This window comes from Callorhinchus milii, unplaced genomic scaffold (assembly GCF_018977255.1).
Source record: "Callorhinchus milii isolate IMCB2004 unplaced genomic scaffold, IMCB_Cmil_1.0 Scaffold12, whole genome shotgun sequence".
NCBI classification, from domain to species: domain Eukaryota; kingdom Metazoa; phylum Chordata; class Chondrichthyes; order Chimaeriformes; family Callorhinchidae; genus Callorhinchus; species Callorhinchus milii.
Genome location: NW_024704753.1, coordinates 17041178 through 17147076, shown reverse-complemented (window position 1 = coordinate 17147076; position 105899 = coordinate 17041178). Strand labels below are relative to the sequence as shown.

The 105899-nt window shown below is 45.5% G+C and overlaps 1 protein-coding gene across 2 annotated transcripts; it reads right to left on the bottom strand.

Moving 5' to 3' along the window:
- Positions 1-276: 276 nt before the first annotated feature.
- srgap3 (SLIT-ROBO Rho GTPase activating protein 3) lies at positions 277-87340 on the bottom strand. Of its 2 annotated transcripts, XM_042339451.1 has the most exons (22): positions 87081-87340; positions 52879-53074; positions 47972-48134; positions 41999-42061; positions 40886-41071; positions 36278-36406; positions 32883-33104; positions 28952-29053; positions 28239-28429; positions 27661-27752; positions 25800-25827; positions 22428-22530; positions 17127-17187; positions 16537-16614; positions 15823-15957; positions 12502-12607; positions 11392-11619; positions 10872-10951; positions 7916-8096; positions 7328-7477; positions 6053-6380; positions 277-5339 (listed from the first exon to the last, which is right to left on the bottom strand). In XM_042339451.1, exons 1-22 carry the CDS (start codon positions 87154-87156, stop codon positions 4923-4925), a joined length of 3315 nt encoding a protein of 1104 aa, XP_042195385.1. In that variant the 5' UTR covers positions 87157-87340; the 3' UTR covers positions 277-4922. The 2 variants fall into 2 exon arrangements, with proteins under 2 accessions (XP_042195385.1, XP_007888634.2); XM_007890443.2 differs by lacking the exons at positions 277-5339; positions 6053-6380; positions 7328-7477; ... (7 more) ...; positions 22428-22530; positions 25800-25827 and having other exon boundaries at positions 27686-27745; positions 28233-28429.
- Between the last annotated feature and the right edge of the window lie 18559 nt (positions 87341-105899).

Sequence of the window (105899 nt, the reverse complement as noted above, 5' to 3'; positions counted from 1 at the left end):
CAAAATGAACGCGGAAAAACGGAATTGGTCAGAAAGTTAATTGGTGTCATAACCTCAGGGAGACAGGGGTAAGGGTAATGTCAAAAGCAAGTCTGTTTCATGCTTACTACAGAACAGGACTTACAACAGAATTTCCATAGCACAGAATGTAAGCAAGCAATTCTTTTTAAAAAAAAGAAAAGAAAAATAATATGTCCTTGTGCTCAAAAGGCACTTTTTTTTCCCCCCAGAACAAAAGTTAAACTAAAGGCATTTAATTTGCACAGAGCATGACACTGATATTAGCCTCCACGCATATGGAGATACAGCACTTTATACAACCACAACATCATTACGGTTTAGGTTACCAAGAAGTTAGACATTTTGTATTGTGATTAAACATCAAGCTATTTCGCTAGTTTTAAGTGCAAATGTTTAATGACTGTTATTGTCTAGTTGTAACTTGGCTGAATGTTTCAACAGGACTTCCCTGCCCAACCTTGATGCAAGATGAACATTATGTACCGGACTACAACAGGCAAGAGATGCTTCAAATAAAACTGTTGCGTGAAGGGAATCGTACTTGATCTGCGTGCATTGTACTCTCAGACGCTATTCTGAGTCCAATTACATAAACGAGTCACTTTACGTCAAAGCATTTTGTGTTTTAAAAGTTGCGATGTGTCTTGACATCGATTGATTTTAATCGGACTCAACTTTCCCCTCTTATAACACAGCTTCATTAAAAGGCAGAAGCACTGTACGCTGCCTGAATGGACAAGAGCCTGCCCCTTCTCCATCGCTATTTAATCCTTACGCCGCTCTCATGTTGCGGGACACTTGAATAGCTGCTTCGAACGGAAGGGAGTGAGTTCTGCGGTTCCTTGAGATTGCCGCTGTCGTAGGTTTAGCTCCGGCTATTTCGCGGCATCACAGATGAGTGACACCTGTGCATCCTTGAGCTGCACTTGCTCGATGGTTCTATTTTCTGGCTGCAGATCTTCACATTAATGGCCCGTGCGGACAGACACACGGCTGACCTCTCAACACACCTGGCTGCGGAGTAACAGAGGCTCGGGACGCTGAAAGCAGTTCTAAAATCCAGTCTCTGGAGGCGAAGAGGAAATGTGACATGTCTTTGTGTCACTCCAGTTTCCCTGCGGATCGACTGAATCTCAAGGCATGGGCAGCCTGTAAGTCAGAGCTACAGAACAAGGCCCGTGTCCTTGTTTGTTCCTGGTTTTATTTAATTAATTATTAAATTACACCTTAATGCATTTTGTGCTTATATCATAGTGAGGATGATAAGAAATGCAGCATTTCACCACGTTCAACCCAACAGGGCCAGGATCAAAGGCCAGGCCAAGATGAGCACAAGTCAATCGCAACCTAAGTCTCTACTTAACACAGTCCAAAACAGCCTCAAAGTACTGCCCGTTGAATCAGTTTGACTTTCCCTCACATCCCAGGTTAATGGTTTCTCAAAACTTACATTGCTGCCTGAATCACAAGAAAAAATGGATGTTTCGGGGGGAAGAAATCATATCACGAGTCAGTGAAAGGCTTTACCACAATGAAGAGAGTCAGAACACATCAAAACGGCGAGAGAGAGGAATAACAGGTTGGAGCGATTCATGAAAGAAAGATCTTAAGTACTCCTTAATAAACAAGATTAAAAAAAAACTACTGAAATTCTTCATTATTTCACCCCTTCAGTTTCTGGCATTCTGGTAAAATGCAACTGCCTATTCCAGCATCGAATATAATATGGGGGTCATTTTGGGGGAATTCAATCTGTTGGGTTGCTGGGTATCAGATAAGAGCAGCTTACACTTATTTTATATTGTGGGCCTTCAGTGCAAAGGGATCCCCTTCAGAAAGCACACCATTGGTACATTGGGGTCCATACAGAAGAAAATAAAAACTCTGCATGCTAGAAACTGGAAACTCAAGCAGATTTACTCAGAAAAGAGAAGGTGAGCTTAACGGTTCTGGTCTGATCTCAACAAGGGACGTCGGGAGATGCTCGGGAAACATTAGAGGAAGAAGGGAAATGGGGCAGAGGGCAGAATTCATACTGGCAGCAAAACGAGACAGCTGATGGGGTTAACAAGACCACTAACTGTAAAATACTGGACGTAGGTGTAAAGTGCAAAGGGCTTCTCAGAGAAGGGTCAGCTATGAAGATACTGTATTTGAAAGACTAGTGCAATTTAATAATAGGGCACAGTGCAGTCTTTTTCGGGGTCTAACAGTCCAGAACTGATGAGAATTCTTACTAAAAGCAGGCAGTCTTCACAAAACCCTTTTTCCGTTGTCAAAAGTGTCCGTATTCCACGTGTGATGTATCAGAAACACGTGTAATGTCGCACGAAAGAATAAGGTTGGTCAGCGGAGCCCAGGGGGAGGGAAGTGGAAGGAGAGATAAAGATCAGAGGACAATTAAAACCAGTGGCAACCCATAATGGCAACATCTGTGGACACGTTCTGCTAAAGAGAGTCCCACAACAAAAGCAACTTGCATTTATATAGCACCCTTCAACCCAGGTAGCATCGTGGAGGCTTAACAGTGCTGTGGCTTGCTACTGAGCTGGAAGGGGGTGGGGGAGGGAGGGGGTAAGGTGACCGAAGGCACGGTCAAAGGAGAGTCTTCAGGCGTGATTTGAAGACGAGCAGAGAGGGAACGAGAAGGAGGGATTACGGCAAGCAGTTCGACGACAGCAACTTGCATTGATACGGGGCCCTTCACACGGGGTAGTGTCCCGGAGACCTTAGGGCATAGTAGCTTAAAGTACGGCTGTCAATTGTGCAGCAGAGGCTAATTCCGCACAGGCCGTGGTAGGTGGGGGTAAAGGGGTGGCAAGTGAGCAGATTGGAGAGGTAAAGAGGTGGCAGGGCACGAAGACATTTCAAAGTGAGAGTGAGGATCTTGAAATCCATCCATTCTGTAACAAAGGGGCCAGTGGAGACTGCAAAGAACCGGGGTAAAGGGAACGGGGGGCCTGGTAGAGTGAGGCCATGGGCGGCAGAGTTTAGAATCATTTGAAAATGAAAACGATTCTCGTATACCTATTGGGATGGTCCCAGGCTCAGTGCCCATCAGATTCCCTGGGCGAGGGAGGCAAGGGAAGGGTAGGAATTTAAAAAAAATCAATCAGGGTTCCCAATACCAATGGCAACCCAATTCCCATCATCCAGTCAATCGTAATGGAAAATGGGCATGTGTCAATGCCAATTGAGGGCATGGCTTGAGTAGGACTTGCTCTTACTATGATTTCAATGAGTTGAATAGCCTAATGACACACTCTGGGTTCAAGCTCGAAGACTGACCGGTCGAGTGATATGGCAGCTTTGCATCGCCCACTGGGCTCCAAGAGTCACTGACTCTAACCAAGGTGGGCATGTGCAACTGGTGATGTCAATAGTAATGGGGAAATCGGTGACTTGTAAGCCACAAGGGGCAAACAAAAAAACCACCCCACTGTTCTTTGTGAAACAGGCCACTCCTGCAAACCCTTTCGTGCGACTTACAATTTCCGAAAACGAGGATGAGAGTCAATATTTTGGTTTTGTTGAAAAAAATGCAAAATTGTCTGGCTTTAAAAGCACTGACAGGATTTAAGCTTTGAGTCTGACAGCCCAAAGTTCCACTGCAACTGATCCCGAATCTCCAAATAGGAAAGAAACTTAATTAAAAAGTTGAAAAGGATTTATCCAGAGGAACGTATATGTTGAAATTGCCCAGATCTGAATTGGATTACTCTGTACACACCTGTATATACACACAGAGATGTACGACCGAGCAAAGAACACAATTGTAACTAGACATGGCATAGCCTTGGTAAGTTGGGTATAATTTCCAATATCAATCTCTGCATCACTTTCAGTGATAGAGGTTCCTTTGTCAGATCAATTTAATACAATAGGACATGTTGGGCAAGCAATGATATTCAATTGGGAGGGTGAAAAACACATCAAATCCTTCCAACCTAACGAAATCACCCCAAAAACTGAAGGCAAGACCCTAATGTCAACGTGCAGTTACCAAGAGAGATAATGAAATGTCACGTTAAATGTTATGTCGTCCCTTTGTCTGTTTTAGTGACACTTTGTACATTAAGACATTTTCTTACAAAAAAAACCTATATCAATCAATCAAAAAAAGTTGGATAAGTTAAGCTACATATCTTTACATACGCTGTTTGGTCTAAATCCCATATTACTGTTACCTGCATTAAGAACAACTCCATTATTTATTTAATATTAATCTGATAATACTGGGCTACAATATTTATATTTCTTTTCCGCTCAGTACAAGCTGAAGGTTTTGTCCTTGTCTATATACAGCGTTGAAATTGACAGCCAAGAGGTGTCGGTTTGAGCGGTGAAATCTTCCAAATGGACAAATAACTCAAGTCAGCAGAAAAGGACGATGTCCCAGCAGATACATTTAAATCTCATCATCAATAGTTGGCAAAAACTATTGCATGCTCCTTGTTTCATTTCCCCCTGTCTTTTCTTTCTGCCGTCTCGGGCAGAATATATTCCCAGGGCTCTTCTTGTATTGCTCGATTGGCAGCATGCGAGGACCTACAGAAGTAAAGGTAATTTTCTGAGGTAACCCTGTAAATCAAGACTTTTTCACGTGTTTGTGTGTGTGCGTGTGCGTGTCCGTGTGCCTGCGTGTTCGTTCTCCAGTGCTGATTTGTTAATGATCAACCACTGGGGCGATGATGTACATTTGTCATCACAATTAAAAAGGACAAAAATGTTTCTTATTATAATTTCGGAAGTTCCTTCTCGTGTTCTAAGTGGTGCTCCAGACTTGGGAGAAAAGTCCCGAGACCTTGGCAAGCTCTCCTAGGAAAACAGGCCCAAGTAGGTCTCCTCCGTGAAGAGGGAGTAGTGATCCCAGGGGGCGCAGGGGGTGGGGGTGTTATTTATCACATGGTGCCCGACTTGTCCGATGTGCTGTTCGGAAATATCTTCTCGGTGGGAGTCACTGCTGGGCTTCCCACGCCAGAGCTACTGCTACTGCTCGAGCGGTGTTGGATCACAGGCCTGACGGGCCTCATGGGTGGGGGCCTGAGCTGAGATCCGGCCAGTCTGGCTGACAACGCTGGCTTGAAGGTGGTCATCATCTCGCTGGAGGAACTGGAACTGCGCCTCATGGCGGCGTCCGGGTCTCGGATCATGATGGTGTGCAGCGGGCTCGCTGGTTCGGAGTTCACGGCCCCCAATGCAGGGTTTTTCATCTGCTCCAGGGTGTCCAGGACCACGTCGGGGGCTTGCTTCACAGTGTTCTGCCTCTCCAGTTCGCGTAGTTCGTTTAAGGCCGTGTTCATAGTCTTCTCGATGTCCTGTTCAAAACAAAATTGGGAGACGCTCAATTTCCGCACCGAAAAAGCCCATTGCGGAGTTACTCACCTCTGTTTTATTCATTTCTCAGTTACTCCGTTGGCGGTACAGAACTCGGAAAACACTTCGAAGGGTATTTCAGACCTGTTAACTAGACGTTCGTTTCATAAAAATGACGGGTGGTTGAGATTCCCCTTCTGTTTGTAAGAGGAATTGTAAACATGGCTTTTATTTCTATTTATGAAACACATCCCCGTAATAAAATCCCGAAACCACAAAAACTCGGTGATTTACGGGACAAAGGGTTCGGGCATGACAAGGACAGTAAGCGATGTAGCATCAGGAAGGAAAGATGGAGGGATACATCTGAGAGGAAGGAGTAGAATCAAGGGGAGACAGAGGCATGAGTTGAGAGCAGGCATGGGGAGGCGGGGATAGAGGAAGAGGGCATGAAGGGAAGAGCGATGGCATGGGTGTGTGGAATAATGGACAATGGGACAAGAGCATATCAGAATGGGCACCAAGTTGAAATCCAAACTGCTCGCCATCTCTTACTCTCCACTCATTATTCTTCCTCAAGATAGTGACCCTTATCTCCCTCAGTCTTCCCTTCCTTCCACATTCTTCCCACCTTCCTACAAACTGCGAGGTTTCAACAGCTGGCTGCACAGTCGTTCTATTTATCTACTGCACTGTGTTGCACAGATCTCATTACCTCGGCCAGTGCCTCGGCCTCCAGGGTCTTGTGGTCTCCCAGACTACTATGGCGGGTGCACAATGACATCTGCCTCACGGGATGGCTGTCTACTAGGTTCTTCCGGTCTGGATAATTGATGCTGCCAGCGCTCCCGAAGGTGGCCAGCCGTCGCTTTTCGGGGCTCTCCATCCTCCCCCTGTTGACGGTGAATTTATGGGGGCTGCTCGGGCAGGCGGCAGCTCGCGGCGGAGTGTCTATACATGACCCGGATCCCCTTACCGGGCTGTGTGCGTCACCACCACTGCGACGCCGCTGAATTGCAGCCCCGTCTGACCTCAAACGCACCCTACATAAAGCAAACAAATTACCGTGTTAAGTACTTTGGGTCGGAGTAGGGCATTGGGTATGTCTCTCCACTGATGAACTATTGGGTAAAGGCATTGCCTGATGAGGCTCAAAGAGAGGGAAAAGTCTGGTAGGGAACGGGAGGGTCGAATAGTCTGTGACGCTCATTGACAAGTCTCAAGCATTGAAGAATGGCCACTTGGGTTGACGATATCCATCTGGAACCTGTGGAACCACATCCCAGGAGAAATAAGAAATAAAAAGGAGGAAGTGGAGTGGAGAAAATTGGAAGTCGAAGGAGAAAATTGCAAAGAAAGAGGATTTTAAGTGTATAACGCTTGCAGATTGTAGGAAGCAAATAGTTGCTGGTAAATTTAAAGATGTCCTTTTTAGTGCCTGTTTTTTTTTCCATTGGTTTTATCCAACTAGCAAACACACGCGCCTATTCCTCTATTTGTATACAGTTAATGATTATACATATTTTTTGCAAAAAATATGTTTTTTTTTGCTCAATCCTGTAAAGTGGCTTCTTAAACCCATTGTTTCAGCGCCGTTAAAAAGTCAAACATTAAACATTAACCAGTCTTTCTCCGTCGGGCCCTGATTGACGGGCTGAACATTTTCATAACTCTTGTTTTTTTTTCAGTAGCTTAAAACGAACAAAATAAGAACGATCCGAAGCAGAAACCGGGCTGATTTTCCCTTCTTCAGGTAACATTCCAATGATTGCTCAGCTGAGCTGAGCTGAGCTAACTCAGACCACACCGGGAATCAATCCTGGGTTTCTTCCTGGCTTGTGGGAGTGAGGATCGCATTATATAGTACATTTACCCGTCGGCCCATTATGGCAGCCACGGTTCCTCCTCCAAGAACCTTCAAGAGGAATAGCCTCCAGCCACTGTTCCACGCGGGTGGTAAAATCCACACACAATGCAAACCGTTCCTCACCTGCCCATATTCCCTCCAAAGCTAAACTCTGCCAAGTGGTCGGTCGGGGACTGCAAGTCGTTCTTTGACGAGGCCTTGTCATCGAGAAGAGGCCCACTGCTGGCCTCACTGTCTGCTTTCTGGCTCAGGCTGTCTGAAAAGGCATCATCCCTGCATGGGGAAGAGAGTAAGTCATTTTACCGGCAAGGTTGGTAGCACCAGTTGCTTGGCGAATCGACCCCTGACTAGTGAGCTGTAGCATAACCTTTTATGCTGAATGTCCACACCATATTGATAAAACTGCTGGTGTCCACAAAGTAGCTTCCTGATTACAGAAAAGACATTCTGTCCACAAATGAATAGATCTCACTACTAAGTGCAACTATCAATGAAACATGTGACGTGTGGTGACTGTGTCAGAGGTAAAAGTATTCGAACTCACTGCGTCACCCAATGCCACAATAGCATATTCATTGCACCGATCTATTGACAACAACGGTGAACGATCCAGGAAAATAACATTAACACTTTCAACTGGAGCCATCCCTCTTTAAGTGGCTGAAACAGTCACTTTGTTTTTGTATGTGGACTCAGACAATGCGTACTTACATATCTTGTACCACAATGTACTGATGAGGTATCAGGCCATCCACTCCATTGTGCCTCCCCTCCCACCAATCCTCAGAAGCTCGGTGATATAGCAGTAGAGATGCTCCTTTCTTGAAGGACAGTTCCCTTGGTGTGCGTCCAACATAGTCGAATTTAGCTATGGCTTCAATCTGCTCAATCTCTACAAAATGAGCAAACACAACATAAGGCCATTAATCTTCACACTTGAGCCCTAGTAGTCATTTCTCTGGAGGAAATATTTTTCTATTTTGTTTTGGTTCAATTTCATGCCCTTTAAGACTGGAGACGAAAGTGCCTTTGCATGCAGTCGACCCAAAACATCAGCTAAATCAAGTGAAGAAATCTTGAGTTGGGTGCGTTAAACTCATTTGAAGATTATTACTATCTTCTACTACTCCAGTGTCTATTACATTCTTGACCGCAGAAGGAGACTGGGTCCTTCAATGGCCTAGGAAATAAAATCGCACTGGGTTGCCTATATCCCTGAAACCTTGTCATTCTGGGATGAAATTCCATCCCGTTGCCAAAGCAGATCTTCAGTAGACCGAGATTTCTCTCCTTGAATCCAATTTCATCACAATACTACACATTGACCTGAATTATTAATTAATATCATCAGTCTCCGCACTTCAAGGCAGAAATCTTAGACCTTCATGAATAGTTTGCCATTAGTGTTGCACCTTATGGATTACAAATTCAGGATGATCGTTTGAAAGGAGTAAATTCGGAAACTGTAAAATTCCAGTAAAAAGCTATAAAAAGCACAGAATTAACTTTCAATAATGGACCGTCTCTGAATTGAGTTTTAGGGTGAAGCTTGAAGCTCCCTTTGCATTGTAATAATAATAATAATCCCTGCATTCGATATAGCGCCTTATCACGTCTTCTAGACGTCTCAAAGCGCTTCACAGAATATACTGTATAGTGAATTGACTGTATATATTTGTGGACAAAACCGACAGCCAATTGCGCACAGCAGCGTCCCCCACAAACAGGGCTCCAGTGTGTTGCACGAACATGACATTTCCAATTTTTCACATTATCAGCCATTATCTGGAGACTGTGTATGACTGCTCCTATGTCATTTCAAATAGGACTCTTACAGGCAACAAAAATAAGACTTTGCTCTCTCTCTCTCTCGCTCTCGCTTCCATCTCTGCGGTTTCAAACCCATCTCAGAAAAGCCAAAATGATAAATGACTTCACCATGTGGTTCCCCACACTAGAAACATGTTGCAATGCTGAAGGTTTTAAAAGCAGCAACAAAATGGATCCCAAACGTAATCGAATGAAGGCTGGAAACAAAAAACCTTGTGTCTTTTCTCCTGATAACCCTGATTACCCTTGACAGTCATTTACTGCTTTGATGAAGACGTTTTAGTCTATTCATCTGCTCTGATGTTTGCAGTGCCTGAAGCAGTGTTATGTGATTATTGCACTCGAAAAGCTGACATTTCAGAGATTGCGGGAGGACAAGTGTAATAGTCCTTCATCCCCAGCCAGTCCTCGCTTCAATCCCTTTGTGTTTCGTGCTACATTAAATCCAGCAGTGGTGCTCTGACACAAACATACAAACACATGGGAATACGCACACGCACACACACACACACACAAAACTGCTCTAAGCAGCTCCTACAATAATATACACACATCACAGGGTGAGATACTTTAACAGGGTCAATTGTAGCCAAAAGGGACTTGATCGATTCCAGATTATTCGCCCGAAAGCAGCCAAGCTAGGAATACTGAACATCCTCAGCAGTTTTCCGCTAACACTTTAGTTTATGAATAGCATCCCAGTCAATGATCTAGACGAGGACATTGAATGTAACGTATCTAAATTCGCGGATGACACTAAACTAGGTGGGAGAGTAAGCTCTGATGAGGATGATGCAAAAAGAGTGCAACGGGGTATAGATAGGTGAGGGGTGTGGGCGAGTAGGTGGCAGATGGAATTTAATGTGAAGTGTGAAGTTATTCACCTAGGTAGAAAAAATAGAAAAACAGATTATTTTCTAGAGGGGGAGAGATTAGATAGTGATAGTGTTCAGAGGGATTTGGGTGTCCTTGTACACCAGTCTCAAAAAGTTAGTTTGCAGGTGCAGCAGCAACGAAGAAGGCGAACAGCATGTTAGCGTTCATTTCAAAAGGTTTAGAGTACAAGAGTAGGGAAGTCTTGCTGCAACTGTATAGGGCTTTGGTGAGACCGCACACAGAGTATTGTGTGCAGCTTTGGTCTCCTTATTTAAAAAAAGGACATACTTGCCCAAGAGAGGGTGCAGTGTAGATTCACTTGGTTAGTTCCTGGGATGAGGGGTCTGACCTATGAGGATAGGCTGAATAAACTAGGGCTATATTCTCTAGAGTACAGAAGAATTAGGGGAGATCGTATTGAAACATATAAAATTCTTAAAGGGCTGATAAAGTAGACACTGAGGGACTGTTCCCCCTGGTAGGAGAATCTATAACCAGGGGTCACGGTCTTAAAATTAGGGGTCAGCTTTTTAGAACAGAGTTGAGGAAACATTTCTTCACTCAGAATTTATGGAATCACTACCCCAGAAGGCTGTAGATGCTCAGTCCTTGAACACTTTCAAGGCTGAGACTGATAGATTTTTAAAAAATAGAGGGATTAGGGGATATGGGGATAGTGCAGGTAAATAGAGTTAAGTCTGAAGATCAGCCCTGATCTTATCAAATGGCGGGGCAGACTCGAAGGGCCGAGTGGCCTACTCCTGCTCCTAATTCTTATGTTCTTATGTTCTCAATCACTAGATTATACATTATACCGTGCAGCTGATTATCCCGACATCGAAAGTTTATTTTGTCTTGATCCTTCCTCTCCCTGATGCTGTATTGAGAGGTGTGTAGGGTTAGTGACTCTCAGTGTTATCTAGTCAGACATCACATCACAAATGATCAGCCTGGCACTTACCATCATCACTGGTGTGTGGTTCAGTTCCATTGTCGTGATCTACTTCATCAATAGTGCCAGGCTCACTGTGAGGGCTGTCACTGTAAAGGACACAATATCAAGACGGATATCAATAATAATCCTTGCATTTGATATAGCGCCTTATCACGTCTTTGAGACGTCTCAAAGCGCTTCACAGGATACACTGTAAAATAAATTTACTGTATATTTTGTGGGCGAAATGCCTGCAGCCAATTGAGCACAGCAGCTTCCCACAAATAGTTGTGGATTGAGTGGCCAAATTCTTATAATTATTATTATTTTTTAAAGGGATCCCCCAATCGACTAAACAACTGGGTTCCTACTTAATGCTAAGTAAACAGAGGCGTGTGGAGTAAGGAAACTTGCCCAACGTTTCACCCTGCCCGGGAATCGAACCCAGGTCCTCTCGCTTGTCAAGCGCTCTGGGACGCTACCCCACGTGAAGGGCGCTACGTCAATAGGAGCTGTTGTCATTGCAACAGGAAGGCATCGTCCTCACCAGTACTCCTCTCCTCCAGTCATGCACTTCTCGTACACCGGCCCATCGACCTCTCTGGAACTGGGGAAGATGCCTTCGTGGTTAATGATGATGGTTTTGATGACCTCGTTGACGTGAGCCTGGCACGAGACTGGATCCTGCCCATCGGGTATTGGCATCAGGGTTGGCCCAAAGCAGATGGCGAGGTTGTAGGGATCCATCATGTTCTCGTCGCTGTACTGTGAGAGGCTGAAACACACAAAGATTCGGATTTTCCAGTGTGTCAGTCTTCATCATGGGTCCGGTGCAAAATAAAGCTCCCGCTTGACCACACCAGCAAATACACATCGACCAGGCATAATTAATGCAGGTTACATAAGTTCCATTAATTTCTCTTGTCAATCATTCCAAGGTCAAGTATTGCATGGGTTAGGTACAGAGTTAAAAACACTTCACTCTCCCTGAGCGATGTGTCTCAGTCTCGCTCCAGCTGTTTGCATTGGGGATCAGGGGGAAAGGGGTGGTGAATATTGGAGATGTGGCAACCAGGTCCCCAAGGCACAAGAGTTTAGTGTTTCCTCTCCAGCAGCTCTGGAGATCTAAGAGATCAGTTTGACGGCAGACAGGGTCAGGATAAGAGTGGTGCGATCACGATCTGAAGCAATTCACTGGAAACGTTAATATTCAATGCCCCCTTATCCTGAGATACAGATTAAATGTGTGTGTGTTTGTGGGGTGGGGGTTAGCGGGGCAGGGGGTAAGAACATTGGCTCTTATTCTTGTATCCAGCTTACGTTTCAGAAATTTGCAGGGGTAGAGTCAACCCGCATTTTACACACTGAGCAATCAGCATAGAATTGGCCATTAATCAACTTCGAACCATCTCCATCTCTTAGTCACCAAATTAATGCATCTTCAAATGAATGATGGTTATTACTCTGTGCCTGAAATTTCATTCCAGAACACTCTGGTCCTGTTCAGCCGAATTAATGGAACGCTTTGAAACAGGGCACTCGAATGACCAAGTAGATAAATGGCCTCAGGCAACACAGTACCAAGCGGTACAGAACAGAAATTTCAGTATCCAGTCTGCGGAACAATAGATAGAGAGAAGCTGCGGGATGGACTTACTGGTTGAGGAAGGCGAAGAGATATCTGATGACGATGATTACAGTCCTTGAGAGGGCATTGACAATCTGCTGGATGCGGTGGGTCCTCTCCGCGTTGTTTTCGATCTCTGTGAAAGTAAGAGGAAAGGGAGAAATGATTCGGTGTCCCTTCTTTCCCTGTCTCGTCACAGGACAAATGCAATAATAACAACATTAATAATAATAACCCTTGCATCTGATATCGCGTCTTCGAGACGTCGCGTAGAGCTTCACAGGATATACTGTAAGGTGAATTGACTGTGTATTTTGTGGGCGAAATGTGACAGCAGTGTCTCACAAACAATCGTGGATTGAGTGACCAAATTATTATTATTATAATTTTTTTAAGGGAATATTACAACAACAATATGACATTTGTATAGCGCATTTCACGTCGGGAGGACGTCACAAGGCGCTGGACAGACAGAGTCATAGACCCGAGCTGGGGGTCGGGGTGTGTGGGGGTGGGGGGAAGCAGGGAGATCGAAAGCACGGTCGAAGAGTGGGGTGTAGAGATGGGTCTTAAAGGTGGCGAGGGAGGGGGCGAGATGGAGGGACTGCGGGATGGAGTTTCAGAGGGTGGGGGCAGAATGGCGGAAGGCTCGCCCGCCGATAGTGGGGCGAGTGAGGCTGGGGGACGCGAAGCAGGCCGGAGCATCGGAAAAGCGATCCGCTAATCGACTAACAACCTGATTCCCACTACTACCAGGTAAACAGAGGCATGTGGAGTAATGGATCTTGCCCAACATTTCGCCCTGCCCGGGAATTGAACGCAGGTCGTCTCGTTTGCCTGGCAAGTGCTCTGTCCGTTAAGCTACAGGACTTCATAGTGTGTGGCTTCTGACAGTGACGTGTAACTTTCTCGTCTCACGGAGTCTCGCTGTCGGGCTCTCTCAGGAGCAGAGAGGAGTCTAGACAGGGATGGGTTCCAGGCTATGATCTGCATACAGCACAATTTGCTGTTGTTTTCTGGAGGAGAATTTGTTGGGGCATGTTGGAGGAGGAGAAGGAGTTGGCTTGAGTGTGTTGGGTGTGTTTGGAGTGTTGCTTAGAGTGAATGGGAAGATGTCTTGACCTGAATACCAGTGTTTGCTGAAACTCAATGAAAGGACACCTCATTGAGGCATTAATCATGTTGTAAAGATGACGCTGAAAGCAGTCATATAATCTGACACCATCTGGGAGCAGCACAGCCTGTAATAACTTCTCACCATCTGTCGTTCACTTCCCACGTAGAAACTAACCTGACTTTTACATGGAAACCTTTGCACAACCAACAAGTTATTCGCCAACAGGCAGCGTTGCTTGTTAAAAGGACTGATGTCGTTTGGAGGCAGAAGGTTGATTGTAAGGAGAAACCAATTAAAATCAAAGAGTACTGAGCTTTCCTCGCGTGGCAAGCTGCTGTGAGCGAGGTCACGCAAACATAGGAAACTATGGTAGAGACTGAAAGTGCCGTCAGACAGACGGAGAGGATAAACCGCCCAGTATCTGGGGTTTTGGAAACCAGCTATTTCCAAAATGAACTGGGAATCCGGCCCTTCGTTTCAGTGATTCTCGTGCTCGATCTTGCTTAAAAGGCAATTTGTTTTCACCCAGGGAGCTATGTGACAAACGCACTGTGTCAAAGGGGCTGATGCGATAAAGCTGGAGTCTGTGCCCAACGTTCAATGCAGCTGCTTCTCAACAATACAATCTGCTCGGGATCTGGAAAGTGAATGCAGGGCACAATTGACTCATTGTTGACAAGAGCCTCGACACTTTTGTGCACCGACAATCATACCCACAGCGTCCAGCCCCCAAACCCTCGAGCGCACACGTTCTGAATACCGATTGCCTCGTTTAACATCTCTTGTTTGAGAGTCGCTTTAGTTTCTTCAAATACTCATCTGTCTGTGTGTCATGACAGACAGTGTTGGGAGTTAAGCATCGCCTCCTATTAACGGCTCAATCGCCACACTCCCACTTCACAGATTTATTGCAGAGAAACTTTCCCCAACTCCCAATTTTCTGACTTTCTCTCTTGTGAGCATCCACTCAGACTAGGTACTATAATGCTGTCCATTGAGACGTCTCAAAGCACTTCACATAATATATTGTATAGTTAATTGACCGAGTATTTTGAAGGCAAAATAGCCAATAAAACCTATTTTACTGTGGATTACGTTTACTTGGCTGCCTTTGACGGTTGCAGAGAACCATTGCTGAGAATTCCGGCTTGACTAATCGGGTCTAGTTCACAACAAGATGCACAAATAAATGGATGAGAAACTTGGGCACTTATATCTATTGACTTTGGTTAACTTTTCACGACACCACAAGGTGGCAGCATATCTCCTTCAAGGTGCAGAATGGCGGCGTCGGGGAGGGGGTGGAGGAAGAGGGGGTTCACTCCCCAGATCCTAGAAAATGAAGTCGTTGACATTTTGCTGAGGGCTTTCATAAATCACGGTGATTCCTGCACCGTTGGTGAACAGCTCAATTTTCAATGAAGAACGTAGCAACAAGGCGTAGAAGATGATAGATTTGGGGAGGGAGCATAAGGAGGAGAACAACTGTTTATTTCGGACAGCCAACGGTTGACAACATGCAGAAACCCGGCAGGAGCAAGGGTTCTGATCCCACACGTTTCCAAATTGGTGGATTGACTGATAGGCCAACATAGAAACAGGAGTAGGCCATTCAGCCCCTTGAGCCTGTTTTGCCATTCTACAAGATCATAGCTAATCTGTACCTCAGCTTCAATTACCTGCTGTTGCTCCATATCCTTTGATACCCTGACCTAACAAATATCTATCCACCTCCTCCTTTAAGGGTATAGAGCAAGGTAGGGCACGGATATAATCAGCTGAATGGCCTTCTTCAGCGCTGTAAAATTTCTATGATTCAAAACTTTTTCATCGCTAAATTCCTAACTGCTGCCATAGGATTGTTAACATGTCCATGGACGAGGAGCTAAAAATGGATAGTTTTACGATAGGTCTATCAAGTTCGCCTTCCACCATCCTGGCAGTCGCTTGACATGTCGTGTCCCCAAACTATCTACTGTATCCCCGAGATATTATTTTCTAGCAGAAATCTATCTAATTTGTTCTTGAAATAAAGAACATTTTCTCCTTTTAATTGTACATGTTTGAGTTGTTTGCTCACTGATGACAAGGACGTTCTCCTCACATGAAGTACAGAAACATATTGTCCTCGTGTCCACCGAGTTACTCCCAATTCTCGCCTTAGCTGTTCGCTGCTTGGCTCCCATCCAATGCGATATGCAAGCAGCACAGCCCAGTCAATGCGGAACACTTACTAACACTGGAGATTAGATCCAGGAACATTTCCTTAGGGAAGAGTGGATTTTCCAGCCCTCGGAAGTACAGCTTTAGCACTCCAGCCACAGAATTGATATCATGTTCATTGTGGTCGTCTGCAAGAGGGTCCTCACCTAGTATAAAAGAATGCACAAATTTAATATACTGAGATTTTACAGCGTGAACAGAGCCTGTGTCGTTCGTGCTTCACTTGTTTAAGCTGCCAGATCTTGAGAAGGATACCAACTTTTTCTTCCTATAAAAGATTACCAATTGTTATCTGACACCCTGTTTGTACTACTGAAAGTGAAGCGATACGGGCAGTAGACGCGATGCAAGACCTGATTTATACCTCTTGCTTCTCATCGCATAAGAACATAAGAACTTGCTGACGAAAGAAGAACAACTTATATTACTGTATCCTGAGATATTATATTCTAGCAGAAATCTATCTAATCTGTTCTTGAAACGAACAACACTTTCTGCTTCCACCGTTTTCCTAGGGAGCCTGTTCCATAAATTTACTGCCTACGCACTGGAGTAGTGTCACCCCAGATTTGTTCTGAATTTACCCCCTTCCCCCACCACCCAACCCCTTGAATCTCCCCCCACCTCCCTCCCCCCATCACATACACACACACACACTCAATTTCAGGATTTCTTCCCTTGAACAATTAACTAAACCAAGTGGAGATGAAAGGATCCTCACTGACCTCTCTCAAATGCATTCTTGATATCATTTACTTCACTCTGTGAGCCAGGAACACGGAAGATACCTTGTTGTTGTAAACCTAGGATACAAGTGACATTTTAACATATTATTCTTATTATTATCAATAACTTTAGAGAGAGAGAGAGAGTCAGGAAAGTTCGAATGTTTTCGAAGGAGACATAAAATTTTAACGGTGTTGTTTGACACCAGTATTTAAGACTATGAACATGTTTATGTGATACCAAATATTGTTCTTCTAACTAATTAAAGATTCTATAATTATGTTAAGTGAGCAAAACAGCTCAAATGTTTTCAGATCAAATGTTCCCAACACATGGCACCAACGACTGTGAAAACAATTATACTTGTTTTATAGAAGGCACAAACAAAGTGATCTTGAGGGGTTTTGGGGGAAATCACAGACTTCTTCCACAACACTACATTTGGTCAAATAACATCACAGTCAATTTACTGTACAGTATATTCTGTGAAGCGTTTTGAGACGTCTTGAAGATGTGATAAGGTGCAATATCAAACGCAAGGATTATTATTATCATTATTATTATTATTATTATGTTCAGATGGGTTTACCATATAAATTGATAAATCGGATACAGCTTTCCACCACCAGGGGGATGGCTTGTCCAGAATCCTTAAAGGAAGAGAACAAACATCAGGACATTGAGCAACGAAGGCTTAAAACTAACTCAGGCAACCATGACAAAACAGTTCAAGGGAAAAGACCAAATGAGAAGTGGCAGAAGTGCAAGACGAAGCCAGAGCTGTCAGCAAACCTACAGTTAGGTCTTGGAAAGAAGGCCCAAGTGAAAATAGATTGCTCCTCCTCACAGATTTTCTGGTCTGACTGGCCAATAATAAGAGACGTGGAGGACCACCATTCCTTTGTGAACTGTTTTCTGAACGGTGGCTTCCTTAAAAACATATGTTTCAACAAATCCTCAATCCTCCTCTCGCCAACCCTCATATCCCTTCTCGTGGTGTTTTTTCTAGCTGTAGCTCTGGCAGTGTGGCAGACTGATTCAAGGAAGTTAAGAGCTTTGTAACCTGTTTATCGCCTGTGAGGCTAGACATCTGAACTCTTACAGGGTATCTGTGCGTCTAAGGGTGCAATGCTCTGCTGCTACGTGCCATTACCAGAAATCTACGACTGTCTGAGCACATTGGAGATAAGTGGTCGTGGCATGTACATCTGGCAACAATGGCCTCAAAGAGACATAAATTTATGGGTATGATAAAACAAATATTTTACTCCTAAAGGGATTCATTTTGCATTGTGAATCCTTCCCAAACCAACATGCCTCCTCCTTGTTAGATGAGCTTTCAGACTTGTTAGTGCCAACTCAAATAGCTGTAAAATAACGCTCATCTCAACACATACCAGAGGGGTGGAATTTGCAGAGTAAAGTTAATCTGGGGCCAAAAATAGGCAGTTAACAAGATCGAATTAAGGTACTTCATTTTTTATGCACAAAAAAGGCCTTTGGAATTTCTTCTGTTATCAAGAGGAACACGCTGTCTTAAATTTTATAATTCTGTCAATAACTATTCTGCTGTTCTGAAAGAATTTTGGATTCCCAGTTCACCGTTTGCATACTAAGTCAAGCAAATAATTAAAATAAGTTGATATTAATGCCAATTAGTCTCTGGAAATCCGAGTCAGAGGCCCAATGCAGCAGAAAGAAGCCAATGATAAATTAGGGTAATTAGGTCCATTTAAGCCACTTCGTGTTCAATCTACTATAGCAAGAGCTTTTCTTTTGTAACTTGTTCAGAAGGGAATTCACATGCATCCTTGGAATCTTCTGTCAGTCCTTTGTAGATTGCCTAAAAACAGCATTCCCTTCAACATGATCTACTGAATCTCCGATAATGCTTGTGTTTTTCCAGCCTTCACTGCTTCCATCAGGACAGGGCAATCCCAGTGGCAATAGCATTCTTTTGCCAAGGAGCAAATAGCTGAAAACAACTTGGGAGACCAAATAATCTTTCCCCCCTCCCTTCACAAAAAACAGCAGATCTAACCTTTATCTCCCTGTTTCTCCCCAGCCCCCTCCCCTTCCTTGGTCTTGTGAAAGATTCCCTGTTTATAATTGAAGATGGAATGAAGCTAGTGAGATCATTAAGCCAATGACAGCGTGGATGTTACTGCTATCCGCAGCACTGGGAATTAAAGCTGGCTAGCTCAAGACCAAAGGTGAGGTTGTCTTCTCGGTGGAAGGTTTTCCAACTCGCAAGGGAGCGGGGCCTCAGTTAAGAGTTTCAGTCCAATTTAAAGAAAATCCCAACACAAACCTTGTGATTTTGTTTTTTTAAATAACATTTGAACTCATCAATGTTAGTGCTGGGAAAGCTAACGCTCTACATTACTTTCGAAAGGGTTATGAAATTGCCAGTGAGCTCCAGGGCCAACCCCCGCCCCCCTGCCTTGTTGGCTATTTCCCAATTAGACCCCTGGAATGACAGCTAGCCGCAGTTTTGAAAAATTAAGACAATTAGGAACCTTCAAAGACAGTGAAAAGCTCCACCTGCTGCTTAGTAATGATGTACAGTAAGTGCTATTAGGCAACAGGTTGAGAGTTGACGTCTTTCATTCCTTAATGGGTTTCGTTCTTCAAACTGCGCCCAATCTCCAATTGGCTCTTTAGATAAATGATCCAACAGCAGCTCCTTCACAGATGGAGTTCAGCTTTTAGTTTTAGTTTCAGCTCTTGGCCAAGCTGACAGGATTTTGAGGATAAACTCTGTACCAAGGTCTTTGGCCTTTCGTGCAATCTACACAAACTCTACTCTGGCTTCATTCTCGCACACAAAATATACAGTCAAGTCACTTTACATAATATTCTGTGAAGCGCTTTGAGACGTCTCGAAGACACGATAAGGCAGTGTATCAAATGCAAGGATTATTATTATTATGATGAAGTTATTCGGTGCATTTGCCAGCTAATGTTCAGCCATTTATTAGTAATTATTTTAAGTTAGAACCAGTGGAAGGTAGTGGGAATGTGATGAGACATTATATCATATTATATTCACGGACAGATCTTTCAAAGGTTGGGGTTTGCCAGTGAAACACCCTTTCCAAGTGTTTGGCTTATTTCTATGGACAAATATGCAGCCATAAACTGCACTTGAAACCAATCATTTACAACTTTGTGAGCCCATTTTCGTGCTGCCAGATTGGACAATGGCTGGTTCTGTATACAGGTAAACGCTCTAAATGGGGCTGTGCTCGAAAAGCCAATGGTTTCTGTCCAGTAATTCTCAATGTAAATTCTCAATATGTCTCAGAAAATGACAGCCATAATTTCTTCCACTTCCACCACTTTTATTATTGCTTCAGTCAGACCTCTGTATTCATACTCAACTATGAATACCTCGACATTTCAAAACTGGACTTTTTTTTAAAAAAAAGAAGTCAAAACAGTGTTTAACAGGTCAAGGAGCAAACATCTTCACACAGCCAAAGTATAGAAAAGTGGAAATAAAGGCAAGAAGCAGGTAAATGCGTCACCTAGTCAACCATAGACCTAAGCCAAGCCCCAAAGTGTTAACCACCAATTTATTTACCTATGAGGATAGCAAGAGAAGGCCAGGACTCTCAATGGTGTTGGTTAGTTCACAGAAACTAAGCATTTAAGTGTGTCAGCCTGGCTCAATGGTAGCACTCTTGCCTCTGAATTAGAAGGTTGTGGGTTCAAGCCCCACGTCAGGTTTTGGATGTTATATTGACTAAGATGACCCTCCAATGCAGTGCTGGGTGTGGCTGCGTTGTTGGGGGTGCCAATGTCTCATCCTTCAGACGAGATGTTAGGCCACGGCACTATTCTGAAAAGAGACTGTTTATGGGACATTGCTGTGGGCAAATTGGCTGTTGCATTCACCCACAAAACACACAGTCATTGCACTTTACTGTATATCCTGTGAGACGTCTTCCTGACACGAAAGGTGCTGTACCAAATCTAAGGATTATTATTAAGGTTCCTTGTATTTTCATTTAACGGATATATGGATGTGTTTGATTCCCTGGACCATGTGCACTTACCTGGAGATGTTGCGTTTGATTTAGTGGAATAACATTTAGATTATGTCAGAGTGCTAACTTTGCGTGGTTTACTCCCAGTATCAACCCCACTGTCAAATGGGGAGGACCTGGGCGTGAAGCGGAGGTCAGGGAACGGGGAGCTGGGGGAAGGAGTTGATGTATTACAAGTTCCTTGCATTTCGTACGACGTCTTTGCATTTTATGTTCTCCCCCAAAATCAAAGGTTTTCCTGTCAATGCTTTTTTTCCAGACACTATTCCAATTGACAGAGGGTTAACTCTGCAATGAAGAAGGTAGATGCCTGAGGGTACGAGGACCCTGAGCAGAAAAGTCCTGAGAATCTATGTTCTACAATGTGTACCTGATTTCTTGTTCGTGCATTTCTTCTTCCTCTGTTAGAAGCAGCAAAGCAAGGGAAAAAAAGAGATGAAGCAGGAACAAAAACATTGAATCACACCCATTTCTGGAGAGGCCAGGACAGATCGGAAAGGCTCAAATGCAATGGCAGCTTTTATCAACTCTGGACTGTCTGAAGCTGAGCAAAGGCTTAGTATGCTGTATCGCAGGTTCAGCGTTTTGAGAAAAGGGGGAGAAGAATAATTCATTACCCAAGGAAGCCTGAGCTCCAAATAGAGTACAGCTTCGGATCAATTATAGTCCGTTTGTCAGCGTGTGAGCAAGTGATGCTGTGTGTGTGTAGGTGTGTGTGTGTCTGTGTGTGTGCTGGAAAAGCTAGTACGAACCCCCTTACTGAGATTAAACCCAGAGTACTAAAGATTGCGTGTCAGTCAGGGAATCCAAATTGAGAATATGAATCAGAAGGGTAAAAATTTAACTTCAAAGCACGTTTGATCTCCAATGAAGTTGCCTTCATTCAACCTACCCTGTAAGGAAGCAGCTCAGGTTTTTGAAGTTTAATGTCACAGATGGAAGCATATTTACCTCTCTCTCTGCATGTCGCACAGAATGTCAACTGTTTTAACACAGTGCCTGCCCTACTTAGCACTGATTTCATATTATTGCTAACATTTTAGGAGAAATAACCTTTTTATATATGTATATATTTATTTAAGTATGAGAAAAACATTTGATCAATGATGAACGAACAGATTGTTACGGTGGGGGGTGTATATATACAGCAGAATAACTTCTGAATCTTTGCAGGTGTGAAAACTGGAATTGCAAAAGTCTTCACTTAAGTCTACTTGACCCAATTTTCTTCCCTCCGCTCCTCTCAGTGTGACAAGTGTTCCATGCAATACCAGCTGCCCTTTGGGATCCTTAATCCAAATGATCCCAAATAACTATTCTTCCATCTCTACGTTTGGGCGGTGAGTGATGTTCAGTGGGCTGTGGGTTATCTTTCCAATATGAAGGCCACTATACAAGTGTAATTTGTTGTTGTTGTTATGTTCTCTTTCTATCCACATATTCAAACACACTGATGTCCCCTGTCCTGCCTTCATAATAAGCCCAAATGTCCCATTGACGGTCACTGATGCTTCCACTGGCGACATTGAATTTCAAAGCTTGACCTACCCTTTGCTAAGTTGTTAAGTTACACGAGTGGAGAGAAGATCATCACTGCAGTGAGAATCGCCTCCTTTGCCTTATTACGACCCAGCTACAAGAAACGCATCAATTGAGCCGAGAGATCGGGAGTGGGTACACACAGTAATAATCTGGTCTTTGGCCGGACAGCATACTAAACCCAGGAGAGCTGCACAACAGCTCCAGGCGAAGACAGAATTAGCGAGGGTTTTGGAAAGGACACATGAAACCACCATTCCATTCAGCATTTAGAGACTGTCAGTGTTGGCACCAAGTACCTGAATGAAGGTCTCCATATCGCCAGTAAACAACTTATGATTATACTGGGAGCGCGGCCTAGACTTCCTCAGTTTCTGCGGTTTAGGGGGAAGAGTTGGGGGCCTGGGAGAAATGGAACAAAAATCAACAGACACAGGACAAATAGACTTCAAATGGCACAAAGCAAAAAGGTGTGTGTGTCAGTGTGCACGTACCACAGTCAGCACCTGGGATACGAGCACATGATTCAATCAGATCGCTAATGCGTTTGGAAGTGTACCATGCTGTACAAGCAAGGGGAAAAAAATAATAATGGTTCCTTCCTACTGTCCGCACCTCCTGTGTTAAGAACATAAGCATTTGCTGGGAGAAAGAAAGAAAACCATCTAGTTCGCATCCTGGCAGTCACTTGACATGTCGTGTTCCCCAAACTATATACTGTGTTCGAAGGTCCAATCGAAGGGGATGTTACAGCCAAAGCCCAATTCAGGCCTCGCACAATAACTGCGCATAACCACACACACACACACACACACACTTTCCAACAAAGGTCAACTGAAATAGGGATCAGGAGTGTCATCCATCTATGGAGTCATGTCCTGCAGTGATTTTCCCTGCAATTTTCCCTGCAAAGCGTTGTTAGGGTCTGGAACGCACAGCCCGAAAGGGTCGGTGGAAACAGATTCAATAACAAGTTTCAAAAGGGACTTAGAGGGTAGGGACTGGAAAAGGAAAAATTTACAAGCATTTGTGGAAGGAGGGGGAGGTGGGGAGTGGGGAGGGGGGAGTGAGACTGATTGGGTAGTTCTTCCAAAGAGCCGGGCACAGGCACTCACAATGGGCCAAATGTCTTCCCTCTGTGCTGTAATATTCTAATGATTTTATGATTCTAATTGCCGCAGCGTCGATTCGGAACATGCACTCACTGGTCTGACTGGTGCACTGCGGACATCCAAATCGAGGCAAAACATTTGTTAGGTGGTTTGGGGAAAGGAGAATAACAACAGGCTGCGACGCCAAAGGGATTTCTAAATTTATAACCAGCCTGAATCTGGAGCATTTTGGATTAAAAGAACGCCTTCTGTACAAAACAAATTGTATAGCACAAAACCATTTGTAACTGGTAATCGTGCTCACAGAGAACCCTGAGGACTGCTAATGTGGGAAACTGAAATGGCCCATTCAGGCAAAAGGGGCTCGAATTAAGTTTGCTATACAGTGGCAAGGAGAAATAGGTTTCGTACCTAGCCTACATTGTGTAATATATCTTTATCCTCCTCCCCCACTCCCCGTGATGATACGTCTCTCAAGGCAAGCGAAGCTAAGTCACTTATGGCTAAGTCACAAATCGGATCACTTCATTGCCAAACGGCACTTGTAAGTTCGTCACAGGACCTTTATGGTATCATTCCGTCTAAGCAAGAGAAATGCTACGTGCAACTAGACACAATAATTCAGCAAACATTCCTCTGTAGCCCCATGTCGTAAATCGTGCCCAAGTTGAAGGTGAAAAGCTTAGTTAGAGCGATGAGCAGGGGAGGATCTGAATGAGTCGGTCTGGAATACACAGCTTAAAAGCCGGTCTCCGCGACGTCAAGGTTTATTATGACACTGGGTTCAGGGCCTCTCTCTTTGCAGCGTGATCTATGGGACGCGCAGGCGTTACGGGCTTTCTAATCTTGTAGCTGTCAACGTTGAAATATAGTTGTGTCAAGCTTCGACTCCTACCTTTAGGAAAGGAAAGGTTCATGATGCTTCTGGATAAATTTCTGCTTGAAGCAATCTAAACAAGCTCGAGGGCAAATTTTACACGACTGTGTATCCCCCATCCTCTGGTCACAGGAAAGGCCCCAAGTCAACAGAACCAACACTCGCTGTCAAGAGACCCCAGGCTACAAATCATCATCAGACTTCCTATCAGACAGTCTCATACCCCCTACATCAGCAGACATCAGGAAGACCAGAGGTAATAGTATGTAGCCCAGTAACCTCAGATTATCAAGCACTGAGGAGCTGCACAAGATATGTACCTCGCATTCTCATTTTCAGGACTAGTTCCTCCTCGTTACGCCACTGTTTGTGGGGACGCTGCTGTGCGCAATTCGCTGCCGCGTTTCGCCCACAAAATACAGAGTCAATTCACTTTACAGTGTATTCTCTGAAGCGCTTTGAGATGTCTCGAAGACGTGATAAGGCGCCGTATCAAATGCGAGGATTATTATTATAGTTATAGCTCCAAGATACCAGGCAATAGAGCCTCTTCTTAAAGAGGGACTGAATTCATCGGAGGATTCACTTATGGGAGAGGTCCTGGAGATTTGAAAGCTCAAGCTATTTACAGTTCCTTAGAGGCCATCAATAACTGTCATCGCTTCACTTTATCAGTGCAACGAGTGCCCTTGGGGGAACTGGACAAAAACTGCAATACTTCCATTCCCCCAGAACAACCATTCTGAAGGAGACAGCTCATTTAATGCTTTCTACCATATGGTGGGTTTCTCTGGATATGAAGCACAATGCTAGTGGGGGACTTCACATTGATTTCGCCCACAAAATATACAGTCAATTCACTTTAAAGTATATTCCCTAAAGCGCTCTGAGACGTCTCGAAGATGTGATAAGGAGCTATATCAAATGCAAGGATTATTATTATTATGCTATCATTCTGGTTCTGTTCCTAAGCTGTCTTCTAGATTCAAATACATTCAAAAATGTTTCAATCTAGGGTTTGGGTTGAAGCACCGCAACAAGGAGGGGAGAGCTAGGTTTCATCTCTCTGGAGAGCCCGTGTAGTAACTGTGCCACGGTTAACAGCCCTTACAATGAAAAGGCTGAAAGATATGGGATTGGAATCAAAAAGCCAGAAATTCAATTTATTCCGACTTTAATCCAAAAGGAAAAACATCCCCTGACGAAAACCAGATGAAGAAAATCCTGAGACGTAGCAGGGTAATCACCTCACGAGTGACTTTAACGAGTTAGTGCAATGTGGTCGCTGAAACAGTAGAAACTTTCCACAATTCCCAAGTTTGAACTCGATGATCCCAGGAGGAATTCTCCTGGAGGGTTTTGTAAGAACCAGCGAGATCTTCTTGAAATGATCTGCGTCCCTGTGGTACACCTTATGGTGAAGAGCCAAGAAGAGAGCAGCAACTCCAGGGACGTCGAAAGGATGATGGGCATATCATCCCAAATGAACTTGGGAAAGGATAGAGACCCCTAAAATGTCAACCAGCTGAGTTTCTTGTCAACTCCACACACACGCGCACGCACACACACACACACACACACACAGAGAGCTGGATGAAGCTAAGCAATTGGATATTGCCTGTGAAATTAACAGTTCGTTTCAGATTGTCTGGGTTTTGGGATGCAGAAAGCTGTTGTCCTACCTTGAAGTACCGCATTCGGCCTTTTCACCTGCGAAGGAACCAAAAAGAACACGTCTGAGTAAAAAGTGGTTGGAAAGGGCAGATAATAATCCTTGCATTTTTTTTTGATAGCATCCTGAGCTTAACGTACAGAGTCGCTGAATTCAAATGTGAGCAAGTGATTATACAGTAATATTAATGTAATATATACTATCACATTATTATAATAGCCCACAAAATATACGGACAATTCACTTGACAGTATATCCTGTGAAGCGCTTTGAGACATCTGGACACGTGATAAGGCGCTGTATCAAAATGGAAGGATTATTATTATTACGAATTATGAATCTTCATAAAACATTAGTTATGGTGCAACTGGAATATTATTTGCAGTTTTGTGCGTCCCACTCTAGAAAGGAAGTATTAAAACTGTAATGGGAGTACAGTGTTGATCATGCAGATGATTTCGGATGTTAGAGGATATAAGTGATTAAGTTTCCCCACAATATTTACTACACCTGGCAATCAGAGGAGCGCAAATACAGATATATTTTGCAAAAAAGAAGATGACAAAATAATCAAACATTGGGAATTATCTTTCATTGCTTTTTTGTCACAACACGGCACTTCAATTTAAGCTTCGCGGAGGTTTTTAAAATGTTAATTTTTCATATAATTGCCTTTCTTTGGCCACTCATAAGTAATGTAATTCACAGCTGTCACCCCTCCACTCCCATCCCCATACATCCAATGTCTCGCCCCATTAGTCTTTGATGTGTTCTGCCCTAGAAAGCAAGACATAATCGACAGATGTATTCAGGATGCAATTGCGTTCACATATAGAGGGGTCCAGATGAGCCCATATACTTGTCAAACTCCCGTTGCTGGCAGTTCTCCTGTCTAGCCTCACCCTCTTCCCAAGATGAATTGCCTGCATCTCACAGATCTGCAAACACACCAATGATCCACAGAACTGTCATAGGAACATTATCGCCTGTGGAGGTTTGCGTGTCAGTCAACAGAAAAGAGCTTCTGCCTGTTTGGGAAAGGCCCAGCTGCAACCCAATCCTCCTCAAACCAGATGAGTTTATTGATGCTGAAGATCCAGCTGTACAGCGCTCGCTCGGCCTAGATATTTCTCATGATTTAATTGCCCCACGAGCCTCATACTGGGCAAGAACATGCAGAGACTACAAAGATTTCACTTGAAGGGAACGATCAAAAGCATGCACCCAATTAGGCCTCTGAGCCTCTTCCATTGTCACAGTGTGAGCATATCCATAGAGTTTCATGAAACGGTGATGGCTCCAGAATGCTACAGCATCTCTGCCCCCAAACACTGGAACTCTATCTAGCAATCCCTCCACCTCACCCCCGTCACCCCCCACCCACTTTGCCTCCTTCAAGTCCCATCTAAAAACCCTCGATCGTGCCTTCGGTGTGCGTTGTGTGTGTTTACGTGTGTGTGTGAGTGAGTGTGTGTGTGTGTTGTGAGTGTGTGTGTTGTGAGTGTGTGTGTGTGCCTATATGCGCTCTTGTATGCGTGCGAGCATGCGTACTCGTGGAAGAAACAAAGTAGACGTAAGAGGCGAGTGGCACACGAGTGAGAGTGGAGTGTAGCGTGTTCTTTTTTGAGACGTTCCGGACTGTACACGACCTTGAAAAACCGTACAAAATCCTGGCGTCTAATTAGAGCCTCCTTCTAAAGAACGTGAGAATTCTTTGCTAGGCTAACGAAGACCAAAGTCCATCAGGTTCACCTTGTCCTATCCTGGCAGTCGCTTGACACGTCGTGTCCCAATTATATAAGAATCGACCTCCCTATCCTAGAGAACCCGGTCCGTGTTCACAAGAAGAAATTTTGGATCCGGTAACTCACCTTCCCCTAGAGTTTGCTTCAGCAGGTCATGTTTGGCCTGGAGCTTGGTGATAAGGTTGCTTCCATTCAAGTATTCCTTAAATTTCTGAAAGGAACAAGGAATCCGCATTAAAAATTAAACGTTTCCTTCGAGCATATAAAAACATTAATAACCTCTCCTTCCTGAATCTCCTCGGTTTGATAATTGCGGGGTAGGGGAGTCGGATTTCAGGAGTCAACGATTTTCTTCATTTGAATTCAGATGGAATTTGCCTTCACAGTCTCGTGCGAATACTTACTTCAGGAAAAAAAAAGTGACTGAATGAGAGAGAAGGGAAGAGTAGCAGCCAAAAGGCTACCATCTAAAGTCACTAGAGGATTCCAATTCGGAGATAGCAGTAGATATCTACAAGCAATAGTGATATGTCTATTAATTTGGAAATGGATAGATGTTTGTTGGGTCAGGGTATCAAGGGATATGGAATACGAGGCTAAATGTCCTGTTTCTAGGCTTCCAAACTGTGGTCTCAAATGTGTTGCCTAACAAATTCCTTGCTCTAAAAGCCTCCTTTTTCGAACGATATGAAACTTACGGTCAATAGAATATCTCGGTCTCTTGCTGGTTGGCCCGTCTCTTGGCAATGTTGAGCTTGCTCATGTAGGTCTCAGAGGCGGCAGATTTGACGGACTCTGTGGACCGGCTGTGCTGGAACGCGTCGGAAACATCGAAGTCCTCGACAGTCAGCATGTCCTGCAGTGTCTGCATGGTGGCGTCCAGAGTCTTCCTGACCTGGGAAGGAGGATAACGAGCAAGAACATCCAAGTTATACTCTTAAATTAGTCCTGTAGCTCAGTGGTTAGAGTGCTCGCCTCGCAAACGAGAGGACCTGGGTTCGATTCCCAGCTAGGCAGGGCAAATGTTGGGCAAGTTTCCTTACTCCACACGCACGCCTCTGTTTACCCAGCAGTAAGTAGGAACCCGGCTGTTAGTCGATAATATCGTTAATAATTCCTTCAAAAAAATAATAATTTGGTCACTCAATCCACGGCTGTTTGCGGGGACGCTGCTGTGCGCGATTGGCTGCCGCGTTTCGCCCACAAAATATACAGTCAATACACGTTACAGTATGTTCTGTGAAGCGCTTTGAGACGTCTCGAAGACGTGATACGGCGCTGTATCAAATACGAGGATTATTAGTGTTATTATTATTAATTACTGAATTCTGGTTTGTAGCTCAGAACTATTGGCAAAGGACAGGGGTCAGCAACAGCAACAGCAACGTCATCTTAAAATCAGTTGGGTTTGGCTCACCTCCTCGTTCTCGATCTTCAGGGTGGCCAGTCGAGACTGGAGCTGGTGATAGCGCATCAGAAGCTCTGTCTGCACGGGCTGTTGGGCACTCACTTGGCACACCTAAAAGGTTGGCATCAGACACAAGAATTAGTCCTCAAAAACTATCCAGGTGTAGCGGGCAGTGAGAAGGTACCCTGGTTTTACCCTCCTCGATCATCCCGGACGTGGAGGCCAAGGTAATGCCTAGATTATTCTAGCGAGCTCAGCATCAAATGGGGATTTGACAATGTGCCACACATCTCACTCACCGCACACTGATTTAATCTGATCAGCCGTCCAGATTGTAATACTCTATTGGGAACCCCAAGGTATGAACCCCACCTTGTCTTTCAACACCAAAAAGATCTTAAAACAACAACTTGGCGTCTATACAGTGCCCTTCACGCAGGATAGCGTCTCGGATCGCTTCGCGGTGGCGGAATCTGACAACGAGCCGGGGGAGAGGGAGGGGGTGGGGGGAAGGTGACCGTAAGCGCGATCAAAAAAGGAAGGTCTCTAGGCGGGATCTGAAGGTGGGGAGGGAGGGGGCAAGGCGGAGGGATTGAGGGAGAGAGACTAAGACCACAACAATTTCAACATCTCATGCCATTGACCTGACTGTACAATAGGAAACACTGGAACGTTACAAACACACAAACAAAAGGCCACGAACAAAGTCTAAGCCGCGACACCATTTCAACGTGGCAGAGTGAACCACTAAGTGCAAGCCTAAGCACACCCCGCTCTCGGCCTCGGTTTGCAACACACCCATCACTGAGCAACTGCCCCAAGCTTTTCCAGAGTTAATTGAGAATCCCACACATGCTGAACATTCCTCAGCTGTTGCGAAGACCTCTCAGAACGCAGTGGTTTCATAAATTTTGTCTCTTTTACGCACGGATCAATGTGTCATCCATCCCTCGTTAACAACAACAGCCGCCAGCAATGGTTAAGTGGAATCCTGAACATTTATGGGACCCAGTCAGAGGTGCAGCCTGAGTCGACTCTCCTTGAATAATAGTCATTTAAAAATGAGCACATCCAAGCCAGTAACTCGCCAATATGGCAGCCGTCTTTTGCAAAGCATCGCCACGCGAACAGAGGTATAACTGAAGCAGAACAGTTAAAGAAAAAAAAATTGGTTTTGGAACCCATTTAATCACACGACTGAGCACTTTAGGCGATCACATTATTATTACTATTATTATTATTTAGTGGATTAAATTACTTTTATTATTATTTAGTGGATTACATTAAAAGTTATTATTTTGTTTTACTGGAATAAAGATGCTCTCAGTTCTCACAGCTGGATCCTAATCCAGCCTCAATTCATGGGGTGAAAGTCTCCTTTTCTCTCTGATGGCTGTCTCAATCCTATCTTGTTGTGTCCCCCGCCCAAACTGGCTCCCAGATCACGCTCAGAGCGCCCGGAGGATAGGAGGAAATAAAATGACATGATCCTGGTGTGGTCAAAGAGGGGATCATTTGGGCATTTTTTGTACAGAATATTCTGTGAAGCGCTTTGAGATGTCTCGAAGACCTGATAAGGCGCAACATCAAATGCAAGGATTATTATTATTTGGAGCTGAGGTCTACTGATGGTGCTACGTATGATCTGGGAGTGCTTCATGGGGCTGTATGTCTGTATGTCTGGAGAGAGCTACAGTTGTGTTTGGCACTTGGAATCGAAAGCATTCAATTTGGCAGCAAAGTCCCTCACTTTTGAGCAGCTGTAAAAAAAAAAGGCTAACAAAATATAAAGCGGCATCTGTGATCTATGATTATTATGTGAACCTTTCTGAACTGACATTATACTCCCACCCCCCCACCCCTCCCCCCCCCACCCCCATACGCCATACATTTGCAGGTTAAATGAGAGTGGTATGGCTCGGTTAACATCTGGAAATGCTGTTTATGTGGATAAAAAAAACACTTTTAGGAACAAGAAACCACTAGGGTCCACCATTCTTTTACAGATTTTATCCAATCAACCATCATATCCTCAATCCTACTCATTGAGGTGCCTCTTAAACTCCATCTCCCTGATCTTCCCTGTTAACTTATTCCACCAATCGCTCTGTGAGTAACTGCACGTGAAGCGAGACGGACTCGTTTCAGGGTTTATTTCACTGGTGTGTAAAGAATGAGGCGAATTATTTTGCTTAATAAATCTTGCTGCAAAGCAAAAATAAACTGCTTTATAGACAGACATGTCAAATAAAAGAGCAATTATCCTTTGCTTCTAAACTACTTGCAGCTGTTTTGACTCACGGAATGTGTACAGCAAAATGGGGAAGCTGATAATTCATTATTTTGCCTTGTAACCGCGTACCACAAAACGTATGGAACAAGGAAAGGCCGTAAAGTCACTATCACAGGTGCCACAGTACAGACCTATGGAGAATGGGTGCGATGGGAGTCCCTAATAGGATAATGCACAATGCATACTTATAATGCGAAAGGGATTCATAAAATAAGACGCGATCGCTGGTTTCACTGTGCGTACAGTTCAATCCCTGTGTCCCGAAAAATAATAATAATTATAACAATTGGGTCACTCAACCCATGACTGTTTGTGGGGACGCTGCTGTGCGTAATTGGCTGCCGCGTTTCGCCCACAAAACGCACAGTCAATTCACTTTACAGTATGCCCTGTGAAGCGCTTTGAGACGTCTCGAAGAAGCGCTATATCAAATACAAAGATTATTATTATTATTACTACTAGCACCAGCCATAGGCTGTGGGGCAGCCATTGTGTTCTACTTATCTTCGGTTCACGGAGAGAATCGTAAATCATTTCAAACGCAATCACACTCCACTGGTTGCATGAGACGAGCTCCAGAGTAACCTGCTACCACATAAGTGGCCCCATTCCTTTACCGACTTGAACGGTGAAGAGGTCCACAAGGCACGACCGCATTTAAAATTCCCGAATGGTTTGCGAGACCCCCAATTAGCATGCGCTCTCTCTTGGCTGTTACAGTAGTCTCTTTGGCGTCACCAGGGAGTTTAGAAACTTTTATTTTAATAAAAGAAATCCAATGCCAATTCCGAGCCACGGCTTTATGCAGCCATTAAATACGTTTGATGCTTTGGTCCCTGAGATATTGAAATATTTATGTCATAAAATATGCAGGAGACTCATAAGGATTAATATTTGCCTGTTGGCTGAAAGGGGTTTGAATCCAGCGTCAGACTAGTCAGACTCAGATGTTTTAGATGGACGAAAAGGCTAGGAGAGGGTCCTTCTGTTCCGTACAATAACTGCAGCATATATCCCTCAATATCCAAGCGCTCTGAGACGCTCTCCTGCATATGAGGGGTGCTATATCCTCAGATTTACCCTACGCCCAGTTTGAACTTATAAGTCAGTTCTACTGAGGGATTGAGATGTCCACCTGATGTGAAAGATGCTATATAAATGTAAAGTTGTCATTGCTGCTGATTTCTAATGAGAGGTACAATATTCATGGCCATCTTAGTATCTTTCCTCACTCTTGTTGGGTGGTTGGTTATCACATCTCAAATGGTGGTCCAATTTCTCCGAACACTATACTAATAATCCTTATATAACACTACTTCATTGTATAAGCTCAATCTTATTGCTGATTGTTTATTGATCTGTTTTGTAATTCTACCTTACTTTGCAATTCATTATTCTTCAAGTGAGTCATACGGACCAGGAAGGTTTTCGGGATCAATCCCTGATATACGCTGAATTAACAGATGTCAGGAGTGGGGTATTAACCCTGACTTATTAAAGGGAAATAAAATCAGACTTGGCTCGTTATCCTGCCTGTTACCAGCAAAAACACGTTCGTGCAGACAGTAGACAAGGATTGAGTACGGCTCACTTTGCCGTTTAAGTTCTCGGTTAGAAAAGAAACGAGTCCGATCCACAGCAATGTACCTCATCTCCCATGTGCGGTTGGAACTCAAATCTGGTGGGTGGACAGAAGACCTGGTTGCACATATCCATGATTTTGTGCTTGTCACTGCGTGCGTCCAAGTTATCCACAGCGTTCTCAATAATGTCCAGCCCCTCGTGGCGCGAGGTCTCGAGGTTATATTCCGCAGAAAGGTATGTTCTGAACGTACGTCCCAGACCAGCGTGGTATCCCAAATCAGAGCACTGAGGAGAAAGACCAGAAACAATACTGATCAAATAATCCTTTACATTTGATAATAATAATAATAATTGATATAGCGCCTTATCTCGTCTTCGAGGCGTCTTAAAGCGCTTCATAGAATACACTGTAAAGGCCCGGACACCGGGAGAAACTCCCTTCTCTTTTCGAATGAAGCAACGTACTTAGTCAATACTAAGTAATGAATCAAAACTAAAGAAGCTGTTAGACATTTGTAGGGTTAGAAGGGGTTTAAGCAGGGTATTAAAATGCAGTGAGCTAAGGCAGTTGGGGTTCATGTCAGTTTAAGAAGGTTAACGCCTTGGGATGTCCTCCCGACGTAAAAGGCACTATACTAATGTAATTTATTGTTGTTGTTAGTCTGTGAAAAACCCTCTTTGATCCAGAGCTAATTCTCCTTCTCTAGAATTAAATGTCATTGGGGGTAGACAGGTTACCAATTTACTGATCAGTGCTCCAGATAATTGCTGTGATCCCATTATGTGACAGATGGCTTTAATCTAATAAGATTAAGAATGGGAATGGCCGGGGTCAACGTATCGATTGCTTCCAAGCAGCTGAAATGTGGATGGAACTCAGGACAAAGTAGTTCTTGTCCTGCAGTTCAGCACCTTGGGACATCCTTCCGACGTGAAAGGCGCTATACAAATGTAATCTCGTTGTTGCTGTTGTCCTGTTCATTTTGCGTCTCCACCGAAGGTTGTTCAGGATATGGTAATATCCATTAAATTAATCTAAAATTCCGATTTAGGGGGTTAAAATCTGAAGGCTCTAACAGCAAGTGATTCAATTAGTCAATAGAAAGGAGTGAATCGCTGCTTCGAGAGATAAGCAGCTCTAAGAATTCATACAAATCTACAGGTTGACAAGTATACCATAGTACAGATTCTTTATCAGATCACAAAACATGAACTACGACTTTAGTTTCCTTATAATGGGTTATTAATCTTGTTTAAATCGTCAGAGAGATGCATGTACTGTATGAATAATAATAACAATAATCCTCGCATTTGATATAGCATTAAATAGCCGTTAAATAGCTTTTGACTCCCAATTCCTTTGAAGTCAGGTAAGTAAGGTTAAAACAACAATAATAACAGAATAATGATCCTTGCATTTGATATATTTTGTAAGCAACACACAGGCACTGTGCAATAAAGCACCCTACAACCCCATCTGGACTGGATCTTAGAAGGTGAGGAAACATCTGTTTGGGAACAATGCCTCAGAAACAGCTCTATTTTTGTTGACGCAACCCAACACCTAACAGTTGTCTTCGTGAGCTCTCGCTTTTTGGCAGAAGACTAAAAAGGCAAAATTCTCTGTATTTTGTATCAATAATTCCTTTAAAATAAATTTAAATAATTTGGTCACTCAACCCACGGCTGTTTGCGGGGACGCTGCTGTGCGCAATTGGCTGCCGCGTTTCGCCCACAAAAATGTACAGTCGACTCACTTTACAGTGAAGCGCTTTGAGACGTCTCGAAGACGCGAGAAGGCGCTGTATCAAATGCAAGGATTATTATTATTAATACAGTACATGCATCGCTCTGATGATTTAAACAAGATTAATAACCCATTATAAGGAAATTAAAGACGTACTCCCACACACACACCACCAGAGGCTAACTTTCTTCAAGCAATAAAAGCCTAAGTGGTCTAATTTGAGCCTCGACTGTGCATATATAACCCTCAAGGAATCCAAATGATTGCAAGAGGCCTGAATATACATTCGAACACTCTGCCTTGTGCCAAGTATCCTGAGACAGCACTGAGCTGAAATTCCCAATTAACTGCATTCATTATTCCAAACACGTTATAGCCCTTGGCTCCAATTTCTTTCTGCTGCAGAGACAGAAATCTTGAATGTACTGCACTTTTTCTTGAATAAGGAGAGGTGTTGAATGCAGAGTAATGGTGCCTCTGCCAAGTTTACCATGCTGAGTAAACAAGATTTTTTTTTCTGCGGTTGAGGGAGGGAGGGAGGGAGGGGAGAGGGGAGGAAGGGAGGGGGGTGGGTGGTGGGGTTAGGAGGTAAAGAGGTTGGATTCCGCAGTCAAAGCAGGAGAAAATTGCCCCTGTCCTGCTGAATGCACAGCTTAATATTGCCCTTCTCTCTTCGCCCAATAAACATTCGTGCCATAAAATAAAGTTCCCCGAGAACTCGGCAACAAACAAAAGGGATTGAATTGAACAAAAAAACCTGGAGAAGAAAAAACGCAACCTCGTTTTTTTCTTTCCAATACAAATAGCTATGGTAACCCAACAGAGTGTGTGTCTGTGTGTGTGTGTGTGTGTGTCCACACATTGATGCCTTTGCTTGCCGATTCCATGGTGATATATGCTAACTAGAGTGGAACATGTTGTACAATGCTGGGATTGTGTGTCTGATACAGCATCGGTGGTGCTGTGTGTGTGTATGTGGTGGGGGGGGTGGGGGGGGTGGCGGGGAGGGGGGGGGGTGGTGAGAGAAGATGAAGTTTGGAATTCACAGAAAAACATCTGGAACCTCATTCGAAGCACAGACGGGAAAGTGAATTTGCAGAGATTACTGGGCAAAGAATAGAGAGTGCTGAGTATCACCGGCTCGGGGAGGGCGGGGAGAGGGCGAGTGTAAGGGAGTGGGGGGGGAGGGGGGGGGGGGGGGGGCTGACAGCCAGCAAAACAACAGAGGAAGTGTGGGAAGCCAGAGCAGAAGTTGAACACAAAGTGAAGGGGAACATTGAATCTCATCCAACTCGAGACAATTACTGGACCAGTAAAAGAGACAGACAAGGTTTAGCCCCACCGAGTCCCTTTCAAGTGGTAGCTCAGAGCCCTGCGGTAAAGAACTTAACTCGGGGAGAACTCTGCCTCTTAAGCGGTTGGTTCCTGCTGAGCGCAAGTTTGTTTGAAAGCGGGAAGTAGTCGGGTTTTCCACTTGGGTGGGGACTTGGGTGGTGGTGGCGGTGGGTGGGTGGGTGGGTGGGGGTTGGGAGAGCAGTAGATCCCACGATGGATAGCAGAACAATCAAACTCCCTTTTCTTTTTAAAAAAAAAGCCGACAGGACCTGGGAGAAGGGCCAAGGCCAATAACACAGAACAATTACGTTGAAAAGAACAGGAGAGATTAGCTCTAAAAAGTTGTGCTTGGTTTACAAGGCTGTGTATTACTCACATCAATCAGGTCAGAGACATCGTGGATATAATATTTAGCTACAGCTGCATTCGTTGCTGCAAGGTTCAACAGGTAATCATTCCTTGCCTTGGTGCACTTCAGCTTGTTCTCAGAATACTTTGCTTGCCGCTGAGGAAATAGATAAAAGGCGTAACGTTAGGGGTGGATTATTTAATCACAGGACACCTCAGGAAATGTCGCGCCCTTAACCAAGGCTTCGATAGACAAAACCCCTTCACGCTGAATCTCATTGTATAAAACTATCAATTGGTTAAAACGCTCCTCGTTCACTCCATTTGCATGAGTATCCAAGGGTTCAAACTCCTTCCTGTTGTATAGAATTATAACAAACTTGATATCAATTTCACCCAGAAAATACAGTCAATTTACTTGACAGTGTATTCTGTGAAGCTCTTTGAGATGTTTCGAAGACGTGATGAAGCTCTATATCAAATACAAGGCTTATTATTATTATTATCTTTCCACTATAAAGAACTCCTGATTACAATAGGACGCCTTCGACTGGATTGTGCAGTTGTCTAGGATTGTCTAGGATCTGAACAAGGCCAGACTGATGAAAATCTCCACGTTGCTGGCATTAAAGTTATTAAGCAAAATGAATTCAATGGAATTCTTTGCATTATATAAAACTACCTGCAATTGTGAGTCTCGTTCGCTTGACAGTACTGTATAAGAATGTTTGATTTAGGGAATGGAAATGACAGACTCACACAATAGATGGCGCTTTTCTCAAACTGGGGTTAAGACTCAATAATAAATTGGTCACTCAATCCACGACTGTTTGTGGACACTGCTGTGCGCAATTGGCTGTCGCCTTTCGTCCGCAAAATATGTAGCCAATTCACTTCCCAATATATGCTCTGAGAAGTCTCGAAGACACGATAAGGCGCGATATCAAATGCAAGCATTATTAGTATTAAGACTCCTTGTTAGGGCGGTAACTTTGCCTTGACTGATCCATGTTATTTTCTTGAAAAATGATCAGCAGGAACTCGCAAGGGTTAGTAAACACCCAATTCAGAATAGATCCGGGCTTTAGCGGTGCTTGACGGAACAGTGTGGTGGTTAACTTCACTCTTACATCTAACCTGCACTGTCCCTCCCAGCTACGTGTTTAGTGCCGTTTAATCAAACGACTTAAGGGGGGGGGGGAAGTGTTTAATTTTCCCGCTCCTGAATCACTGCCGAAAATTCATGAAACACTGCTCCATACAGACAAACATGTTGATGGTTGGTGGCACGGAGGTGATGGGGGAGGGATTTCCTCATCTGGAAAGTAATGCAGGATTGATGAATAGCTCAATCAAAATGAACGTCAACGCTTTGAACAGACTCCCCCCCTCTCCCCTCCCCGCCCGCCCGGCCCCCCACCCCACCACACAAACCCCAGCCCACCCCACTGTCTTTCATTGCTCTTACCCTACCTTGCACCGATGCACTCAGTCACCCCTGGGTCATTAAGAGAAACAGTAGCTCGCGCAAGGCTTGATGAAAATGGCCATAATGTGGGACAACACCACCTCTGTCGATCCCCTGCGCAATTTACTGAGCCAACAGAAAATTGTTAGAAATCATCTCTTGTAGAGAAAAATTTGGATTATATTGTGAACAATTGAAAGTGTTGCATTCTTGTTCGGTTGTAAAGAGGCTGTTTGCGGGGACGCTGCTGTGCGCGATTGGCTGCCACGTTTCACCCACAAAATATATAAAGTCGATTCAAGTTACGGTGTATCCTGCGACGCGCTTTGAGACATCTCGACGACGTGATAAGGCGCTCATTCGAATGCAAGGATTATTACTGTTATAAATTACACACAACAGAATCCAATAACTGTCTGTGCCGTGAGCTGATTTCTCCTTGTGGCTGTTCACATAGTGTGTTTCCAATCAGCGCAGGTCAGTGCTGGAGCTTGCCCTGGAACGCAAGGGAACAGATGCCTTCTGTGCTGAACTTGCAAGGAATTGCAGACCCACCCATTCACTTCATCATCATCATCATCGAGGATCTCACTAAATGACTTCACTCCTGGTTTTCTTCCTGCAACGGAAACGGTTGCAGGAAGCTCGACTGGCTCCGGCTTTCTGCTCGTCCCTCGTTCCCTCCGTTCCACCAACGCTTTCAGCCACTGCGCCCCGAAACTCTGGAACAATCTTCCTCTATCCCTCCGCCTTGCCCTGTTCCTTCCCCGTCTTCACCTCCCCCCTCCCCCTGGTTTGATGTCGTGATGTCAAGCACTCTGGGACGCTGCCATGTGTGAGGGGCGCTGTTTAAATGCAAGTTGTTGTGGTGGTTGCAATGCTGTGTTCCCTAAAAATCTGCCAGTTTCTTCTTTCTCCGGAACCTGATTCAGTTCCTTACGCGATCACTCTCTTTCTCTGCATCCTCGCCCGTTCCTTCTGATCAGATTAAACAGTGTAACATTCACATACGTCCAGACATTATTTCAGAGGACTGCATTCGAGGAGATTCGAAGCTGTTCTGATGTACGGCCCATTGCTGGAGAAACAATTGTTCCCGAAGGAGCCTTTAGCGTTGGGATTAAACACTATAACATCAGCTGCAGCTCACCCCCAATGGCAGTGCAACCGGGCTTGAAATGAACTCACGAGCTCACGTGAACAAGCTACGCAGATTCACCAAGCCTCCATATGCATAAGGTGGCGAGGGGAGAAAAACGCATTCAATTACGCGAAACGCAACTGCACACAATTAACTTGTTCCAATTCAGTTGAGTCACCAACACAGAGCTTAGATCTGCAAGCATGTCAGAGTTATTGAAACCTCTCACGTTAGCTGCCCTCTGGTAACCCTCAAGGGCCTGCTTGTTATTTCAGACGCAATTTGTTAACGTATGTTCTCTTTCACATCCATTGCGACGGCCGCTTTTATTAAAAGCAATAAATTATTCTTTGTGTTAGGTTCCGGTAAAGCTCCCGCTAACACTGACCCACCAAGTACTTCCAGGACAAGAATAGTGCAGACAAAAGGATAGCCCCCTTTAACAGTAGATCCTAATAATATGTCATTCCTAAGCTCAAAAAAGGTCTGCCCCCAACCCCCGGCCCCATTACGCCAGTGGGACGTTTTCTGTTTCTCTTCACCCACCCTCTTGCCAATTTGATGCTAAGGAAAACCGAAATGGGTTGTTATTCTGGAACTGAACCGATTCAGACGAAATACACATTCAATTGAAGAAGAAAAAGAAGAAGAGTTCTCGCATTTGACGTAGCGCCTTATCACGTCTTCGAGACGTCTCAAAGCGCTTCACAGGATACACTGTGAAGCGAACTGACTGTATATATTTGCGGGCGAAACACGGCAGCCGATTGCGCACAGCAGCGTCCCCACAAACAGCCGTGGATTGAGTGACCACAAAAACGTTCTTTTTAAAGAGATTATAAGCCCTGGAACAGCGATCCGCAAATCCACTAACAACCGGGTTCCTGCTTGCCGCTGGGTAAACAGAGGCGCATGGAGTAAGGAAACTGGCCAAACACTTCACCCTGCCAGGTCCTCTCGCTTGCGAGGCGAGTGCGCTAACCACTGAGCTACAGGACTCCACAGAAGCGGTGGTTAAAAAGTGCTTGGGAATCCTAACAAAATCACTCCCCAAAAAATAATGTGGTCACTCAATCCACCACTGTTTGGGGGAACGCTGCTGTGCGCAGTGGGCATGTTTCGCCCACAAATTATACAGTCAGTTCACTTTACAGTACATTCTGTGAAACGCTTTGAGACGACTCGAAGACGTGATAAGGCGCTCTATCAAATGCAGGGATTATTATTATTATTATTATTATTCCTGATGTTAGAACCAACAGAATAGAACCAACTTTACTCAGCATCTAATCCATGGAATATCTGCCTAAGGAACAATTGATGAACTGCCTGGCGGAAACTTTACTCTGCTTCTGACTGTGCTCCTGAAGTGCTGAGAGTCTGAAATGGCAACGTGGTATATTCCCTGACATGAGCATCTCATCCTTCAGTAGGAGAAAAAAAATCGCTTTAATAAGCGACTGTTCCTTTGGTGCCACAAATGGCCGTTTCTCACCCTGACGGCTCTATTAAATAAAAGTGCAGACTCAAGATCACAAGGGACCTTCAGCTGGAGAAGATCCTTCATCCCATTTGATCGCATCGTCCAGAATATCTACCCTACAGTCTTTGATCAAGGGCATCAAGCTCTGTTTTCAATGGGCCCAGCCATTGGGGAACTGAATGGCAAGACATGCCCTCAGATCAGAGCATTCCTTGGCCATTCGAGCTTGAGTCCTCACTCTTGAGGCCTAAACCAACTGTGCAGCACATTACAGGCACATCACCTGTAACGCAGGTAATAAACCTTTGTAACAGTCTCCATAGGGAGACGGTTGAAGGAGGAAATGTTGATTAGATAGTTTTCTTTTAGGAAATAACATTAGGGGATACAATACATAAGTAGTTCGAGACCTATGTGCATGCGAACCACCAGGAAGGTGGAGGGCGAACTAGATGGACCTTGGTCTTTCATCTAGCATCTCACTCATCTCCTGTGCCATGCAAATCTTGTAGCTAAAAGGCTGTGTCCTCTGTGAGGAACGTACCTTCTCTTTCATCTTCTCTATCTTCCTCACGGAGCTGCGTCGTTGGGGCTTGTCTTCATGACGCAGCAAGTTCACGTTGAGGTCGCCCGATTTGCTGAACTGCTTCTCCTCCTGTTTCTCCGCCTCTTTCAGTTTGCTCTCCGCGCTGATACTCTCGGCGTGGTACATGTGGTAGGTTTTCATCACCTGAGAGAGAGATAGAGAGAGAGAGAGAGACAGAGAAGAGAGAGAGAGAGAGAGTGTGTGTTAAGAGCTGGCAAGTCGCGAGGGGCCAGTCGAAGAACATTTTGTACTGCGGAGGGAAAAAAAAACAATCTACAAGATTAATGTCTCTGCCGTTTCATTCCTTCCTTAATTTCTTTGTTTTGCCAAATTTAAGATCGTTAAGGAGATGGATGTTGGTGACGGAAAACAGAACACTCTCTCAGTTCTTGAGGATTTTAATACCTATTATATACCTAAAAACATGTTGACCATTGAGATACCATTTGGGATTCCCAAAGCTTGTGGTTTCTGATGGGGCGTAAGGCAAAAGTTCTGACGAAAGATCATCGACCTGAAAGGTTGACTCACTTTCCTCTCTCCATAGATGCTGCCTGACCCGCTGAGTGTTCCCAGCCACTTCTGTTTTTGTTTCTGGATCTGGGTTGTGCCACCATCAGGAAAAAGCAAAGATAAGACTGGGCAAAGGCTCACACCTCTCTTGACATCCTCAGACCTCTCTTGATATCAGGTTGCCATTCATTGGGGCCTGGAGCAGTTGCTTCTCTGAGTGACGTTCACTCGGAGAAGCAACTGTACCTGACTTGGATGTGATGAAAAGGACGGTGTAGAGGGAGATTTACTCTGTAGAGGGAGAGTGTAGAGGGGGCTTTATTCTGTAGAGGGAGAGTGTAGAGGGAGCTTTATTCTGTAGAGGGAGCCTTACTCTGTAGAGGGACGGTGTAGAGGGAGCTTTACTCTGCATCTAATCCATAATGTACTGGACCTGAGAGTGCACAAATGCAGCGCAAGAGATGAAGAAACTCTCCAGAAAAACACAGAAACCAACAAGGGAACGGGGTGCGAATGCAGGATGTGGTCTCCGCGAGCAGACAGTGAATACCCACTCACGGTGTATAGTTCGTTGGTGACTTTGAGCAGTTCCTCATGCATCTGCTGCCCGATCTCCTTACTCTGCAAACACAAAGAATGGGAAGTCAGACATGGGGCACCTCTCTCCCTCTGGGGCCAGAAGCAGCGAATGGTCTCGACGCCTGGAGGGGAAAGAAACCAACCCCACCCCACACCAGCCACGCTCCCCCCACAACCCCGCCGTGCCAGAATTCCCGACCACCATCACTATCGCAGAAGGAGGTATGACACTGGAACCCGATCCTAACCACACCCGACAACCGCACTGCGTCCGGCAGGCGCCGCTGAATATTAATCAGAAACCAAATCCTCGGCCGATACATTTCTCTTCTCCCTTCGAGCGCCGAGAGGGGTGATGGGGGGGGTGTTGGGGAGGGGTTCAAACTCGGGACTTCCCAGGCCTAGAGTTCGGCTACACACCGCATGCAAATGACCTGTCAAAATCCCTGAACCGTGAGACTTTACAACAAAGCGAGTCGCGCGACGGAACGAGCTGAAAGGGAAACTTCTGTGTAAGAAAAAACACTCTTGGCTCTCTGGCTTTTCATTTACAACGCGTTTAGCAGATTACGCCTTCCCTCAAAGCTCGCTAACACGGAGATTATTGAATCCCACCGCATTGTCTCACCACTAAATCGAATCTCGTCGGCATCAACTCAGATTATTAACTGCAAAATCAACCGCTGAGAGCCACCGGATCTCGTTCTCTGTCACTAACACTTCGCAGCGCTGAAATTGCCAGATTAAGACCGTGCCACATCTCACAACGGTTTCCACATGGAAGCGGCGCATGTACACGGAGCTCTCAGTCTGGTTTGGGTATTTTTAATCCTGGTGATCGATTTCTGTGTGTTTCAAGACACGCAAACACACGGCTGACCCCAAAAATGTGCGATTGCCTCCTGGATCAATTGAAACTGGTTTGAAACTACCCTCAAACGACTGGCTGTCTTTTCACACCTGATCCTTATAGCTAGCAGGAGACTTTAGCCCCTGCATTCAAACCTAGATTACAATAATAATAATAAAAATAATCCTTGCATTTGATATCGCAGAATTATGCAGCACAGAAGGAGGCCATTCGGCCCATCGTGTCTCTGGCGGCTCTTTGAAAAGAGCTATTCAATTTGATCCCACTCCGCCGCTCTCTCCCCATAGCCCTGAAAACTTATACAGCGCCTTATTACGTCTTCGAGACGTCTCAAAACGCTTCACAGAATATACTGTAATGTGAATTAATTGGCTGTATACTTTGCGGGTGAAACGCAGCAGCCAATTGGTGCACAGTGTCCCACGAACAGTCTGGAGGTTAAAACCTTCTGCCCTAACTTGCTGCGACCCTTTTTTTTTGGTGGCGGGGGGGGGGGGTGGTTTACTGATGCAGAGAGGAGCAGAGAGGAGGTCAGAAGGTCGGGGGGTGCAGAGGAGTGCAGGGACTTGAATACGAGTGTGAGGACCTTGAAATCGATCCTCTCTGGGACGGGCAGCCGGTGCCGACTGGCCAGGGGTCGGGGAGCGGAGTACGGTGCGGAGTGAGAATGCGGGCGGCAGAGTTTCGAATGATTTGGACTTTATGGATGGTGGTGGATGGGGGAGACCGGCGAGGAGGGCGTTAGAGTCATGGTATAGTAGTCCAGCCGAGAGACCCCAGAGTACACATTGCCAACTAAAACCGGAGCGGGGGATGACAACGAGACCCTGAGGGGCGCGAATTACTACAATGCTTTGATACATCGCAAATTTTTGCCCGAAAGCAACCTTTTTAGCAGGCAGGCTACACTCCACCCGAGCTGCTTTCTTAAGCTCTTGGTGCTATAATTTCCAGACACCGCGACTCGAGGTACAAATTAAGAGAGGGTTATTCTTGTTGACGGTTCTCGGAACTGCAGCGCCTCTTCAAATAGACCCGGGCCTTGCGGTGGTCAAAGGGGCCGCTTTCACTTCTGTGCAGTTCACGACGAGGGACAAAAGATCCACTGCAGGAATAAACACGCCATCCCAGGCACTGCCGTTTGCTCCATTTTGTAACCTTGACCACTGCACTTTCCAACCACACGTCTTGTTTGGTCTCTCCTCTTTCTCTCTCTCTCTCTCTCTCTCTCTCTCTCTCGCTCTCGCTCTCTGTCCCCTTCCCTCCGTTACTCACTCTTCTTACGAGAAGGCAGTATCTGTGTTCTGCTGCACTCGAGTGACCTGAGTGGGAAATTCTCTCCGCAGCGAAGCCCTGTGCTGGTACTCCATCGATCACACTGCGGCTGATAGTCCGAGCTTGGCGCCAACTTGCATTGACATAGCAGCCCCTCGTGCGGGATAGCGTCCCTGATCGCTTGTCGGTGGCGGAGCGCGGCGGTGAGCCGGGGTGGGGGCGGGGGAGGGGAGTTGACCGTAGGCGCGGTCGAAAAAGGAAGGTCCTTCGGGTGCGACCTGAACAAGGGGGAAGGTGGGGGGGCAAGCTGGAGGTTTAATAATAATAATAATAATAATAATAATAATAATAATATAATTTAATAACCAGCTCCTTTAAAGAGAGGGCTGTTCTCTGAGTCAAGGCTCCTTGGTGGAGGGACGCACCCTCCCCCCACTGAGAAAAGGGGGGGATCGAAAGAAAAAGAATCTACTGCGAGTAGATTATTCACTGCCAGACATTAAAATGACTTTCACAAGCGAGACACTCTGCCGAGGCCCCCCCCCCACTTTGTTGTCAATGTCGGCCCGAGCGGTTTCGTGGGACAGTCGCTTTAAGAACAAGTCCTCGCCAAGTTCAGAATCCATCTCGCGACTCAAAACCCAGCCAAGGCAGGAACTCACCCCCCCCCCCACCCCCACTCCCCAACCCCCCTCCCACCACCCCCCCGCCCCACCCACCACCACCACTACCACCACCCGCCCTCCTCCGCTCCCCCCCCCACCCAATATCTTCGCCCTGATTTACGAGCTAAATTGCGATGCAAACCTTACCCTGGAGGTCAACCCCACAAAAAGGCTCGGCCTCTGCAAACCCTGACTTTGCGTAATTAAAATCACTGAAATATTGCGCGGAGGGGTCTCAGCGGCAGATAATGGCTGCGAGAAGGAACCTCTTTGTTCTCTTTGCTATCAGAGAGGGAGAGAGGGAGAGAGAGAGAGAGAGAGAGAGCGAGACCAAGGAAAACCTTGCACTCAGCTGCAAATGATTTTTCATTACTTTACGGTCTGCCAGACTCTATCAAACGGTGGCCTGTCACTGCTTTGGCTGAAAGAGACGGGGCGAAAATAACACAGCGCCAAGTTAGACAACTGCGACTTAACGTCCCCTCCCTGTGGCTTTGCGGCGAACGTAGAAAATTCCTTCATCCATCTCCTCGTTTCCCCCCCCCCCCGCCACCCGATCCGTCCTCTCCCGTTCTGCCCTGCAGCTGACTAACAATCAGTAGTCACTGCGAAACCTGTCCCACTGAGGCCACTTGGGTTTCTCACCACCCGCCCACGCAAATTTCCAGCTTGGTTTGAGCTTGTTATTCAGGCTGACACTCCAGTGCACTGCTGGGGGTTGGGGGGGAAGGGGGAGAGGGGGTGGGAGCAGAGGGGGAGAGGGAGGGAGGGGTGGGGGGAGGGCGAGGGAAGCATTGGATTTCTGAGAGGTACTGTCCACCTGCATTATTACCCCCTCACTTGCCTTCGAGACCTGTCTCAAGACCCTCCTCTTCGACCGCGCCTTCAGGCAACCTTACTTACCCCCCCCTCCCCGCCCTCCACCCCTCCTGATCCCGGGTTCGGGTGCGGATCCCTGACTGTCCAGCGCCTTGGGATGTCCTCCCATGGGAGGTGAAAGGCGCTGTGTAAATGTAATTTGTTGTAGTTGTTGCTGCTATAGCCAAACAGGGCTCTACTGTACAGTAAAATGTCTGGTATCCTCAAGGCTGTTTGTGGGACATTGCTGGCACATAAAGACTGCTGCATTTTCCTAGAAAAACTTGACAATAATCCATTGTGAACTGTGAGACGTCTTGATAAGGAGCTTCCGTGCATAGGAACTGGTTCATTCAGCCTATGAAACCCCCTCCGCCATTTCGTCTACGGTGACTAACTGATCCCATTTCTCCGCATCCCTTAATACCCTTACAAAACAAATTCTCATCTCCCTCTCTTCAACGCTAAAACTATAACAGTACAAGTTTCATTAACCCACTAAAAATTGAGTCGTTACTTGACTTTTTAGTGGACTAATAATTCTATTCTATTCTATGTATCATTGGAGAGAGAGAGAGAGATGGTCACTGAACTCCATCCACTGGAAATTCCATGTGAGCGCGTGGCATGAGGGCAAACTAGAACGTGGGTATATTGCCCCTCACAAAACACATGCCACTCCCTGCCACGCCTCGAATGCCCACTTGACATCTCAAACACTTCACGGGAGTCGTACTGTAAAGTACAGTGTCTGTATTGTGGAGGCAAATGTTATTGTTGTCCCTCTCTCTTACGCAACCACTCACACGCGCACACACGATAATAATATAAAAAATAATAATTTGTCACTCGATCCACGACTGTTTGTGGGGACGCTGCGGTGCGCAATTGGGCTGCCGCGTTTCGCCCCCAAAAACACAGTCGATTCGCTTCACCGTATGCTCTGTGAGGCGCTTTGAGACGTCTCGAAGGCGCAATATCAAATGCAAGGATTTTGATTATTATAAATATACCCTGGTATGAGCAGCTGTCTGCGTGAGAGGAGGTAAGAGAAGGAACGAGGGGAGAATGGGCCAAGTTTTTGATCTTGTTTAAAAGGGGGGGGGGGGGGGCGTGCCGGGGGAGAATAGAAACTCCCACTCCCCAATGCTGGCGAGTGACCTCTGCTGGAAACTAACTGTGCACGTTGACGTTGGCCGGGGTTACTTTAGCTCAGTTGCAATGCCCGCACAGTTAAACAACTGCTGACCATCTCAGGCTGCCCCTGCAACCATCTCCCAGCGCCGGCCTCCATCTTAGGAAAGGAGGAAGAGAGAAAAAGAGAGAGAGAGAGAGAGAGAGAGAATAAACGTAGCTCCCGCTGATAGACTCATCATCACCCATCTCTCTCCAGTGAATCTTAAAGGCAGTGTTTCTGCAGCAACTCACAGTCTCTCTCTTCCACACACACACACTACACACACAGACACACATACACACACACTGACACACGCAGACGCACTGTCACGCGCACACACACCCCCACGCCAGCAAACAGATGGCACGGGAAATAACAAACAGTTCACACTGTTAACTTGGACCATTAAAGCCCGGCTAGCCATGAACTACTCTAAAGTATCAGCTAATGAGGACTCAAGACCCAGGAGCACGGCACACAGTTGTTAAGACACAGCCTGACATGACTGCGGCTCTGATGTCAAGCTCACAACAGTGAACCACCGCGGCCCAGATTGAACAAAACCGCTGATTCTTTGCAGAGAAGCTGGACACGAGGGTCTACAATCGGCCTCGGGGGGGGGGGGGGGGGGGGGAGAGAGTGGGGTGGGGGGTGGGTGGGTGGAGGGAGAGTGGGCGGAGGTGACGGGCTGCATTTGATTGACACCAGAATCTTTCAGACCCACTTCGACTGGTGGGCAGACATCGTAAATAAAATAAAATAAAATATCGTGTGCGCTTCTGCTCATTAAAGAGCACCCGGTCTAATGACTCTGGCCATTCCCAGTTTAATTCCGTGCACCAACTGTTTATCTCTCGCTGGAGATGTTTGCTGCACTGGGGAAGCTGGTGTTAGACCGAGAATGCAAGAATTATTCTTATTGGTATTATTATCGTCATCACAATATAAAAACGCATTCTCTATCTAAGCTCTCAAGCCCTTCTCTTCCCGTGGCTCAGTTGGTAAGTTGGTTTACTGTTGCGATGCTCAGCTACACAGCCGCTACATCAAATGCAAGATTATTATTATTATTATTGTTGTCTTCCCACAAGATGACATCAACTGACCTTTTTGAAGAGACGTATGACATCCTCACTGATCTGGGCCAGTCGGACGATGATGTTGTTTGTGTAGATGTCGTTCAGGGTGGCGTGGTCTTTGCTCTCTCGCCGTGTCTGGTTGAGAATCAGGTACCAACAGTTCACCGGGGAGAGGAGGTGCTGGTCCTTCCTGTGAGTTTCCAAGCAGATTGGCGCAAAGGGTTTCAGAAAAGTTGTGGGCACCCTGAAAGGTTTCAGGTCTGTGCTGTTCAGAACATTTACTCCCTCTTCCTCGGCCCATTCCCACCCCACCCCCAGTTGACACACACCGTCTTCAAGGAAGGTGAGATTCCTGCATCCACATCCACTCCACATCACACAGGAATGCCATATGAGTGGTTGGGTTCATTTAAATCAATCACTATATATTTTTTAAAGTCAATTTCTCTCCACTGGAATGGTCCGTAACTCCATCTCACTCTGTTTGGCTCCAATAAACACCAATATTTACAGATGTAAAGCTAACTGAATATCAGGAACGACTTCCACTCGATTATAATACGCACAGATCTAATTGCAAGTAAGAACAGTTGAACCATTCTATTCCTTCTGTCTTCCCTTTTCGATTACTCACTATTTTAGTTTTACACTTTTTTCCTTCTAATATACCTTTCATAATCCTCCTCGAATTTCAATTGCAAACCTTCTCTCTTATTGACTCCCGGCTCCTATTATTATTCACGTTGGAGAATGGAAACTTGCCGAAGCTTAGATTTTATTGGCTTTAAAGATGTCCAGCCAATTGACGGTTCAGACAATGGTTAAGTGGAAATATGACCAGATAAGAGGCATTAAGATGAACATCTGAAATGCATGAGGGTTGCTAACTGGTTGTGTCTCCCAACTTACTGTCTGTCTCACTATCTTTACCTTGATGTTCAGCTCGGGACTGACTGCAGGAGACATTCAATGAGTGTATGAACCTGGAGCACACAGCCCGGGGGAACAGTACAACAAACAGCGGACATAATATATTGGAATTGTCTTGAACCAAAGTCTGTTCTTTATTCGCTGTAGACAGTCAAGTTTCAAAATGGAAAGCTATAAAGATTACAGGGATAGAGATAATGTTATCAACTGAGACAAACACACACACGCCCACACAACGAGGCAGATATAGATAAAGAAATCAAATCATGAATTGATGGGTGGATAGAGGGAGATCTGAAAGAAATGCTAGGAAACACGGTTATGTGATTAGATGATATTCAGGCTATTGACTACAGCTCGGGCTCAGGAGGTACAGAGGCAGAGGTATCCCTCATTTTATATACAGTAAATCTAACTAAATGCTGATCACTTACTGATTCACATGAGAATCTCGGTCTTTACATCAGTGTTGGCTGTTAGGCATCATTGTACACAGCATCAGACCTGCTGAAAATAAATCTTTGTGCTTTGTGAAACATGCAGGCAATTTAACCTTGCCTGCTCCCTTTCAGCATTCAGATTATCTTCTGTGGCTCTGGCGAGTGAGGTGTGCTGCCCTTGACTTGATGCAGTGTGGCTATGAATGACAAACATCTCCATATCATGCAGTGCAACTTCAGGGAGTCTGTCACTTCCCAGGCTGTCTACCTTTCCGCACGTTCGGAATGCATTGGTTCCACGTGGCAGACCAGGTCAATGTCACAAGCCCTCAGAATGCTATGATGAAGAACCATCAGTTGGTGCACTAAACATTTTATTTTCAATTCTTTCATCTTCCAGTAGTCTGGACCCTCAACTCACCGTTACGCTTCAGCAAGGTTACGTAACAGGTGATTTTATTTTCCGGGCAGCCAAGGTCGCTGAAGCAAGGTTAGGTGTAAGGATCAGTGCAGAGGTTGGGAGAGCTTTAAAGACCTGGACAGAGGCCGGGAGACCTGTAAGGAACCCGGCAGTTGCTGAGATAGATGCAAGGACCACGGCAGAACAACCCTTCGATACTACGCCCCGGAAGGTACCATCTCAGAAAGGCGAACGTAATGTATCCAGACCAGAGAAGAACATACAACAGCTACTGTTCCTGCTCCTGCTCGCTATTTAGGGGCCATTCAGCCCCTCAAACCTGTTCCGCCATTCTATAGGATCATGGCTGATCTGTACCTCAACCAATTACCTGCCTTTGCCCTCTATATCCCTTGATACCCTGACCTACCAAATATCTATCCACCTCAGTCTCGAAAATTTAAATGGATCAGCATCCAATTAACGACTGGGACAAGTTGCCAGGAAGGGTGGTTGAGGTTAAGATACTTAATCAAAAAACAACTTGATGATGGTGGGAGGATGGTAGGTTGGGTATTCTGGAAGGATGACAGCAACGACAACAGCAACATGCATTTATATAGCTCCCCTCACGCAGAGTAGGGTCCCAGAGCGCTTGATGAGATCAAATGGGCTAAAGGGCCTTCTTCATCTAAACCCCTCTCCTGTGATGCTGTGAACAGCCACTTGGTGAGATAATGAAACACTGCCAGAAGATACGTTTAAGGCCGAATGGTTCCATGTTTTCCGTTTGCTCCCCCGCTCCCTCCGGGGAGAATAAATGAATTTAAGCTGAGTGTTTTTCTTTTGATAAAATCAGATACCGAATGATATCAATAAGTTGGCTTATATAAACCAATATAAGGTGGTGTTGTCGACATCGTCTCTGGCCAGGGCCCTGAGCCACAGTCGACATTAATCAGTGATTGTGATTGAAGATAGCAGGAATAGTCCCTTCCCCACAGCCTCACCCACACGAACCATCTCTGGCATTTGGTGAACAATTCACACACTCTGTACTGCTGTGCACAGCCTCTGCCGCGCTCCAAATATTCTCTCCATCAAACAACTATAGATCACTCCAACACACACAGCTGTGGCCAATTAAACCCTCTCTCTCTCTCTCTCTCTCTCTCACTTCCATTGGCTCTGGCAGCCTTCCACCAACCGGCCTTCTCTCCCTCTGTTTATGTGCACAAAACCACGTGAAGTTAAGAGCTGGAGATACTTAATTTATTCCAGACCCTTGGGGGATTTAGTCTGCTGCACTGCGTATGTACGAGCAGGATAAAGCCACTTGCAGAATTACAGAGCTCTTCAGAAGAGCAGACACATTATTACAGCTCCAACCATCACCATCAAACTAATTTCTCTGAATTACGGCCTTTGACTTCCTGCGTGAGCTGTTCTTAAAGCTAATTAAAGCCCGGGTTATTTATAAACCGTGGCCTTTCAGAGAAACGGCAAAGTGCAACAGGATGGCCCTGTTTACATGCACAAGTTTGCAGGGCTATGGGGAGAGAGCGGGGGAGTGGGATTGATTTGGAAGCTCTTTTAAAATGGGCCGAATGGCCTCCTTCTGTGCTGTATAATTCTATCATTCTATGATATGATAACTCCGCGGCTACTTGGAAAAAAACACGACTTCGGTGAGCGAGTAATAAACATATGGAACAGGCTCCCTTGGGAGACAAGACGGTGGAAGCAGAAAATATTGTTTGTTTCAAGGACAAATGAGATAGATTTCTGCTTGAAAATAATATCTCGAGATACAATACAGTATATAATTTGGGAAAATTACATGTCAAGCGGCTGCCAGGATGGTGGGAGGCGAACTAGATGGACCTGGGTCTTCTTTGGCCTGGCCAATTCTATGTTCTTAGGGTATAAATAAGATATCGCTGGAGGTATAATGTCAGCTAGATTCTTGATGAGAGGGAATATACATGTGAGCTTGGTGGCAACATTGCAAAGACTGTTTCAATGTGTAATTGGGGTGTTCAGACCCTGGCCGGAGACTGACTTGCTTGACCTGTTGACGATCTAATGCGGGTCTGGAGGAGTAGGCTGGAAGCTCAGTCCATTCTGGGCTAAAAGAGCACAGTAGCCAGAGGTACTCTTGTGTTTTCTTGTGTGACTTAGCCTCAGGAGACAGAATGGAAACCCACCTCAGGACCAGAAAGGAACAACGCCTCTTATCTATGGTCACTCGTTCCACGACTGTTTGGTGGGACACTGCTGCAAGTAATTGGCCGCCGCGTTTTACCGACAAAATATACAGTCAATTCACTTTACAGTATATCCTGTGAAGTGCTTTGAGACACTGTGACGATGCGATAAGGCTCTATATTAAATGCAAGGGTTATTATAATTATTACTTTCATATAAACTCGGTGTGAAAGGAGATGCAGGTTGAACTTTAAGCTTAACCACAGTTTTATATTTGGGAAAGTTTCCAGTGAGAAAGGTAACAATCCCACTTTAAGGCTTAGCAAAGAGCCTCAGGGTGGCGAAAGGTTACTTTTCTGTTCCTTTTATGCAAATAATCTCTTTCGTTCTCGACTGATAAGCTTCGGATGAACCTTGCACACTTGGCAAGAATACTGAAACAACTTTTTTTTTCTCTCTCTCGGTAATTTTGGGATGAATCAGGTGAAGGAATGAACTGCAGATTATCTTCACATGAGCTCCAAGAGCTGCCAAGGCAGGAACAGCGTAATCAGAGTAAAGCTCTCTTCCACCTTGCCTCGGAAAAAGAAGAATTCTTCCCGTGTCAACCATCTTATCAAAATGATAATGCAAGAACGCCATCTGTTATTGGTGGAGTCCTGTAGCTTAAGTGGTCAGAACACTCGCCTTGCAAGCGAGAGGACTTTACTCCAATTTGGCCAAGCAAATTCTTACGATCTCATGTTCTGAACCTGTCCAGTCTACCTTGATGGCAGTACAACCCAGTCCTGGTATCATGGTCATAAACCTAACTGTATTGAAGCGCTTTGAGACGTCCAGAAGACGTGAAAAGCGCTGTATCAAATGCAAGTATTATTACTTGATTATCATTACATTGGCTGTGAAAGCAGATGGAAAGCACCAATTGTTTAGGAAATTCCGATTCTCTGACGTACCTGAATTGCTGGTGCTCTTTGGAGCTGCGGATTTTGGCAGAGAACCTCTCTGCCAGCTTGTCCAGGCTTCGAGAGTATTCCACCTCAATTTCCGCCTTCCTGCGAAAGAATTCCTGCAGATCCTGAAGGAGCTGAAGACGGGATTCGGATTGTTGCTCCAGGCATTTCAGCTGCTCTGTCAACTGGGCACGGATTTCTGCAAAGAGAACGGGAAAAAGTTTTTTGTTAAGTTGTTGTGTGCGCACAGTGACTAAAGATGAGTCATTTGGGCCAATGAGACCAGAAGAATCATCTCCTCTTCTCTCTCCATGGTGCTTTTGTTTCTGCTCGTCGAGGTGAACCATCTCACTCCCTGGCACCTCCTTACCTTTCCCAACCTGCTCACTCCCCAACCCACTACCCGCTGCCACCGACCTCCTGCTTGTCCCTCGAACCCTCCGTTCCACCATCGGTGGCCGCAAACATAGAGTTAAAATTCACTGTGCAATACATCCTGTGAAGCGCTTTGAGATGTCTCAACGACGTGATGAGGCGCTATATTAAATACAATCTGTGTCGCTAATTGGGATCTCCTGATCTTAAGAGTGCCATCAACCTAGTTTGGATTCGACCCCAGCTCCCATGGGTGAATCAAAGGCTCTGCACCATCTGGCCCTTTCCTGTGAATTTCAAGTCAATTTAATTCGCCATCAATGGGTAATCAATCATTTCTCAGCGTTAAAGCTGACAACTCAGCCATACCAACCATCCTCATCTGACCTGCCTTCTCCTGGGGATTGATTCTCTGTGGCTACGCAATGTTTGTGTGTGTTGCACCTACAGGATTCCAAACCCCACCCAGGAAAATCTTCCATGGCTCGGATGATAACAACAGCAACAACAACTTGCATTTGTACAGCGCCCCCTCACTCGGGGTAGCGTCCCAGAGCGCCTGAAACACTGGCGGTAACGGAGGTGAGGAGGGGAGGAGGGAAGGTGACCATAGGCACGGTTGAAGAGGAAAGTCTTCAGGCACGACCTGAAGATGGGGAAGGAAGGGGCAAAGGCGGAGGAGATAGAGGGAGAGTGTTCCAGAGTTGCGGGGCACAGTGGCTGAAAGCACGACCACCGATGGTGACAATAGGACTTCACAAACTGCCATTCAGACCAGGAAAATGGAGTCAATCTATCTCAGTTTAGGTATCAATTCAGGCTTGTTAGGTTTGGCCTGAATTACGGAGGAGGTAAAAACTCAGCCGTAGATTTCCACTGATGGCAAACGTCCCTGTGTGGGGACACGTATGATTGTCGTATACACACCCAATCACACACACAAACACATGCACACACACACACACACCATGTTACAAGCGGACGTCCAGCAGTACCCGTGCAATCGAACATCAGGAGAAACTGCAAATCGAAGTTAGGATAATAAATGCTGTACTTTTCAAAGAACGATCTGACTGACACAACATCTGGGAGAAAACATGCCCCGTACCCATGGCAATGCCACCTCCTCACAGTCTATCCAGTGCAAGGATTATTATTTGACTCTTTCTTTTAAGAAAAAAACTCACAGGACATTCAGGGTGCAACACGTCTGTTTCTCAACGATATGTGCCATCACCTCGATAAAAATGGTCCCCATTTTCTGCTCCCTCTCCAAAAGCACAGGCAGATTGTACCAAACAATTCTACACAACAGTTTCCTCCCCCGCGCCCCCTGCTTCCTTTCTGCAAAGTGATTTGAGCATCAGAGCGTTAGTAAAGGGGCTCATATGACCCTTTAAACAATCCTTTGCCTCCTTTCCCCACCCCCCCAACACACCTCTCGCGCACACCCACACACACACACTCTTTCTGTTTCCCTCTCTCATGTTCTCATGGAAGTGGACAAGGGAACATGTGAGCATGACCACTTCACACACACACACACACACACGCACACGCGTGCGTGCGCACACAGTTTGTAGATTGGATGAGGCGGGGAAGACTGTGGGCATTCCACACACACACACACACGTACATACACACACACACACACAACTACACACACAGACACACACAAAGACACACACACACACACACACAACCACACACACACACACGCACACACACACATTCCGCGTTAAGGCCATTGATGGGAATATTTCTCAAATTTCCGGTTTGGCAGAAAGAATAACCTTCGCTTAACATTGTGGCCATTCACTTAGTGTTTCTCAAGTGAATCTCCAGCGCAGTGCTTGTGTGCGCTGAATCACACGCAGGATCGCGTTTGACAGCTGGTGTACGGCATCCGCGGTCAAAGGTTAAGACGTGTGACAGAACTGCTTCTATTCCAGGCTTTTCCCCATTGTTCATCTCGTTGCCCGTTTCCTTTTAATAAGCTCGGCAATTAAGGTAATGGCAGCCAAACTGAGGTGCCGGGCTCGCTGGTGAACACGTACCCACTTACATGAGAATGGGAGAGAGGGAAAGAGAAAGAGAAAGAGAAAGAGTGAGTGAGAGAGAGAGAGAGAGAGAGAGATCAGAAGATGCTGGGAGAACATCCAGCATTGCCATCTTAAAATTAACTGTAGTGAAGGACAGGTTAAAAAAAAAATCTTTGCATCTGCCTTCGTGCCTTTCATATCAGGAGGACATCTCAATGCGCTTCACAGGATGTTACCGTAAAAATGCAATGACTGTATTTGTGAGTGAAATGGAGACAAGATGGGGAGAAAGGAGGCCGTTTGTGATTTCAAATCCTCTTTCCTCTCAAAACGAGGTCCTTTTTCTCTGCCTTCCCACCATGACTGCTAATACGATTGTTAAGTGCTGCTAACGTGATTATTACCCTCGGAATGCCTTTCCAGGGGTAATAACGCCTTCAAAAAAAATAATAATCATTTGGTCGCTCCAATGCGCGGCCGGTTGTGGGGACGCTGCTGTGCGCAAGTGGCTGCCGCGTTTCGCCCCCAAAATACGCAGCCTATTCGCTTTGCAGTATTATTCCGTGAAGCGCTTTGAGACGCCTCGACGACAGCGTAAGGCGCCGTATCGAATGCAAGGATTATTATCATTAATAATAATAACATCACTTTGCGACAGAAGTGACGTCAGATATTTTCGGGGAGAATTATGGCAGCTTCGAGGAGTCCTTTGTCGAACACGTTTTCAGGAGGAGGGTTGGGCTCGAAATCTCCAATGATTGCTTTGGCAGCGTTCCACCAGCGTATCAGGGCTGCTAACTGCGCAGCTCTTTAAAGCTGTTCGCCATTGCGATTCAATTACAAGCAGACCCCCAACTTAAAGGGAGAAGTGAAATGGGCCAAAGTTCAACAGTAATAACTCCAGAATCTCTGGCTGCAACTCACACTTTCCCAACAGCGCTTTCGCGAGACGTTTTGGAATCAAAGCCTCGTGCAAGCCGACCGAATGCACACCGTAAGTGTTTTGCGCAGCGAGAAACAACAACAGCAAGCTAGTAGTTACTAGCGGTTAAAGAGCGCCGTTCGCGTGAGGTAGTGTCCCGGAGCGCTCAGAAACGGCGTCTTTTATCTTCCCAGAAATTCAAGATCTGGGAGGTTCAGAAACTTTCGAGGCGTCTCGAAGACGTGATGAGGGGCTGCGAGGATTATTATTTATTATTAGTCAAGCGTCCGGCCAGTGTGGCTCCAAGTCTAGTTCCCAGAGCACGGCAGCACTTTCACAGCGTCTCCCACAATCGCGTCGCTGAAAAACCAAGCTCTTGTCGCAGCAAAGGTCTAATAAAAACAGCAGCTGACCCACAGACAGCGAGCTGCCTGCTGTTTGTTCATCATCCAGCACCGGTTAAGATTTACACAGCGATGCAAATGTGAAGTCACATCTGTGAGAGACGAGTTTCCATGCATGTTAAAGAGAATTTTGAAAAAAAAGAGTCTCCCTGTGTGCCAAATGCCGATCAGCTCACCACGTGTCTTACATCTGTCTGCCTTGTCAGATGTTTGGCCCGGCTATTCGCATAGCTGAATTTACGCACCGTCTCTGAAACACTGCTACACTCTTGTCAATTTAATCAGCATTTAAAGGGATATGGATTCCATAATGTATGCAGGGAATGCGATACAGTGTGTTGCACAGTGTAATGGTTCAGAATGTACATTTTTCAGCCACCACGCCCCGAAACTCTGGCACGCTCTCCCTCAATCCCTCCCGCCTTGAACCCTCGCTGCCGTCTTTCAAGTCAAGCCTGAAAACCTCCCTCTTCGACCGTGCTTACGGCCACCTCTCTCCGACCCCCCCCCCCCCCCACCCTCCCACCCCAGCCGCCCCCTCCCCAGCTCGGAGACAGGCTCCGCCACCGTTAGCGCTCTGAAACACGACCCTGAGTCGTCGTTGTGGTGGTGGTAACGTTCGATAATACGCACCCGGCGAGAGCCACTTTCCTTTGCCACCCACCGGGTCGCAACTGTGCAATACAAAAGGGCCTTATTCCAGTGTAAAATGGGGTGCAAAATGACATCGCGTACAGGAGGGCTCGCGCGCGAGAATTGTTTCTTTTTTTTGAACGGAAAAGCTCTGCTCGGTGCGGTCTGAAAAGTTGCACGTCAGGAGCTTAAGCAGAACATTTCGAAACGCACCCACGGACTCGAACGGGGGCGCACAGAGCGTCGGATTTGGGAAAACAGCAACGATTTCACAACGAAGTCAGTTCCGGACCGGGATCGAGACGATTAACTCCAGGTGGTGCCAGCACTGAATTCTCGGGACTCTTCGAACCACCGACCGTGATCGTGACTAAATGCCCTCACGCCCTAAACAGTCGAAAACTGTGGTGCGCTCGGTTTAATTGGCTTCCAGCGGCAATTAAGTGCTTTATAATTGCCATTTTTAACAACCTGCGAGGCAGCCCACTTTCTGCCACTTGTACCACGGGAGAGGAGGGGAACTGAATCCTTCCTATTAATAGAAGCCGTGTCCAAAACGTTCAAGACCCGACTCTGCCCTGGTCGCTAATCATGTGCTAATTTCCTTGATGGCAGAAAATTCCATCCAGATTTACACTGCCCCACGGGGCTGGCTTTCATTAGACATTTTAAAAGTATTTTCCTTTACTACTAGCAGAGGTAGTTTATTATAAATAATGAGTGAGCTGGGAGTTTTGAAAGAGGGAGGGAGGGGGAACTGCAGATGAGGATTGCTGTATAGCTCCTTGCGTCGTGCCTTGCTGTTAACTGCATTTTCCAAAGGCTAAATGGGTGTGACAATTTGTGCACTGCAATGCCCAACAAACAGCCAGGACGAATTTTATTTGGGGGAGTGTTGGCCAAGATTGTTCCCTGTTCGAATAGCGCCCTGGGATCGTTAACGTCCACCCAAGCAGGTGGACGGGACCTTTTAGATTAAGGTCTCGTCCAACGGAATGCACTTCATTGGAGACTGTGAGTTCAAAGTCCCGACGTGCAGCTTTGAACCCAGAACCTTCTGACTCAGAAGCGGGATTCCTACCAACCGAGCTGGGACGTCACCTCTGATGTCCTACAACAACAATTAATACAGAATATTTCACGCGGGTAGAGCTACAATTGATCAAAGAGACCGACAGTTGAATGGTAGGAATATAAAGTAAATGCTCTCTATTTGTTCCAATGTTCTTCAATTGCTCCTCTCTGCCTTTCGCATAAGTAGAGGCTCTTGATGGGTAAAGGGGTTGTTCAATGCAGCACTAAACCATAACATTTCAATCCTTCAGTGTCATGCTGGATGACTTCATCTTAGCCAAGAAGCCAACAGAGGTGGTCAAATTGGCCTTGGTATCTCTGGGCTATGGAGAGAGCATTTAGCTATGGCCCTGATCAGTATCCCATTACCCTGCAAAAACACAAGTGAGATAGGATCAAGCTGGGCTGCGATCCTGTTAAATATCCTGCACACACTCACTCTCTCTCTCGCACGAATAAAGGCCACCTGAGTCAGGGGCTGGGAGGATGACTGGAACCCAATCACGAAGCACCTCATTCAAAGAGAAGCAAATGAGAGAGACTGTGAAGGGCATCAAATGAAGATCCAACATGTGTTTTGATTCCCTCTGTCAAAAGGGTTCCAGATACGCATCTGGTTATATTCCGATTGGGTTGTGAAGGGTTGGATAAGGCATTGGCTGCTACAGTGTAGAAATGATCACCAGAGACAAGCTCACGAAAAGGTTTGAACCCAAACAGTCTCACTTTTGATAGAAGCTCAAGCCAATACAGTAATTAGCTAAACTCCAGCCATCAATTACAGAGCATCACAACACACAGGAGCTGAGACGGGGACACAGAAAACACGATTAATAGTTCTCAACGAAATAGCAAACAGCAATCCGTGTTAGGGGTGGGAGGACGTTCAAACTCAATTTGTTTTTTTTTCCCAAGCCAGCCCTACAATTACCCACAATTACAGCAACAAAATTGCAGGAGGCAGACGAATGAAAATAAAATTATAATAAAACTCAATCTTGTACATTGTGGTCACATTATTCAGTGCGTTCTGATAGATCCTTCATTACGATATAACACACGTAGGACGGTGATGAGTGCCACGTAATCTGGGGGGCATTGGTCTTAGCCTGGCTCAGTTGGTAGCATTTTCATCTCTGAGTCGGAAGGTTAGGAGTTCAAGCTCCACATCAAGGCCTTTTTGAGTTCAACCTGACAGCCGACAACGCGAGGCAGTGCTGGGAGGTCACTGCACTGTTAAAGGTGCCGTCATTTTAGATCAGATGTTAAACCCGAGTCCTTCAAGGCTGCTCGGGTGGATGTTAATGAGCACTATTTGAAAAGAGAAGGAGGTTTCTCCCGGTGTCCTGCCCAACAATTCCTCCGTTGAAATATTGGTCATTTGTTTCATGCCTGTTTTGTTGGACATTGCTGGGTGCAAATTAGCCGACTGAAGCTCTCCGTACATGCAGAACAGCTAGTTGGGCAATAATAAAAATAATAATAATCCTTGCATGATCTACCGCATTATCACGTCTTCAAGACGTCCCAAAGCGCTTCACAGCATACACTTGACTGTAGATTTTGTGGCCAAAACATGGCAGCCAAATGCGCACAGCAATGCCTCACAAACAGTCGTGAATTGAGTGACCAAATTATTACTGTTATTTTCTTTTCACAGGATTATTACCCCCGGAAAAGCAATGAATAAGTAACATTGAAGTGTTAACACAAGGAAGCCATTTAGACCATTGTTCCCATGCCTTGCAAGCTCCCTATTGGGGCCATTTATTTCCTATTTTCCTTGTTCATAGAAACATATCCGAGCAGTGATTCAGCAGGAAAATCTCAAGTTTTTGTTAAAAAAAAAAAATCTGTTTCCCTGTATATTACTTTTCCAGGTTCCACAAGTTGTGCAGAGGAAGTTTCCAAGGCCAGACCTCTCTCTCGCTCTCTCTCGCTCTCCCCCACCCTATAAACACAGCTGTGGCTGTGTGCTGGAAGAACTGTGTAAATTCAACAGTACATATAATAATCACAGCAGCCTCGCTGCCCGGCCAGCAAAAGTGCAAACCTCTGCAGAACAGTAAAGTGCAACCAGATGTGAGTCTGACAGAAACCTCCTCCACACGTGTCAGAATCATGTTTGCCTCACTCAGTCGATCTGGCCTATTCGAGCCTCTGTTCAGTTGATTATTGTTGTTAGTGTCCCCTCTGTTCACCCACGTTGTGGTCATTTCTGTAGTCAATACTGTACAATAATAATAATAATAATAAGCCTTGCATTTGATTCAGCGCCTTACCCCTAATTGTGTCGTTGAGACGTCTCAAAGCTGAATTGACTGCGTATTTTGTGGGTGAAACCCGGCAGCCGATTGCGCACAGCAGTGTCCCACAAACAGTCGTGGATTTAGTGAATAAATGATTAATATTTTTTTGGAGGGATTATTACCCCGGAAAAGCAATCCACCAATCGACTAACAAATGGGTTCTTACTTGCCGCTAGGGGTGTAGAGCAAGGAAACTTGCCCAATGTTTCGCCCCGCCCGGGAATCAAATCCAGGACCTCTTGCTTGCGAGGCGAGTGCTCTAACCACTAAGTTACAGGACTATTATATTCCCATAATAACTCACCCGCAAAGCCCTAGCAATCAACCTTTTGGAGCTACAACTCAAACGAGACTCCCCGAGTTTGTAGACAACATGTTTGTTAGAAGACTTTTGTTTTTATATTGAGAGATGCGCTAATCAATTAAAATAAAATAAAGTATCTCACCCTCTTTGGAAATATTTAGTCAGAGCTACAACACAGATGCCTGAGCAGCCAGACAAAGTTTACATAGACAAATTGCGATATTGGGCCGTATTAAACGTTGGACAAGTTTTGGTCTTATCTGGATCAGTTTTGCAGTTAGATGAAGTCCAGTTAGACTGAACCCCAATCCTTCATTCCATGAGGAGCGAACACAAAAAGCTGACAAAGTGAATGGCCTTCTTTGAGAAAATTAAAAAGTACATAGAAAGGACGTCGCGCGTATAAATTTTGTAAAAGCCATTTGATTGAGGTGCCATCCAGGAGGCTTTTTGACAGAATTAAGGCGTTTGGTATCGAGGGAAATCTTGCAGCAATGGATACAAAAAATAGGGAGTGTGGCTAACTGTGATGAGACTGCAAGTGCCTTCAGAAGGACATAAGAACAGATTAATGGATTGGGCAAATAGATGGCAGATGAGGCAATACAACCCCGACAACAACAACTTGCATTTATAATAATAATAACAATCCTCGCATTTGATATAGCGCCTTTCACGTCGAGAGGACGTCCCAAAGCGCTTCACAGAACACACTGTAAAGTGAATTGACTGTATATTTGTGGGCGAACGCGGCAGCCAATTGCGCACAGCAATGTCCCACAAACAGTCGTGGATTGAAAGTGACCAATTTATTATTGTTTTTGGTTTTGGAGGGATTATTATTAGGTGTGTGGAGTAAGGAATGTAGCGCCCTTCACACAGAATAACGTTTCGAAGCATTTTGGGGCAGAGGAAGAACATGGAGAGGAAATATACATTAAACGGTAAAACTTTTAAACTCGACTGGAGAGTGCTAGGGGTTAATATCTTTAAAAGACGAGACATCAACTTGACAAAGTTGTAGTGTAAAGGAAGCTAAAGATTTTATAAATAGGGGCATATAAATATATAAACAGCGCTCCGAGAGACTATTCTGCGCCTTGGGACATGCTCCCGACCTGAAAGGCGCTCTATAAATATAATTTTGTTGTTTTGTTGTTGTTATTCTGCATGAAGGGCGCTATACAAACGTTATAAAGCATATCAAAAGGGATAACGTTAAGCTTGTATGAATTATTTATTCGGCCGCATTTGGAGTTGTATCCCGTTTTGGGGCTCCTCACTATAGGAAGGATGTCAAGGCCACAGAAAAGATGCAGAAGAGATTAACAGACGAGATAGCAGCAAAGTGAGGCTTTCTTCTTGCGGAAAGATTAGGGAGGGGACGTGATAAAGAGATTTTTTTTTAAATTATGCAGGTTTTTGGCAACGTAAATGGAAGAGAAATTACTACCACTGAGCAGCGAGTCAGAAACGAGGGAGAGTGCAGATTTAAAGGTAATTACCGAAAGAGCAGGAGAGTCGAGGAGAATTTTTTTTTACACACGCACAGGGTTGTTTGGTTCGTGGAATCAAGGGTTGTGGCGTTATTAGCTTTTAAGAGTCAATTGGACAAATTCCTGAAAAGGAAAAGCGTTAAATGGTGTGGGGAACCAGCAGAAGAAATAGGCCTAAATGGATTGCTGTTTCAGACGGCCAACACCAGCCCGATGAGCCAAATGGCCTCCTTCTGTGTGGTAATTATGTACAGTTAAGTGTGTGTGCAAAATCTTGGCCATCGGGAGGTGAGAGCAAGTGGTTTCAAGATCCTCTCACTCGATTTCAAACCCCTTCGCTTCCTCGCTTCTCCCTAACCTCTCCGACTTGCTTCACCCACCCACCCCGGCTCCCCTGCTCCCCCGCCCGCTGCCTCCGCTCGGCTGACTCCGGCCTCCTTCCCATCCCTCGTCCTCTCCGCTCCACCGTGGGCGGCCGTGCCTTCAGCCGCTATGCCCCGAAGCTCTGGAACTCTCTCCCACAATCCCTCCGCCTCGCCCCCTCCCTCCCTCCTCGTTTTCAAATCCCACCTAAAGATTTTCCCTTTGATCGTGCTTACGATCCCTTCCCTTCCCCCCCTCCCTCCCTCCCTCCCTCTCCCCCCTTGGCTCGGTGCCAGACTCCGCCACTGGCAAGCGCTCAGGGACGCTACCCCACGTGTCGGGCGAGCTGTAGTTGTTGTTTCCAGCAAGATGGAGGAAGACTGATGAGCGGAAGTCGGCTGGGCCTCTCCTATCAGAGGTCATTGAGCTGCAGTATCAGGGGGTGGGTAAAAAAGGTCAACAACGAAAGCTCCGTCGCAGAAAAACCCAACAGAAGGACATCAGGAAAAAAAATCCTGAGCTGTAAAGAATACGTCAGCTTCAAGTGCTCTGAGACGTTACCCTACGTGAGAGGCTCTATATACGCGCGGGCTGTTGTTGTTGTTGTTGTTGTTGTCCGATAAACCAGCGTGAAAGCCCTTGAGGTTGTTCAGTAGTGCCAGTGGCCATTTAGGTTCCACGGTGACTCAGTTTAAGCAATTATCTGAAAGTCCCATCTTGGTTGGGTGGAAGCTGGGAACGAGATGACAGTTTAACTGGTTAGTCCTCTCCTGGAAGCAGTCCCAGTCCACAGATAGACGCCAAGAGGTCGGCTGCAGCCAGCCAGCCATCATAAATAAGGTGTCTTAGCTTGCCAGCATTGACAACGGGATCTCCCCTTGTAGAGCTGCTGTATTTATAGAAACTACCATTGCTGTCGTTTGTCTTTCCTTTCCTGTGGAGACTTTCCTGGCCTCCGCTTGGCAACTGGCCACGACGGCAAGGTTAGAATCAGGAGTTCACCTTGTGGGGGGGGTTGGGGGGGGGGCGGGGGGGATGGCAGGAAATCTACAGGCAAAGTCCTACATCTCAACACTCGGCGCTGCTGCAAAATGTCCCTGGGAGGAGTAGCAGCAAGACATTAGCTGAGATCACGGCCGTCGCCAAAGTGGATGGTAGCACTGATTTAATGTGACATAACTGGAACACAGGGAAACGACTGAGCCACGCATCCTTTTTCAGCGATCGGCGACGCGTTTAAATCAAATACAGTGGACCGAACGTGCAAATTATCACCTGCTAAACCTGCTGCGGAAATGCCTTGCCACCGGGGTGTTTCTGGCTGGCTCGGAGAAATAGCTGCAATCAAAGCACTTCCACGAAATTCACAGGTCACAGAACTCAAATACCTTGTATCCTAGAGCATCAGCTTGGCGGAGAATCCAGGCTCCAGATGATAGCTATAAAACACTCGAGACTTCTTCTTGTTCTTTTATTCCAGCCTGAGAGACTTTATTCCACATATATTCCGCTGAACCTCTCACTTGGATTACATTCCAGCCCATCGCCCACGCTCTATCTAATTCAGCACAGACCCACCGTTGTGGAGGCTTCAGTCTTTCTGGTTTGTTTAGCTCAGGATGGTAACTTACAGGTCGCGTGTCCACCAAGGCTTTGGGAGATGAATTTGAATTCAAAGTTCTCACCCGCACTAAACTTCGCTTGCCTTTCCACCACTATTCAGCAGGTTCCACTGGCTACTTGCGGATTGATTTCGAGATCCTCACTCGCACCTACAAATCCATACGTGCCCTCGTCCCTCCCTACCTCTCATCTCCAACTGCACTCCACCATCAGCCCCCTTCAGTTAATTAGCCCCTATCCTGGAACTCCCTCCCCAAATCCATCCACTTCATCCCCTCTCCAGCCATCGTTTACATGGGTAATAATCCCTTCAAAAAAAATAATAATAATTTGGTCACCCAACCCACGACTGTTTGTGGGACGCTACTGTGCGCAATTGGCTGCCATGTTTCGCCCCTCAAAATATATGCAATCAATTCACTTTACAGTATGTTCTGTGAAATTCCTTGAGATGTCTCGAAGACGTGATAGGGCGCCACATCAAATGCAAGGAGTATTATTAATATTAAAAGTCTCCTGAAAACCTAACCCTTCAGCAAAAACCCCGTAAAGCGGTTTGAGGTGTTACCGTACATAAAGGTGCCATATAAATACAAGATGTCGTAATAGGTTTGGTGAGCTGGAAAAGGTTAAAAGAAGTGGAAGGTGGAACCGCAAACTCACTCGTACACCTTGCGAGAACCATCCAGCTCCATTCCACCAACAGAAAAAGATTTTTTTTTAAAAATGACAGAGCTGGGAAACTGTTTCTCCGAATTTAAACCCTATAAAACAAGCCACCCTGCTATCTCCTGTGTGGTGTCGATGAACACTCATCTGTGTTCCCCCAGAGGATTGATTTCAAGATCCTCATCCTCACCTACAAGGCCATTCACGGCCTCGCTCCCTCCTACCTCTCCAACCTACTATCCCCCTACCTACCTGCCCGTACCCTCCGTTCCTCTGGCTCTGGTCTGCTCCACGTCCCCCGCCCCAACCGCCCTACCATCGGTGGTCGGGCCTTTAGCCTCTCAGCCCCGAGGCTCTGGAACTCCATCACCAGTGCCTTCGCCGCCTCCTCCCTTTCCTCCTTCAAGGCCAGTCTCAAAACCTTTCTCTTTGACCGTGCCTTCAGCTCCCCTCTCGACTCTCTACCCCCTCCTCGCTCCCTCCCTTCCCTCCCCTCACCCTGACCATTTCCCGCCTCCTCGCTCCCTCCCTTCCCTCCCCTCACCCTGACCATTTCCCCCTCTTCGCTCCCTCCCTTCCCTCCCCTCACCCTGACCATTTCCCCCCTCCTCGCTCCTTCCCTTCCCTCCCCTCACCCTGACCATTTCCCCCCTGCTCGGGTCATGACCCAACTGTGCAGCGCCTTGGGAAGTCCTCCTGACGTGAAAGGCGCTTTATAAATGGAATCTTGTTGTTGTTGTTGTTGTTGTTCCATTGAACTACCCCCACTCTTTCCCTCACGCACACACACACACCATCGTAGCAGGTAAATGGGATTGAATGGATTGGTCTTTCAAAGAGCGAGCGCAGACACGATGGGCCGAATTGCCTCCTCCTTTGCTGTAAACCTCGGCGGTTCTAACTTCCTTTTTACTCGACAAAGGTACGAGAGGATGTATCCTGTCATTAAAGAAGTCAGGGAACAGCTAACACCGAGGGGAGAGAATGCCAAACGCGGTTTAATAAAGGCCGTGTTCCTTTAATATTATCTTGCCACATCACTGCTTCCTGCAAGCGCCTTCAGATGTCACTTCACCGCCCTTCAGAAATATTCTGCACTGATTCGTGCTTGTACATGCAAGCCCATAATTACCATCAGTCAACCCCTGCACAGTCTGGAGTTCTCCAGAGATAAGCTAATACTTGTAAACTCTGGGAAAAGTACAACCACTGGTTTTAGTGACTGGTCATGTATTGCAATATTGCAGAGAATCCAATTCATTTTTGTTTTACTTGTCGTCTGCGGACAAACACAATGACCCACACCCCCCCCTCCTCCCGATAGTATCGAGGGTTTGATTCCCGGCAGAGCGAAACCTTGGACAAGTTTCCTTGCTCCACACGCCTGATAATAATCCCTCAAGAGAAAAAACACAATAATAAATTGGTCACTTCGATCCACGACTGTTTGCGGGGACGCTGCTGTGTGCAATTGGCTGCCGCGTTTCGCCCACAAAATATACAGTCAATTCATTTTGCGGTATATTCCGTGAAGCGCTTTGAGACGTCTCGAAGATGTGAAAAGCGCTATATCAAGTTCAAGGATTATTATTATTAAGTACAGTACAGATCAGACACAAAGCAGGTCTCCCTTTCCCTCTCCTCTCCTCTGCTCACACCTGCTAACTCGATAGTTCACATCCCCAACAGCAATCACTGAAGTCCTCTGTAAAGGACAACCATTTCATACCAATTGATGCCAAAACGATCAGTTTTGTGCCTTCAACCCACACCCACAGGGCGGGCGCCCACATCGTCTCTGCCTTCAACCCACACCCACAGGGCAGGCGAAGGCAGAGACGATGTTCCATGTATTGCGGGCAAAGCCCTGACCTTCCGCAGACAAAGGAACCCTTTCACAATAATAATAATAAAATAATAATCCTTGCATTTGACACAGCGCCTTATCACAGCTTCCAGGCGTCTCACAGCGCTTCACAGAATGTTCCTTGACAGTAAATTGACTGTATATTTTGTGGGCGAAACGCGGCAGTCAATTGCGCACAGCAGCGTCCCCACAAACACTGGGGGATCGGGCGACCAAATTATCATCATTAATACCATTTTTGGGGGGGGATGGGATCATCCCATCAGTCTGAATTTAACCCCGAAGGTTAAAGGTCAGCATCTAAGCCTCTGCGCCACCAAATCCTCTTCGATGTACGGTTCTGAAGGCGTATCAGAGAGTTTCACACTCGTTCCCCGCGTTTATCTTATTTCGCAGAGATCTCTGCCTCGAGACCTACCGAGGCAGCTATCTGACAGATACCGCAGGCAGCCCAAACCCTCCTGACAGAAGATGACAGACCGCAGGAAGAAATATAATGCTTAAAAAAAAAACACGCTGCCTGAATTTCAATGACGATGGCGTCGCCTTGGCAACCCCACCAGCCTCGCTCCCGCGAAACTCGTACAAAGTTCAGGTGTAAAAATTCCCTCTGTTTTCTGGTGGGTGAGCCTTCAGCCTTTCTGGTCCCCAACCCTCTGGAATTCCATCCCTGAAGTCCCTTTCCCTCGTCCCTAACGCTCACCTCCTTCGAGGTCCACCATCGATCCACCTTCCTTACCCCCACCAACCCCACCCCCGCCCCTTTGGCCCCTACCCCTCTCAAGTCCAACCCTCCCCGCCCTCGGGTGCAAACCCTTCACTGTCCAGCGCCTTCGGACGTCCTCCCAACGTGAAAGATCTCCACACCGGCTAGCAACGAATCACCGTTAGGTAAGAAACCGTATGAAATACTGCCAACTGCGGAAAACCACACTAAGATACATTAGAGAGCCTTTGAGAGTAATAATAGTAATAATCCTCACATCACGTCTTCGAGACGTCTCAAAGCGCTTCACAGAATAGACTGTAAAGTTTCGCCCACAAAATATACAGTGAATTCTGCGAAGCGGTTTGAGACGTCTCGAAGACGTGAAAAGGCACTATATCAAATGCAAGGATTATTATTATTATTATTAAAGCGAATTGACTGTATACTTTGTGGGCGAAACATTGCGTCCCACAAACAGTCGTAGATTGAGTAACCAAATTATTTTTTTGCTGAGACAAAGTTCAATGCTGATACTCCATTAAGATTCAGGAACTGGGAATCACCTAAGAGTTGGGGGCTTTGCTACTTAACACAGGATGTAACGTACAGTAACAGATATGATTAAAAAAAAGGACAGAAAGCTTTTACATCTTCTTTTAAGTTCACCTAATACGAGCATCGAGTGATCTCGGGTCTGGGTGAGACACAGGACAGATGCAGACAGAATCTACTCCTGTTTCAGACTGCGCATTCAGCAGAAATCCCAACTGTGGATAGGGGGAAGGTCCGATGGAGAAAGTGGGGCCTTTGCCAGCAAGTTATTTTCAGATGAGTTAGAGTTGGCGTAGATCTTTTCTGAGAGAAGGAATGACCTCCTTGTGAGCTGAGGGGTGTGCGGGGAAGGGTGATGTCGAGAAGTGGGGCTCTCAAAACACAGTCCCAACTTTCCGCCTGACCTCCCCCCATCAACGAAAACCAAATAGTGCAAGCATGAGTAAGGAGGCAGAGCACATCATGATTTGGAAAGGAATCGGGCGCTGTTTTATTTTCCAAATCCTTCTTTGTGTGCGTCTGCCCTTTCCTGCTGATTCTTTCCACTGTGAGTTCTGGACAGTGTGCAGCACAACACTGTAAAACGTCTCAACCGCTGACAGCACTTTGGAGGATTTTGGAAGAGTTTAGTACACAGCAGGGAACTGAGCCAGGCACAGCGCGCACAACACCATTAAAGGCAGCCACAGCAATGAGCCAGCACCAGAGCTGCCATTAGCTAACGCAGCCCAGCCCAGCGACTGAACCTGGTGTCTTCTGGCTCCTTACACACCAGGCAAGTGATTTATCCAAGGAAATGGGGGTGGTGGGGAGGGGGAGGGGGCATGTACTGGACTTAAAAAGATCCGTCACCTTGGGAACAACAACAACAACTTGCATTTGTATAGCGCCCTTCACGTGGGGTAGTAGCCTACCGGAGCACTTATAGTGGAGATAGTGGCGGAGTCCGACACAGTTGGTAAAGGTATTTCGGACGGTGAATCGAAGCTGGTTTTCAGTTCTCCGGCTTGTACCGCCATTGCTCAACACAGGGGCTTCACCACTGCAACCGCCGTTGTATCATTAAGTCTCTGCTAAACGAAGCATCTCTTCAACATGTGTTCAGATTCAAGACGGTTATCGATGGCTGGCAAGTCCCAGATCTGATCGATAGAAATAACGGTGGGTGCGATTTACATGGTGTCGGAGAAACCTTTGCAGCCAGTCATGAATTGTGAAACCAACAGATACTAATCATTGACTTTCTGTGGTCATGTTGAAAAATTGAAGATAAGTTAATAAGTCTGAGATACTAAACGATAATGCGGTCACTCAATCCATGACTGGGGACGCTGCTGTGCGCAATTGGCTGCCAAGTTTCTCCCACAAAACACACAGTCACATTCACTTTACCGTATATTCTGCGAAGCGCTTTGAGACGGCTCGAAGACGTGATAAGGCGCTACATCAAACGCAAGGATTATTATTATTATTATTATTGTACTCAGCCATGTATCTCAATCTTTAATTTATCGACAGGACACACAAACACGTCACAAATAGGTGAATTTAGCACTAGTTTTCCATTTGGAAAATTCAACAAATTCCTCTCCAAGATTGAATGTGGGTTCCAAATCTCGATAGGTTCTCCAGCATTACGTTCACACAGGTAAGGTGAAAGGGAAAGCTTGTTGTATGATTAAGTGATCATTCCCTTATCTTTAACCACTCTTGTCACAAGCTTTATTAATAAGACTGTGGTGACTGCACAGCTTAACTTTCCCCTAAAGCTTGAAATATGGTATCCTCCAACTCCCTTGCATCCTCGTTCAGTGCGCTGCCTACTGTGGAGACCTCTAGCTCAGTGGATGGAGCACTCGTCTGGCGAGCGAGGGGACCTGGGTTCGATTCCCGGACAGGGCGAAACATTGGGCCAGTTTCCTTACTTCCACACGCCTCTGTTTACCTAGCATTCCAGTAGGAACCCAGTTGTTAGTCGATTCGTGGATCGCTTTTCCGGGGAAAATAATACCTTAAAGAAATAATAATAACAATAGTTTGGTCACTCAATCCTCGACTGATTGTGGGACACTGCTGTGCGAAATTAGCTGCCGCATTTCGTCAACAAAATACAGTCAATTGACTTTACGGTATTTTCTGTGAAACGCTTTGAGGTGTATCGAAGACGTGATAGGACACTCTATCAAATGCAAGGATTATTATTATTATTATTATTATTGCTATACGTGGAAAAGGAGGACATGTGCATGGATAGTGGTCGGTAAGTGGACAATCAAGGTGGGAGGACGGGGAATTCACAAGTTTGTGTCAGGCACACAGAAGCAGGGATGTCAAATGAGGATGCCAGGAAAAAAGAATATGGATTTAAAATAAACATTGCAAAAGCTACAGCTGCCTGGGAATAAATATTTTCATTACAAATCCTCTGATAAATCAAGAGGCAAGTGCTGCAATGCACTTCTTTCAACTGTTACTGGGAACTTTGATTTGCAAAGCAATGTCATCGTATTTCAAAATGTGTCATGCAAACCTGCTATTTTATTATTAATTCTTATTGTTATCATTGAGATATGGAGGTGAAAAGCGTAGGCCCTATTGTGCAAAAGAAGTCGCAAAGGCTGAAAAAAAAGAAGCGATAATAATAATAATAATAGTCCTTTCGTTTGATGTCGCGCCTTATCACGTCTTCAAGACGTCTCAAAGCAATTCACAGAATGCACCGTGAAGAGTAGTGACTGTATATTTTGTGGGCGAGGCGTGCAGATCAATCAAGAAGTACCATGAGGTTTTGCTTTTTCCGCCCCCAAAAATCAGCGTAACGGTGAGGTGATTTTATCTGAGGCGAGAAGCAAAGCCTGCGTGATAGATAAAGGACCTTGATTTAACAATTTCCTCCAGCTTTCTTCCCCTCCAGAAGACGCTGAATCGGGTTTGTTAAGGATTACAAAGAGGGCATCAAATGCCCTCAGTTAATTCACCAGAAGTCTCTGTTTAGCAAATAACGCCTCTTGCTTTCCAAGGCTGAGATCGTTCAAATCCTCCCGTTAAACGAAGCCTCCGACTACCCAAATCTCTCACGTGACCTATCTACTATGCTCGAAAGTGATCATAATGAAGGCATTCAGCAACAGCTCATTGCCATCATAAACAACAGATAATAACAACAGATAACGCTGCAAAAGACACCCGTCCCAGTGTGGTCAGTATTGAAACTAATGGTGTTGTCTGACCTTGGAATCTGTAGCAAGATGGGAACCTCGAAGAAGAAAAACAACGGTAACTTTTTTTAAAAATAAATGTCAATTACAGCAAAATAAAACTCGCAACGTTGAAAAAAAAACAAGCGCAATCTTTCTATTCCCAGCGCCAATCCGATTTCTACAACGCTCCTTTTCCGTCCGATATTTTGGCATTAGGGCGGGCGGGCGGGGGGCGGTGGGGGTGGAGGAGGGAGGTGGGGTGGGGTGAGGGGATAACGAGGAAATCCGACGAATTATCTAATCGTGTTTTCGGTGGTTCCATCCACTGCACAGGCGGTGAACATGAAGCGAATTAACAACGCGGCACGTCCGAGCGAAAAGGCCTGGCGCGCATCGCGAACGCAACTAACTCAGCCGGGGCTCTGTCAGACAAACTCAGACTTTGCCCCGTCGAGGCTTTTATTTGGAACCGACCCACACGCTGCACCCCTCCCTTTCTCTTGCTCCGCGGAGTTTTACAAAGGCTGCCCGTCGACAGGCCGTCGGGTTGCGGATGATCATGTGTTCCGATGGCTGCACGTTAAGGCACAATTCCTCATTGAGCCGAGCTCGGCCTCTGCGCTCGAAGGATTAGTCAGCGAAGCTCGTTTGCGGACGGAACGTTAAAGGGCCTCCACAGAACGGAGATACCTGTGCGCAATCGGCCGCCGATTTTTGCCCACGAAACGTACAGTCAATTCGCTTCACTGTGTATTCTTCGAAGCGCTTTGAGACGTCTCGAAGACGTGATAAGACGCTGTATCCAATGCAAGGCGTATTATTATCATTATACATACGCCACGCAGACCCAGGCGATATATTTTGCGGGTGAAACGCGGCAGAGAATTGCCCACAGATTTACGACTTGGGCGATTTTATGACTTATATAGGTCAGACGTCTGCGAGATTTACTGTATCAGACCACAAACATCCTCCATCCAGCAAGAGTTAGACCCTTCACAAGACGGGAGAGAAAATTGAAAAGAAAGTAGGGATTTTTTTTTCTTTTTATGAGGATTGCGAAACGAAAAAAGCAAACAAAAATGAAATAATATTCTGTCTCTCTGTCCGTCCTTCGATACCAGTGGATTTTTTTTAACTGGAAAAGTCTTTATACCGGATTGATTTTAGGGGACCGAAAAATACATTGTCGAATCATAGATACGTTGATGAAAAAAAACTGTGATGATAATAATAATAATAATCATTGCATTTGATACGACGCCTTATCACGGTCTTTGAGACGTCTCAAAGCGCTTCACAGAATGTACCGTTAAGTGAATTGACTGTATATTTTGTGGCATAAAGACAGAAGCGATGGAGGAACAAAATGCTAGACGGGGAATCTATTGCACTGAAGCTAAACCAACATCCGAATGCACCAGAGTCAGGTTAACAGACCGTATTGCACGGGGAGCCGCAAAGTGGGGAGACACAAGGAAACGTGGACTTGTCAGCATAGTCCTCGCAGGAGTCAATGATAACCTTAAAAGAAAGGATTGAACCGATCAGATAAAACCCGGAAGCAAAATGCCTTGGCATGTTATTACATCCCCACCACTGGGAAATTAATGTTTAATTCAATGAGAAAAGATGTGTTCAGTTATTACAGTAGGTCAGATATCCCCTCGACGTTAAAAGAGCCTCTCTGCACAAAGCGGCTGCCAGCGAAAAAAACTGGGTCAGAAATCCGAGGCGACGTTTCTGAGTGCCAGAGCCACTCCAAGGTTGAAAATCGTATTTCTTTTTAAATTGAGAAGCCCAGGTGAAGGGCAGAGGTCGACGGAGCAGGCCATCGCCAGTTTTCGACAGCAGGAGAGAGAAAGATCAAGTGAGAGCGAGTGGTAGTTCGGTGATTCCAGGTCAGGTTTGCAAAGCCTGTCGATTGCGGAGGGGAGTGGGGAGGGGATGGGAAGATGAGAGGGAAGGAATGCCAAAGCATTGAAATCCTGAGAAAGAACGAGTTCTAAGCAGGAGACAGTGAGGTGAGTTTAACCGTTCAACGTGGTGGGGAGAAAGGAATGCACCGGTTGACCTGCAGAGACAGACCATGGGAGAAACAAGAGGAAATTTGGGAGCAATTGCCATGATAATATGATGGGGAGGGAAATAAAGAGACAAAAGACATAACTGAACGAGAAAATGGAGGCCGAGAGCATTAGCTAGAAAACCCAAGTGGTGTAACAGATGATGAGTGATGACACATCAATTTCTCTGACATAAAGTACTGAAAAAATTATTCGTCAAGGCCACATCAGTACATCGAAAAGGATCACTGTACCCTCCAGGCTGAGAGCAACAAACAAAGCCATTTCAAAGACCTCAGACACTCACATAACACCCTTTCTCTAACCAACATCAACCACCCTTTAACGTGTCACGGTTCGTTCTTAACCCATTAGATGCCCCTGTGTATAGTCAGCGCTTTTGATTTTCTCCCCTCATTTCAGCCACAAAACACACAGTCATTTCACTTTACAGTGTGTCCTGTGAAGCGCTTTGAGACGTCTCGAAGACGTGATAGGGCGCTATATCAAACGCAAGGATTATTATTATTACCTAAAGGCGTTGGCACAGTTACTTGCTCCCTCCAGTGTCTTGCCAAGGTAGACATTCTTCCTGCATGAGTTTGGACATCAAGTGTTGGCTAACTATTCAACGGTGATGGACATCACAAAGAATCCAGTGATGAATAGGATGACTCAGTTCGCATTGCAACAAAATTATCGTGAGACATCCCTCTTCCGCTTTAATTGGCTTACAAAATTATCTAAACTCTAAGCTATGATCATCACTAATATCATAATAATAATAATAATAATCCTTGCGTTTGATACAGCACCTTATCACGTCGTCGAGACGTCTCAAAGCGCTTCACGGGACACACTGTAACGTGTAGTGGCTGTACGTTTTGCGGGCGAAACCCGGCAGCCAATTGCGTACAGCAACGGCTCGCAGAGGGTCGTGGATTGAGTGATTAATTTTTGGGGAGAGGAATTATTACCCCCGCCCCCCCCGGGAAGCGATCCGCCAATCGACTAACAAGCTAAGAATAATCTACTAGTTGTTTGGCTTTATGAGAGCACTTTGAGACGTTCTCCCTGCGTGGAAAGTGCTGCGTAAGTGCAAATTGTTGTTGTAGGTGAGTGGGAGTAACATTGGCTACAGCTGCAGCCAGATAGCGTGACTGCAGATGAATTCGCAAATCAAAGTAATTCAGTCCAACACACTGTCCTTAATTCCAAACCTTCTGCTTGTTATTTGGGCTCGAAAAATCTCGGTGAATGGCCAAACCCACACACACACACACACACACACACACAAAAAAAAAAGGACATCTGGGGTTCAAGACAGTAGGAAACAGATTAAAATCAAAAGATAGTTGCCGTTGAATGATGCCAAGGGCTGTAGATGGCAGGAAGAGTAGGCAGAGAAACTGGGAGTTCCACAGCTTTTCGCTCCTCGGCAAGAATGAGTTAAGAGGAGTGCTATGAGTTTGGATTTCAACACAGTGAGTGAGAGTGGGGGAGTGGGAACAATGTAGAGAATGATGCAACGGGAGGCTGGTAAGAACCAGATAATAAAGGTCAAACAGAAACCATCGCAGTTCATTACGAAATAAAGACAAGTTGGGTTGTGATGGAAAAGAGCGGGGCTGCAGACGAATGAGGAGAGGGAGCTCAGGAACAGCTCGGTAATTCATTCCTCTTCTACCATCTCGACTGCTACGGCTGTTTTAAATCACTGCCTCAACGCTGATGAGAAATCGCCATCGCCACAAAAGTGCTGAAAGGACCATTGAGTGTTTTGTGAGGTCGTTTGCAGTAGGGCCTGTCTGACCGTAAATTGAGCATGAAGGTACAGCATTCAGGCACACATCAGCATCTACATTTCCATCCACTTCCCCTCAGTAAGTGCTAACAGTTGACTGTACTAACCGCTGTGAAATTACCCTGCGCCCCGTTCTCTTCTGCCACAAGTGCCCTGCCTTTGCCCTGCAGGTAGACGCAAGTTTATAAGCTGTTCAATTGCTCCTTGCGAGCTCTTTGTATCAGAGCAAGGCAGGCTCCGGATTCTCCTTTGATGCTCGGAAATCCGTTTCAAGTGCCTGTAATTTTCAATCACGTTCCGGAATCGGCTACGAACCCATCCACGTGATCGTTCGAGCAAAAGGCCGCGCAACACATTCAGGCAAGCTGTTTGTCCAGGAAACTCGGAAGCTGTGACAACCCGTCGCGATTAGCTAACGTTGGGCGCTAGGATTGGGAGACATACAGTACTTATGACTTCAGAGTACAAAAAAAAAACACATGAGGGGATAAAAAAAGCAATGAAAAGGCCAATTCACCCCCAAAAAGATTGTTTCATGGGCCATGGGCAACCTATTCCCATTGTGGGCTTCACCGTTTATTTATCGTCCTTGGAAAAAGTTCTGTAGGATATCATCCGGACGTCAATAGTAAGTCGTGCCAAGCTCCAAGAATGTCTCCTGTCCTCATGTTAGTTAACATGATTAAACACTGGCTGGTTGCTTTTCACAGATGACATTTCCTTGGTCACAGCAGCACATTCTGTTCCTTGGAGAATTCGATGTAACGCTCACAGCGTTTGTCCCTAAAAGCTACAGATGCCAGAATACCGCTGAGTTCTCGTCACAAATCTGCCTGTATATCGAGCTCTGGTACATCTTTGGCCAACCGTAGAGTAATCGCAAGAACTGCTGAGGATTCCTGGACAAGTTGGCATTGAATGATTCAGCACAGAGACTGACATTAATTATTGTGTCTCTGCCTCCTTTCCTTATGGTGCGGGGGAAGAGACGAACACCTTTTTTTTTTCATCATTCTAGCAGGACCAGCCTGGGTAATTGCAAATGCACTTGTCTAATAATAAAAAAAATAAACATTTCATTTACTATATTGTTAAGCAGATTTTCTTGGGTTAGAGTTTCATTGTATGCCACCTACACGTGGAAATTTCCCTGTCTGGGATGGAACGTGCTCTCACTCTCTCTCGCTCTCTCGCTCTCTCTCTCTCTCTCTCTCGCCAATTATGGCGGTATAATTGGCTGCCGCGTTTCGTCCACAAAACATACGGTCAATTCACATTACAGTTTATCCTGTGAGGCGCTCTGAGACGTCTCGGAAGACGTGATGATAAGGCGCTACATCAAATGAAAGGATTATTATCATAACCATTATTATACAAATGCAAGTTGTTGCTGTTGCTTACCTAACCCCAGAGAGTGACAGGCATAGGGCAGCGTCCCAGAGCGCTTGAGCACCAGTTGGGTCACTTCGAGCTAAAGAGTTAAATCATTTAAAAGAGGAGATGGATTTTTGAATATTAATGGGAAATTTTGGCTGGAGGGGAAACAAAGAACAATCAGGGAGCAGCGAGCAGTCTGATCTCATCATCTAAGACCGAGGGACTGGTGACCCTCCAAAGCAGTTAATGGCTGCTACCAATTAAGACGAATTTGCACAAAACATTCATTCTGAAATTTGATTTCTCCGTGTCGATAATGTGCTGAAAGTGAATTAGCGCCAATAACCGTGCACTTGAGTGTTTCGCATCGTAAGCAAAAGCCTGGAGGGCTTTAAACCTTACACAAAAATAAAACGACTGAATAAATATAATAATTACAGATCGCAGGGCATTGCGATGGAACCCTCGCTCGCTTTTGTAAATGGGCTGAGTGTATTAATGACCCCTTCACCCCATCATACGGATATTTGTGTGAGTGTTCATTATATTACAAAGCGTGGTTTGCTGTTTGCTGCTCTATGACGGCTTGATTAGTTAACGTTCTCCATTTCCATGCGCAGTGGAACTTCAACTGCTGTGTTTTTTTTTCCCACTCAGTTTCACTCACCCACAAAATACACAGTATTTTATTTGTTACGTTATTAAAGTTCCCTTTCTCCATCTGTCTGTATCGTTCACTACAACAGTCATTCAGTGGACTATCTATCGCTAACAATCAATAGAATCAAAACACAAGTACATATCTATATCTGTCCATTCGTTTCGTGCACAATTACTCGGGTGCTAACCCCATCAACATTGTAATTGTGACGAGTGATTCCCCTGGGCTTCAGTTTTATTTTGAGTTTAATAACAATAATAATCCTTGCATTTGATACAGCGCCTCATCACATCTTCGAGACGTCTCAAAGCGCTTCACAGAATATACCGTAAAGTGAATCGACTGCGTATCTTGTTGGTGAAACGCCGCAGGCAATTGCGCACAGCAGCGTCCCCACAAACAATCGTGGATGGCGTGACCAAATAATATCATTATTTATTTAGTTATTTTGAAGAGATTATTACCCCCGGAAAAGCGATCCGCCAATTGACTAACAACCGGGTTCCTACTTACTGCTGGTAAACAGAGGCGTGCGGAGAAAGGAAACTTGCCTAATGTTTCGAACCCAGGTCCTCTTGCGTGCGAGGCGAGTGCTCTTAACCACTGAGCTACAGGACACCACTACTGGGATGTTAATCATATCAACATTGTAACTGCGCCAAGTGATTCCCCTGGACTTCAGTTTTATTTTGAGTTTGTCTGCGGGGTAAACCTCTACAAAGTTCCTCTGACACCCGAAACAGACCTTGAACCAAACCACCACACTCACCGAGCTTCTCAACAGCATCTACACGTACAGTATTTACAGTCAACACTCATTCTGACACCACCACAACAATTCAATAATAGTGCTGCGATAGTAGCCTTCCATTTTATATAGTGCCTTATCACATTGTCGAAATGTCTCAAAAGAGCCACACAGGATTTACTGTCAGGCGTAGCAACTGCACATGTGTAGGTGAATGTGGCTGCCAATTTGAGCACATCGCTATCCAACAAAGAGCTATCAAGTGAACGATCAATTTTATCTGGAGGTTTGTTGACCAAGACACGGTGAACGATTCCTTTTTTTCCCGAAATAGCGTCGTGGGGTTTTTGATGTTCAAACAAGCATCGGTTTAACATCTGCCACAACGTGCATTTATGTAGAGCCCTTCAAGTGGGGTAGCGTCCCGGAGCGGGGGGAGGGGGAGGAGGGAGGTGACCGTAAGCACGATGGGAAAGGAAAGTCTTTAGGCGGGATTTGAAAGTAGGGAGGGAGGGGGCAAGGCGGAGGGGTTGAGGGAGAGAGTTCCAGAGTTGCGTCTCATCCAGAGAACAGCACTCCCACCGGCGCAGGGCTCACCCAACGCTGTATTGCAGCGTTAGCCTAAACAAACAACCAAAGGCACGCCAGAAGGATGTCCCAAGGCAATGGACGCTGTGTGTGTTCAATGCCCAAATGTGGTCCATGAATCAACTTTGGTGACTCAGGGGTGAGAGCCACAAGAACCAACCGAACCAGGCCAACACCTTGCACTTACACAGCGGCACATGTTCATCTAAAATGACATCTCGAAAGTGCTTTACAATAACCACGTACGATTACTGAGCAAGGGCGAAAAGAAAGGGGTTGGGAATATTCACAATGAGAGATTTTTATCTTAAGGGGTTTCGAAAGGCACCAGCTGGGTTTCTCAAATGCTGCCGGATCAATGGAGATAACACGCAACAACATTTATGGTCCTGTGCTTCGTGTTTCACTGCCACACGCTACGTCACTTGGGCAGAACCAGCTTAAAGCGCGTTCAGTTCAGTTGCAGCAAGCCTTGTGTTTATCTTCACGGGTCTGGTATGCAGTTCCTTTGACGCTGGTGGTGATGTGGACGTGCTGGCAACATTTTTGTCCCTTGTTGGCAACATTTTGTTTGCTTATTCCTTCTGCGTTGTCATTTTGGGATTCATTTTTAGGATTCCATTGCATTAATCATTAAACCTGTGTCTTGAGACGACAAAATGTATACGGTCAATTCACTTCACAGTGCACTCTGTCAAGCGCTTTGAGACGTCTCGAAGACGTGATAAGGCGCTGTGTCAAATGCAAGGATTGTTATGGTTATTGCGATGGAATAAGAGGCGGTAAAATTCCAAGTTCTTCTGAAACGTAGGGTATTTCCTAGATTCGTAGAACAGAGACAGCTTAATGTTGAGTTCCTCTGCAAGTATATTTACATTGAAAACGTGTTTAAAGCATCTTCTCCGATGCTGTGCGGGACAAGGAGCACTGCAGTTCTTCACTGCTTGGCAGGTACAGCTGGAAATACTGCTTCCAATTGTCAGATGCTTTGCTTTGCCTTCCAGGCACAAAGGTCCAGGTGATTTCAAATGTTCCAATTTCTGTCACAATTATGCAATCACTTCTGACACTGTGTACGTTTGCAGGACTAAAAATATCCCGTGAAGGAAGAGCTCCTTGGCATTTTTATCACACACGACACGTTTCAGTATCTGTCTCCTTCATTAGAGTCCCGCTCAGACCATCTGTCTGAAGGACTAGCTTGCGCTGGTCATGTAAACGTTCAGATGGATCCCGTGAACTCCAGCAAAAACATCAAATCATAAGGCCTACTATCATGTCAACCCTAGTAACAGAGTAATGTTGCACACCCTGGCAGGTGCGGAGGAAACCTACGAGCAATGCCTGTATATCCAGGAGTATTATCTAAGAACAATAATAATAATCCTTGCATTTGATATAGCGCCTTATCACGCCTTTGAGACGTCTCAAAGCCCTTCACAGAATTGTCTGATGTGTTCCAAAACATCTGGAAAATGGATACCACCACGAGCAAGTTGGGCAGAGGAGGAAAAAACAAGCCACGTTATAACCGGGCAGCTTTAACAGAGGAGTGGGACTAGTTGGGTAGCTCGTCCAAAGAGCCAGCACAGGCACGATGGGCCAAATGGCCTCCTTCTGCGCTGTAATATTCTATGATTCTATGAAAGCGCACAGATTGGGGGCCACGGATTAAAAATCTGACCAGAATGATGGGAATCAAGCGCTTTGGGACGCTTCCCTGCATGAGGGGTGGTATATAAATGTGAGTTGTTGTTGTTGAATCAAAATCTACTGTTTAATGGTGATTAAAAGGCACAAAGTCCACAAAGTTGTGGAATTCAGTGTAGTTCCAACGGAATGATCAAAATCCCAGCTCAAACTCCCGACCCGTTCAACTTCATCTTAATCCAGTTCCCAATAGGTGGCGTTCAACAGAGGAACACAGGTGCTAATTGGAAAAGGAAATGTCAACCTCCTGTATCACCCGTGGGGAGGAGAGACGGAGAAAGCAAAACACACCACCACCACACAAACCGTCTGGGAAAACCACAGTTTATATCCTATCGCTGCCGCTAACGTGTGGAATAGAAGCGAGCGTTGCTGTTCCCTTAGCATCTGGTTATCCTCACTATTTGGTGGGTCTCCATCCTCATATAATTCGCCCACAAAATATACAGTCAATTCGCTTTACAGTATATTCTGGGAAGCGCTTTGGGGAGTCTCGAAGACCTGAAAAAGCGCTATATCAGATGCAAGGATTATATTATTATTATTATTTATCCTGCCTTTTAGAAGAAACAGCACCCAGGATAACAACAACAACAACAACAACAACAAACTGCATTTGTGTAGCGCTTTTCACATCGGGACGACATCTCAAGTTGCTTGAGATTGATGGGACGTCCCAAAAATAGATAGTAAGGCTTTTTTGGGGGGTCAGTAGGGTGTTTGACACATGTAGAAACCCACCACCGTTGCTTAGGAGTCTCCAAACCAAACTGAGATTTGGTTTTCCCATCTACACACGGAAATCCCAGAGATAGATTGTCGGAATGGAATGATCTCTCTCTCTCTCTCTCTGGAGGGAATGCATCCTGCTTACCTAATTCCGGAAAGTGTTAGGCGTAGGTTGACAAGAGCCAAGGCTTGGGGGGGTCTCTAGAGTGTGCGTTGTGGGTAACTGCTGGAGTCTTAATCAGCTAAAACTGCATAGCTTGCCATTGATATTGCTGTCATTGCTCGATAGTAAGATAAACAGGCACCTCTGCTCGCCCACATTATTCTGGGGAACTGAATGAGGTTTCTGTACTTCCTTTGGACTATCCCAAAGTATTGGGGAAATTCAGTTGCCAGAAAAAAACATGAGTATGACACATTGTTATTGTCGCTACCTATGCTTTGCGTTTGACCCTGCGAGCGGAATAGTAATAAAAATAATAATCACAGGCTATATACTGTGAAGCGAGTTGACTGTATATCTTGTGGGCGAAATGTACAGTGAGATATCATAGCACTGGCATGCTTAAGGGCAAAAAATACTGTATAGAACCATTCTAAAATAAATCGCTCTACTTTTAATACAGACCTAGCAGAAACGAGGGAGACCCGGAAACAAGGTTCCCTTTTTTTGTCCACAAGCCTTTTGTTTTTTTTTCCTTAATTCCTTTTCTGTTGCGCTTTTTGCACCACCTCAAGGTGAGCGAGCAGATGGGCAATCTGGTCGTTGGCCTCTGAATGCAGCCACTTGAAACGCCACGAGAGCCTTGGTCACACAGCGATGTCTGCTGCATAATCCTCTGGCCATAATTAACAGCTTAGGAGTTTGCGATTGTGTTCTTTTTGTGAGGCAGGATTTCTGCGGGGCGAAGCAGGCTGTTCACCCTGAATTAGCAGCTTGTGGGTTTGATCGCAGTTCCTGGAGTGCCTCGACTGCCGTGAAACAAATATAGCGCAGCTCCTGCTACGACACGGTTGCTGGAGGTGCTGGATGCCCACTACAGATGGAGTTACACAAACAGGGAAACAACACACTCAACCGCTGATCTGTGCTGCTCACTTGGGATGGAGTCGGGGGAGGAGGGGGAAGGGGGGAAAGAAAAAAGGAAAACAAGCAGCTGGGTTCTCCCCCTCCTGGTCACTGTCTCGTGACCTTTGGCTGCCAAGTGCGTCATGGAGTTTGGATGACAACAGCGTCAAGCTTATCTGTGACGACATTCAACAACAACAACAGTAAATGACATCCGTTTAGCGCCTTTCACGTCAGGAGGACGTCCCAAGGCGCTGGACAGTCAGGGATTTGGACCCGAGCTGGGGGTTGGGATCAGGAGGGGGTGGAGGGCAGAGAGGGTAGGGGTAGGATTCACAGCCAAATAGCCCACCTGACTCTACACTCCAACAACCTAAGGCCCCATATGAAGTAGATAAGGTACCCGAAAGCAATCTACAACCATTCTACTATTCATAAGCATGATCAATATCTTAAGGAGAGAAAATTGGAAGGGAGAAAAGATTAAGCACTACGCATAACAAACTTATCACCAGAAGTCATTTGAATGCGAAAGTTTCCTGATTGTATTATTATTATTTTTTTAAAAACGTGTGCGCTGTTAAAAAAAAAAGCAGACTATAGAAATCACATCGGCTGTGTTTACACAATGCTGGGATGGCCATTCTTACCGTTCAAAGCCAAAACATTTCAAACTCAGCCTCAAAGAACCTTTCAATTTTCCCACCGGCCAAATTATATGTTGAGTTGCACTCTAATGGCTGTGTATTACAGGCCATGTATTTCCGAAATGACACAGGATTTCTGTTCTTTTATTGAGATTGAGGTGAAGACCGAACTTCTGCAGTTCAGGATGCCTCGAGGTTGAAGGAGAGGAAAGAGAAAACAAGACAAAAATGATGGTCGGGTAATTTGGGTTTTTAAAGGCTTTGGAAATTATAGGAAGAAACGATTTGGAGACTCTGAGAAAGAACAAAAGAGCACGAGATAGTGAGGTGGGTTTTGATTTCAACACAGCGGGGTGGCCGGAAGAAAAGAGCGTGTAGGAGAGTGCGTTTAGAGCTTGGAAAGAACAAACGAGGAAATATGAGCTTTGCTCACACGAACTAGATTACAATACTACTTGCGTTGGACATAGGGCCTTGTCGCATCGTCTAAAAGTCTCAAAGTGCTTCAGCTGTGTAGTTGTAGGCAAGCAGACCAACCAACTTGCCCACAAACAGCCAAGAGAGGAGTGACCAATTTTATCTGGAGGATTATTTGGCAGCACACCCCTCTCTCTTTGTACAGTGCCATGGTTGTTAACCTCGGTTTAATGTCTTATCCAAAGGAGGACACCTCCAGGACTGCAATTGAGCGTCAGGCTATGAGTTCAAGGTCCCAACTTGGGGCTTGAACCCACGAATTTCTGATGGATAGTTCAAACACGTGCCCGACTGAGCCGTGCATTAGTCGAAGGTGCGTTTGGACTGCTGGAGAGCTTACAGCAGACATCATCTCTCAATCGCCCTACCTAATAAAACCACCAAGGAGGTCACGGTCTTTCGCAAGTTTTGCTTTTTCGAAGCGTCATTAAACTTTACAAGGATAAAAGTCGTAATATCCACTTCCGTACAAACAGATCGGGTTCACAGAGAGGCCGAGAAATCTCCTGTGGTCAAATTCTGGCCACACAGTGCACATTATCCATAAAGATTACAGCAGCCTCCAGAATACGATCTCTGACTGACCACCATCCCCCACCATCTCTGGCATCCATTCCTTGCAGCATCTGGGGACCCCTTTCAGTTAAGTTCTGGGACTCCCAGCTGAGCATCAGCATCAGCTGGAGGAACACTGCCTGGCAAGAGGTGAACGCATAGACAGCAGCTCACCGTAAACCAGGGGCCTCAAGGCTTCAGAAAATATTGGACAAAGCAGGTAATCCCTCTGCACTCAAGCTGGGGCTCAAATACCCCATTAGTTATAATTCACAGCATCAACCCTCCATTTTCACAAGTCACAAACCCATCGATTCCCTCCCTTTCAGGAACCCGCAGCTCAGCTTCGAGGGGTAAATGATTAACACGATTAATTTTTTTTCAAAAAAATGATTTGGTCGCTTGTTTGCGGGGACGGACGCTGCCGTGCGCGATTGGCTGCTGCGTTTCGCCCACAAAACATACGGTCGATTCACTTTGCACTACATTCTGTGAAGCGCTTTGAGATACCTCGAAGACGTGATGAGGGGCTGTATCCAATCCAAGGATTATTATTATTATTGTTATTAGTATTATTATTATTATATTAGCCGTGATCATAGTTTAGAGTTTAGATCATGTTTGTATTATTATAAAGGGGTTGAGGTGGATCTGTGGCAAACACGGGAAGCGGCTAAATGGAGGGAAGGCTCTGGCCTACACGTACAGAGTCAGCTTCACAGAGGTGGGTGCGTCTATTTGCCAAGGTCACGCATGTGAGGACCTATATTGAGCAGCTGGTGCTGAGTAAGTCTGATTCGCAACGTTGGAATTGGACCTCGAGAACTTCAAGGTGGCTGGCACATCACAAGCTGTCTCATGAAGGTCCTCCCACCACATTGAAGGCAGATGTTGAGGAAGCCAGATAGCTGTTGAGGAAATTCTGAGGCTTGGGTGGTAGCTGCTGGAAGGCGTTATCTGGAATCAAGTGACTAACCAGCGACTATCCACCTTGGGGAACAGGAGAGCGAACTGGCTCCAAGGTTTGGCAAAGGACATGTCAGAATCGAGCCCACCCTCTTGTGGTGGACCTCAATAGTCCAGTTTTCTCACACCCTGCCAGGCTGGCTCATCGGCAGGACCTGGCCTAAAGGCTAGGATGGTCAAGCAGCGGAAAAGCTTGCCAGAAAGCGCTCTATGCAGTTTGAAGCTGGTTAGCACCCCCAGCACATGCTCTGGAGTCCGCTAGTCTTGGCTCTTGCCAACCTGCGCCTAATACCTTCCGGTCCAGGGAGAGAATGCGCATTCCATTCCAACAAATATCTCTGGAATTTCCATGTGTCGGTGGAATCCTCAGTTTGGTTTGGATACGGTGAAACACGGTGATGGCTTTTCATACGTAACGGACACTTACTAACGGCACAAGTTACAATAGGAACCACAAGGCACATTATGTGGACATAAAACACGATCGTTTGAACGAAGGTATAGACTGCAAACAGAGATAGAGGAAGAAAAAAAATCTGCAGCCATGTTTAATTATACATTAAAGCCACTTCGCAAACCACACAGATCATAAAACAGTGACCTGATCAGTGCTGAAAAATCTGGTAATGGGTCTGAATATTCTTCTCACAAACCACTGGATTGACTTTCCTCAGTGTGGAGTGGTGGAGGGAGGGGTCGTGGTGGGGGGGGGAAGGGAGTGGGAGTGGAGGTTTAATGAAATATATACCAACTTCCTGAAATCCATAATTCAGGAATTGTTAAAAGTCCTGACTGGAAGACAGATGCATATCAGGCTCCCGAGCACAATGGCTGTGTGTGTGTGCGCGTGTGTGTATATGCGAGTGTGTGGATGAGAGGTTGAGCTACAACTGTAGTAAAACACACCCAAGGTATAGTTTAATCCCCCCCTATCCCCCCCTATACCCCCCCCACCAGATCCTACACTGTGTTCCTCTGGACAGTGCATTAACCACAAGAAAGCGTTGCAATTTCTCATTAATAATAACAAATGCAATTAATAATAATCAATATAATTAACAATAATTCAACGGAAAAGTCACTCAAGACGTTGGGGACCGATTGCAAAAGCGACTGAACTTCTAAGTTCCCACCCACAATAACACAAGAGTTTGTTTCCGAAGCAGGAACTTCGAACCCCTAAACACCCACTGTTCACAGCATAACTTTATTGGTAGAAAATATACTGTTTTGAAACGGGTCAGATCATAGATGATTCCCACCCCTCTGATTTTTTTTTTGAATGAACAACTCTTAATACTATTTGGATGCCATCCACAAACCAAAATGATAAATTTGAGAGCTGTACTTTTAAAAAGAATTGCTCTCCAGAAAGGGATCCATCCATTTTGTGTTAAGAAAAAGATAAACTTCAAGCGGTGAGAAATAATAATAATAATAATCCTTGCATTTGATATTGCGCCTTTTCAAGTAGTTGAGTCGTCTCAAAAGAGCTTCAGAGAATAGACTGTGAAGCAAAGTCTGATCCGGGACATTATATATCTGTACATGTTTTGGTGGGTGTTGGGGTGGGGGAAGGAGAGAGGGGGTATGCAGAGATTCACACAAAAACTAAACAGATTAAATAATAAACTGTGTCGTCTCGAGGATTCTACTTTCCGAAAATATACAGTCAATTTCATTCACTTCACAGTGCATCCTGTGAAGCACTTGGAGACGTGATAAGGCGCTGTATCAAATCCTGAGGATTATTACTATTACTACTATTATTACCAGTGAGGCCTTTTTTAATGTGCAAAAGAAAGCGACATCCATCACAACTGCCTGAAATATGACAGGGGACATTCACTGTCTTCCATCAGCACAAATCATCGCAGGGCTCAGCTGGGCTCCTTATCCCTGCAGTTGGCTCTGTACACTGCAATGCAGTCCTGCACACACACACACACACACACACACATACCCTCCCCCAAAAAAATACACACATAACACACAACGACAACCGTGTCCCATCTCTCTCCAAGCAATGGCTTGCAAACTCCGCATCCACTCAGAGAGAGAGAGAGTGTGTGTGTGAGAGAGAGAGAGAGAGAGAGAAAGAGAGGGGTGGTGTTGGTGGGGGTGGAATAATACAATTAATAAAGCAAAATGAACACAGAATATACACCCAGCAACCACCCACCCCCCTAAAAAAACACACGCACACACACACACACACAAACCCTGACAGAAATCTTAACTCACTGAAACTGGAGATTCAACTAACCTTTGACTTGAGTTTCATATTCTGTTGTGATCTCTTTGTCCTTTTTGAATTTCGCTTGAGATGACATTCTGATCATGAGTAGGTTGGGTTGGGTTGGGTTGGACTGGAGGTAGGAAGGTAGGTAGGTAAGGTAGATAGAGGCAGGTGGGTAGACAGTAGGTGGGTTGATAGTAGCAAAGACTTTTCCTTGGATTGAAAGAATCACGTCTTATTTCTCTCTCTTTCCTTTTTTTCTCTCTCTCTCTTTTTTTCTCTTCCTCCTTCTGTCTGTGTCTGTCTGTCTCACTCTCTCTTCTCTTTCTCTCTGGCTCTACGCCAAAGATCTGGGGGTTGATGAAGGTATCTGTGAATGGTCTTGGTGGTGCGAGCCACACTTTGACACACAACACAACACAACACAACGCAGACCCACACACACCCACACCCACACACACACACACACACAAGTCTTGTCTTGTCAAGTTCCCACGGTGCGATCGATCAGATCTTTCCTCCTTACGTTGCTCTCTCTTTTTTTAATTGCCTGTGTACGAGAAGGGTGTGGGGGGTTTTTTTTTGGGTGGGGGGAAAAAAAAGGGAGCAAGGAAAACACATACACTCGGTTTCCAGTACAGCGTTACGCCCCTTTTTTTTTTAAACGCGCAATTCCCTTCAACTCCCCTTCGCACTTTAACGCGTCAAACCGCGATCTCCCCCTTTTCGCACAGACACACACACACACACACACACCCCACACACAACACACACACACACACACACCCCACACACAACACACACACACACACGCACCCCCCCCACCCCACGCGCGCGCAACAGACTGTGACGAGACAACAAGAAACGTTAACCGCAGAAAAAATAAAGCCACCTCCGGCTCAGATCTGGATGCAAAGCTTCAGGACAAAGCTCTCTCTTTCTCTCCTTTCTTTCTCTCCTTTCTTCCTTTCTTTCTTTCTGTCTATCTCTCCTTTCTCGCTCTCTCTCCCTCTCTCTCTGTCTATCTCTATCTGTGCTTCCCACTGATTTCTCTCAAGTAATGGTGCATTCCGAACAGTCCCACATTCTGCACCTCTCTGGAGGTCAATGCAAGAGGTCCAGAGGCTACACCGCCGCCGCCACCACCACAACAACAACAACAGCAGCAGCAAAACAAGCAAGGAAGTGCATCTGTCTTAGAAACAGCTGGATTGCATTTGAGAGAGAGAGAGAAAGAGAGAAAAAAAAGAAGGGGCTCAAAAAAAATGTCTGTATCCGGAATGTTTCTGGGTTGTGGTTTTTACTGCAGGGAGAGAGAGAGAGAGAGAGAGAGGAAAGAAGGGAGAGGGAAGGAGAGCGAGAGAGAGAGAGAGAGAGAGAAAAAGACCAGCTCCTCCTCCTCCTCCAACCGGCTGCAAAGATGTGGGGAATATTGGATCCTGCAGGACATGGACTGAATTACATGGGGGGAAAAGAAAATTCACTTTCATCTCGCAATGTGCATTGCGAAGGAGAATCCTCCTTTGCGCTCAAGTAACGCGCTTGTGCTTCGCACACCCACCCACACCCACACACACACACAAGCCCCCCCACACAACCACACGCGCGTGCACACACCCACCCCCACCCCCCCCCCCCCAACCCCCTCGCACACGATCTACACTCAATTTACTTTCCGGTGACTCGCTTTCCTCTCTCCATAGATGCTGCCTGACCTGCCGAGCGTTCCCAGCCACTTCTGGTTTAAACTCCACCCTGCAGTATATTCTGCGAAGTGCTTTGAGACGTCGCGAGCCCGCGATACGGCTCTGTATCAAACGCAAGGTTTATTATTAATAATATCATTATTATTATTATTATTATTTCCTCTCTGCTCCAGCTGAAGCTGGAGATTCACTCATGGATATGATTTCCGCAGTCAAACACCCACCCACCCTCCGGCTACTCACCCCCAGAGGCTATTCTTCCTGTGTGAGCCCGGACAAGGAGAGCCAACAGACTGCTAACCCAACCCCCTCGAGTCTCATCCTGTCCTCATAGACATTTTCTGGCAAGGGTCACCGACTAGCAATCAGAATCTGGAACCACGGCTGATTTTCTTTCTCTCTCTCTCTCCCAAGCCCGGGGGCACTGACACCACCTTTTCGTCGGCCCCAGATGGGGTCAAGCTGAAACGAGCGCACACCAGAGCTCGGAGCTGGGAACCAGCTCGGTCTAATGAGCCTCAGTTCTACCTCACTCGACAATGTCCTCACCAACTGAGCTGTCAGCAGATCTGTTCCAATACTGTTAGTTGCCTTCGTTTATCTCAAGCTGTGGAAAAATAGGTCACGAGCAATAATAATTTAATAATAAATTAATAATAATTAATAATCCTTATATTTGACGAGGCACTTGTTTTAGTTGAAATGTCTTGAAGCATGTCAAGGAGTTTTTCTGCAAAGCGTAGTGACTGTGTACTTGTTGGCAAACTGAAAGTCAGTCGGCACATGGCAATGTCCCGCAAACAGCCAGGAAGTGAAGGAACAATGTTATCCGCGAGATTATCGGCCAGATAACCGGCAGAAAACCCTCTTCTCTTTCCAGATAGTGTCGTGGAGGTTTTAACTGAATAAGTGGATGGGACCTCGGTTTGATATCTCAGCTGAAAGACGACACATTTGACAATGCGCCGTGCCCTAGCGCTGCTTTTGAGCGGCAGCCTAGACTATCTGTTTAAAGTCCTGACACGGTGCTTGAACCCGCAATCTCCTTACTCAGAAGTGAGTTAATACCACTGAGAGTTAATACTAATACAACTGTATTACTACTGTACTCGATCTTGAATTTGGCAGGAAATTCATGTCACTGCAGTATTAAGGGCCAAATACAGGAACACTGACGGCAAGCCGGGAGAATTACTTACACGTGAAGTCTTTCCCTGGCTTCTAATTACTTTTTTTTCACAATGCTCTGTGCATTCAGCTCATCCTGTATTACTGTGAGAATGCGCCCAATCCCCGGTAACTCAATAAAAAGAAGAATCGGCCATAGAATTATCTTTTTTTGAATCCCACATATCACTTTTGGCTCTTGGCTAACAAAAGGCATCTATTACCATGTGGCAATGCAATCAATATTCAGCTTTGAACATCGCAGGCTGTTCAGACATTTCTGAGAATCCTACATTTTAGCACTGCAAGATACAACAAAACACTAGACACAGCTTTTCTTAGTGATAAGCATGTGCTAGATAATGCAGAATTGGGAATTTAGCTATCAAGGCGTGTTTACACAAGGGCAGTAAAAGCACGGAGAGGCAATCTGACCGTTCAATTGCAACTTTGTCTGCTCCAGAGGAGAGATGGCCTTCCATTATGCATGAGATCCTCTCCTGGCTCTCTCACTTACTGCAGTAACCCCTTGTGAAAATGTTGCTAGCCAACGTGCAGGTCCGAGTAAACACTTGGGAGTCTCAATCGCAGTATTGTCGCTGGAAGTCGAGGCAGCCTTTGATGAGGATCAAAGTTCAATAGCGTCGCTAACGTTCTTCACAGTCTGAAAAAAATTATCTTTGATCCCCAGAAGAAAAAAAGAAGAAAAAATAATAATGCGGTCACTCAATCCACGGCTGTTTGCGGGGACGGACGCTGCTGTGCGCAATTGGCTGCCGCGTTTCGCCCACAAAATATACAGTCACTCCACTTTACAGTGTATTCTGTGAAGCGCTTTGAGACGTCTCGAAGATGTGATAAGGCGCCGTAGCAAATGCAAGAATTATTATTATTGGAGGTTAATGAAATGTTTCTTTTTAATTCACCGTTCAGCATAACCTGATAACGCACGAGTACATTAAATACACAACATTCATATTCCTTGAGATTTTAACACGCGTGACGTTTCAAAGGTAATTTGGCAGTGTCAATAGATAATCCCCAGAGTGCAAATGATTAATTGTACACTGTTTAGATGGAGCCCTCACAGCAAGGGCTGAAAAGTATTTCCCATCAAAGGCTTAATAATGTGTTTGATAATAATAATAATAATAATAACCCTTGCATTTGATATCGCGCCTTGTCAAGTCAGTTTAGTAGCAGAAAATGCAGAACTGAACTCTCCTTTTGTGGGTCTCAGGCTCGAGAGCCTAATCCAGTTCATGCGTTCCTACGTTCTTATGTTCTATGTCTCGGATCATACGCAGAAAGCACTGCGCTCCACCTCTTACTTTATTGTAGCAAGACACGCACACGCACACGTACACTGCATCTTGCATTCTCTCTGATAATTGCCAGTGCACACACTCATTCTCTCTCTGGTAATCGGGCTCAGCCGGAGCAGACCCGCAGCTGAATTATCCATTGACACACGCTGTCGAGCCTTAAACATGAAGGATACCGTGTGACGTGAAGTGAGCAGGAGGGTGGCGAGTGGCTGTGGAACCGCACCCCTGATGCCGTCAAAGAGAGAGAATAGTTGGAGCCCTTTAGATATTAAGAATAGCTCATTTAATGCACTGGTGGAAGGTGTTGGAGTTTGTTGATAAGCTGTTAAACAGCCGTATTGCAACTATGGCAACTGATTCACCATGGAAACGCTAATGCACATTGGTTTCGCGGCAGTTGAAGCTGCGTTCACGGACCAGACTTAATGTTTGCTTAAAGCAGTTCCTTTAAGACGCTGCAATCCATATACGAGGCACATCTGACACGTAGGCATTAAGGCGTCCGGATGGTGAATGGTGACATTGCTGCTTATCACGAAAGGCTGTTTAGTCAGAAGAGCGGAAAAGTGCATCGGTGAATGTACCCTCACGAGCTCGCGGTCTGCCTAAAGATCCAAAACACCATCTGTCTGCCTCTTTATCAACTCCTTTATAGCTCGCTCTCCGAGGATATAGACACACACACACAGAGGGAGAGAGAGAGAGAGAGAGATATTGGTCTCAGAATCGACCTGTCTAGGCTTCCTCGTTTTTGAACGAACAAATACGAGGGATGCAATCACTTTTTAGATTTCCCTCTGTTGAAACGTCAACAGTCAGGTTCCTCCAGGGAATGTTTTCCCCTCCAACCGCCTTCCCATCGCTCCTGAAGGCGCTGATATGCACAGGCGTACAAATCCACAGCTGCCCCCTCCCCAGTCCCCCGTCCAATTGGCCGTTATCTGTAGATGAGCCTCGGCAGCTGTGCCCAATGTGATCTTCAGACAATGGCTTTCCAACGGGATTAGCCGTACAGTTTTTTTTTTAGTAGGAAAACAGGGCCCCACTTGATTTCTTCTCCCTGGCAACGTCGAAAAGATTGTTCGCAGCAATGAAGGAGGCTGTTTGGCCCATTGTTATTATACGCTGGTGATTGCTCTGCCCCTCAGCCTATCGACTCCAAACTCCATTCCCCTACTACTCTCTAATATTTTTTCAGCTATTTAACCAATTCCTTTCAGCAACCACTCAGGTTCGCGGGGGGGGGGGGGGGGGGCGCGGGGGGAGACTGGACCAAAGTGGGCCTTTATGTCAGGGTGGCCTCTGAGAGAGAGATTGTTGGTTTGTCGACCGAGCCTGAAATATATTTTTTTTTTAAATTTCCACGGGCCAAACATTTCTGCCGGCCTGGGTGTGTGGGGGGGTGGGGGGTGGAGATTCCCACCAGCCTCCTAATGCTTTACCAACACCACCTCACCACAGGAAGGTGTGGGCATCACGTGGGCTGCTCAGGAGTCCAGCAGGGAGCTACCCGTGGGGCCCGTTGAAATTGGTGATGCATAATTAATAAATACACTTGAATTCTCATTGCTTGCGTTAAACGGGTGGTTGCTGAGTAGAGGTGGTTTCTTCTGGGAAAATCGGTTGGGACTCTTCCAGGGGTTGTTGTTGGCAGCGGATGGTCATACTAAAATAATAATCCTTGCATTTGATATAGCGCTTTTTACATCTTCTCGACGTCTCAAAGCGCTTCACAGAATAGACTGTAAAGGGAATTGACCGTATGTTTGTGGGCGAAACGCGGCAGCCAATTGCGCACAGCAGCGTCCCCACAAACAGCCGTGGATTGAAAATGACCAATTTATTATTTTTTTTTGGAGGGATTATTATTTTGCTGAATAGAGGTGGTTGCTTCAACGGGTTTGACTGTATTCCATATTCTAACAATCCTCCTGTGACCCCTGCAGCATAATAAAATACATTCTCCAAAATAATCCTTGTATTTGATGTAGCGCCTTATCACATCGTTGAGATGATAATAATAATAATAATAATAATATTAATATTAGTAATAATGATGCTCTTCACAGAATATAATGTATATGTATGAACATTGTGTGAGGCTACACTTGGGCTTGGCTATGATTTACCCTCACTGGTGTACAGGTTCCTGACGCGCACATATGAAGAAGACACACACGTGAAGAATGGGTCATTTGGACACGGCATCAGAAAGGTTTCTGACATCCATTCAATCTTACCCGAGTGAGTTATGCACTTCAGAGGAGAGGTACGACTTACGGGGAAAAAAAAGTCACGATGTTCTTAAAATAACTACGTACGTGTCTGATCCAAAATGAGAATTCCAGTATGCCAAGCTATGCACAATCGGCTGCTGTGTTTCGCCCTCAACATATTCACTTTACAGCATAGTCTGTGAAGCGCTTTGAGGCGTCTCGAAGACGTGATAAGGCGCTGTGTCAAACGCAAGGATTATTATCGTTACACGTTCTCTCTGCGTGACTTCTGAGCCAACCATCATACCAAAATATAAATTCCTGATCCAAGGGAAAAGTGTTTCAGACGTCCTGGGATTTTCTGGTTTGGTGTGCTGGATGGAAAGAATCCACTTCTTGGTTTTTGCATTTACAGTGTAGAGTAAATATTGTATGGAGTGATTTGAAAGGGTTGTGGTGAAAAATGTTTACAGAATTTTAAATCAGTGGTTTCACAGGAATCTTGGTCCATGGATGGTCCAGGTCCACGGATAACATTTCTTGGCAATTCAATCCTGTGTTTATTATGTTTCCAACTGGTGTACGGTTTCAGCCACTGAGAAATAATCCTACTGCGGTGTGATTATTTACATCTTATTTATGTCAATACTATCACTTAGTCACCGTAATTCACCATGAAAAGCTAACCTAACACCAGGCAGCTGAGTGATAGATGAGCCATTCGCTGGCTGAGTTCCTGCACCCTAAACAGAAACCTGTTTCAAATCACTCCGCTTTACCTCACTTCCGAGGCACGGCCTGCCTCCACCACCGCCCCTCCCCACCGATTGCTGAGACCCTCGTCCACATCCGTCACATTCAGGTTCTGTTACTCTAACGTTCTGATTGTCAGACCTTCTAATTCCTCTCTCCCTCCACCTCTGCAGCCTGTGCTTTCCCTTGCGCCAGGGTCTCAGTCAAATGCCTCCACCGTCTCATCCCGTTTTCTACGTCTACCATCTCCTGCAATCCTACTGCCCTGGCCATGTCCCTCCGCTCAGTAAACGCCGCCTGTAATATGTCCCCACCATTGGTGGCCGAGCCTTCAGACACTCTGCCTCCACTCGCTGGAACTCCATCCCTGAGCCCACCTCCCCTCCTCTTCGAACCTCATCTTAAAACCTATCTCTTGCCCTATAGACTATGCTTTTGACCACAGTTCCTCTCCCCTTCCCCTCCCCACTCCATCCCTGGCTCCCAGACAATTGTTGTTGTGCAATTTAAGACATCCTCCCAATTGGTTGTGTATAATTGTAAATTGTCATTGTATTTAAGTCTACGCTCTTCCCCTTCCAGGGGTTCCATTGATAAGATAATACAAGGGCCTCACTTTATAATAATAATAATCCTTGTATTTGATAGAGTGCCTCATCACGTCTTCGAGACGTCTCAATGCGCTTCACAGGATACACTGTAAAGTGGAGTGACTGTACATTTTGTGGATGAAATACAGTACTTTAATTGCTTCAATGGAAAAAGGTTTTGAGGAAACAGTTTTCTTTATCAGGGAGAAACGAGAGCCACAATTGCTGCGGGTCATTTTCATGAAGCTGCGCGGAAAGACATGACAGAACGTTTAACTGCATTTTGCATCACTGGGCTTTATGTCTGTAAACAAATGAGAGAAAGTCGATGGGACACTCTTTATGCGATGCCTCCTCCCCCTTTTCAAAAAGGATCAGGCGGGTACCCGAAGCTGAGACTCTCCCCATGGACAAATTTGTAGTCTTCCCACAAATCAGAGTGGTAACGCTTTTCTTTTGTAGAAATCCTGTCTGCCAAGTGACAGGCAGGACAGAGCGAGGTCTATCGCTAATATAATTAATAATAGCGGTGGGCGGTGCCAGCAGAAACGTCATTAAATCGCACAGTCCTTTTCTTTTAAGCCAAACTTTTCCCTCTGTGACAGCTAGGAAATCTGTTTATAGCTGCTAGCCTGGTCCTCTTTGCTGAGTTACAGCATATACACGCGGCTGATGAGTACACAGGAATCTTCGCACCCGCCTCAAAACAACCGAGCGGTGGTTGGAAAGATATTTTTCCTCTTTTGTTTGACGTCTTTTTCTTCTCACAAAACCGCCCTGCCTCCTTCCCCGCCCCACCAAAAGAAGTCACTGGGCACTGCGAAGGGGAAGTCATGGGAAACTGTGACCACTGGATTGCCCGGCACAAAGCCCTCATTGTTCCTGATGCTGTGTCTTTCAGCCTCCGGCCCCAACAGGCACAACACGACTCACGTATAGCAAACAGACAGTCAATGAGCGCGGCCAGACTCTTCTGTTCAGCTCCTGCTTGTGAAGAAGAGCAAAGCTGAATACATACAGCAACGCTCTTTGCAAAAAGAGAGGCCTGGAAAGCACATGCAATAACATTGGGGGGGGGTGGGGGAATGTTAGGCTTCACGAAGCAATAAACACTGAGAGGGCAGGGACCCATAGTTGGACTCGCATCACATTTTATCGCAGAAAAAATGAAACAAACAAGCCATTGACTCTCCATGGAACTCATTATCCCTCTGCAATGTGGTTAGAATGTGGACCTACTAAATCACATGTGTTATTGTTGCATCAAAAGATGTTTTTTTGGAAACTGGTTATTTGCTGGCTGACTGTATTACAGTTTCTCGGTCGCTGTATGTGTTGGGAAATTCAAATCGGCCCCGAACAGGCAGGACGACCTGTTGCCGTGGACTGAGGAGAGAAACTCATCTCGGTGAGGAGTATAACTCCTTTGCTGGTTCACACCTATCAATTGTTCTGATTATAGGGCAATATCAACAGCAGCAACTTGCACTTACATAGCGTCCTTCACGCCAGAAGGCGTCTCGGAGCGTTTAAGTGATACTGCACGATGCCAAAGGGGGGACTAGATTTTATTTCATGTATGTCCTAAAATACTTAGGATTAAAATCCACTTCTGCCAGGGTGACGGTTCAGCGTCCCTGGGATAGTGAGTGCAAATAACGGTGTTTCCACTTCTCATTGCTATCCAGTAAGTTCTGCATGTTAGTGTGTGACCTGACACACTTCTCCATCGAGGTGATCTTTAATCGTTTGTGGTGATTTATGTTTGGCCCACTGGTGGTTCATTGGTGGTTTAGTGGAGAACTTGTGCCTAACGGTGGTTTCATGAGTCACTGTGTCTGAATTCCTTGTGGATTTGCAGTTGATTTCTGACCGTTTCTATCATTTTGCTCGCTTGTCTCTGTGTCCAAATCCGGTGATAGTATTTTAAGAGCAAAGCAGAAGAAACCATGGATGGAATAAAATACCTTTCAGCCCACCAAAGTCAATCCCTTCACAAACTGTGTCATTCTACAATTGCTGTGCACAATTGGCTGCCATGTTTCTCCCACAAAATTTACAGTCAATTTACTTTGCAGTATATTCTGTGAAGTGCTTTGAGACGTCTCGAAGACCTGATAAGCCGCTAGATCAAATACAATAATTAGTATTATTATTAACTACTACATCAACAAGGACTTTTATACATAATAATGATGCCACGAGCATACATTGGGGGCAATAGAAGCTTTGAAGGAACGAAAAGGATTTCAGGAGAGAGGGTTGTGAGGAACGGCACACGTTTTGGGTTCCGAGTCTTGGCTCTCAACAAACAGCGCCTGATACTCTCCAGAATTAAGGGGTGCATTATTCCAGGGAGTGAGTGCACGTTCCATTCCAGGTACAGTACAAGGAAATGTTGATGCATAGGTGGCCTACGCATCTGGGATTGTTTGGGATAATCTTAAACACGGTGATGGATTTACACATGTAAATCAAAAGAAGTTGGCCCTTGGCTTACACCTGGGTTTCCTCAATAAAAAAAAAGTCCAGAACCAAGCTTGGTTTGGATCCAGCTTGGAACAAATGGGAGAAACTCCAACATGGTCAATTCTCCCACATAGGAATAATTCTTGGATTCTAACGGCATCAACAGCAAATCGTAAGCTCGCCATGTTGCTCCAGGGACTGTTTTGATCCTCACACAGACAGCTTTGGCCTTTGATGTGCGTTTCTGGTTGTGCTTTAAATTCCGTGTTTTTCTGGCCCTTCTGTAGCGAGTTCAATACAATCTGACTCGCTGCGGAACACTTGATCGAGTCCAAGACGCATCAAAGGTGTATTACTTCACATCAAAGGTATATTTGCTCCCGCCATAACTCTTCAGGGGATGCAGAACACTGCAGATAATTCAGACACCCCATCTGGAATAAAGAGCTCATCCCACTCTCTGTGTTAGCATGTGTCGTAACATTGGTTAAATTACGATGACAGAAGCAGAGAAGCATCCATTCACCCTTTGAAAGGCTTGGTTTCCGACACTTCTGTGACATTTGTGATGCAGATTGTCCTTGGTTTCGACTTGGAAGCTTATTGCCTTCATGTGGTCATGCACTTAATATGGATAGTGTGGTTCAGACCTCAAATTCCCCGACCTCGCTCTCAAACTCACTAAAACCTGGATTGAACTGACGTCCAGTTCGATCCTCACCTCTCCTGATTCCCTCACTTCTGGTCTCTGATCAAGATCGCTTGTCTTCATCGCTGCCATGTCACCCCCCTCCATCCTTAACTCATACCAAATGCCTCCAAAACAGTTACTCCTGCTTTTGTCCCCCCCTGCCTAGACTTTTGATAAGTGCTCCTCAATTCACATCCATTCATAAACTCCAGCTAATCCATAATTCCACCATCCACATAACATTCTTTGCACGTCCATCACCCCAGTTCTCACCAGGCTCCACTGGCCCCACTCTCTCTGGAACTCCCTTCCCCTCCGTCTCATCCCCTTTCTATCTGTCTTACAGTCACCTTACGCAACTTACTTAAGTAACTTCACTTAAATAACGTACGTGCTTTCGGTCACCTCCTCCCTCCTCTCAGCTTGGAGTCGTGCTCCAAGTTAAGCGCTCCGAGACCGTGCCCCATGTGAAGGGCGCTATATAAATACAAGTTGTTGTTGTTGGCGTTAAACCTAGCTCTTCGACCGCGCCTACGGTGACCTCAACTTTCCGCCCTCTTGCTTGCTCAGCCGCCAAACCCGTTTTTGTAAAGCACTCTGAGATGTAATTTTACATGAAAGGCAGTAGATAAATATAAGTTATTGTTATGACATATCGCATAATGAAGACCAGCCAACATCTCCTCTCATGTGGTGCAGGACACCTAAAAGGTAACAATAATAAATATAATTCTTGCATTTGATACAGCGCCTTATCACGGTGTTGAGACGTCTCAAAGCGCTTCACGGAATATGCTGTAAAGTGAACTGACTGTATATTTTGTAGGTGAAACGCGGCAGCCGATTGCGCACAGCAGCGTCCCCCCACAGACAGTTATGTTCCAGAAGATCAGGGAAGTTTTCAAAGATAGCCTTTAAAGTGTAGGCTGTTTCTGTCCATCAAAAATGCCTCGGGCTTAAAGCCCCGCAATCAAAAGGCATCACAGCTTTTTTTTTAGAACGCTAAAGTTTTGTAGTGTACCTGGTTTTTGAACTGGAAAAAAAATGACGTTTAAAGGTCGGTCCGAGCTTGTTAGAAAATTAATACTTTACGCTGAAGATGTGCAGGAATCCAAGGAAGCACAATCCATTGTGTCTCATGGCTGACATCTGAAATCTGGAACCCAGGTGGGAATGTTTCTTGCTCTCTGTCGAACAGACCGCTTCGATTAAAAGACGTCAACGACGTTCTCTTCTTTTGCGTTTTCTCTCGGGAGTTGGGCAGCTGCCCAGTCTGGATGGCAGGTCGGGCACACTTATTGTGTTGGCATCGTGCAGTCCTGTAGCTCAGAGACGACCCGGGTTTGATTCCCGGCCAGTTTGGGCAAGTTTACCTAGCGCCTTGTTGTTGAGACGTCTCAAAGGGCTTCACAGAATATATTGTAAAGTGGATTGACTGTGTATTTTATGGGCAAAACGCAGCAGCCAATTGCGCACGGCAGTGTCCCACAAACAGTGGTGGATTCAGAGACAAACATTTGTTTTAGGGATTATTACCCCTGGAGAGCAATCCGCCAATCGACTAACAACCGGGTTCCTACTTACTGGTGGGTAAACAGGAGTGTGTGGAGTAAGGAAACTTTACCTGGGAATCGAAACCAGGTTCTCTCGTTTGCGAAGCGAGCTCACTAACTACTCGTGACCAGAAGGAAGGGAGGTTGAGGCTAAACTGTAGTTCCTTTATTATGACCTGAACAAATATCAGTTCAGAAAAGACCAGGAAATGAACCAGAAGCCTTTAGTGTCTTATGAGCCATTAAAGCACCTGTTTCTACTATTACATATTAATTTTTATTGCTTCTAAGCCCCTCCGCCCTTTCATGTTCATTACTACAATTATTGAATTGTCTCGATCATAATTGATCAAAGGATAATGATCCAAAAATGTTATTTACGGCCTTAAGCATAAACCGGGGGCTCAGATTCTGTGCTTATTGTGGAGTCCTGTAGCTCAATGGTTGAGCACTCGCTTTGCAAGCGAGAGACCTGAGTTCAATTCCAGGCAGAGGGCGAAACCTTGGGCAAGTTTCCTTACTCCACACAGAGCCTAATAATAATCCCTCCAAAACCAAAAACAATAATAAATTGGTCATTTTCAATCCACGACTGTTTGTGGGACATTGCTGTGCGCAATTGGCTGCCGCGTTCGCCCACAAATATACAGTCAATTCACTTTACAGTGTGTTCTGTGAAGCGCTTTGGGACGTCCTCCCGACGTGAAAAGCGCTATATCAAATGCAAGGATTATTATTATTATTATTATTATTGAGGTTGTCAGACCTTTAATACTTTGTCAGCAGTACAGCAACCAGGAAGTCATTATCTGTTGAGTTAATCATTGAAGGAGCCTTATTTTACCCGGTGTATTCTGCCCTCTGACTTGATGCTTACATCATTTAATGATGGATTATATTTTTGTTCATACTGTGTCTGTCCTGTCGCTTAGCATTGTAGTATTGCATATATAGTGGTAGAACACTAATGATCAAACAGACAGCAATTGTCATGCATTTACAGGGACATGCCATCTTGCAGAAGTAACCACAACAAATTATATTTGTATAACCCCTCTCACGTCAGCTGGAGCAGCTGGAGTGATGTCCGTGCTCCACAACCCCCCTCCCCGCCACCCCCAATTCTGATCTCCCCCAAGCACAAGCTCTCAGTCAGTTGTGCGAAGTGATTGAAGACAGCCTCCCGATGTGAAAGGCGCTATATAAATATAAATGGCTGTTGCTCGTGTAGTGCTAGCAATACATGCCAATGGAAAATTAGGTGCTGTAAATATGAAAGAAACTAAGAAAGACAACAGATACAAAACCACATACACAGATGTTATCAATCCTGTTTAACAGGGGGAACAAAAAAGAAACTTCCTCATTGGCAACCAGTTGCATTTCACTGACTCATAAAAGTCTGGCGGTTTTCCAAGAATTCTTGTCGTCATAGTCACATAAGCCTCTAAAGTTTGAACGACACAATGCATTCATCTTCCTTGAAGAAGGGAAACTTGGGGCTTATTTCAGTACATTTCCAATCATGGACATCCATGTGTTCAACACAATAGTTCACTTCCTGGATTTGTTTTGACCTCTGCATTAACACTATCCTTTTCTCTCCCTCTCTCCCGAAGGAACTGACATATGCCAGGGTACAGATCCACTTGTGCCAGTTCCTCTCCAGTACCTTGCACAAGAGCTGTTACTCAAGTAAGCCCAGATAGTCAGTGTCAGCAAGTTTTGACAGAAAAGGAAATGCAGATGTGTTTGGTATTGTCCTGACATGACATCCTCACATTCACACTTTTCAGCAGGGATCAGTAATAATCATAATAATAGTTCTTGCATTTGAAATAGGGCCTTATCAGGTCTTCGAGGTTTCTCAAAGCACTTCACAGAATATACTGCAAAGTGAATTGACTGTGTATTCACTGCGTACCAGGAAACTTGCATGATTTCTTCCCCCCCACATCTCCTTTATTCGAGGATGCTGACACCAGCACCCTTCATCACTTGAATCTTGGGCTGTGCTCATCCAGGCTGAGATCAGCTAATTCACCACAGCCCAAGGTTTAAGTTGGGTCGTTCCTTGTCTCAGTACCAAAATGCACAGTGGCTTACCAATAGAATCCTTTGAAGGAATTTTGCAGATTTGCCTGCAATTTTCACAAAATGAACTTTATAAGTACAGTAGGTGATTGAGAACACTCTGAAGGATAAGGGGATGAGTGTAGACTGAAGATGATAAATTTCCCATGCTGTGTAACGATTCTTTGCTGCTGGAGATACAGTCAGTGTAATGTAGGAGGCAAAGATCGAATGATGAATCCAGGAGTTGTAAGAATATTATAGAGGGTTTTACTTCATTGACTTGGGATTCATTGAATTTCTATGCAGAGGTTTCTCCCAGAAGATGGAGTGGTTGGCTGAAATCCACGATCAGATAGATTTTATGTCTGGACTGCACAAGAAATGGGTTTGATGGGCAGAACATATCTGCTCTCATCATCTTACTCAAGAGTTATGAATATTTGGAATAATAAACCAAGCTAAGAGATAAAGGCAAAACTGTGGTGTTAGCACACTAGAAGAATAAGCTTCAAAGGGTTGAATGGCAGCATCTTTGGCTCATGCAAATAAATGCTAAAAAAGCCAGATGCACATGAATAAAATTCACAGATCGCCATACAGCTGCAGTCAGTTATTCCCTGCAAGTGAGGATGGAAAGTCAGTCACAAATTCGAACTGCACGGCTGTAGTATTCTCTGTTCTTTTTCAACCGAATTCATTAAAATAACAAAGTCCTGAAGGCATGTGCAAAGCCATTCAGTCAAGATTTGCACATGTAAGTTTTGAAAATAATTAAAGGATGATCACGTGTTACTTATACATCAATTGATCGCAAGTAGACATATGGTGAGTGAGCTGACTGGGGAGAGGGATGCAGCCCACAAGATATAGTGAATTCACTTTAAAGTGTATTGCGTGAAGCGCTCTGAGAGGTCTCGAAGTCGTGGTAAGGCGCTATATCAAATGCAAGGATTATTATTATTATTAATGTCAATTTTTTCCCAACTCCTTTTTCTCCCAACGAGTTACTGGGTGCTGAATTGTGGTAGCGTAAATTTTCAGAAGTGCCAGCCACAAATGGATTGCGCCTGTGCGTAGAACAATGAAATAAGATTAAATAAACAGCGTATTCGGCTGGGAAAAATCACTGTCTGTTGCTTTGCAGTGGTCGTTGAGGAAAGCGATAACTGCAGACCGCAAACCTTATTATACCTACTAACTAATGGCACACCTGGCGGTAATACTAGTGCTGAATGCACTCCAATCTGGCATGACATCATGGCTTATCACGTATTCTAACAAAGATAACTGTTTCACCTTCTGCTTCCTGATATTGTTAAAGTTGTTTACTGTCGGTCAAACAGCAAACACAGCTGGTGGTGGCAGCCGTGAATATTCGAACCAGAGGAAACTACTGATTGTTAATTTGGAAGAACATCTAATTTTAAAGAAAATACAATGGCGCTCTTAGTAAAGGCAACACCCAGTGTGTAATTCAGTTAGAAGAACAGGAAGTTCCTAATTTCCATTCCTGGACAGGTAGCTGATCTTATCTTGAGGACATCTGTTGGGGTTACAATCAGCTTCTGCAAGGGAAAAGGGAACCTCAATGCTATCCACTGAAATTTTGGTTTCGGACAGTTAATGGGTCAGCTGTGATGCTCTTCAAAGTTGAGTTACCTAAATACTAGGCGCACACATGAAGAATACTGGAAACAAAAGGCAAAATACTGCAGGTGCTGAAAATCTGAACCAAGGGCAGAAGTCGCTGGAAACACGCAGCAGGACAGGCGTCTACAGAGAGAAAAATGACTCGTCAGAACCCAAACCGAAAGGTCATCGACCTGAAACGTTAACTGATTTTTCATTTTCCATAGATGCTGCCTGATCTGCTGGGTGTTCCCAGCGACTTCTGCTTTTTATTGAAGAACACCCCAGTTAGGGCTATTGGCCCAGGTCGGTATATTTGCGAGAGGAGGATGGGAGAATATTGGCAGAAACCAGGAGGGATGGAAAATATCAGCAGCTGGAATATATGGAGGACTGCCTTCTGAACTGGGTGTCGATGAGGCACAGTGGCCAATATCTGTACTCAGATACCCTTCAAGGATAAACGCAGCCAAAACATTTTGTTCAGCAAAGCCAAAGCAGTTACCTAACAAGAACTCACTGTAGCAGGACCTTTCTTTTCTCTGGAACATCCTTTGTCCCCCACAACAAAAGCGGGCTCCTTGGCCTGTTTATAAAGTCTGATGGTAGATCTCAGCTTTCCTCCCAAAGCTTTATTCAGTGCTCAGTTGTTAGCTGCAGGCCTGTGAGAAACGGCTGTCAGCTACACAGGTCAGACAGGCCTGGAGTCTCTGACAATGAAGCCTTGTGGGTCACACACGATGTTTTGATGGAATGTGGAAAGCAATTTATTCTGTAACGCTGGCAAATTTACTGCACACTGATGCAAGCGGGCGCTACTTTATTTGCATTTTAAATGCGATATCTCCCAGTCACAGCTGAAAGGCTTCATACTTCCATGACTCCTGTTTAACCCCTGCCAAACCTTGACTGTGCTATGGGTGTGGGTGGGGGGGGTGGGGGGGAGATCAATGGCATAGGGCAAATTTTTATTCTAGCGACAAACTGCACTGCGTTACCCTTGGAATGGCTTGATCTAAGCTCCCCACCATTAAGAGGTTTGGAAACAGTCGCCAAGTGATTTTCCTACTCCTCAGCTTGGAAGGTGGGGAGGGCCTTGTGACCTGCAAGTTGTCATCAGACGTCGTGTGAATACATCTGATGCACAGCTCGTGTTCTCCTGCACCCTTCACCGTTAGAATCCCTTGAAGTACAGGTTGTTTCGTGCTTAAGGTCACCTCCGCCCTCCCTTCTCCCCGGTGGCTCGGTGTCAAGACTCTGCCACTGTCAGGCGCTCGGAGAAGCTACCCCGCGTGAAGGGCGCTTGATAAACACACCTTGTTGTTCTTTCCAGTTGTTTTATAGCATTCCAGTTCAACAAAAGTAAACGTTGACAAGATCAGGCTGTTTAAAGGAACTAAAATGATCATCAACCTAACCAGGTACATGCGTGCACTGGTTAATTTACCCAGTAGATAGGATTAGGCAACAAAAATCATATTGAAAGTAATTAATTTAGCAACATGGACCCAGCCGGTTGGACGGGGCTGTCCAGTGAATGCTTCAGTGGCTGTGTGCCTTCAAGCTATGGATTTATACATGGCTCGCAATGAGAGGAGATGCTAAGGATGGATTTAAACGCATAGCCAAAGCTAGAAGTGATGTGGTTTCCATTTGCTTATCTCAGCTATCTCTCACCCAGTAAATAAAACAAGCCGTCTCGACAAAGAAAGAGATGAGATTCCGTTCAAGGTTACGAACAAGACCCATCCATCCTCCAGGCTCGTTTTTTTTCCTGTCATTCCCCTGACTTGCTCGCTGCAGTTCATACCAATTCCCAAGGCCCTCCAGGGTATGACATGTGGAGATGCTGCCAGACTTCCTCTTGCCAGCCAGTGGTAATTTCTTTGCACTTGATTAGGCAATCTGCATCTCTGTACAAGTGATAAAGAGGTGCACCCCTGAGAGCCATGTTGCGCGACGCACGGTAACAGGACGTTCAGATTCAGAGTGGCAGATTGTGCACATGATTTCACACAGGCAGAACAGCCAGATGAGGCAAGGCTTGCGTCGGGAGAAAAAGGGAGAATTGTAACAGTAGTTGTTGTGTTTGTTTTGGATTTCTGTTGCACTGAGTATTAGATTTATAATTCAATATATATTTTCAAAATAAAAGTTGTTGTACACCCTTTATATCCAGAAAAAAAATCCCACTCTTCTGGTGAAATGTTTTCCCCAATTCAATCAAAATGGAGAGATTCTACCTTTGGTTTGATGGCTTTGTTGCATTGTTTTTGCATACCTTCTGTTGCTCTCCCTCTTTTGATGGAACTCTTTTCCAGAGATGCTCAAGCGAGACAAAAATAACGTAGCCGCCTTAATGTAAAGCGCTCTGGGACGCTACCCTGCATGAAGGGCGCTACATAAATGCAAGTTGTTGCTGTTGTAATAGTGTCCAAGACCCCAACTCAACACCTTTTTGTAAAGTATATCTTCACTTTAAAAATAATAATCCTTGCATTTCGAATAGCACGTTATCACATTGAAACATCCCAAAATGCTTCACAGTAAATACTGGTATAAATATAGCGACTGTGTATTTGTAGGTGATTTGCACCCAGCAATGTCCTTTTCTTTTCGAATAATACTATGTGATCTTTCCGCGCGACCGGTCGATGTCCTCCGCGCG

Bases quoted from the DNA above. Each gene is read 5' to 3' on its own strand.
- srgap3 (XM_042339451.1), bottom strand. From the start codon at position 87,156: ATGATCAGAATGTCATCTCAAGCGAAATTCAAAAAGGACAAAGAGATC. The intron at 33,105-36,277 runs GTGAGTAATACA...CTTTCTCCTCAG, and splicing joins ATGTCTCTGACCTGATTGAT to TGCTCTGATTTGGGATACCA. The intron at 6,381-7,327 runs GTGAGGAACGGT...TGCTTTATGTAG, and splicing joins TTTGGAGGGAATATGGGCAG to GGTGCGTTTGAGGTCAGACG.